General features: G+C 43.4%; 5 protein-coding genes and 1 pseudogene across 15 annotated transcripts in view; 3 read left to right on the forward strand and 3 right to left on the reverse strand.

The window, feature by feature from the left end:
• Positions 1 to 21,253: 21,253 nt before the first annotated feature.
• On the reverse strand, positions 21,254 to 28,710 carry LOC311108625 (sterile alpha motif domain-containing protein 12-like). Of its 2 annotated transcripts, XM_084151299.1 has the most exons (6): positions 28,380 to 28,683; positions 27,615 to 27,769; positions 26,903 to 26,946; positions 25,329 to 25,473; positions 24,593 to 24,730; positions 21,254 to 23,754 (listed from the first exon to the last, which is right to left on the reverse strand). In XM_084151299.1, exons 4-6 carry the CDS (start codon positions 25,447 to 25,449, stop codon positions 23,738 to 23,740), a joined length of 276 nt encoding a protein of 91 aa, XP_084007425.1. In that variant the 5' UTR covers positions 25,450 to 25,473; positions 26,903 to 26,946; positions 27,615 to 27,769; positions 28,380 to 28,683; the 3' UTR covers positions 21,254 to 23,737. The 2 variants fall into 2 exon arrangements, with proteins under 2 accessions (XP_084007425.1, XP_084007426.1); XM_084151300.1 differs by lacking the exon at positions 27,615 to 27,769 and having other exon boundaries at positions 22,436 to 23,754; positions 28,380 to 28,710.
• Positions 28,711 to 29,412: 702 nt separating this feature from the next.
• LOC311108621 (scavenger receptor class A member 5-like) lies at positions 29,413 to 80,931 on the forward strand. Its single transcript, XM_084151288.1, has 9 exons — positions 29,413 to 29,738; positions 31,932 to 32,050; positions 34,148 to 34,279; positions 57,395 to 58,069; positions 61,774 to 61,854; positions 62,225 to 62,332; positions 65,557 to 65,622; positions 74,445 to 74,633; positions 80,104 to 80,931. The coding sequence occupies exons 2-9, from the start codon at positions 31,939 to 31,941 to the stop codon at positions 80,235 to 80,237; spliced, it is 1,497 nt and encodes a 498-aa protein (XP_084007414.1). The 5' UTR covers positions 29,413 to 29,738; positions 31,932 to 31,938; the 3' UTR covers positions 80,238 to 80,931.
• An 8,796-nt stretch (positions 80,932 to 89,727) lies between these two features.
• Positions 89,728 to 94,103, forward strand: LOC311108622 (lymphokine-activated killer T-cell-originated protein kinase homolog). Its single transcript, XM_084151289.1, has 7 exons — positions 89,728 to 90,153; positions 90,319 to 90,509; positions 90,595 to 90,734; positions 90,897 to 91,066; positions 91,721 to 91,850; positions 92,865 to 93,038; positions 93,261 to 94,103. The coding sequence occupies exons 2-7, from the start codon at positions 90,331 to 90,333 to the stop codon at positions 93,494 to 93,496; spliced, it is 1,029 nt and encodes a 342-aa protein (XP_084007415.1). The 5' UTR covers positions 89,728 to 90,153; positions 90,319 to 90,330; the 3' UTR covers positions 93,497 to 94,103.
• Positions 94,104 to 95,217: 1,114 nt separating this feature from the next.
• Positions 95,218 to 99,731, reverse strand: LOC311108162 (N-acetyltransferase ESCO2-like; annotated as a pseudogene). The gene is made up of 9 exons: positions 98,878 to 99,731; positions 98,663 to 98,750; positions 98,511 to 98,565; positions 98,190 to 98,334; positions 97,939 to 98,070; positions 97,644 to 97,733; positions 96,239 to 96,382; positions 95,566 to 95,750; positions 95,218 to 95,350 (listed from the first exon to the last, which is right to left on the reverse strand). The product of its transcript is annotated as an N-acetyltransferase ESCO2-like (transcript).
• A 1,068-nt stretch (positions 99,732 to 100,799) lies between these two features.
• On the forward strand, positions 100,800 to 105,672 carry LOC311108623 (coiled-coil domain-containing protein 25-like). Of its 9 annotated transcripts, none has more exons than XM_084151291.1 (8): positions 100,815 to 100,969; positions 102,004 to 102,051; positions 103,251 to 103,290; positions 103,613 to 103,740; positions 103,844 to 103,944; positions 104,112 to 104,311; positions 104,446 to 104,491; positions 104,611 to 105,672. In XM_084151291.1, the coding sequence occupies exons 1-8, from the start codon at positions 100,945 to 100,947 to the stop codon at positions 104,614 to 104,616; spliced, it is 594 nt and encodes a 197-aa protein (XP_084007417.1). In that variant the 5' UTR covers positions 100,815 to 100,944; the 3' UTR covers positions 104,617 to 105,672. The 9 variants fall into 9 exon arrangements, with proteins under 9 accessions (XP_084007423.1, XP_084007417.1, XP_084007420.1 ...); XM_084151290.1 differs by having other exon boundaries at positions 100,827 to 100,969; positions 104,631 to 105,291; XM_084151296.1 differs by lacking the exon at positions 100,815 to 100,969 and adding an exon at positions 101,435 to 101,564 and having other exon boundaries at positions 103,655 to 103,740; positions 104,631 to 105,291.
• A 27,256-nt stretch (positions 105,673 to 132,928) lies between these two features.
• LOC311108428 (scavenger receptor class A member 3-like) overlaps positions 132,929 to 144,179 on the reverse strand; it is a gene marked incomplete at its 3' end in the record, with an annotated part of 21,930 nt that continues 10,679 nt past the window's right edge. The window contains exons 5-7 of the mRNA XM_084151052.1: positions 139,815 to 139,895; positions 138,295 to 139,338; positions 132,929 to 133,374 (exon numbers count right to left, since the gene is read on the reverse strand). Coding sequence (XP_084007178.1) covers positions 132,929 to 133,374; positions 138,295 to 139,338; positions 139,815 to 139,895 — 1,571 coding nt within the window. The remainder of the gene's footprint in view (positions 133,375 to 138,294; positions 139,339 to 139,814; positions 139,896 to 144,179) is intronic.

Below are 144,179 nucleotides of genomic sequence, written 5' to 3' on the forward strand. Positions count from 1 at the left end.
GATTAACTTAAACACCTACAATCTGTGGTGAACCTATACTCTATCAACCGAAAAACTCCCAAGACAGCAAAAGCTAAATCTTTGTCTTTTGGTGTTTTTGCCAAAATATTGCTTCATCTACGTGCTGTTGCCAGTTAAATATTGTTGTTCAGTGGTTATTGATGATGGTGTGGTAGAATATATGGTTACTGTAGCTATTGTATGCAACTTTCAGAGATTTAATAATACATTCCAAATTCACAGTTATGAACTGCGGGGAGCCTCATATAGCCGCCACTCCAAATTAAATCAAGCACTGGTGAGTGTGTCAATTCAAAAGAAGGGTAACCTTCATCCTGGAACAGTAGGCTACCATTAGAAACATTTACGTCATTTAGCAGACGCTCTTATCCAGAGCGACTTACAAATGGGTGCATTAAACTTATGATAGCCAGTGGGACAACCACTTTTCATCGTGGGGGAGCTTGTTCCACCATTGGGGTGTCAGAGCAGCGAATAGCTTTGACTGGGCTGAGCAGGAACTGTGCTTCCGTAGAGGTAGGGGGGATAGCAGGCCAGAGGTGGATGAACGTAGTGCCCTCGTTTGGGTGTAGGGTCTGATCAGAGCCTGAAGGTAAGGAGGTGCCGTTCCCCTCACAGCTCCGTAGGCAAGCACCATGGTCTTGTAGTAGATGTGAGCCTCAACTGGAAGCCAGTGGAGTGTGCAGAGGAGCGGGGTGACATGAGAGAACTTGTGAAGGTACAACAGAGGCGAGAAGTACCCTGATGCTCCATGTAATGCAGTAAGCTCACAGCTTCAGCGCATTCATACACTCTCTAACTCCTGATAATGCAGTAAAGCTGCGAAGAGAAATTTGAATTTTTTTGCGTTAGAGTAGTTTACCTTTAGAAAAGAATAGAGGATGCATTTTTTGTATACTTCACCATTCAAATGAGGCTCATCATTACATATTTTCTGTCACTTTTCTGTCACATATAGAAACAGCGTTCTAGTGAAATAATGACACTCATTCAATCCACTAAAATGAGAATCGCAGGACAGGGAATGGAAGGGCAATGCATTCATCTAAGCGGTACAGGGGTATAACACAGGCACAGTATAACATTGAGTTGGTTCAGATGAGGGTCGTTTCAGAGCGCTCAGCTTCAGATGGATGTTATTCTCTCTTATCTCTGAAAGGCCCCTTCACCACAACAAAATATTTCAAATGAAGCATATCTGGCAAGTGAATGCATCACAGTTTATATTTTGTCATTTACTTCTGGCAAAGTGGTGAATGTTCAGTTTAGTATGCAGGTTGACATTTATTGTCATGAGTCTTGTCCTGGAGGTAGAACTGAGTGATTTCCCCTTAGATAGGCCAGCCTCAAAGTCAAAATTAGCTATATTGTAAAAATTCATGCTTTTTAGTCTTTATTGGTCTTAATTTAAGGTTAGATTAGGCATTAGGTTTAGCAGTGTGGTTAAGGTTAGGGTTAGGTTTAGAATCAGATTTTATGACTTTGTGGCTGTTCCAGCTAATGCAGAGCTGCCTCCAGAACAAGATTCATGATGAAAAACGCTAACCTGCGTTTAGAATGTCCAACTCCCTAAAGAACAGTGATACATTGTTTGTTGCCCCTTACTCAAACACACGACACAGCTCCCTTGGGCTTATGGCCTTATACGTAACTCAACTACTGTATTGTACATTAATATAATATTCAAGGTCCAGTTACAGTTTGACTAGACATGATTTTGGGAATGAACTAAGATCTGAAAATGTATAACTTTGTTCAATGGATGTGATGAATCAATATGAAATGACTGACAACCCCCAAACCAATAAATTAATAAATTAAGACTTCTATTTAAAGCATATAGGGAGTATGCACTTTTCATAAGTCTATTAATTTATTGTGAGGTGTGGCAGCACTTCATTAATAGTATTGAACAGCTATCTATTTTTTACTTAACACTTTTTTTTATTTTCTTAAAAACTGCATTGTTGGTTAAGGGCTTGTAAGTAAGCATTTCACTGTAATGTCTACACCTGTTGTATTCGGCGCATGTGGCAAATAAAATGTGATTTGATTACTGAAGATGTTACAGGTATCTTACTTTTTAAAACACTGCCAGTGTGGTGTGTTAATGAGAAGAATTCATATGACATGATAGGTGTAGATCTGGGTTTTAAAGAGCTGGTCTGGTAATCTCGGTTGTTCAGATGAAGATGTTATTGTATGTTTGATCATCTTTAGGGAACTACCGTGTTAGAACATACCCACTGGGCACACACTGGTTGAATCAATGTTGTTTCCATATCATTTCAATGAAATTATGTTGAACCAATGTGAAATAGACTTTGAATTGATGTCTGTGCCCAGAGGTATTCTGTGTGTGAATACAAATGTCATCTCCAAGGAGACATTTTCCATGTTTGAAATGAAGATATTGTATACTGTAGATATTTACTTTCAATGGTGGTTGTCAATTTCAATTGTGAAAATCATGCAGCCTACCATGCAGCTCTTTGCACACTACAAGTTGTATGGTTGCCCAGCAGCATAGGAAGATGAAAGCTGAAGCCAGACAACTTCCATCTGGCCCCTCCAGACAAGTCCACGGCACATGTCTCTCTCCTGCCCAGTAAAAAGTACTGGGGCCAGCACAGAGCCCAGCGATACCCCTGGCCAACACCTGTGATCCAGACACCCATCTCTCACACTCCCTGTGAGAGCCTGGACACGGCCACAGCTCCACAGCTTCCAACACCTGATCAAACTTAATGTCTTCTCTGCAGGGACTCCCAGACAGAATTTCCTAAAATGTTTGTATTTATTCTGGGTTAAAGGGAGATTGTCTTGAAATGTTTCCCAGAATTTAGTCATTGTACAGGCCTGTGCTGATTATCTGTGTTTCAGTGTTCTTATTTCTTAGGAGTGGGGAGCCAAGTTGATGGTTTTGTGCAGTAGGCTACTTATAATTGCATTGGAGGGTGGTAACCACTGGGAAAACATATTTCCACATGCTCTTTATACATATTGTAGGCTTGTATGTATTATGGATGAAGCAATAGCAGTTTCTCCCAAACATTTGACTGTGCTCTGACAAAATAATGGATGTGACTGAAAAATCAGGTCAGGAAATACTTGAGGTCAATTTAACAGAATTATTATAATAATAATAATAATAATATGCCATTTAGCAGACGCTTTTATCCAAAGCGACTTACAGTCATGCGTGCATACATTTTTTTTTTTTTTTTTTTTGTGTGTATGGGTGGTCCCGGGGATCGAACCCACTACCTTGGCGTTACAAGCGCCGTGCTCTACCAGCTGAGCTATTAGATTACTATTAGATTACTGTATGAATCTAATAGTGGCTGCATCAAACATTGCCAGTTGGATGCTACTGAATAAAGACTGTTGTATTAAGCAGACATATTGAGAGTAAAAAAAGAGTGAGGCATCAAACCAAAGAGATAGCTACAGATGTAGGATCTTAATCTGATCACTCTTTTTTTTAGGAAATGCAAATTTGTAGTGTTTTCAACATTTAAAAAGGCTTCTAAAGTTTGTAATTTCCACTTTAAAATGTCAGACTTGATTTGCCCTAACGCAAAATGTACCAACCCCTACAAGAAATATCTATGAATTATAATCCACATAATAATTCACCTTTCCTGTTGATGTAGCAAACTGGCTCAAATTAAGATCCTACATATGTAAGTATTTATTATTTTGTTCCAGATCACACTGAGAGCTGCTGATGCTAACATAGCCCCTCATATCATAACTGGAAGATGGAAAGTGATTTGCATTGGGGTGGACTCCCAATGTTTGGTGCTGTGACAATTTTTATCTTCTTGCACAGGACTGTCAGGACATCAACAAGGTTGTTAGGCAGACTGTTTTTACATGTGGAGATGACCTCTTACGACTGAATCCTGACCCATTATGATCACTCTGCTTTGATATGGAAATGCTCTCATACTGAGTCATGAAAATTAAGACGGAAGAATCCAGACTTCAATTGGTTTTATTCACAGCATGAATCCAAGTAAAACATTTGGACACTTGACTCAAAACAGATGACCACCACATCTTGTGTTTTCTTAATTTCATGTTAACCAGACACTTGATCCAAAGGGATTTCGTCATTAACAGAAACAAGAGTTTCTGATCTCACATATCCCCCCAGAGCTCCAGTGAGATGATCACAGGAATTTCCAACAGGATATGCAAGATTATACCGGTATTATTAAAGTCTGTTCACAGGGGTGATATGAGCAGGATAATTTTAATCCATGTTCTGTATTAAATCTAAAGTACAACTCCCTCTCTCTCTCTCTCTCTCTCTCTCTCTCTCTCTCTCTCTCTCTCTCTCTCTCTCTCTCTCTCGCTCTCCAGTGCAATCCCTCTTCACCAGTCGTGAATAGTTATCTTCATTCTGACAACTCAGCTTGAATTAAGCTCACCCATTCTCATCAGCATGCCCCCTCTTGACAGGGACATTAACTGCTATATCCTGTGTATGACAGATCTTGGGAATTGATTTTTATGCCCTATGAAGGCAGTATCTCTTTCACATCAGACAGGAGCTGAATCCAAAGTTCAATTTTCAGTAACAAGAGCTACTGAGAGAAGATCATGTCTCAGACTGACATAATCATACCAGTGCTGTCAAGAAACTGATGGGAATGAAATTGAAATTCTCCCAAACACAAAAATACTCAAAAACTCAAGACATAGACATAGACATAGACATAGACATAGGACCCAAAAGTATAAGACTATCTCTATCATCATTCAACAAGATATACCATTTTCTAAACATCTCCATAAAGATATTTGCTACTAAGGACCAGACCCGTTATACTAACTGTAAAATCATATGAAAATTAAGCACCCATATCACTGCATCACAGTATCAGAGCACCAATTACCTCCAACACTTTACAACTTGTCACCCTGCCACCATACATTTTTCAAACCCTCCTTTCCCCCATGAGCTTCATGTACAAAATATATGGCATATGATGTGCTTCATTGACCAACCCCTGTAACATGTTTATGCAATGTCATTATGAATGGCATACTCATTCATTTTTTAAATTAGCTAGTTTGGAAACTAGAATAATTTAGGAGATATCCATATTATGCATTCAGGGAAGCATGCCGAAAATATATAGCCAGACATATGTACAGTATGATGGGAAAGATTGATGATAACACTTGATAGCGGAAGATCTATAAATCTTTAAAGATAAGCCAAACAAATTCTATGTTCATGTTGCTTGGCTTTGAACAGGTTGTATATACATTATTTTATAAGATAGACTTTCTTTTATAAGAGTTTGCAAAATATATATCTTTACCAGAGGCATTCGTTTTTCTTTATATAGACAGACACAGGACATGCCAAGCCAATGAAAATTGAATATTTCTCTATCAGAACTTTTGCAAGGCTTCGCAACTATAAATTACAATAACCAAATGAGCCAAGGCAGCTCTGCCCTGAAACCCTTTCTCCCACAAGCCACTGCGGCCACCTGCAGATGCTCTCACACAATCAGTTTGAATACAGGAAAGATAAATCAACTGCCAAAGATCCATTGATGTCTGGAAAATAAATTGCCCATGCCTGCGTTTTCAGGGAAAACTAATTTTCCTCACCCCGGTAATAAACTACACGGTAGTTTGTCCTCGCTGGAAGCTTGCCCATCAGACCCAGAGCTGTGTACCTCATTTGTCTTGACAAATGGATATATTCAATAACAGGCCGCGCTCTTTAACCTGGAGATAGTGTGCAGACTGCTGCTAGGTACTCTCTATGCTAATAAAAGTACCAATGTCTTGTTTGATTGCTTCCTTCCATCGTCAATTATTTGCCCCTCTCCTTTTCTCTCACCTGGAGTGAAGGTTTGACTGAATGCATGGATGACTTGCCAATTACTCCACATTAATCACAGAGAACCCATCGAACCAATGGGGATATGGAGGCCATTCCGAATGTCTCCTGGAGTAACTTGATTTGCTCCCCACAGTAATTCAATCATCATGCTGCCTTGCAGCAGGAATCCTATAAGAATTTCAAGAATCCTAATAAACACCAAATCAAGGAATAGGCGGTGGGCCATAGCAAGCTGTCTGCTTTAGCTTTCGAGATGATCGATCTCTGTCGAGGGAGGAACTGGTTTTTACATATTGTGGAAATTCTTCTGAACACATTTCCGTTTGTTGCCCATGTCAATTCTTGCAAATTATTTCAAAATACTTACTTTTATGTTCGCAAGCTGGACAGGCAAACGCTCCCGAGTACTAAACTGTAAACCAATCAAAACTCATGTACTATCCATGCTACTATCTCTCGTCTGCAAATCACTTTATCCGTACCTAAGGTAGTAGACAGCTGGTAGGCAGCCGGTGACTACAAAAATCTATAGGACAAATAGTGTAAAGCTAATACAGTCATCAAGGCAGGACAGGGCACACTAATTTCTTTCATGAAATGCCACATTATCCCTGTCAATAGTTGGAGTAGGATGATTGCAGAGCACCCTGCCTCAGCCTGTCAGGATGTTCATTTTCTAGCTCACAAACTACATTCCTTTGCTGTGATGATTTATTTTATTCATTTTTTTCTCACACTTTTGTCTCACATGATCTATTCAGCTCTCCTGTGTCATGCTCCCAGAGATCAACCAAGTGCTATTCACCGAGCATCAGCTGATTCACTCACCTGTGAAGAGAACCATCCTACTGCAGTTTGAACTAGCCCTGCTGTCACTGTTTAGACATTGGGACCACATAAGCGTTTGCCTTGTGTCTTTTCTTTGTGGATTTTGTCTTACACAGTCTAGTGCATTTTAAAGTTGAAGAACATCCAATACAGATACATGGGCTTGTCTGACCATCTTTATTCATTATTATCTCTCACTTTTGTCTTCCACTATCTTTTCACCAAGTCCTGCAGTTTGAACTAGCCCTGCCGTCACTATTAAACATTGAGACCACATACAGTATGCATTTGCCTGATGTCTTTTCTTTGTGGATTTTGTCTTACACAGTCTAGTGCAGGGATCATCAACTAGATTCAGCTGAAGGACCATTTTTCTTGAGCGGATGTGGGCCGGAACATAATTACAAATAATTTGTAGATTGCAAATTTGTCACACCCTGATCTGTTTCACCTGTTTTGTGATTGTCTCCACCCCCCTCCAGGTGTCGCCCATCTTCCCCATTATCCCCAGTGTATTTATACCCGTGTTCTCTGTTTGTCTGTTGCCAGTTCGTTTTGTTTCGTCAAACCTACCAGCTGTTTTCCCCTTGCTCCTGTCTTTCTCAAGTTCCTGTTTTCTAGTTTTCCCAGTTTTTACTATTCTGCCTGCCCTGAGCCTGCCTGCCCTGACCCTGAGCCTGCCTGCCATTCTGTACCTTGTCACACCACCCTGGATTATTGACCTCTGCCTGCCCTGACCCTGAGACTGCCTTCCGTTCGGTACATTTTGGACTCTGATCTGGATTACTGTCCTCTGCCTGCCCGTGACCTGTCGTTTGCCTACCCCCTGTTTTTGTAATAAACTTTTGTTACTTCAACACTGTCTGCATCTGGGTCTTCTCCTGAAACGTGATAGTACGAACTGGCCTTGACTGAGCCAGCAGACTCGGACCAGCTCCGCAACGTCATTTCCTCCCAAGGAGCCACCATTGGATTACACGAGGAGTTGCTTCGTGGTCTCATGGAAGGGTTCCAGACCTTGGCCGAACGCCATGACCGAGTGTTTAACACATTGCTGGAGCAATTCCGCGGGTTGTCTGTTATGCAGCTTACCACGACGGTAACCTCCCAGCCCCTCAGTAACCCGGCTGTTAGCAGCACGGCCTCCCCGGCCACCCCGGTTTCCCGAGAACCCTGCTTACCTCCCCGGAACGCTTCGCTGGAGAGTCGGGAACCTGTCGGGCATTTCTCGCTCAGTGTTCGCTCATCATCGAGCTGCAGCCCTCCTTTCCCTCGGACCGCTCTAAGATAGAGTACCTCATCACATTGATGTCCAGGAGGGCTCTCGCCTGGGCTACAGCAGTGTGGGAACAACAGTCGGCCGTATGCTTCAGTCTGGAGGAGTTCGTGCAGGAGGTAAAGAAGGTTTTCAACGCTCCATTGTCCGGGAGAGAGGCTGCCCGGAAGTTACTCCAGCTTCGGCAAGAATCCTGCAGTGTGGCAGACTATGCAGTGGATTTCCGCAAGTTGGCAGCTGAGTGTGCCTGGAACCTGGAAGCGCTATTCGACACGTTTCTGCACAGATTATCGGAGGAAGTAAAGGACGAGCTTGAAGCCCGGGAACTACCGACGGATCTCGACTCGCTCATCGCCTTGACCATTTGGATCAATGGGCGACTACAGAAATGAAGGAAGGAGAGGAAGTCCGATTCCACTCGCCCGCCCAAGGATTCCACCTCGCCTCCGAGGCATGCTGGAAGTCCGCGACAGCTCCGTTGCCAAGAGAACCCGAGGCTACCAGAGTTCCCCCGAGAGTCTCCGAAGTCTGCTGATTCACCTCTTCCCGAGCCAATGCAACTAGGCAGAGCTAGGCTGTCTCCAGCCGAACGGCAATACAGGCTTCACATGAAGAGTTGCCTGTATTGCGGGACTACTGTTCATTTTGTGTCCACCTGTCCACTAAAAGACCAGGCTCACCGGTAGGAGCGAGTACTCTGGTGGGCCATACGGATAACTTTTCCCTCCCCTTACTTGCACCACCTTTCATGCCATCTTGCTGTGGGGGAACCAGTCGAAATCTCTCTGGGTACTCATCGACTCTGGGGTCGATGAGAGCTTTATGGATGCTACCCTGGCATCCGAGCTGGGTATCCCCACTCAGCCCCTCTCCATTCCCATGGATGTTAGAGCACTGGACGGGCGCTCTATAGGCCGGGTCACCCACAATACCACCCCCATCAACCTATCATTATCAGGGAACCACAGCGAGATGATCCAATTCCTGCTTATTAAGTCTCCTCAGGTTCCCATGGTTTTGGGTTTCTCTTGACTCCAGCGACACAGACCCTTTATTGACTGGTCTACTTGTGCCATCATGGGCTGGAGCCCGTTCTGCCACGCTCATTGCCTGAAGTCAGCGCAGCCTGCCCCTGGGACGTCATCCTGGGGGCTCGGAAGTTGCCTCGGACCTCTCTGCCATTCCCGCGGAGTACCAGGACCTCCGGGAGGTGTTCAGTAAGGCCCGGGCCACTTCACTTCTGCTGCACCGACCCTACGACTGCGGAATCGATCTTCTCCCAGCCATCACTCCGCCCCGGGGACGACTGTACTCGCTGTCGGGTCCGGAGACCAAGGCTATGGAGACCTACATTCATCTGTCCTTCTGCCTCCCGTGTATCGACTACCGGGGCCTCAACGACATCATGGTGAAGAACCGCTACCCACTACCACTCATCTCCTCGGCCTTCGAGCCGCTCCAGGGGGCCGACGTGTTCTCCAAGCTGGACCTACCTACCACCTGGTGCGGATACGGGAGGGGGACGAGTGGAAGACAACCAGATAACCGGATGTTTGTTTCTGATGCTGTCCGCTCCTCGGTCCTGGAGTGGGCCCACTCCTCCAGGCTCGCCTGCCATCCGGGCTCCCGTCGGACCCTGGCCTTTGTGCGACAACGCTTTTGGTGGCCTACTATGGTTCCTGACGTCTCCGCATTCGTTGCCACCTGCAAGATCTGTGTGCAGAACAAGACTCCTCAGCAAGCTCCAGCTGGTCTCCTCCAACCTCTGCCTGTTCCTCACCATCCCTGGTCTCACATATCCCTGGACTTTGTCACTGGTCTTCCCCCGTCTGATGGCAACACCGCCATCCTGACAGTTGTGGACCGGTTTTCCAAAGCCGCCCACTTCATTCCTCTCCCCAAGCTACCCTCCGCCAAAGAGACGGCCCAGCTCATGGTGCAGCACATCTTCCGGATCCATGGACTCCCAGTGGACATGGTCTCCGATCGGGGTCTTCAGTTCTTGTCCCGGTTCTGGAAGGCTTTCTGCACACTCATTGGGTCATCGGCCAGCCTGTCCTCCGGTTTCCACCCTCAGTCCAATGGCCAGTCGGAGCGAGCCAACCAAGACCTGGAGACGTCTCTGCGCTGCCTGGTCTCCGCCAACTTCACCACCTGGAGCCAGCAACTAGTGTGGGTCGAATACGCCTGCAACACCCTTCCATGCTCTGCCACTGGTCTTTCCCTTTAAGTGTTCCCTGGGTTATCAGCCCCCGCTCTTCCCGGAGCAAGAGGTCGGCACATCCTCGGCCCAGATGTTTGTCCACCGCTGTTGTCGTACCTGGAGGAGAGCCCAGTCAGCTCTTCACAAGACCACCTCCAGGTATCGACGACAAGCGGACCGCCACCGGACCCCGGCTTCCCGGTATCGTCCCAAGAGCTGCCCCTCCGGATGGAGTCCTGCAAACTTTCCCCCCAGTTTATCGGCTCTTTCCCCATCTCAAAGATCATTAGCCCCTCTGAGGTTCGTCTTCCGTTGCCCCGTACCCTCCGTATACATCCCACTTTTCATGTGTCTAGGATCAAACCCATGTCTCACAGCCCTTTGTCTCCTGTTTCCAGGCCCACCCCTCTCCCGCGTCTCATTGACGGCCAACTGCCGTACACGGTGAGGCGTCTCCTGAAGGTTCGACCTTGGGGCAGGTGATTCCAGTACCTGGTTGACTGGGAGGGTTATGGCCCGGAGGAGAGGAGCTGGGTCCCCGCTAGGGACATCCTGGACCCAAGCCTCATCTCTGAGTTTCAACACCAGCACCCCGGTCAACCAGGTATGTGCCCAGGTAGGACGTCAGGTGGCGGCCCTAGAGGGGGGGTACTGTCACACCCTGATCTGTTTCAGGTGTCGCCCATCTTCCCCATTATCCCCAGTGTATTTATACAGTGGCTTGAGAAATATTCACCCCCGCTTGGCATTTTTTTCTATTTTGTTGCCTTACAACCTGGAATTAAAATGGATTTTTTGGGGGTTTGTATCATTTCATTTACACAACATGCCTACCACTTTGAAGATGCAAAATATTTTTTATTGTGAAACAAACAAGAAATAAGACAAAAAAACAGAACTATTCACCCCCCCAAAGTCAATACTTTGTAGAGCCACCTTTTGCAGCAATTACAGCTACCAGTCTCTTGGGGTATGTCTCTATAAGCTTGGCACATCTAGCCACTGGGATTTTTGCCCATTCTTCAAGGCAAAACTGCTCCAGCTCCTTCAAGTTGGATGGGTTCCGCTGGTGTACAGCAATCTTTAAGTCATACCACAGATTCTCAATTGGATTGAGGTCTGGGCTTTGACTAGGCCATTCCAAGACATTTAAATGTTTCCCCTTAAACCACTCGAGTGTTGCTTTAGCAGTATGCTTAGGGTCATTGTCCTGCTGGAAGGTGAACCTCTGTCCCAGTCTCAAATCTCTGGAAGTCTGAAACAGGTTTCCCTCAAGAATTTCCCTGTATTTAGCACCATTCATCATTCCTTCAATTCTGACCAGTTTCCCAGTCCATGCCAATGAAAAACATCCCCACAGCATGATGCTGCCACCACCATGCTTCACTGTGGGGATGGTGTTCTCGGGGTGATGAGAGGTGTTGGGTTTGCGCCAGACATAGCGTTTTCCTTGATGGCCAAAAAGCTCAATTTTCATCTGACCAGAGTACCTTTTTCCATATGTTTGGGGAGTCTCCCACATGCTTTTTGGCGAACACCAAACGTGTTTGCTTATTTTTTTCTTTAAGCAATGGCTTTTTTCTGGCCACTCTTCCGTAAAGCCCAGCTCTGTGGAATGTACGGCTTAAAGTGGTCCTATGGACAGATACTCCAATCTCTGCTGTGGAGCTTTGCAGCTTCTTCAGGGTTATCTTTGGTCTCTTTGATGCCTCTCTGATTAATGCCCTCCTTGCCTGGTCCATGAGTTTTGGTGGGCAGCCCTCTCTTGGCAGGTTTGTTGTGGTGCCATATTCTTTCCATTTTTTAAAATATGGATTTAATGGTGCTCCGTGGGATGTTCAAAGTTTCAGATATTTTTTTATAACCCAACCCTGATCTGTACTTCTCCACGACTTTGTCCCTGACCTGTTTGGAGAGCTCCTTGGTCTTCATGGTGCCGCTTGCTTGGTGGTGCCCCTTGCTTAGTGGTGTTGCAGACTCTGGGGCCTTTCAGAACAGGTGTATATATATACTGTGAGATCATGTGACACTTAGATTGCACAAAGGTGGACTTTATTTAACTAATTATGTGACTTCTGAAGGTAATTGGTTGCACCAGATCTTATTTAGGGGCTTCATAGCAAAGGGGGTGAATACATATGCACGCACCACTTTTTTGTTATTTATTTTTTTGAATTTTTGAAACAAGTTATTATTTTAATTTCACTTCACCAGTTTGGACTATTTTGTGTATGTCCATTGCATGAAATCCAAATGAAAATCAAGCTGTCGGAGTATTAGTCATCCTTTTAACTACTCTATCCAAAGTTCTTGATATCGAACTGCAGCCTTGTCCTTTGATAGCTATATTTGGAGATCCATCTGTGCTGCCCAGTCTCATCAAAAGTAAAGTAGTTGTTGTAACGTTTGCTTCACTCACAGATTTTATACTTAATTGGAAATCCTCCAAACCAACCACTGTATCATCCTGGTTGAAAGACCTAATGGCTTTGCTTCATTTAGAAAAAATAAAATACACTCTGAGAGGATGCACTAATAACCTTTTCTTAAGATGGCAACATTTAATTTCCTTATTTGACCAAATACCCTCTATTGATGAGGATTAACAACTTGGGTCAACAGGGAAAGTGTCACGGTTTCGGCCGAGGCTGCCTCTCTTCCTTGCTCGGGCAGGCTTCGGCGTTCGTCGTCTCCGGAATACTAGCTGCCACCGTTGCATGTTTCTATGTTCGTTTTGCTTTTGTCTGATTGTTGTTACACCTGTTATCGTTTAGTGTCCTATAAGTTCTCGTTGTGTTTGTCAAGTGTTGTGTGTGATTGTTTTACTGTCGTGCGGTTGGCTAGTAATTCTACTGTTTGCTCGGTTGAGCTATTCTCCATAGTGTTTGGAGTGTTTTGTCGCACCTGTTAGTGCGTTTTCGCCTACGTGCGGAGTTCTCGCCTCAGGGCATTTATTCGTGCTTGTGTTTTGTGCATCTACTAAAGTCTTTTGGACTAACGTTCTGCGTCCTGCGCCTGATTCCACCACCACACCCACCTACAGCTACACTGACAGAATCACACACCCGCTCGAATGGAATCAGCAGGAGCCGCAGCCGCACAGGAGACGTTGGAGGACAGAGTCCGGGAGCAGAATGACCAGATCCTGCGGATGGGGTCCGCCCTGCAGGAGGTGATCACCACCCTCCAACGCTGGGAGACCCGAGGGACACCCCCAACGCCATCTTCCCTGCCCTCACCATCGGCGAGTCAGCCCCTTCCCGCTCCGGAACCCAGAGGAGTTCGACTCTCGCTCCCGAGGGCCTACGATGGGACCGCTGCCGGGTGTCAGGGCTTCTTTCTCCAGGTGGAGCTTTACCTGGCCACCGTGCACCCGGCGCCCTCGGGACACGAGAGCATGTCCGCCCTGATCTCCTGCCTTTCCGGCAAAGCGTTAGAGTGGGCCAACGCTGAGTGGAGGAGAATAGACGCTACTACCATCACGTACGCCGAGTTCTCCCGCCGCTTCAGGGCGGTGTTTGACCATCCCCCGGAGGGGAAAGCGGCGGGGGAGCGTCTGTTCTGCCTCCGGCAGGGGAGGAGGAGTGCCCAGGAGTTCGCGTTGGAATTCCGGACTCTAGCGGCGGATGCAGGGTGGAATGAGCGGGCCCTCATTGATCACTACCGCTGTAGTCTACGTGAGGACGTCCGTAGGGAGCTGGCCTGTCGGGACACCAGCCTCTCGTTCGACCAGTTAGTCGACATGTCCATCAGGCTGGATACCCTGCTAGCTACCCGCGGACGTCCCGAGGGGGGTCCGTCCATTTCACCCCCAGCGCCTCCGAGCCGTGCCCCATGGAGCTCGGGGGCGCTGGCGCTAGAGAGAGGAGGGGTCGGAGTACGAGGGGGTCCATCTCCTGCACCAACTGTGGTCGGGGAGGACACACCGCGGCTAGGTGCTGGGGATGGCCTCCTCGGGGAGAAGACGACAGGCCCCGCACTGGGGAGCCCTTCCAGGTGAGTAGGCGCCCCACTCACCCAGAGCTCTCTGTTGCACACTTCTGTATACCTGTGCGTTTTCCACAGGTCGCACCTCATTCCCAGCATAAGGCGCTGGTAGATTCAGGCGCGGCTGGGAATTTTGTTGATAAGAGATTTTGTTTAGCCTTAGGGATTCCCCTTCTCCCTGTTGACGTCCCCTTCCCCGTTCATGCCCTAGATAGCCATCCGTTGGGTGCGGGCTTGATCAGGGAGGTCACGGCGCCACTTAGGATGTGTACGCAGGGGGGTCATCAGGAGATGATCCAGCTATTTCTGATCGACTCGCCTGCGTATCCGGTGGTGCTGGGCATGCCCTGGTTGAGTACCCATAACCCGTCTATTTCGTGGCAGGAGAGGGCTCTGATGGAGTGGTCTGCCCAGTGTGTGGGTCGATGTTTAGGCGTTTCCGTAGGGGCTACCTCGGTGGAGAGTCCAAACCAGGTGCCCGCATTGCACGTTCCCCCTGAGTATGGGGATTTGGCTATTGTGTTCAGTAAGTCGAGGGCGACGCAGTTGCCTCCCCATAGGCAGGGAGATTGTGCGATAGACCTCCAGGCAGGAGCTGCGCTCCCACGGAGCCATGTGTATCCTCTGTCTCAGGAGGAGAAGAGAGCTATGGAGACTTACATAGAAGAATCTCTGAGACAAGGATACATACGGCCCTCCACTTCCCCTGCGTCCTCGAGTTTCTTTTTTGTGAAGAAAAAGGATGGTGGGTTACGCCCGTGCATTGATTACCGTGGTCTCAATCAGATCACGGTGAAGTACAGTTATCCACTCCCGCTGATTGCGACCATGACGGAGTCATTGCACGGGGCGCGTTTCTTCACTAAATTAGATCTCAGGAGCGCGTACAACTTGGTGCGCATTAGGGGGGGCGATGAATGGAAGACAGCCTTTAGTACCACCTCGGGCCATTACGAGTATCTTGTCATGCCATACGGGTTGATGAATGCTCCTTCAGTTTTCCAATCATTCGTGGATGAGATCTTCAGGGACATGCAGGGGCAGGGGGTGGTCGTGTACATAGATGACATTCTCGTGTACTCGCCTATCCGAGTCGAGCATGTGGCCCTGGTGCGCCGAGTGTTGCGGAGGCTGTTGGAGCACGACCTGTATGTCAAGGCAGAGAAGTGTCTGTTTTTCCAGGAGTCGGTCTCCTTTTTGGGTTATCAGTTGTCTGCGTCAGGGGTGAAGATGGAGGTAGACCGGGTGTCAGCCGTGCGTAATTGGCAAACGCCAACCACTGTGAAGGAGGTGCAGCAGTTTTTGGGGTTTGCGAATTACTACCGGATGTTTATCCGGGGTTTTGGACAGGTGGCAGCTCCCATAACGTCTCTTTTGAAGGGGGTCCGGTGTGTCTGCAGTGGTCAGCCGAGGCGGACAGGGCGTTTGGGAGGCTGAAGGACCTGTTTACCTCGGCCCCGGTGCTGGCGCATCCGGATCCCTCTTTACCATTTCAGGTAGAGGTGGACGCGTCAGAGGCCGGTATAGGAGCCGTGCTTTTGCAACGGTCCGGCGCGCCACCTAAACTCCGCCCCTGTGCTTTTTATTCCAAGAAGCTCAGTCCGGCGGAGCGAAATTATGACGTAGGGGACAGGGAGCTGTTAGCCGTGGTACAGGCCCTAAAGGTGTGGAGGCACTGGCTTGAGGGGGCTCAACACCCTTTCCTCATTTTGACAGACCACCGTAACCTGGAGTACATCCGGGCAGCGAGGAGACTGAACCCTCGCCAGGCGAGGTGGAATATGTTTTTGACCCGGTTCACATTTAAGATCACGTACATCCCTGGGTCACAGAACGGTAAGGCAGACGCACTGTCTCGGCGGTATGACACGGAGGAGAGGTCCGTGGAGCCCACTCCCATACTGCCGGAGTCTTGTCTGGTGGCACCGGTAGTGTGGGAGGTCGATGCTGAACTCGAGCGGGCGTTACGCACCGACCCTAGTCCACCTCAATGCCCGGAGGGTCGGAAGTACGTTCCGCTCGAGGTTCGGGATCGATTGATCTATTGGGCTCACACGTCACCCTCCTCTGGACACCCTGGTATCGGCCGGACAGTGCACTGTCTTAGTGCCAAGTACTGGTGGCCCACGTTGGCGAGGGATGTGAGGGTTTATGTTTCCTCCTGCTCGGTGTGCGCCCAGTGTAAGGCGCCTAGACATCTGCCTAGGGGTAAGTTACTACCCCTGCCCGTTCCACAACGACCATGGTCTCACCTCTCGGTGGATTTCCTCACTGACCTTCCTCCTTCACAGGGGAATACCACTATACTGGTCGTTGTGGACCGGTTTTCTAAGGCCTGTCGTTTGCTCCCTATGCCGGGCCTTCCTACTGCCCTGCAAACCGCCGAAGCACTATTCACCCATGTGTTCCGGCACTACGGGGTACCCGAGGATATTGTGTCTGATCGAGGTCCCCAATTTACCTTCAGAGTCTGGAGAGCTTTTATGGAGCGGTTGGGGGTCTCGGTGAGCCTCACCTCGGGTTACCACCCGGAGAGTAATGGGCAGGTGGAACGTGTGAACCAGGATGTGGGTAGGTTTCTTAGAACATACTGCCAGGACCGGCCGGAGGAGTGGGCAAGGTACGTTCCCTGGGCCGAATTGGCCCAGAATTCCCTACGCCATTCCTCCACTAACCTAACCCCTTTCCAATGTGTGTTAGGTTACCAGCCGGTTCTGGCACCTTGGCAGCAGAGCCAGATCGAGGCTCCTGCGGTGGATGAGTGGGTGCGGCGCTCGGAGGAGACATGGAACGCTGCACACGTCCACCTGCAGCGGGCCCTCCGTCGTCAAAAGGCGAGCGCCGATCTCCACCGCAGTGAGGGACCGGTGTACGCACCTGGTGATCGAGTCTGGCTCTCTACCAGAAACCTGCCCCTCCGCCTGCCCTGTCGGAAACTGGGTCGGCAGTTTGTAGGGCCATTTAAAGTCCTGAGAAGATTGAACGAGGTGTGTTACAAATTACAACTACCTGTTGAGTATAAAAGTATTAACCCCTCGTTCCATGTGTCTCTTCTCAGGCCGGTGGTAGCTGGCCCACTCCAAGAAAGTGAGATCAGGGAGACTCCTCCGCCCCACTTGGACATCAAGGGGGCACCGGCGTACTCCGTGCGGTCCATCTTGGATTCGAGACGTCGGATGGGGGGTCTCCAATATCTAGTGGAGTGGGAGGGGTACGTCCCGGAGGAACGGTGCTGGGTGCCGAGGAGAGACATTTTGGACCCGTCTCTCCTGACGGAATTCCATCGTGGGCACCCGACGCACCCTGCTCCGCGTCCTCCTGGTCGTCCCCGAGGCCGGAGTCGGCGCACGTCTGGAGCCGCGCGTCAAGGGGGGGGGTACTGTCACGGTTTCGGCCGAGGCTGCCTCTCTTCCTTGCTCGGGCAGGCTTCGGCGTTCGTCGTCTCCGGAATACTAGCTGCCACCGTTGCATGTTTCTATGTTTGTTTGCTTTTGTCTGATTGTTGTTACACCTGTTATCGTTTAGTGTCCTATAAGTTCTCGTTGTGTTTGTCAAGTGTTGTGTGTGATTGTTTTACTGTCGTGCGGTTGGCTAGTAATTCTACTGTTTGCTCGGTTGAGCTATTCTCCATAGTGTTTGGAGTGTTTTGTCGCACCTGTTAGTGCGCCCGTTTGTTTTCGCCTACGTGCGGAGTTCTCGCCTCAGGGCATTTATTCGTGCTTGTGTTTTGTGCATCTACTAAAGTATTTTGGACTAACGTTCTGCGTCCTGCGCCTGATTCCACCACCACACCCACCTACAGCTACACTGACAGAAAGGGAGGGAGGGGATGTTGTGATTTGTTTTAATATTATTTTAATATTGTATGTTTATTGTGCTCTTTTTCTTTTGTTTCTTTGTTTGTTTATGTTTTGTGTGTGTGTGTGTGTGTGTGTGTGTGTGGGGGGGGGGGGTCTTGTTCTAATAAGAAGAAAAAAAATATATATATATTTTACGTACAGTATGTAAAGAATAGTAAATGGTTTGCCCTTATATGTCCAATCAGAAAAAATACATAAAGATTTTATACAAATCTTTCTGAAAATGTTGTCTTGTGTGTGTATGGAGTGACTAACACATTGGTCACCAATGTCAGCATTATCTCTTTTCCATAAAACATATCAGCAGGGAACATGTTAAATCAACTAAATACAGCAGCTTCCTGGCATGGCCTCTTCAACCTCAATATCACTTCCAGGACTGTTTCCACTGTTTATTCTCTCTGATCCAAAAATGGATGCATCTCATGCCCTGCCACTAACTAATTTCTATGTCAGAATGTATTGATCCTTTTCTTGCAGTTGCAGCTATGAATAAATTACAAGACAGTGACAAACAGTCTGCAGTGGCGTCAGATGGATGCACTGCTTGCTGGCTGTGGCTAGCGGGGTATAGGGATGGGATGCACTACCATTTCTATAAATGCAAACACAGCAAATAGGGAGCGAAGGGAAAAATGCAGAGTTGTGCTGAAACTGACAACGTTTAGCCCCTCACAGGCAGCAAATAATTTAATTGCAGAGGGAAATGTCATTACTTTGTCTGTGTTTTTTTCTCACACACTTTCAAAGACAAGGGAATTAATTGGTTCATTATTCTGAAAGGGGCCCTGTCATCCTTTCCCCAGTCTAAAGTCTCCCCAACCCCTGGGTGCCTGTCTATGTGACCGATAGGCATCAGTAGTGTCATTAGAGTAAGAGCAATGTCTGTCAGGCTGAAATTTAAGGCCCACCTCCTCTCTGAGCCTCTCCAGGTATCCCATTAGAAACACATCTCTATGGCGATGTGCTGACCCAATGAAGTCATGATCAACATGCACGAAGACCTACACTACCAGTCAAAAGTTTGGACACACCTACTCAATCAAGGGTTTTTCTTAATTTTTTACAATTTTTTACATTGTAGAATAATAGTGAAGACATCAAAACTATGAAATAACACATATGGAATCATGTAGTAACCAAAGAAGTGTTAAACAAATCAAAACATATTTTATAATTGAGATTCTTCAAATAGCCACCCTTTGCCTTGATGACAGCTTTGCACACTCTTGGCATTCTCTCAACCAGCTTCATTAGGTAGTACTGTGGTACATCGCAGTGCTAACTGTGCCACTAGAGATCCTGGTTTGAATCCAGGCTCTGTCGCAGCCGGCCGCGACCAGGAGACTCATGGGCGGCGCACAATTGGCCCAGCATCGTCTAGGGTAGGGGAGGGAATGGCTGGCAGGGATGTAGCTCAGTTGATAGAGCATGGCGTTTGCAACGCCAGGGTTGTGGGTTCGATTCCCACGGGGGGCCAGTATAAAAAAAAAAAAAATGTAATCACTAACTGTAAGTTGCTCTGGATAAGAGCGTCTGCTAAATGACTGTAATGTAATGTAATGTAGACACCTGGAATGCATTTCAATGAACAGCTGTGCCTTCTTAAAAGTTAATTTGTGGAATTTCTTTCCTTCTTAATGCGTTTGAGCCAATCCTTTGTTCTGGAGTCCAAATTGGAAATGTTTGGTTCAAACTGCCGTGTCTTTGTGAGACGCTGTGTGGGTGAACAGATGATCTCTGCATGTGTTGTTCCCACCGTAAAGCATGGAGGATGAGGATGTTATGGGGGTGCTTTGCAGGTGACACTGTCTGTGATTTATTTAGAATTCAAGGCACACTTAACCAGCATGGCTACCACAGCATTCTGCAGCGATACGCCATCCCATCTGGTTTGGGCTTAGTGGGACTATCATTTGTTTTTCAACAGGACAATGACCAGACACACTTCCAGGCTGTGTAAGGGCTATTTTACCAAGAAGGAGAGGGATGGAGTGCTGCATCAGATGACCTGGCCTCCACAATCCCCCGACCTCAACCCAATTAAAGATGGTTTGGGATGAATCGGACCACAGAGTGAAGGAAAAGCAGCCAACAAGTGCTCAGCATATGTGTGAACTCCTTCAAGACTGTTGGAAAAGCATTCCAGTTGAATCTGGTTGAGAGAATGCCAAGAGTGTGCAAAGCTGTCATCAAGGCAAAGGGTGGCTATTTGAAGAATCTCAAATATAAAATATATTTTGATTTGTTTAACACTTTTCTGGTTACTACATGATTCCATATGTGTTACTTAATAGTTTTGATGTCTTCACTATTATTCTACAATGTAGAAAATAATAAAAAATAAATAAAAACCCTTGAATGAGTAGGTGTGTCCAAACTTTTGACTGGTACTGTACAATAGCACTCCTCTGATGGTCTGTCCGTCTCAGTGTGGATAATCTGTGAGTTGTAATCTGTGAGGATAATCTGTGAGTTGTAATCTTTGAGGATAATCTGTGAGTTGTATGCTCTGCCATGCAGCCTTGCTACAGTACACCGCCTGAATTAAGATTGTTACCTGAGCAATAAGATCATGTCATGAATTTAAGATAGGAAATAAATATATTTGTAGCTGCATAATGAAGAATCAGTAAGTTATAACCCTTACTTGACACCTGGTTCGAGTAACCTTGATAAATGTTCAACTAAAATGAGAATCAGAGAGTCATATGAAAAGTTCAACCAACCCTTAATAATTAAGTAGTTACTACAAAGCTTCCCTATTTTATCTGCTGCCTGCATTAAAGTTGATCCAGTGGTGCAGACAATAGACTGGAGATGCATTATGTCTTCGCAGAAGAAAGTATAGGTTTTAGCCAGGCCTTTACATGGCCTACTCTCTTTACACCAACTGGGTGTCTATTAGGTATGGAATATAAGACAGACCAGAGACTCCACCACAGGAGGTTGGTGGCACCTTAATTTGATATGAGCCAGCGTTGTAATGGCAGGAGCGGATCAGGGGAATGGTATCAAATACATCCAACACATGGTTTCCATGTGTTTGATGCCATTCCATTCGCTCCGTTCCAGACATTATTATGAGCCGTCCTCCCCTCAGCAGCCTCCACTGGACTCCACGTTAACAAAACCCTGATTGCCTTCTTGAACTTAAATTTGAGTAAAAAATAAACAAGCCAAAGAGGTTACAGAAACCCATTGTAGTCATTTCTCTTTGTTCAACCCATCATTTGTTGCATGCCAAACAACACAACATTTGGTTCCATGTTTCTTTTTTTTCCATCTCTTTGGGTCAAAGGCATGATTTGCTAACCTTTGGAATATTCTGGAAGCCCTCCTGTCATATATGATTAAGTGTCTCTCCCCGAGGTATATTTACATTTAATGTAAGTCAGCGCTTTCCTGATGCACCATTGCCCTGAATGGAGGAAATCAAATGCCATGCACCTCTGAGGGACATTAATCAGTCTGTCTAATTTGGTGTGCCCCCAACTGGGACCCTAGAGCCACAGGCTCAGCACTTGCTAATGTCCATGGAAGGTGAGGAAATGTAAACAGTCCTTTTATGGGGCACATCAGATTCAGCAGGCCTGGCCAGGTCTGGGCTGTACTTTTCAGGAGCTGGATTACTACACAAAGAAAAAGAAAAATGTTCCCCTAGAGGTGTTACTTTCACAGAGCAACGTGTTTTTGCTTGCTTTCTGCTGTCCTCTGTTTTTTGGCTGCCCTTTAAAAGTAGAAGATTTTAAGTTTGGGTGGTCTGACAAGTTTGTGGGGAAGTGGGAAGATGTATCGCGACGAGTCATGTAAAAGAGACAAATGGACACTGTCTGAGGGCACTAGTATGTCTCTCAAGATTTAGGCCACTGGCTGATTCTACACATTGATTTTTATATAATTATCAGTGAAGACAATTATTTCAAATGAACAATGATCAGATTTGGTCTTCATTAGCAAATATGAGGTGTCAGGTCAGATTAATCCACAAAATAGGGTACACACCCGTGTGACATTTCATCCTTGTCTCTTCACTGGAACAACTTGTTTCTCTCCTGTGTTCTAGGCTGGATATAGCATATGGATGTCTAAACATAGCGCTCCCTGTTTATGAAAACATTTCACTATAATACAGGTATAGTGGTTTGGAGTTGAACTGCATTGTATGCTTTGCTAAGGTACTGTATGAGCTTCAGATTTGACAATCCTGCAGTTTTTCATGTGCATGTAGTCTCTAATGAAATGTGGTGAACCTCAGTGATTCATTAAAATACTTCAAACTGGAGCAAACAAACATTATCATTATACAATGGACAGGACATTTAAGTCTGGGGAGGGATTTCTCTGAGGAAGGAGGATTTGAAATATAAAAAGACTTAGTATTTGCAAACGTAGCACTTTTATTTGCTCCACTTAATTTGCAAAACCGCTATCTCTGAGCAATTTAAGCAAGCACTTGTAATACACACATGATTACACAATGAACTGTTAATATGAATATGATCCAGGAACAAATAAAATAGGACATTTCTGCATAGAGCACATTCCAAGCTGGATAGTCATACTGGAGGGATTCTATATGTACCGTATTTTCCGCACTATAAGGCGCACCGGAGTATAAGCCGCAGCAGCTAAATTGAATGATGTGTACATATATAAGCCGCACTGGACTATAAGCCGCAGGTGTTTTAATGTTTAATTACCATATGTAAGGGTTCGTGCACAGAGGGGATTGTCGGGAAAGAGATGGCTGCTTGAGGAAGCTCCCATTTATTGTGGGGGGCGCAGACCGGTCATAGAGCCCATAGAGTTAAAGTTGGTGGACTGTAACCTGTAAAATCCATAGATTTAGGAGGTCTTCTAGTGGCCGTTAGCTGTAAAAATCCATAGATTAGCCGCACCGTTATATAAACCGCAGGGTCGAAAAATAGGAAAAAAGGCGCGGCTTATAGTCCGAAAATTACGGTAGTTGTGTTCCATTTAAAGATGTGTTAGTCGTTGCATTGTATTTGACAGACAGAAAAACTCTGCTGACGTCTTACAAACATGAGGTGTGGAGCAACAAAAGCTAAACAAAGACGACATCACTTTCAGTCAGAGGACACAACATTCTTACTCCAACATCAAACTATATAAGCAAATACATCAAACTTTAAAGCCATTTTGTCTCTGCCAGAAACCTCCCATTAAATGATCCCCATTACGTTCCCTGCATAGGGCCTAATAGGTTGGAGCAGCATTTGGTTTGTTATCTAAATCATGGCCATGTGTCCCTGCATTAAACTCAGGACTAATTTACTTACTCTCCATTCACACAGGGTCTCCTGAGAGTAATATAACAGGCCATTAGCTAGTCAAATCAGTGCTGGGTACGGGATTGCAACATTTAGTCCAGATGAGGGATGCACTGTATCCCCTGTTCAAGTGGGGAATGATGTTCTCCCTCTGCAATAGCTGCCACATAGTGTATTAAGTATTGTGAAAAATAAGACCACAAGAGCAGCGCAGAGCGAGAGGCAAGGGCTTGATTCACAGAAGTGTCAGTGAAAATACAACCGTGCCAAAACCAATCTGGCGGCCTTCTTCAGGTCAACGATTACTGAGAGCAAATGTATTTTTTCTTCTCTAGTCCTCCACACCGTAGATGGACAAAATAAGGACATCTCAGACCTCTTCTTCTGTTATAGTCATGAAGAGAAACACTCTAGAGAACGAGAGATAAAAATACATTTGGTTAAAAATACATTTAAAATATGCAAGCATACGTACCACACTGTGAACAAAGACCATGGTGAACTTATTTTATCTATATTTTGAACTTGAACTTATTTCATCTATAGCTATCTTATATCCATGCCAACCAATGTCAATTGATTTATTTTATTTTCAGTTCAGTTAAATAGTACTGTACATCAGAGGCTTTCTCTTCTCTCTCTTCTCATTCGATGCCAATCTATTCTTGGCAGGTGTCTCTAAGCTAACCCTCTTGATGAAATACATGTCTGTCAATCATGTTGGCTGATAATGCAATCTTGTATGACTCACTTTGGGTATTTGCCTTGTCTGAGTTCATATGAGCCAACTGATATAGGCTACACTCTTCCAAAAGGGTTCTTCGGCTGTCTCCACAGGATAACCTTTTTTTGGTTCCAGGGAGAACCCTTTTTGGTTACATGTAGAACCCTTTTGGGTTCCACGTAGAATCCTCTGTGGAAAGGGTCCTACATGGAACCTAAAAAGGTTCTACCTGGAACCAAAAGGGTCCTACCTGAAACCAAAAAGGGTTCTTCAAAGGGTTCTCCTATGGGGACAGCCGAATAACCATTTTAGGTTCTAGATAGAACCCTTTTTTCCTAAGAGTGTACAAGTGAACTCCTGATGCAATCTAAGAGGACACAGTAGATGTCTGTCCCTTTATGATGCAGTTTTAGACAATAAAGTAATGTTAGTTCTCCCACAGAGAAGAAGTTGTTGATATAGGCTACAACTGAATTCCTGATACAGTTATAAAGGAGCCTGTCAGATGGATGTTTGTCCCTCACCAGAGAAGATGTCATTGAGGTTCTCCAGTTCCTCCTGGACCCTGAGGAGAAGAATGTCCAGTAGGATCTCCTGAAGATGCTCCCCCTCCACCCCCATCCTCTCCAACTGGTGTTTACCCATCCTCAGCAGAGCTCGGCCTGGGGAGGGACAGAGCAAGAAGGCAAGAGAGGTGGTGAGGTGAGGCTACTAGAGTTGGAAGCAAAATGATGCCAGTCAATTCAGGCTGGGTGCATGGATTTCAAATGGAATGGAATTCAAATTACATGATGAACTTGAATTATGTGTCAAATTCCATTCCTAAATTAACTTGAATTCAAATGCATTTAACCCCAACGCAGGAAACCACGGTGGGCAAAACTACGGTCCCAGGATCTAAGTCTTAGGACACAAGGTTTTATTAGTCATACAACAGTTGTTTTTACTGCATGTTTTTGGTCAGCTTCTGACAAGGATTTACTGATGGAACATTACAACAGTATTGACACTGTGAATGAGCTGTGTGGTTAGTAGAGAATTAACAGTAACTGGGAAGATGAATGATCCATTATGTCATTATGTGGGGTCCGGAACTGTCTACAGGCATCCAATACTTATACAGCCTGGGATAAAATATCACATATATTCACTTTAAGAAAAATAATAGCAGTCTATTAATGATGTCTGATGTACATGACCATGGGTTGTTTTGTACTAAGGCAACATTTGGTAAGTAGAGGGGTTACTGAAGATAGCTACCGGATATGTCATGCTTGAAGACGGCCAGTTGGAGGACACTCTTTTGGTAGGGGTACTGTTCCTTGACCCAGTCAAACACATCCACCACGGTCCAGAGGGAGACCCTTTTGGGGACGCTCATTGTGGCAATATTATCTGGGCTGCACTGTATATGTCAGGGAAGGAGAAAGTCATTAGTATCTAGTATAAATCTGAGAACAGCATCACACTATGCATCCCTTACTTAGATACATTTCTCAAAAATTGGCAATGACAATTTGAAGTTGATTAATTATACAATATCCTAGGAAAAAAACAGAATACTGCAGTCGTTAATGTTATGACAGTGAGATGGTTGCTTTTGTATGTCAACTTCATTATAGTACTATTTCCTCAGCCATATCCCCTGAGGAAATACTTTTATAGAGCTGCATCAATGTTTATTTGGCCTTTACATGCTGTGGGGCACTTGTTTTTGCCATGTTGGAAATATAGGAATGTTTTACTGATTTAATGAAGAGACTAATCTATGATGTTGGCAGGAACGAGCTCCCATATTAGTAATTACTGGACAGCCAGACGAGACATTGAGAAACCTTTCATTAAGAGGGCAGGGAAAGCAGGAAACCTCTGCTTGTATAGTAAATACAATAAACAATTCCACTTGACTTTTCCTACTAGTACTGACTTTGCTGATAACTTCTTTATTGAGAAAACGTTAATTACTATGACTGATATGTCGTTGTCTCACCTAGCTATCTTGAGATGAATGCATTAACTGTAAATCGCTTTGGATGAGAGCGTCTGCTAAACGACTAAATTGTAAATGTGAGTTTTTCCTGCCTATGCAAAGAAAGCTGTAAGCACTGTATGAAATGTTGCAGTAGGATCTGTTCCCGAGTGCTAGGGGCTGTGGGATTAGACTTTGACATCTGTACACAAATCACACCACAACATCATGTATGAAACATAATCTCATCAGAGAAACACCTTTATCAGTCTTACTGCTTTCCAGAAGGATTGCATCTCCATCTTCCTGATCAAACCCACATGAAACCACATACTCTGACCCAGTGCATTAATGACTGGTGTGTGTAACTCAATGTTTTGTGTGATTCAAAGATGAAGTTGAGAGTATTCAATTTCTTACAATATATCCGGATTAATCACAGGATAATGGAGAGATAGGATCTAAGTGGTGAAAAATACATCCTCCCGACCCCAAATCTCCCCTTGGGCAGAGAGAGTTCCTTTCTCTTTGTTTTCACAAACTCTTGGAGACCCGACCACAGACCAGACGGAGTATGAGGCAACACGGTTTGGAGTAAATTTCACTGAGGTTTAAGACTCAGACCAAATCAAATATTAAATAAACGTTTTTGAGTAAACGCTGCGGGCCTGGAATGTTATAGGAAAACGGTTCAACAAACATTGTATGGTGCGTAGAATAAAGATAGAACGAGACAGTAAGAGAAACGGGAAGGAAAAGGAGAGAAGGAGTTGATAAATCTCTCTGAGAGGTCGTCATCAGAGTCAAGTGCATAGGTGCACCTTGCTCAGCTAATTAATCAAACTTGCCAAGTAATTTAACATACCTTCAACAGCTGTTGTATGTAGGCCTACTCATGTTTTGCTGGACCTGGGTAAACAAGAAGTATATATCTTATAGTCAGATACAGTATTTTGCCAACACAACTCCCAGTGGGTTTTTACTGTACAACATGTGCCCAACGTGACAAATACACCATCTTGTGGTGATATACAATACCACAGAACATATTCACTTCCCAAATTCTACTACTCATGGTCATTTCAATGACATTATATTATATAACCTTTCAAATTCTACACAGGTACACATTTAATTAATGATATAACTTTATTTCAGGTATGGTTGTCGTTTTGATTTCTATTTTGCTGCACATCATACTGTATGCTATTCAGTACAGTAATAGTAGCCTATGACATTCACAGCAAGTGTACTGCAATGAGTGCAAACTGTTGATAAAGACAGACAATGGACAGAAAACTGGTGAAACTAATCGGTAGCCTATTCTATTGTAACTATTTATTTACTGGTACTACTACTATAAACTCTACTGTAAATGCTACCACGTCGCATTTGTAAAGTAGGCCTGGCGCAGGTAAGGCAAACTTTAGTAGTCCTTGTCTATTACCTGCCTTCGTATTATGCACTTATATGCACTAGACTTGACATTCATGATAGTAAAAGTAACGTTAATAGTTATTGTAGTGTTTAATCAAGTACAGTTAATCGTTTTATCGGCAGTCATATCTGCCTCTTACCTGCCCATTGTGCCCAACCCTTCCTGTCTCTGAGTCAGTCAAGCCCGCGTGCTGCAGTGGCTGTGGCTGGTGCTGGTCTGGTGCACACCTGCCTGGAGGAATAACCACTACTCGAGGGCTCCATCATGTGGAAGGAACTCTTCCTAAAAGGTGATCTTGGACCACAGCCATAACCATCCAAATAAAAATCATATTTCATGCAGAGGCAATAAAGGTATTTTATGACGACCATGCTTCATTTAGGCTACTCTGCCTACAGAGTCATGTTTACACCACAAGCCTAAAGACATATTAACGTTACGCTATTTTATCTATTTTGCAGGCTTTCAATAAAGAATAGTTCATTATTTTTCCTCATAAATTATAGACCTATCAAGTTGCGATTTTCGCATGTAAATCTTGGTGGGGCAAACAAAAAACGTTTTTTAGATGCATGCCAGCAAACCCATTACACAACACAACACAACACTAATACATTAATTGCACTATAACGTGATAAACGGTGCCCACACACTGTTAGGGCCTACATAAAGCTGTCTTAACAGCAGAGTCCCAACAGCAGTCCCAACACCTTAACACTGCTACACCTGGCAATCAGCGGAACAGTAGGCAAAATTAGACCAAATTATTAGGGTGAGGCACATGGGCTACTAACAGCTTACTACAAAACATACAATTAGTATTACTTTCTTAACTACAGTATACATATCTCCCTGGCATATTACATCATCTATGCAGCAGCATACAATACATTTTTGGACTCACCTTTTTGTGCTGTGCCCACTTGAACAGGAAGGTGGCGAGGCTGTCATTGGCAAATTTTGTCATCAAACTGACCTTCTATGGATTTATGGTGCTTTCAAGACAACTGGGAACTCGGAAAAAAACAAGGTCGAATCATGATGACGTCAGTGATCTTCAGGTTGGAGCTCTAGAAAGAGGCACTTGGAATTCCGAATTGGATGACGTTCAAAACGTTTTTTCCCCGTTTTTGTTGTCTTGAACTCACTGAATTCAGATTTCCCAGTTCTGAGTTTCCAGTTGTTTTGAGCAGCACCCAAGGGGCAGCACCAAAGGGGCATGAATTTTCGAGCTCTCCCTTAGATTTGTAGGTGAGGTAGTGTCCCCATGAGTGACAGAACACTGAGCCAATCACGGCGCAACTAGAGAACATTACCAATCCCTACACTCCGTATTTTCCGCTGGCTGCCCCACCACCACAGAAAGCACTGAGCTAGGCTGAAACACTTGCATTTTGGAGCTGCCTTACTCAAGAAAGCAAAAAATAGATGTTATGCTGCTTTATTAACTTTTTTTTTTTTTTTTTTTACATTGTTTACAAACTGACACGTATTAATGCCAAAATAACATGCAAAACATGAACTCCCCCCCCAATTTTTTTTAAAACAATTATAATATATATATATATATATATATATATATATATATTCTTTATTTTTATTTATTTTTGCTAGAAAGGTGGGGCTCAAAACAGGTGGGGCTCTGACCTGCCCTGAATGACGGGTAGCCACTGGACCTATCTACAATGTATGTCGTTTATGAGGAATTAGTATAGGAGGGTAGTCTGGAGCTTGCAAGAAAGGCATTTCACTGTACCTGTGCACGTGACATTAAAACTTGAAGCTAGTATTTGTATAAGATCTGTAGAGATGGAGCGCAGCTTTCTGTAATGTACCATGCTTAAATGCCCAGAGGAGGGCGCATTTGTTCAACAATGTGTAAAAAAAAGTTTTAACATAATTTATACTGGACCCTGCCCTGCCCCAGGCGCATAAGTACAGCAACTAGATACTATATAGAATGAGGTAAGAACGCATCTAGTCAGAGTTGTCCAGGCAGGGGTATTAGCCACATCGTAGTCTCCATGCCTCCACTACACTTTGAAAAAGGGATTAATTCACCCGAGCATCACAGACTGGCTGGTGCACGGATCTCCACGCTGCGGTTATCTAGCTACTGAGAGAGCGAGACTTCAGTTAACTGTCTTATGTTGAGAGGAAACGTTTATTGAGATGTCATTGGGAAAACATGCACACTTTTTAGATTGAAATTAGAGATGAGACATTTGCATCTGTTATACTTTTTAGTCACAACTTTGACAAGGTGAGTGACAAACTTTTCCAAATGTTGCGTCAATTTGTGTAGTCTAGTTTTGCCACCTGTTCTATGTGTTCATTTGAAGACATCAACAAAGTGAACCTGAAATGCATTTATCCTCGAAAACCTTTTTACATTCACTTGATTATGTCCATAGATCAATAATTTTCAGTTTTTTGCATCATGACCTTGAAATTGCACAAAAAACGAGACAATTATGTTTAATGAAATTCGAATTTCCACAAATAGAAATTAGATGGCCCCAAATAATGTGGCAATAATATAATTCAGATGTCATTATGGAGACAGGTGATCTGTAGCGTCTCCATAATGACATATGAATTATATTATGGCCACATTATTTTACACCTGTGCTCTGGTATCCAATTTATGAACAAACAAACGAGCCTGTTCCTCGTTGACTTAATGCCAAGAAAATGCACATCAGAAAGTTTTTTGTTTTATATTTATCCACTCATGGGTGAAGTGTCCGCGCGTTTAATTAACTGGGAAATGGGTTAATTCCACACGGACGGATGGATACGGGATGTCTCTCTATAAAGGTTTCCGCTCATGTGAGACCTCTGAGACCACAATGCTGAGCTCTGCTGACATCGTGCACAGAGGCCACTCAGCTGTGCGGTGCGCGCGGGGGCCACTGGACATTTTAATTGTTTTCTCTCCTTTAGATTCGGTCACCATCCATGTGTGCAAGTTCTCAGTGTGTCTAGTCTATGTCTATTCAGACCTCCCTGGTTGGCAGAGAGAAGGCAAACATTACTATGGCATAGTCACAAATCACAGTGTGTGCTTTTTTGTCACAATGATGGATGGAGGGCTCTGTCCTCTCTCTTTGCCTAGAGACTTTATTTTTCATGATACAGAAAGAAGTTCCTCATGGAGATTGGACATGCTCATGTGTTAATTCCTGTATTTGAGGAGACATCACAGGGCTCGCTCATTGCCAGGTAGAGCAATATCATGGAAGGGTTGTACTGTAGCCTCCAATTCCAAAGGAAATATGTCTGGAGCCTACCACTGCCCTGCCTCCAGGGAAAAACAGGCAGTGGTGTGTGAAAGAAGGCAGGATTGCTTCCTGGGCATTGGAAGGGATGTACTTTCCCAGAGTCTTGCGTTGGGTGACAATGATCAGTGGTGGTGATCACATACAGGTTTCCTAGCAGCCCGGTTCGGTAATGGCTGTGTCTGCCCCCTACCCGAAAATGTCAACTGACACTCCCGCTGCTTAATGAAAAATTCCAGATTGAGCTCCTTTTAATGACTTTGTTCAACAGTCCCACATCCGTCTCTGTATTTCACATTCTATTCTCTATTACACAGTTAATATTGACCTATTCCCCACTGAAGTCCAAACAACACTGTTTTCTCAGCTATAGCATACTGTAAAGGTACATGCACCTTAATCCCAAATAAAGGTGATTATTAGGGTATTTTATGAGGGTCTCATTTCTTGTCTGCTGCTACTGGTTCATACTGTAAGGGGAGGGGTCCATAGGTCTGCCTGAGCTGTGGCCCAGGAATGTGGGGGAGCATCACTCTCTCTCTCACACAGCTGTTCAACTGGGACTGTTTACTGTCAGCCACTTTCTCTCTCTCTCTCATAGACCACAGTCAGATCTATGGCACTAGATGGCAGCACAGGAGTCTTTGAATCCTCCATATTCCTGTCATGGATTAATGTAATTCAATCCATACCACTTGCATTATGTTTTAGAGGCTCTGCTGTTTGCTTTAAAGAGAAAAGTTATGAGTTTGGTTTTATATTCCATGCTGAAAAGATAGTAAGGTAATAGATTGGTAAGGATACTTGTGGAGCTTTGCCCTCTTGAATAATGTGTAGTAGACTGAGAGACAGAGGTACAGTGCTCGACCAAAGGCCCTACATCCACACTTCAACTTAATAACGAATGCCTCAACACTGACAGCCAGCCACATTAGTGGTCTGGTGATGATTTAAAATGTACAATTTTAAATTGACACTCAGTCATGCCTCATAAGAGACAGATCAGACAGACTCAATATTATAAAAAAGAGTGGGGAGAAATAGAGCTTGATAGAATGTAATACCGGTAAATCAGCTTTGTCCTTCCAGAAGTTTTACTGGAACATTTAATCTATTCATGTGTCTTACATATTGCTTTGGCTACATGAAAATCATCTGTTTTGTCTTCCCTACAGTTTCTGAATGGAGAATAAGGCCATGTACCTGAGTACATACGAAGAGAGGGAGAACGGATCCATCTATGAGGAGGGCTACGATGGCAGGAACCTATCAAAGCTCAACCTGTGTGAAGATGGTAAAGAAGCAGTTTCCCTTCTTGTCCTGTATAAATCCTTGCCCCTTGACCTTTCACAGATTTGCCCAGAGGCCTGTAATCACCCTCACACATTCACACACACAACATACTATCAGCACGTAGTGCTTTTTCACCGCTCGCTGGGTGAGAGAAATCTGCAGACCCCAGGAGTCAGATTTCCTATATTTATCTTTGCAGTTACAAGCATACCTCTAAAAAGGCCATGACCAAGTTGGGTCAAATCCTCTTTGAATTCTGCCATTGATGTAAGAACTTATTTAGTGCCTCCATATGTGATGTGCTCATATTTCAGCTCTTGGAGTGATGCAAGCAGAGTCCCTTTGACCCGACTTGGACATGGCCTTTTTAGAGGATATGCTTGTAACTGCAAATATAAATATGGGAAATCTGACTCCTGGGGTCTGCCGAGTTCTCTCACCCAGCGAGCGGTCAATAAACACTAAGTGCTGATAGTATGTTGTGTGTGTGAATGTGTGAGGGTCTTGGGCTTGGACAGGTGCAGCTGAACAAATCTACTGTACAGTGTTCTCAAGTCATGCCACGCTGGTGGGAAATGCTTATCAAGCCTTAACAGTGAATTGGTCCAAATTTAGTTGGCCTCTACTTGTCCAACTCAACTAATCTGTCCCTAAGCTGCCAAGCATACTCACTGTAAACATTCAAGGATCCTGTTGCTATCACAACCCCTATAAAAAAAGCCAGGCTGAACATGCAGCCACATACTGCCACATTAACTTGTGTTCTTTGGTGTTGTGTCCAACGTATTACAGCGTCTATGTCTTAATGTTGCAGGAATTTTTAAATGTAGAAGCTGTTCTGCTCCACTTCCTCTATAAATATTCAGTCTCTCATTGCCTGATGTCAGCTTGTGTTTAGACTTTATTGACCCCTATAAATGTCTAAGATAAGTAAATATTGTCATGGTAAGGGTAGGATATATGATATACATGACGCCATACATAGCACCAGCGTTTTTCTGTGGAATGTTTATTTACATGTTTATTTTCCACAGAAAAACTAGTGTGATTTAGTAAGCAGACAACTTCAAATGAAAAATGTCAAATTACCCAGCCTTTATGTGACATAACTTCCAAAAGGCACAAGACTGTTTATGGAAAATAGGTTGAGGGCCTTGTCTTCTAGAGCGGTCTCCTCTGTGACTTCAGAGCTATATGCTCCACAGAGAGAAAGAGAGACGAGGAAGGATTGGGGGGACTACTCATTTTTTGTCTTGTGGCTGGGATGACTTGCCAGGAGAACATAAAATTAAAGTGTGTAATACTTTCCCATTGGTCTCTCTCAGGGCTTATGTCTCCTCGAAATAAGACAATGTGCTTCATGACCTAATAGCATGAGACACTTTGGAATTGATATCAGATTCCTATTGGACTGAGATCTTCTTAGTCTGACTAATGATGTCTTCTGTCACCCTACTTCTGGGCCTATTTGACCAGCGCTGAATGTTCCCTCAGCAACAACAGTTAAATCCAAACAGCTTCCTCACAAGCACACATGACACACACACACAAATTCCCAACTGGAATGCCATGATGACAGTTTTATCCAAATGAATTCCAGTGCATTTGTTCGACCTGGAGAGTGTGTTAAGGGGTTAAATGACTGATTGTTGCTATTATTACTCAGTATCTGTGTGGCAGCCCTGTGATGTATGGTGCAGAGGTGACAAATAGATCTCAGGCCAAATGCCAGACATGCAGACTTTGTTTTGACTCTCATGCTGACTACAATATCAACCAAGTGGAGAATCAAGGCTGCCAACTCGCTACGTCAGTACTAATAGAACAATAATAAAATCATTTGGGGGGATTTTTAGCACTCATAAAGTCTATGTTATGAGAGATGGCCGCAACAATGCAACATGTCATTCAGTTGACAGTTAGGCATGCATTTTTATGTAGGACCTTTTCATCACTGCATAAGAATATTATCCTCATGACATTTTATCCTAATTTCATCCAGCTTCTTTTATCCTCATGGCCCCTCACTTCAGACCTCCTCTAAGAGACCTTGTATCCATCTTTGTCTTCCAATTCTAAAGATATGTTTTCTTTTCAGCTGGTTCTGCCAAGAGGAGAAGAAAGCAAGACAATTGCTGCAGCCAGCTGAACGCCCTGTCTGCCATCAAGTATGCCATCGTGTCTCTATACATCTTGGTACTCCTGAGTATTTTTGGCCTCTGTTTAGCAGGTACGTCAAATCACTTGAGCTACAAAGCATGTTATTGCCAAGCTGTCTATCTAAGAGTTTATATACACAAACCACATCAGATAAGATAAATACTTTATTAGACACTGTCAATGTTATTCCAGTTCCCAAGAGGTGGATATATTATGCTATTCTTTACATTTTTCTCTGTGGGATCAAATGTGATTGAACTCAACGACATACACTGTCTGAAGCAGGTATTCTGGTTGACTTGAAGTGAAAAACCGAATGAGTTGAGATGTGTTCAATTCTTAAGTTCTTCAACTGAAATTCCAAATTGTTAGTCCATCTGGTTTCACTTGAGAACTCTGGTCTTCAGCCTTTTGCAACGAATGACATCAGTGATCCCACAAGATTAAGAATTAATGGGAAAACCTATGGCTACTGCCACATTAAAACAGTTAGTCTGCCTTAGGTAACACATAAGGATTGTGCTTTGAAATTGTACTCCACTTTAACCATAAGTGACTGTCAATTTCAGTTTATGGATTAAGAGACATTTTTGGTAATTTGAGAAAAGCCATTTCTTTGTACATTTGGAGAGTGTAGCTTGAGACCAATGAAAGCAGTAGGAAAAGCAGCTTTTGGTCAAATCAAACAAAGACTCAAGCTTTGATTGCCGACAGGCTGTCTTCCCAACCAATGGCACTGGCAAAGGCCTATAGAGTAGCTGTAACATTCTTGAAACAATACATTTTCTTAAGTAACCAACCCTGACATATGACTAAGGTTACCTGAGACATACTATAATCCTCATCTTTAAAAGTTATGGTGCTGAAAGAGGGCCACACTTCCCTAAGGTATTTCTCAGTCATGTACCTGCCTGAGTGCATTACCTATGTGACGGTGTGGAGAGAGAGGCCATGTGGATGGATTTGGCATGCAGAGACTGACAGGAACGTGTTTCCAATACTCCATGGGCCCTGGAGGGACTCTCAGGGTTCCACCATGGCCATCATGGCTCTCACAGGGTCCGTGTGTGTGTGTGTTGTGTGTTGTGTGTGCGGAGAAACTGGACTCCCATCAGCACGTTCCTCTCCTAAGATCGAGGGCTCGCCCATGGTTCTGCCTAGCAGCTGAGGCCCTTTCTTCCCACTCCTGGAAGCTGTGTCGTAAGTGCTGCCTGGTCTGTAGCCAACCCTGGGAAACAGTATCATTAACCAGTCCTGATAGAGCTGTGCCTAGAGCCTTTCCTCCAGGCCTGGGTCTTTGTATCTGGGGAGGGATGTCTATAACGTGACTTGTCAGGGTTAGAATCTATGCCCTGGTGACCTTTGGTGATGTATCAGAATAACCATTCTGGGGGGGGAAGTTTGAAGTTGGATTTATGGAAAGGTTTTATGTTGTTGTTGTGTATCGCTGGCTTTGTGACACATGTCCATAATACATTTAAAGCTAGAATCCTTAAAGCTGAAACTGACAAGTCCGTTTGGGATATTACAACAAATAATAATATGCCATTTAGCAGACGCTTTTATCCAAAGCGACTTACAGTCATGTGTGCATACATTTTTACATATGGGTGGTCCCGGGGATCGAACCCACTACCCTGGCATTACAAGCGCCATGCTCTACCAATTGAGCTACAGAGGACCACAATATACAAGGTTTTCTTCTGGCATAATAGTTTTTGGGGGTGTCACAGAATTTCGGTGTTAACCACAACAGAGTATGGGTGGCAAATGTGTGCCATCATAAACCAGGAAAATATGGTTTAAGGTTAGGGACACAGCAGGAGGCAAAGGGTTCAAAATGTGTTTTTACTGCAAACCAGTGGCGGTAGATGCCGTTTAAGATGGAGGGAGGACGATTCTTTTTTTAATGAGCATGGCTCTATTTCTATTACAGCATATATTTCAGTTTTTTATTTGTAATACATTTGCAAAAATCTCTATAAACCTGTTTTTGCTTTGTCATTATGGGGTATTGTGTGTAGATTGATGAGGGAAAAAACAATTAAAATCAATTTTAAAATAAGGCTGTAACGTAACAAAATGTGGAAAAAGTCAAGCGGTCTGAATACTTTCCGAATGCACTGTATTAGCTAAAGCAACATCATAGTCAACATAGCTAATAGAACTAACGCGTTGGTAAACCTGCAACAATCATGCAGTACAGTGTACAGCCAGTAAGCAGTTTAGCAGTTACACCTGCAGGCCCCGGTGGCAATACATTTGTAAAACCAAAAGCTTACCTTGACTTGGAAGAATTCCAGTGTTGGATGGTCATAGGCAGCTAGCTAACATAGCATCCCTCTTTTTGAGCCGTGTGTTTGAGTAGGCTAAACTAGCTAGCTGCATTTGCTAGTTAAGTAAGTGAAAGTTAATTTTTTTAACGAAATCTCTCTCTCTCTCTCTCTCTCTTGCTCCTCCATTTTTGAAGAAATTAATTTGTTCAAAACTGTTCAACTATTGTCTTTCTCTCTCTTTGAGTCAACAACTCACCACATTTTATGCACTGCAGTGCTAGCTAGCTGTAGCTTATGCTTTCAGTACTAGATTCATTCTCTGATCCTTTAATTGGGTGTACAACGTGTCAGCTCATGCTGCAAGAGCTCTGATAGGTTGGAGGATGTCCGCCGGAAGTTGTCATAATTACTGTGTAAGTCTATGGAAGGGAGTGAGAACCATGAGCCTCCTAGGTTTTGTATTGAAGTCAATGTACCCAGAGGAGGACGGAAGCTTGCTGTCCTCCGGCTACACCATGGTGCTACCCTACAGAGTGCTGTTGAGGTTACTGTAGACCATTGCAAAACAGTGTGTTTTAATCAATTATTTGGTGACGTGAATATATTTTGTATAGTTTTATCTAAAAATAAACGTTTTAAATGTTTAGCTATTTTTATTTTTATGAAATTCACTGAGGACGATGGTCCTCCACCTCCTCCTCTGAGGAGCCTCCACCGCTGCAAACAACAAACACTGTTTTTTCTCCTCTGACATTATTGCACGCTCTATAGAACAGCAAAATATGTACTGCAAAATTGTTTTACCACGCTCCTCTTCTCTGTTTCCATCAACAAAGCAAAGTGGCACTTTTTCCCCAAATGCGGATTCGTACTTTAAACCAATTTAGAATTATACCGTTGTTGCCTAGATTGATTTGGAAAAATCCAGAGCATTTGAAAAGAATCATGCTCTTGGTATCCATGGCTGACAAATTATATCCTAGTAACCAATTAAACATGAATAAAGTAATGTTTCACTGTTAGATTCTAGCTCTATAACCCAGAGAAACCATGCAGTGTTGGTCTGTAAACCACACCTCTGCATTATTAGTAAAGAGGGAAGTTCCCAGACGCAGACCTAAGCCCTGTTGGGTTGGTGAACAGCAGGAATCTGGATGGTTAACGCTTTGTGTAATCTCTATGGAATTTCACACATGCCTTTCCAACTCCTCCCATCAGGACCATAATAACTGAAGTTCTATAGGTGGATATAGGCCTAGGCAAAGCCAAGGCATTACTGGGGCCAACATGCAATACCATTGACATCATTTGAAAAGGAAGATGAAATCGTGGGAGACAAACACTGTCATGGAGGTATTTAGCAATTTATGGTTTAGCGTTAAGCTAATTTAAAAAGCAATCTAACAGAGCTTTCAAATAGAAATGAAATGAAATGTGGATCATTAGAGAGGGTGAATGAGATTAACATAACATGATGACTGCTGTGGAGGGGGACATTTCAGAGGGACCCTGCCAAGTTTCCAGTGTGAACACGAACCAACACCCATCCACTTTTGAATCCACATTTGCTTTTCATTTGTGTTCATATGTGAATATTTATGAGGTTTCCCTATATGACCTGGGCAGGGCTCTGCTTCAACCTCTTAGCTAGCACATTAAATATCCAGACCTGACATCTGAACCTTTAATCCATGCTTTTAGATAGATAAGAAAGAGGGGTCATATCACTCCATATTTCATGTCATTCATATGTACTCGCTGATCCATGCTGAGAGATCACAACTCTGTAAGGTTGGAGAAGGCACGGCATGAATACAGATCTGAACCCTGTGCTCCGTATAAAAGGATGTTCTCACACTTTCCATAGACCGACTGTATTGGTACACCTCTGTCCACGGACTCAGAATGGCTGTTGCAACTGTTAAACAGTTGAACAGTTTACATACAATCAAAGTCATCTGCTACTTAGTAGGATTAGTATAACTACACATTACTCTGACAATCACAATAACTATCACCCTACTACTCAGGAATTGAGATGGGGATGGAAGAGCCGAGGACAGTAAGGAGGGAACGATGGAGAGACTAGAGATAATAAATAGAGATACAACAGTTTGATTAGCCTAAAAATCGAAGCACTCAAAGTTTTTTGGCTATTCGACTTTAGCACATGATGTTGAGAATGTATGAGAAGTGAGTGACCCAGCTAGTGTTAAGTTTCCAGTTAAAAAATAACTCCCATTGGGGACCTCCCTGATTATGTCTGGCTCTCTCAGCTGCCTGATAGGGCTTAACAGTGTTTAAGAGAGTGTTCCAGTGAGTTTAACAAACGTTGGGATCCTCACACTCTCTTATATAAATGGTGCTCTGTGCATGGAAAGCTATTGCACTTTTGATCCTCCATGTTTATGAAGAAAGGTCATGGACTTGTTTGGCCAATGTTCCTAGAGGGCAAGGGACCGGTGCAGTCAAGAGGAAAAAGTCTGCAAAAAATATAAATATAATGTCAACCCAAAAACATTGGCAAGTATTTTTTTAAATATCAAGGAGGATGTCACTGAGAAAATGTATTATTTTCATGAATCACTGTGCTCATTTCCACTGTCAAGAACTAATAGTAAATAAATTGCATATTATTATAGTGAAGAGAGGCAGGTTCCTATTCTAGGTACATAACTAATGTGTCATGTTGGTTTCAGAATTTAGTACTATTTCTATTTAAATAGCAAAACAAATTGCAGCTGCTTAAAAAAAAACCTTGAGCTACTTGAGTCTGTATAAATGGACCCTATGAATCATAATCAAGTGGTGACTAGTTAATCAACCCTTTACAGTGGGTTGATGTTTCAAAGCATGAAAACACTAGGATTTTCTGGAAACCAAAGTGGTTTATAGGTAATAAAATAACTGCTCCCCAAACCTTGTCCTGCGTAGTCCTGTTCCAAATGCCTACAGGTCATCTGGACAGTCACTCTACATACAGTATTAAACAAACCAGATAGACCTGTTCAGATCATCTATTGTTTTGAAGGCCGACTAGTAGCCTATGCCTTAATATAGTCATAATGGACTTGGACACATACGGTACACATTATTTGGGTCATGCTACATTGATTTCCAATGTATTTGAATGTACAGTATGTTGACTAATTTGAATGCATACAGAACCTGGTACTCATGTTTCAGCTGGGCAGCAATACAACTAGTCTGCTCCTGCATCTGGAGTCCTTTATGGGAAAATGTGTTTTGCAAGGTACCCAACAAACATTCCTATGGACAAGGAGATTGCCCAATACGTCACCTTTCAGAGGAGCTGATTTCTAAATAGTGTTGACACTTCATAGGTGTCCAGGACAGAAGAGAGGAAGATTGACCATCAACACCGAAAAAGTAGGCCTACTAACAATCTGTTTGAGAATGGTAGATACATTTGGAGAGTAGACCTAGGACTACCAAAAATATCTGTCTTTTATGATTCCTGCAGCAACCAGTCATGCGAGTTTATGACATATTGGCAATGGCATTTTGCTATAAACTGTGCCCTGTTAAAGTCCTCTTGATGTTTTGTTTACCTAATTTCTATCTGACATTTTGCCAAACTACCTCAGAATTTTTTTCAACATCCCGTTTTTGGCTCAATAGTGTGTATATATATACACTGAACAAAACTATAAACTCATGTTTCCCATGTTTCATGAGCTGGAATAAAACATCCCAGAAATATTCCAGATGCACAAAAAGCGTATTCCTCTCAAATTTTGTGCACAAAGTTGTTTACATCCCTGTTAGTGAGCATTTATCCTTTGCCAAGATTGTGACGAAGAAAGTCAGGAAGCAGGTGCAGTCGGTGAGGTTAATCGAAACGAACATAGAGCGAATACAAAAACAGGAGTAGCGTCTGAACATGAAAACAGAAACAATACTGCCTGATGGGTGATACAATGGAGTGCTAGATAAAGGGGAAGTAATCAGAGGGTGATGAAGTCCAGGTGCGTAATGATGGTTGCCAGGTGTGCGTAATGATGGGTTGCCAGAACCGGTGGTTAGTAGAACGGCGACGTCGAGCGCCGAAGTGGGAGTAGACGTGACAAATATAGTCCATCCACCTGACAGGTGTGGCATATCAAGAAGCTGATTAAACAGCATGATCATTATACAGGGGACAATAAAAGGCCACTCTAAAATGTGCAGTTTTCTCACACAACACAATGCCATAGATGTCTCAAGTTTTGAGGGAGCGTGCAATTGGCATGCTGACTGCAGGAATGTCCTCCAGAGCTGTTGCCAGATAATATAATGTTCATTTCTCTACCTTAAGCCGCATCCAACGTCGTTTTAGAGAATTTGTCAGTACGTCCAACCGGCCTCACAACCGCAGACCACGTGTAACCACGCCAGCCCAGGATCTCCACATCCGGCTTCTTCACCTGCGGGATGGTCCGAGACGAGCCACCTGGACAGCTGATGAATTTCTGCACAACCGTCTCAGGGAAACTCATCTGCGTGCTCGTCGTCCTCACCAAGGTCTTGACATGACTGCAGTTCGGCGTCGAAACTGACTTGAGTTGGCAAATGCTCAACTTCGATGGCCACTGGTCCGCTGGAGAAGTGTGCTCTTCACGGATGAATCCCGGTTTCAACTGTACCGGGCAGATGGCAGACGTGTGGGCGTCGTGTGGGCAAGCGGTTTGCTGATGTCAACGTTGTGAACAGAGTGCCCATGGTGGCGGTGGGGTTATGGTATGGGCGGGCCTAAGCTACGGACAACGAACATAATTGCATTTTATCGATGGCAAGTTGAATCACAGAGATACAGTACCGTGACGAGATCCTGAGGCCCATTGTCGTGCCGTTCATCCGCCGCATCACATCATGTTTCAGCATGATAATGCACGGCCCCATGCTGCAAGGATCTTTACACAATTCCTGGAAGCTGAAAATGGCCCAGTTCTTCCATGGCCTGCATACTCACCAGACATGTCACCCATTGAGCATGTTTGGGATGCTCTGGATCGACGTGTACGACAGCGTGTTCCAGTTCCCGCCAATATCCAGCAACTTCGCACAGCCATTGAAGAGGAGTAGGACAACATTCCACAGGCCACAATCAACAGCCTGATCAACTCTATGCGAAGTAGATATGTCGCTCTGCATGAGGCAAATGGTGGACACAGCAGATACTGACTGGTTTTCTTATTCACGCCCCTACTTTTTTTTTTAAAGGTATCTGGTACCAACAGATGCATATCTGTATTCCCAGTCATGTGAAATCCATAGATCAGGGCCTAATGAGTGTATTTCAATTGACTGATTTCCTTATATGAACTTTAACTCATTAAAACGTTGAAATTGTTGCATGTTGCATTCATATTTTTGTTCAGTTTAGTTCATACATGCATAATTAAATAGTATAATTATTGTTTTACTTAGCTACATCATTTAGCCACCGAATCCTTAGTTTGAGAGCGCCAAATGTTTTGAATCTGTAGGCCGTCATTTTTCTGAACATGGTACAGTACATATGGGTCATACGGAAACTGTGTCTAGATTAACAGCCAGCCAGAAGACCCACTATTACCAGTAAGTCACAAATATCAATCTTAGCAAGCTACTCATTTTACAGCCTGCAAGTAATTTCTGGAATATTGTTGTAGGCCTATTGTTTGTTGAGATTCCCTTTTATATTCAACATCAAGTTTGCTTTCAAACACCACATTTGCTGACTCATAGTTTTACTTATGCCAGTGCCTGTCTGGCATACGTCTGACATCTAAGAGATTTAAAAGAGCAGCATTTTAATGTTGAGCAAGCCCAGTTCCATGTGGAGATAGAAACTGAACCTCATCCATCTGGGTAAATAGTTAATCAGAGAGACACTGCTGAGAGAGTATTCAACAGGAAAACCTTTCTGCTCTGTCATGACGGCCTCACAGTCACTTCTATCCAGATGGTTATGTTGATGTATTAGTTGGAACGCCGGTGACTTGATTTAGTTCTACAGGCTCAACACCAGGTTAAGATGCTCTGAGGCTACTTTATAAGGAATGTCCTGATGCAGTCAGACCTGAGCTGATATTGGTTTTTATGTCTAAGCAGTTTTGAGAGACCAAGATCAAGCAGTTAGACATCAAGGCACCACTCATTGTCCATGTTTTTATAGTCATAATCATCTGGTCTGTTTACTATACCATTGTCTAGCTCTCTGCTCTTCCCAATCAGAGTTTTGTTATATTTAGGGATCCTCCCTATATCGTGGACTTCAAAGCTTTTTTCCCTTCTCCGCTATACTGTCTTTGTATGTCTGGATGGACACTTTTATCCTTCTGTTGAGTGGAAAGCACCTTTTATAGATACAGACATCTACGATACAGACATCTACAGTATTGTAGGCTTAGGCTATTGCTAATCATTGGCATCCACAAACAATGCTTATAAATGCCCTCCAACCCCTGTGGATAAATAAATGTTATGTGGCATGATTCTCTACCCCAGGATTCATTTCCTATACACAGTGCTGTATCTCTGTTTATCCTATACATTTAAGTAATGCTTTCCATTGTATGTAACCACTCAAGTTTGTGGCAATTTTTTCGTATCGTTTTTTTCCTAAGTGGATCATTGGAAAAGTTGAGGGCTGCTGATTTTCAGGACAAGTTGCTGGTTAGCATAAATTACCATAATAGGTTTCTGTTATGAAAAATCAGTTTTCGAATTATCTTGTTTTTTTCTGACATGGTATTTCTTAGATGTTTTGCTTTTTTAGGTGGACCTCGACTCTGTATGGACCTCCATGGTGCAAAACATTTGTATATTTTCATCTTTCATTAGTTATATGTGATTATGTGCCATCGTAATCATTATCAGTCATATTTATGATTGTAAGACCTGTCCGCTATTGAACTTCTGCCTCTACCAAGTCATAAAGACCTTCTAACAATTTAGACCAATGAAACCACCTGCCTTCTCTTCTGTATGATGTACTGTATGCAGGATATGATCTGGTATGGGCACTGGGCGCTGGGGCTTTCTTGGCCAAGTGTGGAGTGCAAAAGATGAAGTAAAACTGTAGGTCACAGTCGCAAACCTCTCTCCTTACTCACAACCGCACTGCTGGCCAACTTAACCACCAACTGTCAGATTAGATGAAGATCTGTGGTCTGATGCCAACCCTGTAGGGTTTCCATTAACTGTGACCAACTAGAAAGGCACTACTCAGGAGACGTTCAAATCCAGTCAGAGTTCTTGAGGAAATAGTGAGAAGCTGAGCTTAGCATAACCGCCCAAAAAAAATCACCATGTCTGAAGTTATCTTCATATAACAGGGTACAAGATACAAATTCCCATGAATCTAGAACACGTGTTATACCTAGTTTATCCATAGAATAACTTTCTGTGTGTAATTCAAACCACAAATCGAGCCACTCCTCAGAGCTCAAAGAGAACCTCAATAGTACTGCCACACCCAACTCTGAGACAACTATTGGATTTATGCGCTCATTTGCTAATTATTTCTTATTTTTATGTGTTTATACTTGATATGTGTGAGAAGTGAACTTGCATATGTGCTTCATAAACAGTCCAAAGATGACAAAGATTTTCCACAAACACGTGTAGCTTGGCAACAGAGTTAAAGCCTTGGCTGGAACCCTCTCTAGTCTCCAATAGCCCCTTTTTGCACGGTTTCCTTCCATTCTTCTCTGGAAAAGCCCCACTAATGAAGTTCTGAGCTGATGTTGAAGTTCTGAGCTGACGTTCAGGCTCCTCTGTGCCCAACTCATTACAGACAGGGATTAATCCTTTCGGTTCCCGTTGGAGAAGTCCTGCTCCCTATAGGTTCACTGGGAAGTGATGAATGCTAAAAACATCCCCATTCAGACAGAGAGAGAGAGTTAAACAGCGTGTCAATTAACATTTGAACCCTAATTGGTCTGGCCCGTTGCTGGACTGTGCACTTTGCAGCTCCTAACTGTTATAATGAGTTGTCCACGTGCTGAATTCATTCCATGCAGAGTGCTTTGTCAGCTGTTCTATTGAAGATAGCCAGGGGTAAGTGACGAAAGAGCAGATAAGCTCAACTCTTTTACCATATCTGGACTGGATTTGGTAAATGTTGATAACTTCCTTTCAATAAAAAGTTATGTTGGGAAGTGTTGATTGAATCTTAGTTTTTCTTTGGCTGTTGGTGGTCCCTCGTAACTGACCAGGACAAAACCCCTTCATGTCAAGAGTTTAGAGGACAGAAACGATTCCACTTGACACCATGTCGCAGCCAACTTTCAAGGACCCCAAGTAGTTCACAACAGACAAGTTTTAGAAAAATGTCAAGCGGTATTGCTCAGGCTCTGCCCGCCAAATAAACCAGCGGCATAATTGATATAACTTTCCACAAATGACTACAGTGATTCTAGAAGTCTGCAGCAGAGGACCATAAATGTGTAGCACACTTAAATGTCGCAGCATGTTACAAAATTAAACCTATAAATGTTTCTCTGAAGAGGTAATTAAGCACAACAGATTCAGAGGCCTCATGTTGGACTGTGTTTGGGCTGTGTTTGTGTCTTGGCCGGCCATAGGGTTTCCAGCCGCAGAGCTAATATTTCGGTGAAAACACACAATGCATGATGACTGCCGTCAGGCGTTTGCATAGTTGTTACTTTCAATCAGTGTTTGGGGAGATGATTACATGACAAAAACAAATTAAACAAACTACTGAGGAAACTGAATGGATTGTTTGTCTCATGTCCATGCCCCAGGGTACAGATAGTAAAGTTACATTTTAAAAAAATCCTCGGTCTCATTACATGGTTTACTCGTGGTTCAAAGCTGTACAGTTGTGGTACAGGCGGTAGGTAGCCTAGCGGTTAAGAGCATTGGGCCAGTAACTGAAAGGTCGCTGGTTCGAATCCCTGAGTCGACTAGGTGAAAAATATGTTGATGTGCCCTTGAGCAAGGCACTTAACCCTAATTGCTCCTGTAAGTCGTGTCTACTAAAATGTAATAAAACATACCTTCACCCTATGAAGTTCAACATTAGCAGTGCATAGATGGAAGATATATATGAGTTTGGAAAAATTATGTTTATACTAGGCACAGGAAATGTTCAATTACCATAGTGAAAGCTGTCGGAGAGAGAACAGGTGCTTTCTACCTCAAGGGCTTCAGCTAAAAGATCCCCCTGCGGTCCCAGATTGCATCACTTCAACCAGCCAATCCCCCTCTCAGCAGGAGCTGCGCTTTGATTCCCTTATCAGAGAAAAACATCAGAGAAAGTGAAGTGGAATCAAACAAAAGCCTGGGTTCTACTTCTGACTATGTGCCTTTCAGCAGCTAGGTTTCATACCATACATCCTGCGCTACAGCCTGTAGTCTGGTCTGGTCTGTCCTGCTCATTGTCCAGCAGACAGTCCCTCCATAGCCACTCCTGGATGGAGTGGGTAACTCCCTGTCTGGGGCACTGACTGATCTACAGTATATGACACACAGCAGTTTAGAGTGCAGACCGTCCAGACGACCCTCCACTCCTCAATTATGCAATCAATCCCATAATATTGGGGAGGTATTTGTCTGAGCAGCGGATAAAGGTCGTTTCGGGAACAGGAAATTAAAGTGGAGCCTTTGTCTTGTCCAGATGGTATGTGAAAGGATTGTCTTGTCAAGAATAATAGCAGATTTTCGCTGATGTAAAACAACACAGATTTAACCTCCCATAATTGTATTCTCATTCCACCTGGAATTTCAAGGTGGTTTTCTATGGTTTTCAAACGGCTCTGGTTGCTCAGACAGTTCAGCAGGGTGCAGATGAGATTCCTCCCTTCAGAAGAACTGAAGCAGATGTCCACTGGTGTACCTGACTCTCTGTTTGGGGTATTACATTCTGGTGTTGCCATCACAACATGGAACTACTTGATGTGTATCCACCACAAACAGAACTCACACCGTGGGGATAAAATGGCAAACTGGAAGTGCAGGAGACATCAGGCAGCTGCTTTTGATCTGTCCTGATGTCAACTGCTCACTCTCAGGGTAATTTGTATTATTCTGTACGTAAATCTGTGATATTCCATTTAGTATGATATGTTTCGTTACGTTAGGTAACATTATGAATGGAATAGCGGTCGTAGAATATCATACGAATTAGAGGACATATCCCAGCTAGCACATAACTTTCTGAGAACCATATGTTTCTTAGAGCTTGGTGAGAGGGTGGTTTTCCTATGCTTATTTTGCATACAACCTTCCCACAACTTTCTGGGAATGGTGCAAGATACCCAGCTAGCACATAACGTTCTGAGAACCATATGTTTCTTAGGTGGGATTTTCAGTACTTCAGCATAACATTTCCTACAGATTTCCTCATGGTTCTATTTAAAGTCATGTTCTCAGAACATTCAGAGAATGTTGAAGTTGCACTATGCAGAAATCGCTCTGCCATTTCCTGGTTGCTAAAACTCTAATAGTTCACCTAACTTCAGTTTATGTGACAAAATAATCTAGCATAGTGTAGAGAATAATTGTACCATCTAAACCGCTATTAAATATATTTTCCATAACCAAAAATATTGTTGTTTCAGCTGTTTGAAGCTGGTGTACAAAACTGAAATACAACAATGCAAAAACAAAACTTAAGAACAGGAAGCATAGAAATAGCGCACATAGAACAGATCTACAGCTTCTTAGACTTGCGTTCAAGTACAATGATAGATCTATAACTCACATTTCTATGTGAATTTGGTCGGGTCGCCCAAAATGTTACATATTGCCACTTTAAGAAACAACGTTCTTCTGTTTCAATTTCAGTATTTTAGCATAACGTTTTCTACAGATTTTCTCCATAGTGTTATTTAAAGTCATGTTCTCAGAACGTTCAGAGAACTTTAAGAAACAACGTTTTTCTGTGGGAATTTCAGTACTTCAGCATAATGTTTTCTGCAGCTTTCCTCATGGATCTATTTAAGGGCATGATTAATTTTCTGAGATGGCCATGGAAATGTATAAGGACATGCAATATACAGAGTAAATCCGATGAGACTCTTTTCCTCACTTCCCCACCACTGTTACTGCAGCCTGAGTACAAGTTAATGCCCTGTTTAATATGTGCGTGACTCCGAGAGCCGAACACAAACTGTAATGTGTTCCAGATGACAGGCTCGTCACGGCCTACACACTCTGATGTGCTGAAAAGAAGAGTGACTTGGCACCCTGTGACAACGCTCAGTGCTGCTAGCCGCCCCCAGATCTGGGAGGAGCAATCAACAACACTGACAAGGCCCTGACATGTATTAACAGAAAGACATGATGGCACTGACTCACTGCTTTTTACATTTGCCCTCGGAGGAATGCAGCTCTAATAGTCCTCTCCGTGTGTCTTCTTGACCGTGGGACTTTGAAGTGGACGCAGACTGAGCCAGCCCAGCGAGCCACCCTGTAAAGTCATGTCAGTATGTACGCCCCATGGCTCACATTAAGTTGTTTGAACTGGCAGAGCCTGGGTGTACCTGTATATTTTCCTTGGCTGTCGCTCAGAGCCCTATAAGAATCTGAGATCCCTTTGATTGTGCGTGGGCTGCTTCTTGGCCAGTCTGTGACGCTGTGGATGAAAGAGCCGAGCTGGTCTGAGCAGGATCCAGGATGGACGTCTCTCTGCCCTCCACTCCCAGAGACAATGGTCCTATTGTGGGGTGGGTGTGCTGGCTGAGCCCTAGGGCTGGGTGGGCCTCCTGGACACAGCATGGGAGTGGAGGCCTGGGTGATAACGTAGTGGCACAGGATGCTACTGGGCTCTGGCCTGGTGTCTACTCAAACAGTCTGACACTGTGTCCTCATCAGGAAACAAGACAGCTGTTGTGGGCCTACTGAGTGTCCCTGCCAAGGCATGGCTAGACCAGACCAGACCAGACCAGAGCAGAGCTGGGTGGACAAAGTGTTTGATTCTCCCCAGAGAGCCCTCTGGTAATGTCAAAAACACCCAGACCTGTGAATGGGATTGTAACTAATCTGTAGGTCCGTCACTGGGAGAGAGTACTTTCTCATATGCAGGAAAGAGACGATGATGGAGAAAGAGTTTCTCTGAGTTTGTAATGATTTCATCAGGCCGACGATCGTGTGTAAATCTGCTTCTTGTTAGCTAGACACTGTCAAAAACATACTCATATTCCAGGGTTTTTTCAGTAAATGACTCATATAGGATAAAATCATGTTGACTCTATCTGAATGTCATATATAATTTATGACAGAGCCTATGCAGAACCCAGAACCAGTCAGAGACAAAACAGCCAAATGTGAGGAGTGGGAGACTGTCAGGGCTGATAGGGCTGTACAAAGGCACTGTCTGTCTGTCTGCAGCACAAAGACTGTCAGCCCCTGCCCTGCTCTGCCCTGCACAGTGTCTGTCCCTGTCAGGGTGATTCTCTAAAATGCATGCTTCTAAGCCCTAACCCTGCTTCTTTTACCTGGTTGTCTTTTAAGGTTCCCTTTAACTTAATCAATTACATATTCTTTGACAGATGCCTGCAAATATTTGTGTCCTTCCTCTAGGCACATTCAGAGAGAGATGAGAGAAATTGATGTACAATACTATTTGCTTGTATTTTGTAATGGTTGCCGTGCCGGTGTGTACAGTTGAAGTCAGAAGTTTACATACACCTTAGCCAAATACATTTAAACTCAGCTTTCACAATTACTGATATTTAATCCTAGTAGAAATTCCCTGTTTTAGGTCAGTTAGGATCACCACTTTATTTTAAGAATGTGAAATGTCAGAATAATAGTAGAGAGAATGATTTATTTCAGCTTTTATTTATTTCATCACATTCCCAGTGGGTCAGAAGTTTACATACACTCAATTAGTATTTGGTAGCATTGCCTTTCAATTGTTTAACTTGGGTCAAACGTTTCGGGTAGCCTTCCACAAGCTTCCCACAATAAGTTGGGTGAATTTTAGCCCATTCCTCCTGACAGAGCTGGTGTAACTGAGTCAGGTTTGTAGGCCTCCTTGCTCGCACACACTTTTTCAGTTCTGCCCACAGATGTTCTATAGGCGTGAGGTCAGGGCTTTGTGATGGCCACTCCAATACCTTGACTTTGTTGTCCTTAAGCCATTTTGCCACAACTTTGGAAGTATGCTTGGGGTCATTGTCCATTTGGAAGACCCATTTGCGACCAAGCTTTAACTTCCTGACTGATGTCTTGAGATGTTGCTTCAATATATCCACATAATTTTCCTTCCTCATGATGCCATCTATTTTGTGAAGTGCACCAGTCCCTCCTGCAGCAAAGCACCCCCACAGCATGATGCTGGGGGGGGGGGGGTACTGTCACGACTTCCTCCGAAGCTGCCTCCTCTCCTTGTTCGGGCAGGCTTCGGCGTTCATCGTCACCGGCCTTCTAGCCACTGCCGCTCCTCATCTCATCATTACATTTGTTTTGTCTTGTTGTTTGACCTGGTTCATATCCCCTCATCAGTACCTGTATAAGTGTTCCCTCTGCCCCCTTGTCTTTGTGTGTGATTGTTTATTGTGGAGGTTAGTTTAGCTTGGTGGAGCTCCTTGTATTTTGTATCACCGGGATATTTCACCCGTGTGCCTTGTTGTTTCCCTGTGCACCTGATTTACGCACTGGAGTGTTTGAGGCATTGCTGCGTACCGCTGTGTTTTCGGAATAAACCCTTTTATTCTGTGATTTACCCTCCTGTGCCTGACTCCTTCAAAATCACTCACCACAGGCTGAGGTCCTTGATGATCTTCTTGGCCTTCCTGCAACACCTGGTGAGCACCCAATGGTGCCTTCGGCTGAGCGTACCACCCACTGTAGAGCCTTGCGGTCAGTGGCGGTGGAGTTGCCGTTCCAGGCTGTGATGCAGCCCGACAGTATGCTCTCGATGGTGCAAATGATTAAATCAGTGACCAGTTTTGTTAAACTTTAGATTTTCACCTGAACACCCAAGGCCAAAGAAATGTATAATACAAACCTAGCGAGACATGAACCACATCAGACAGTGCTGTTATAATATTGTGCCATGACATGTTCCAGGCACTGTTGTAATAGATCCCCTCAACTAAGGCCCATAGAGTCCATTCAGGGAGAGATTCAGTGATCCTCTGAGACCTAAATGGAGAGAGTCGGCCAGGCCGCTCTTTAGAGGCTGCTCTCGTTCTGTTCAAGAACAAATGAGCAGGCCGTGGCAATCACCTTCCCCACATGTGGCTTTTGTAGTCCATTAAGCCGGTCCCAGGCCAGCCCTGGGTGTGGGTCCCCAAGCCCCAACAGCGCCAACCTCAGGCCCCTTTGGTCATATGAGCCTCTGAGGGCAAACAGGTGCTATAGGCCTTGCAAACTGTCAAACTGCCACTACCCCTTTTGGGAATGTGTGGGACGTTTTTCAGAGACTGGAATGAGTACCAGAGACATCATGCCCATATGGGGCACAGGGGCACGTGCCTCCTCAGGTTTGTCTTGTTTAAACAAAACAAAATGTATGTACTGAATAAAAACGTGTTGGTCCCATGTTTCATGAGCTGAAATAAAATATCCCAGAAATTTTCCATGTGCACAAAAAGCATTTCTCTCAAATGTTTTTGTTAGTGAGCATTTATCCTTTCCCAAGATAATCCATCCACCTGACAGGTGTGGCATATCAAGAAGCTTATTAAACAGCATGAACATTACACAGGTGCAGCTTGTGCTGTGGACAATAAAAGGCCACTCTATAATGTGAAGTTTTGTCACACAACACAATGCCACAGATGTCTTAAGTTTTCAGGGAGTGTGCAATTGGCATGCTGACTGCAGGAGTTTCCACCAGAGCTGTTCCAAGAGAATGTAATGTTCATTTCTCTACCATAAGCCGCCTCCCACGTCGTTTTAGATAATTTGGCATTACGTTCAACTGGCCTCACAACCGCAGACCACGTGTAACTATGCCAGCTCAGGACCTCCACATCCGGCTTCTTCACCTGTGGGATCGTCTGAGACCAGCCACCAGGACAGCTGATGAAAATGTGGGGTTGCAGAACTGAATAATTTCTGCACAAACTGTCAGAAACCATCTCACGGAAGCTCCTCTGCGTGCTCATCGTCCTCACCAGAGTCTTGACCTGACTGCAGTTCGGTGTCGTAACTGACTTCAGTGGGCAAATGCTCACCTTTGATGTCCAATGGCATGCTGGAGAAGTGTGCTCTTCACGGATGAATCCCGGTTTCAACTGTACCGGGCAGATGGCGTCGTGTGGGCGAGAGGTTTGCTGATGTCAACGTTGTGAACAGAGTGCACCATGGTGCTGGTGGGGTTATGGTATGGGCAGGCATAAGCTAAGGAAAATGAACACAGTGGCATTTTATCGATGGCATGTTGAATGCAGAGAGATACCGTGATGAGATCCTGAGGCCCATTGTCATGCCATTCATCCACTGCCATCACCTCATGTTTCAGCATGATAATGCACGGCCCCATGTCGCAAGGATCTGTACACAATTCCTGGAAGCTAAAAATGTCCCAGTTCTTCCATGGCCTGCATGCTCACCAGACATGTCACCGATTGAGCATGTTTGGGATGCTATGGATCGACGTGTACGACAGCATGTTCCAGTTCCTTATTTCCTTATATGAACTGTAACTCAGTAAAATCTTTGAAATTGTTGCATGTTGCGTTTATATTTTTGTTCAGTGTATATACTCTAAATACAGTATATATACATGTCTATATTAATACAATTTTGTTGCTGTTGTTGTTGTTTCTCTGTAATACTGCTAGCCACCTAGCAATTTTTTGAAGTTCGCTTTAGCTAGCCCAGATAGGTTCCAAATCTCCCACCCTCATAACTAGCTACCAAGAAGCCATTTCAGGCTATCAATCAAGTTAGAGTAGCCAGCTTGTCTAACTAGCTTAGCTGGCATGCCTACTGGCAAGGTTGGTAGATTTGAGAAAAGCAAACAATAACTTAATGTAGCCTACTGAATAAGACTCACATTCCTTTCAATCTTTTACCCAGATTTTAGCAGAGATGCAGAGAAGCATATTTTGTTTCTTTAAAATAAGAACCACCAGTCAGGAGTATACAGACAGCTCAAGAGGTATGCTTAGATATGCCGAAAAATGTAGCATAATGATTATGGCTAGATTGCAGGAAAAAGCTGTTTCAGGAGTTTGAAAATTGCAGAATTCTCCAACTTTCCAACGGGGGGCCTAGCCCCCCTCCGGACCACCCCCAGCCATCCTCATGTACTTTATGCCGCCTCAGATTTTTGGGGTGCATGACACCCCTGATGAGGACCATGCTTAAATGTACATTTACATTTACATAATTTAGCAGACGTCTTATCCAGAGCGACTTACAGTTAGTGAGTGCATACATTATTTTATTTTTCATACTGGCCCCCCGTGGGAATCGAACCCACATGGTCATGGATAATTAGCTATACATACCCCCCACCCTCTCCCCTCCCCCTACAGCTCTAGTCGCCCCAGACTCATGATTCTCCAGGGACTAGTCAACTTTATCTAGCCAATCATTGTGTTTATGTTATTGTTAGTTCCAGATCATTTGGTCATAGAGCCCTAACGAGCTATGGTGGGTATGTTTTGGTTTTAGATTTATAGTACATCCACTGGTAGAGGAGGTGTATAGCTGAAAAAGGTATGGTTCTTTATTGAGGCATTGATATTATTCTTGTACAAGACCTAATGAAAAAATACTATAGTATACTATGGTCTAAATACTGTAATGTTATTCTATTTATATACTGTAGTATTCAGTAGTGTTTTTGCGGACATGACTGTAGTATACTATAGTATTCACTCTAGTGTTTTTGCGGACGTGACTAGTATACTATAGTATTCACTGTAGTATTTTTGCAGACATGACTGTAGTATAATATAGTATTCACTGTAGTGTTTTTACTGACATTACTGTAGTATACTATAGTATTCACTATAGTGTATTTGCAGACTTTACTGTAGTATTCACTGTAGTGTTTTTGCAGACATGACTAGTATACTATAGTATTCACTGTAGTGTTTTTGCGGACCTTACTGTAGTATTGACTATAGGGTTTTGCAGACATGACTAGTATACTGTAGTATTTACTGTAAAGTTTTTGTGGACATAAGTGTAGTATACTGTAGTATTTTTGTAGACATGACTGTAGTATACTGTAGTAACCTGCCATCTAGGGTTAGCTAAAATGGCATAACTACCAGACTAGACCAGTTACTGTTTAATGATGGGAACACCTCAACCAGAACGTAATACTCACAAGTTCGTGACAGGCCACCTATTGAGTTGGGTCAACAGTTCTGAGCAATGCAACGGACCAGACAACACTTCAGCAAAAATATACAATTTTATTACAATTGTAACATCTAAGACAGGTTCTAGGCCCATTAAAGGGAAACAGCACAGAGGCAGATATAAAGAACAAGCAAAGCTTATTAATGCTTAGAGGATTAGGTTTGCTTGTTTGACAGATAAATAACACATTAACAAGAGTACACCAAAATGACTTCTTAGATCTGTTACTTCCTCTGAAATGCAACAGTGCTTTCACAGAGATTCAGCTGACCATAAGTAAGTAAGCATGTCGCTGTTAGTCTACACCAGTTGTTTACAAAGCATGCAACAAATACAATTTGATTTGACCAAGTTCATTATGTTGTTTTGTAGTTAGATTGGTAAAAACAAAGTCAAATTGATTGTATGATTGTATAATTGATTAATAAATGCATACATGGCTGTCTCAAAGAAATGTAAGGATATTGAACTCAAAAGATGCCCAATGATTGAACAGAGCAGTAGCTGAGTTTATCTATCTGGATCAAGTGCCATTCTGTGACTTTGGTTAATACGCCATCTTTTTGTTGTTGTTGTGGTATCGTTTCTGGTATCGAGTATAGTGATGGTATCGAGTATCGTGATACTAAACCTGGTATCGTATCGAAGTTGTCACGTTCGTTCATGAACGGGGCAGACCAAGGCGCAGCGTGATATGCATACATGTTTATTTGACTATTAAACACAAATGACAAAACAAGAAACGAAACGTGAAGTCCAAGGTACTCGAACAAAAAAATGTCTTGGGGTTGCCTCTCGGGTCTCCGTCGTCGGCACTCCTCTTCCCGTGAGGACTCCTCCGGGAGCCCCCACGAGTTAGGGAACAGAACCTCGTCGTCGTCGTCATCCGCCGACTCCTCAGTATAATACTGTTCCCACTCCTCTTCCCATGGTCGTAGGGACCCAATCTGAAAACCAACCGGGTGCAGTGGTCGGGGCTCTTCTCTCTCGCTCCCCGACCACCCCTTTAGCCCCCCCAAAAAATGTTCTTGGGGCTGTCTCTCAGGCTTCCTCCTCGCCCGGCGTCCTCTGTGTTGCCGTTGCTCCTTTCCTGCCTGGGCATCTACCTTCGCCCATGGCCCTTTCCCCACGAATATCTCCTCCCATGACCACAATTTGCCCACCTGTGACATGGCAATTCGCTCTTCCTGGGCACGCTGCTTGGTCCTCGTTTGGTGGGATCTTCTGTCACGTTCTTTCATGAACGGGGCAGACCAAGGTGCAGCGTGATATGCATACATGTTTATTTAAATATTAAACACAATGACAAAACAAGAAACGAAACGTGAAGTCCAAGGTACTCAAACAACATACCTAACACGGAACAAGATCCCACAACCCACTAGTGCCAATAGGCTGCCTAAGTATGGTCCCCAATCAGAGACAACGAGCGACAGCTGCCTCTGATTTGGAACCACACCGGCCAACATAGATCTAGACATACTAGAACTACAACATAGAAATACACAACAAGGAATACACACACCCTGACTCAACATATAAGCGTCCCCTGAGTCCGGGCGTGACAGAAGTCAAAATTCTGGTATCGTGACAACACTACAGTGTGTAGTATAGTATTCTCCAGTACACTACAAAATGAACATTCTAAATTAAGCACTACATGATCGAGGGATACTACAGTGTGGCGTATAGGATTCTATAGTATACTACAGTTTACTACCCGAATTCTATAGTAAGTACTATAGTATTCTATAGTACAGTGTATTATTTTTTTTATGTGGGAGAGGAAATCAGTTCTTATTGACAATAACACACTTCCACTAGGTGAAAAGTCCCTGCATACTGAACTCATGGGACAGACACAGAACATGTGTGAGGCTACTATTTTATGAAGAGGCTTGTTAAGAAGCAAAAGCTACGGTTGATAATCAGGAACATGCATTGGGTGTGGGGATGTGAAATCCAATAACAGGAAAAGGAGAGGAGCGTGGCCTGTATTTTTCAGCCTCCTCTCCTCTTGAACTAGTTTGAGAGCAAACAGCTGACTAGCACCTGGTCCTAGAGATCGTCTTGCACAGTAACATCCTGTAAAACCACATGATGCACCAGGACAGTGAGGCCTCTGGGAATAATAGGTCCGCCACCACACCCTCACAGGGATGTTTTACACATTGACTCTCCATTCTTTTACAGACTCTCCAGTCGTCACGGTAGGTAGTCCAGTGGAGGAATGGGGTTGTTGACCTCGCCTGCTGGCTGTTTCGATGAGCAGTCCAGTTTACTGGTCACCACACCCCTGTTTGCAAATTTGTTTGGCTCTAGTGCAAGGGTAAATGTTGCATGGGTGATGATGAAATTCATACATTAGATATCCTCCAGAGCATTGCTTGAAACTTAATTGGGCTCCCAGATTCCTGTAAACAGAAATGCATCAATAGGAGAAATAGAAAAAGTATTTGTGCATTTTGGAGCCTTTTATGGAATGTGACTGTTAACTTGTGTGAGTTCTTGTTACTGTCCTGTGGTAGAGCAGGGACAGGTCAAGGTCATGCGAAGAGCCGCAGTGCGTTACCAGAGACTTCGGTGTCTCCAAGGATGAGTGATTGAATGCTAAATGAGGGCAGACCTTCACCTACTCTATATTCACCCTAGTCAGTCCAGGATCCCACATCTCTCTTCTTAATTTATCCTTCTGGGAAACAAATCCATCTGTTTTGGTTTTGTGCTTTTTGGCACGTTCCCACGTTACTCTTCAACCCACATTAGAGCCGAAGTTGCCGTCCGTGACTTCCTGATTAATAACAATTAGGCTTATCTACGTGTGGAAATAACATACTGTAAGATAGACTGTCATTTTGGAATGAGAAAGTCTCTGTGGTTGAGCGCCAGCTTATTTTGTTTTTCAGCTCATTAACTTTGTAAAGAACGTAAAATGAGAAGTAATATAAAGTCTCTTTGTGCAACCATGTAGGCAACATTTCCCTCATATTGAAATAATTAAATTAGTTCTGGTCCTCAACACACACATAGGCAACAATTTTATAATAGCAGTGGAGAAGGATGAGAGGGATTTTGAACATGTGTGCTGGGAATTGGCCATTTCCTTCCATTTCCCCAACATTCGATTATTCTCAGATTGAGCCACATCACTTTTTTTGACATAAGGGTCTCGAAAGTATAAGAGAGGATGTCGTCATTGCAGAGCTGAGAGGATTTAGTTTCAAAATATCTCTCTGGCTGACTGCAATGTTACCAAGCAACTTCACTCCGACAGAACATAAACCTTAAAAGCCTTCTCTTGTTATAGAGGTTGTTTAAAATAGATCACTTCTCTTTCCTTTCCAAAGACGTTAACAACAAACAGTCATTGCCAATGGTATAAAAGAGATCACGACACTATCTTGCCGTTTTAATAGTAATACTGTAGTGTACAACTCTAGTGTTATTAATCATCATTCCAGTGACAATTAAGTGATCCAATGCGGTGGATTCTGTTGATAAATGTTCAGGAGCCATATACTGTAGCGTTGTTGATCTGTAGCGTTTTCTATCTGCTATGGAGATGTAGGAGATGTATAATTGAACCTCTCCTCTTTCTCCTCTCTTCCATGTGTCCTCCTCAGTGTCCAGGTCCCAGATGTCCTCAGAGAAGCAGGAGGCACTGATGGAGAACATGACCCGTATGGAGGACCGCTCTCGGGAGCTTCAGCAGTCCCTGGGCGACATCTCCTCTCAGGCAGACCTCCTGGAGAACATCTGGAAGCTGGAGAGCCTGTTGCAGAACCACAGCGAGTCCTTAAAGCAGCTGGGCCGGGCAGTGAGTGGCCTGGAGAGGGACATCAGGGATCTGCAAGGCCACTGCCAGTCGACAGACAGCACCATGGAGCAGCTGGGGGACCGTGTCTCCGTCCTGAACCGCTCCACCGAGAGGAACGTGAGTAGGCTCAGCAACCAGCTGGTCCAGGCCTCGGTCTCACTGCACGACCACAACCTCCTGCTGAGGAGCACGGCGGACCAAGTGGACCAGCTCAAGGACAGGCTGGAGGAGGTTGGCTGGACGGTCGGCGCAGTCAACCACACGTTCACCAGCGACATCAGCGTCCATCACCTAAAGATCCAGGACCTGCAGGTGCAGATCAGCAACGCAAGCCAGGACGCAATGTACATGAGGGAGACACAAGTGCACATGGAGGAGACCCTGAAGAATGAGGTCGAGATCCTCAGCACCATCACAGAAGACCTGAGGCTCAAGGACTGGGAACACTCCTATATCCTCAAGAACATCACCTTCTTAGAAGGTAACGGCCCCATCACTGATCACTGGCTAGAATGAAGTTTATGTCATTATAATCTCCCTATGATTACTGAGCTCCTTTCACGACGGTTAAGGAAAATGTTGAAGATGTTGATGTTATGTATGGTAACTCTAGAATCAATTACAGATTGTATTGAGACTTGCTCTCATACTCAATAAATTTCAAATAAGTATGTCATTATTAATGTTAGCAGGAATTAGACAGAATTCAGTGATGTGAATCCATGCCAAATAAGACTTTGAATCAGAATCTGATTTATATTGTATGTGGATGGGACAGTGTTTTATCTAGGCTGGAAACAATTGTGGGTTACATTTAGAAGCCTCCAAAACCAAGGAACTTAGCCCTGTCATTTGTTCCACTGAAAATCCCATTTGTTTGTCATTAAGCATGGGTTTAACCAGGAAAGCTGCACACCTTTTCGTGGTAATTGGCGTTTCTGGCCATGATGCCTCCTCTCCCTCCCTTCCTCACTCCATCCCTCCATCCCAATACCTTTAGCTTACATTGCATTCGGAAAGTATTCAGACCCCTTGACTTTTTCCACATTTAGTTACGTTACAGCCTTATTCTAGAATTGATTAAATTGTTCTTTCCCCCTCATCAATCTACACACAATACCCCATAATGACAAAGCAAAAACAGGTTTTTAGAAATTTTTGCAAATGTATTAAAAGTTAAAAAACTGAAATATTACATTTACATAAGTATTCAGACCCTTTACTCAGTACTTTGAAGAAGCACCTTTGGCAGTGATTACAACCTTGCGTCTTCTTGGGTATGACGCTACAAGCTTGGCACACCTGTATTTGGGGAGTTTCTCCCATTCTTCTCTGCAGAACCTCTCAAGCTCAGTCAGGTTGAATGGGGAGTGTTGCTGCACAGCTATTTTCAGGTCTCTCCAGAGATGTTCGATTGTGTTCAAGTCTGGGCTCTGGCTGGGCCACTCATCCTGGTTTTGGGACCACCAGTAAAGATCCTTGTTTCACCATCTCTGACTACTGCCTACTGTCTATCCTGCACCGTACCTGGGTCACACCTCACACCAACCCTTACATTTACATTTTACATTTTAGTCATTTAGCAGACACTCTTATCCAGAGCGACTTACAGTTAGTGAGTGCATAAATGTTTCATACTGTCCCCCTGTGGGAATCGAACCCACAACCCTGGCGTTGCAAGCGCCATGCTCTACCAACTGAGCTACAGGAAGGCTTTCATGGGCCATTCAAGGGCATTCAGAAACTTTTCCCGAAGCCACTTCTGCGTTGACTTGGCTGTGTGCTTAGGGTTGTTGTCCTGTTGTAAGGTGAACCTTCACCCAAGTCTGAGGTCCTGAGTGCTCTCGAGCAGGATTTCATCAAGGATCTCTCTGTACTTTGCTCCGTTCAACTTTCCCTCAATCCTGACCCAGTCCTTGTCACTGAAAAACATCCCCACAGCATGATGCTGCCACCACCATGCTTCACCGTAGGGATGGTGCCAGGCTTCCTCCAGACGCGACGCTTGGCATTCAGGCCAAAGAGTTCAATCTTGGTTTCACCAGACCAGAGAATCTTGTTTCTTATGGTCTGAGAGTCCTTTAGGTGCCTTTTGGCAAACTCCAAGCGGGCTGTCATGTGCCTTTTACTAAGGAGTGGCTTCTGTCTGGCCACTCTACCATAAAGGCCTGCTTGGTGGAGTGCTGCAGAGATGGTTGTCCTTCTGGAAGGTTCTCCTATCTCCACAGAAGAACTCTGGAGCTCTGTCAGAGTGGCCATCGGGTTCTTGGTCACCTCCCTGACCAAGGCCCTTCTCCCCCGATTGCTCAGTTTGGCCGGACGGCCAGCTCTAGGAAGAGTCTATGTGGTTCCAAACTACTTCCATTTAAGAATGATGGAGGCCACTGTGTTCTTGGGGACCTTCAATGCTGCAGAAATGTTTTGGTACCCTTCCCCAGATCTGTGCCTCGACACAATACTGTCTTGATGCTCTACGGACAGTTCCTTTGACTTCATGGCTTGGTTTTTGCTCTGACATGCACTGTCAACTGTGGGACCTTATATAGACAGGTGTGTGCCTTTCCAATTCATGTCCAATCAATTTAATTTACCACAGGTGGACTCCAATCAAGTTGTAGAAACATCTCAAGGATGATCAATGGAAACAGGATGCACCTGAGCTCAATTTCGAGTCTCATAGCAAAGGGTCTGAATACGTATGTAAATAAGGTATTTCTGTTTTTTATTTTTTATGAATTTGCAAACATTTCTAAGAACCTGTTTTCGCTTTGTCATTATTGGGTATTGTGTGTAGATTGATGAGGAAAAAAAATAATTTAATCAATTTTAGAGTAAGGCTGTAACGTAACAAAATGTGGAAAAAGTCAAGGGTTCTGAATACTTTCCGAATGCACTGTATGTTTCATGCCTACCTTCCAATTTGGCAGCGGTGGACAAATGAGAAGGGAAAAAAAACATTTAAGCAAAGTTTAGAGGCGGATTAAGAAACTGTGATGTGTTGGTCTGAGGAGAGTGTGAGCATGGAAACATTTATATTCATCACACAGCCACTTGATTAACAGTAATGACCTCAGCAGTGACATGTTTGCTGTTTTAGTGAAGTGTCTTCTGGCTGGGAGGATCACTGTGTCCATTGCCTTCATTCTCATGGAAATGTAATTGTTATAATTTAAACATTGATCTAGCGGTAATTTCATTTTTCACCAGTGGTGAAACAAAATAAGGAAAATGTGATGTTCTTTTAGTGGATAATTTGATAAATGGTCATCCTTGGTGTAAAAACAATATCAGCCACCTTAAATAGCCTAAACATGTTTGTTTTTAAAGTATCACAGCTTCATCAGAAAGCCAATGGTTTAAATAATCTATCTATCAAGTTGATACCAAATATCACAAAACGGATTGCATTGCAGGCGTTTTCCCTTGACATGCAAATAGTGCATTACCAATGTGTGGTTTCTGTCCAGCCAACTCAAAATTGCTGATCCATGACACAGCACCACATATTGGTGCTTCACGGACGGCTATTTATGTGAAAGTTGCACGCTGGTTGACCCTCATGTTTTTCTTGAGCATTCTTCATTTAATTAATAGAAGACTATTAAGAAGTGATGAGTGATACCATTGGTCCCACTAAAACAAACCAGTCACCACCAATTAAGTGGAGTGGTTTTCCCTTCAGACCCCCCAGGGTGAGAAGACTTCCAAGTCAACCTTTAACCCTGACTTCTCATTAGCTACTCCTTTACGCCAGGATAGTATCTTAGGATCTAAGGAACAGCTCACATTATGATTTGAAAGGCTACTTTTGAAAATGTCAGTTGGACAAAACAAGACTAAAATCAAATGTTTTCAATTGTGGTTCCATTGTGGTGTACCTTGGGTAACGTGGTTTCCGTTGTGGCCAAGCTGATTCTACAAACAAGTCTGAAGTCAGTTAACTGGATCCAAGTATAAAAAATTGTTGGATGATGTCCCTTAACCATGTTTCAGACTCAGATTCTGCCTTGAGCTCCTCTGCTTTAGTCAGAGGGTGTGGTGAAACATGAATGACATACCAAGAGGAAACTGGTGATTTATGGGATTACACAACTTCAGCAATCATATTGTCTTCATATTACAGTATATTCATCAGTTTGTTATCTCGGGATCAACTCAACGCTTTAATTAGGTTGTTTTCAACAGGGCCTCCAGGACCAAAAGGTGAGAAGGGCGATGTGGGGCCACTTGGGGCCACTGGTGTGGCAGGCCTCACAGGGATGAGAGGTTCGTACACTGTACTGTACAGTCATTAGTCCTATTCTAACTTTCAACATACATTATATTATTCAACCATTTTTCAACCATGTCCTCGCAACCTAATAATGCTAGCAACCTAATAACAGCCCCCAACTGGTCTCAAAGCATCCTGGGAAAGGGAGCAGGGGCATTCCCTTAGATAGTCTTTCATTACATAATTAAATGATGAATAAAGAAAGAGAACATTGGAAAATGTTATTATGGCATGCAAGCGGACCATCATACTCAAAGATTCGGATAAGATAGGCTGTTTGCATTCTTTGAAACGCATGTCAGGTATTCTGTTTGAAAAGATTGGGAAAATAAATCCAATGCTTTGTTTCTGTCCTCCCGGCAGGTTTTACAGGAGAAAAAGGCATCCAGGGACCAAGGGGACTAAAGGGCCCGAGCGGCTCCGATGGCCTACAGGGGGAGAACGGGGATATGGGACCCGAAGGGCCCAAAGGTATGTCTGAAATTATTACTGTCTGACAGCTGTAGAGCCATTAGTTAAACTATCATCTGTACCTCGCTGCCTCTTTGAACCAGTCTCCCTTATCCTGTTGTGATGGCATGCTCTCTCTTAAACTCAGGCTCCAGAGAAGGCAAACCAGACAGATTGATGAAGGCTCAAGGACTATTCCATCTGATTTGTTGTGTCTCATTGACAACTATATCTGCAGGCCCTCGGCCTCCCCATCCTAACCCAAAGCAGACCTTCCTTATCAGCTGAACTGCCAACCTAAAACCTTGCAGACAGAAATATCTCCCTCACCATAATAATGGAGGAAAGCCATGTCCGGGTTTTAGTTGGTCCAACCTTAGCCCTGAGACCTTGCTATAGGAGTCTACAGCCATGTCTCAGGGCTCGTCCAACCTTGCTTCTAGGAAGCCTTTTCCTCTTTCGTCACCTTGTGTGTTGGGAAGCAGCACTTGTTTTGTAATCAGATACTCCTCTCACACATATGATTCGAGACGCAGTGCCTTATTGAATTGGTCATGGATTTGACTCTCCACAACAGGCTTATTTTATTTCTCTATGCTAACCAAACAGCTGGATCAGTTTAGTTTGGCTGAACTGTCCGGTGATGGAGGCTTAAACCCCTGTGAGCCAATAACATTAAGATTGGATGTGTGTGCCCTGCACTCTCTATCTGCCCTGGCCTCCGAGCCCTGTTAGACTGACTCACTGTGACTACAACACACATAACACAGGGTTAGATAAATACGAAATAAAACAACAAAGGTACTTAACCTTTTAGTAAAGCTTGTAAAAGCACCCTTGTGGAAAAGGGAGAGATGTTGTGTGGCCTGTTAAAGTAGGCCTTTCTTTATGTCAGTTTTTCTGTGAGGTAGAGCTGTGTTTGGCAATGGGCGTTTGAACCAGAGTAAGTGTCTAACATTTCCTGACCACCGCACACATTACGATGAGGATGTGGTCAGCTCAGAGCACTACCCGACAATTGGTGGTTCTGTTTGGGTGCCAATGCCATTGGACCCTTTCCTGTGATTTTAGATATGAAACTACAGGAATTAAACGTGGGATAATGGTCACTTTATAGTCATATGTTATATTACTTTCTTACAGTAACAGCTCATGACCACACCTTGTGGATTTAAACTTGTAGTTACAGAGAGATGTTTCCACCGAACTGAGTGGTATGAATTTGAATATTCCATCAAAGGCAAATCCATAGTTAATTTTTTTTAATGAATATTCTACAACAAAAAGTTGACAGTACCATAATGGTCCTTTTTGCCTTATTGTGTGGTGTCCTTTATAATAATGGACATAAACTTCTGGTACATATCAAAATACAACAAATCTTTATTGAATGGAATTAAAGATTGAAGTTGACTGATTACTTCATTTTCCACAGCCTCTCTCAAGTCCAGACAGTAAATTAAATGTATGGTGCTGGCACACTTGTAACAATCAAGACTTTCAGGTGAAACTGCAAGGCTCCAGAATGTCCCTGCATCCACACTCAGATCCTCATCAGATCAACATCAGATTCCCTCTTCAGGACACAAATGTATCCAAGGAGGATCTACTTTCAATAACATTGATAAGACTGTTAACTGGCTTCAAATAGTGAAGCCAGAAAGACGCCATAACATTTCTCTCTGCTCACTCTGAAAGAGGAGATGCAGGATGACCGTGCTTTCAGCCTCTCAACCCCAGCGATTTTTCAAAAAATCCTTTAATCGTTAAATTGATGTTGTCTTTTGCTCTGACCCCTTTTTGTCTTTCATAATTTGGCATACAACCCACAGACAGATAGATGAGTTGCCTCAGACGACGAGAGCAGAGCAACAAACAAACAATAGCCCACAACAATGGACGTCAGATCACAGAGAATCAAGGACATAATGTGTTCATGTTCACTTTTGGGGAAACATACACCTCAATATACTGTATTTGCTTGTTTTTTAATCTTTGTACTGTCTTTTTCTTTGTACTGTTTTTCTAGTCCACTTCAGCAAAAGCTGAAGATACTGTAGTTCACAAGGGGGTTGTCCTATAATTGTTAAGTCTAATGACTAGGTGATTACATTTAGTTTGTGGGTCTTCAGTTCAGGTTAACAAGATTATAAGGTATCCAAAGGGAAATTGAGTTGAGGGATGTCTAATATCAGACCTGAGGTTGGTTCAGCTGTCTTTCTTCTCAGTGTGAGGGGGACTATTTTAGAGTTACTTTATGTTTCCCCAACCATTGGCAAAAATACAAGTATTCTTGTCTCACAAGTAGAGGTGGCACCACAGGTCCCAGAGTGGTGTGGTGAAAAAAACAATCTGGGGCCCGTAGTTTTTCCTGGTAACCTAACCAGTTAAAACTCTGACCTTATACGGTATGACGTGACTAATCAGTTGTAAAAAGGTTTAATACAGGCTATGATGGGACCAGAGTTTTTCTAATTAGGTCACATGGAACAACTCCTGGTCTTGGGGAGGATGAAAACCCTGTCAAACTTCAGCAAACTTGTACTTGTTCATATGAATTATATTTTAAAGAAGGACAAGGGGGGTTTCCTATACAGAGACACAGAGAAAGCGCAGGAAAGTGGAGAGCGCGCCTTGAGTTTTGTGCATTGTGCGCAGCCCGCGCGACCTGCGATTTCCATGAATCTGATTGGTCAAGACACTCAAAGAGCCTGCAACAACACTCTGATGTGAATTACAGAGTAATTGTGCACAAGTCGACAAATCATGAGGCAAATGTATCCAAAAACAGCACTTTGCCCCTCTTTTTAACGCTTTGCATCGATATATTTTATTCAACTAAATCAAAAGTGGTGTGGCACTGCCACACCTGATTGAAAGTGCAATGGCAAATGCCACCTCGCCACACGTTTTCCAGCAGCCCTGCTCACAAGTATTCCAGGAAGGCAATTTGGAAACCTCAAACCATAGCCTAGCTTTAGGCCTAATCCGGGCCCACCTACACAAAGTCAACCATGACAGAGTCAACCATGACAGAGTGAGAGGGCAATACTTAGAAGAGAAGTAGCATGTTGGGAGGTTCTCTAGGAACATAATACTGCTCTTGTTCAACAGGATCATCAGTTTCACTTATGTTCACTTTGATTTTGTAGTTACATTATGTTAAATATTCATCTGTGCTACTCCTAAAGCTGCCACTGAGTGAAACACAATGCTTTGTTGTCTGTCTGTCTGTCCTTTCCAAGGTGACAGAGGAGAAAGAGGACTTAAGGGCGAGAAGGGAGACCGAGGTGACCGTGGTGAAAAAACAGGTGAGACCAGTGAATAGTGAAGAGTTATGGGATTGCTGATGCTCATCATCCTCTCAATGATGTTGTCCATTATTATCTGCATACATATCTGTAACACTGCTGCATCGTAAAATGAGTTGTTGTAATAGGTTGTAGTAAAACACAGGTAGGTTACAGAATTGAACCCTAACTGACCTACCAATTATTTTGTACTGCTGTTCAGGGGGTGAAGGAGTGCAGAGGGTCTTTTGAGGCCTGTTACCTTTCGGTTTGGCTTTAGAATGCAGTTTGCTCCATCACAACACATTCCAAAACTCAGCACCAGAGCTGAAGTCACATGCTGGTCTCAGTCTAGTGAGTTCATCACTCATTTACATGAGTAGTTGGAGGCTCTCACCTGGCACACACGCATCACTTGTAAACAGGGATGCCAGAGGATCAAATAGAAAAATAGACGATTTTATGGACCGAATCACAACAAGCATAAATCTCTGCTCTACTGGTACATGGAATGCTAGTGGTTGATGGGAAGCAGTGGTGTCACAAATTGTAGGTTCCTGTAGTGAGACGAAGGTCTGTCACAGCTCAGAACCCGTGGGGCTCTTTGAGTTGGGGATTGCGCTCCCCAGTCCCCTGGGTCATTAATCCTCTATCTCGCTTGATGTTTATAACGTCACAACTGACAACCATGTTTCTCCTAGAAGGCTGAGAGCTGGGGCTGAGAGTTGGGGCTGAGAGCTGGGGCTGAGGGTTGGGGCTGAGGGTTGGGACTGAGGGTTGGGACTGAGAGCTGGGGCTGAGAGCTGGGGCTGAGGGTTGTGGGTGAGAGCTGGGGCTGAGAGCTGGGGCTGAGGGTTGGGGCTGAGGGTTGGGACTGAGAGCTGGGGCTGAGAGCTGGGGCTGAGGGTTGGGGCTGCGGGTTGAGGCTGAGGGTTGGGGCTGAGGGTTGGGGCTGAGGGTTGGGGCTGAGGGTTAGGACTGAGAGCTGTGGCTGAGAGCTGGGGCTGAGGGTTGTGGGTGAGAGCTGGGGCTGAGGGTTGGGGGTGAGGGTTGGGGCTGAGAGCTGGGGCTGAGGGTTGGGGCTGAGGGTTGGGACTGAGAGCTGGGGCTGAGAGCTGGGGCTGAGGGTTGGGGCTGAGGTTTGGGGCTGAGGGTTGGGGCTTAGGGTTGGGGCTGAGGGTTGGGGCTGAGGGTTGGGGCTGAGAGCTGGGGCTGAGGGTTGGGACTGAGAGCTGGGGCTGAGGGTTGGTACTGAGAGCTGGGGCTGAGGGTTGGGACTGAGAGCTGGGGCTGAGGGTTGGGACTGAGAGCTGGGGCTGAGGGTTGGGACTGAGAACTGGGGCTGAGGGTTGGGGCTGAGGGTTGGGGGTGCAGTTGGACCTAAAGCCCCTAGCTTGACTTGCTTGGTAATTGTTGCCATAGCGTTGCCTTTCACTCTCACACCCACACACCTCTCAGAATGGGGGTACCGAACTTTGATATGATATCCCAAGAGTCCCAAGAAACTGGAGTAAGTTTGGGTTTGACAGATTGTTTTTACAGGACAGGCACAAGCTTCAGTTGCCACATTTGAAGTGTCAGCCTACACACACACACGCACACACACACACACACACACACACACACACACACACACACACACACACAGTCTTGTACAGCTAACCTTGTGGGGACACACAATTCAGTCCCATTCAAAATCCTATTTTCCCTAACCCCTAAACCTAACCCTAACCCTAAACCGTACTCTTACCCTAACCTTAACCCTAACCCTAACCTTAACCCAAAAACCTAACCTTAACCCTAACCCTAAACCTTAACGTAATTCTAACCCTAACACTAATTCTAACCTTAACCCTAAACCCCCTAGAAATAGCATTTGACCTTGTGGGGACTAACAAAATGTCCCCAGTTGGTCAAATTGTTGTTTGTTTACTATTCTTGTGGGGAATTCTGGTCCCCACAAGAATAGTTAAACACGTCCACACACACATACACACACACACACACACACACACACACACACACACAAACAAAATGCACAGCATGGTCTTAATCCATTCGTCCAGAAATGTTGTTGCAAAGGGCCAAACATCGGTTCCCTGCCAGATGTTGTAAAATGTTGCTCTAAGATTAAGCTTCACTCCCTTCCCCTCCCCTAAGAGTAAGGAGGAAGGTGTAGAACGTTTGGTGGAAGTTTTGTACATCATTTTTCTTCTGTTATTGTTAATGCCCTGATTATGTGCATGTCATGCCAAAACCAAGTTAGATATCTTTTTTTCCCAGAGTATATTTTAATGATGAAAAATACCTAGTTAAAATTGCAGTTTTGATTACATACAGCATTGCAAAGTGGGCCAGTGCTCCAATCTGCCAAATGCACTTTTGACAACGTGCCTGTTTTTATAAGGTATTGACAGCATGGTTTTTAGTGCTCTCTCCCTTTGGACTAAACCAATTGGCTCTTTTTCTAGAACAAATAGTTTTGTTTGAAAACTGCAGAGCGATGTCAGCTGTGTGTTGGTAGAAAGGGGAAGGACTGGTTTTCTTTATGCCGTCGTCTGATCAATTAGCTGGACTTTAATAGGTTCTGCTAAGTGATTATGTCTAGAGTAAAGTGTTAACACATTTCTGTCTGAATTTCTAAAATGATTGGACCAAACCAAGCCTCATGCTGTCCTCATGGTAGGTAGGTCTATACCTGGCTGAGACATGTTTTTCATTAGTTATTTTGTTCCAGGTCTCCAGGACTGGGATTCATGTGCAGGGGACCTGTAATATGACATCCTGGCTAGATCTAGCATTTCCTCTCCTTCCTATTCTTCCTAAATCTGTTCTCCTCTCACATGATGGGGAACAGGAGGCCCCTTGGATCAGCCTCCCACTGTGTGTGTGCTGAGGGAAAGGGACTCCTGCTGTCTCGGGGGGCACACACACACACACACACACAAGAGAGGATGACGACATTGCCCACACATAACCCTGTTTGCACAAAGCAGAAAACAGTCCAGCACAAACACACAGCGGAGGTGACTTGAGAGGAGATTGTGTCAAAACAGTTACGATAGCACATAGACTGGTCCCTGTGATAGCCATCTCTGGGAGGTGACGTCTTGCATATGAAACTCCTTTAGGGACTATAGGCAGGGGCACATCCAGGGGTTGAACACAGTTTGTGTTTGCCTAACCAGTAAACTGATAAACCCATTTATTCAATGAAAGCCCGAAGGGTTTAGTAAGAGATGTAGAGGTCTTTATTTTCAGACGTACAGATATCAATCAGAGATTAATTATAGAGTAAATGCTTGAACAAGTAGACAAACTTGACATGGGAGATTGTTTGTTATATTGTCCTTGTTCTGCAGTAGGCTACAGCACAGTTTATATTCTATCAATGCATCATTTCCAATCCCCCATATATGTTAAAAAAAAAATATATATATATATATATATATATATATATATATATATATATTATTTTAAATATATAGATTTGTTTTATAGATTTTCCTTCTTTATTCTTTTCCCCTAACCCTGCCACCCCTCCCCTAATTGGAGTAAACTAATGGACAGCAATACTTAGGCTTCTACTTCCAGCTTATACATACTATGTACATTTCACAGACAGTATATTTTACATTAGTTATCTTTTGTTTGTTTTTATCTCGACAAATGGTAATAATTTCACTTTATGATATGGTTAATATCTTGTCCTTGCATCTCTAAAATTCTCTGACTATATTCCAGTGAAGGATATGGTAGGCTTTGATCTACCTACAGCACTTAGTCATATGTCTCCCTGTAACAGTACACAGCAGTATAACCCACCAATTGAGGTGTCTGTTGAGTAGCGACCCACCATAAAGGTTGAGTGGTGAAAAAACATACACAGACTCAAGAATAAGTAAAACATATCATCCTGGCAGTGGAGAGAAAATGTAATAAGTAAAAAATATAATCTTGGCATTTTGAAATAACATTATGCAGTTTTAAAGCCAATTTCCTACAATTCTATACATTTTGACATGGAATTGAGAAAATGTTGCACATTTTACATAAGTATTCAGACCCTTTACTCAGTACTTTCTTGAAGCACCTTTGGCAGCGATTACAAGTCTTCTTGGGTATGACGCTACAAGTTTGGCACACTTGTATTTGGGGAGTTTCTCCCATTCTCCTCTGCAGATCCTCTCAAGCTCTGTCAGGTTGGATGGGGAGCATCGCTGCACAACTATTTTCAGATCTCTCCAGAGATGTTAGATCGGGTTCAAGTCCGGGCTCTGGCTGGGCCTGTTACAGGAGGGGGTCGCTGTTCCGGAGCGACCCACTAGGTGTCATCCTCCGACAACCTTAGGCACCTCCTCACTCACATTCTGGACTAATCATTATCTTATTGGTGTCACCTGTGTCTACCTGGCTATTTATGCCCTCACTTCCCTGTGTTCCCTTGCTCTGTTTTCTCTGCTAGTTCTCGATGCCAAACAGTACTAATCAGTGTCTGATCGTGAGACGTATGTACAGGTACTTGAGAAGTGTTCTCCCTGTTTCATTGTTGTTTTCAGTCATAGTTAGTAGCACGCTTAATGGCGCCGGAGAAGATGTTTGGCTTGTTACTCCATATCGGATGGATTTATTAGTCTACATGAAATGACAAACAATGCTTTAAACAAACGTATTGAAAAAAGTATGTATTCACTAATTAAAGACATTCTGGTAAGCCATGCTGGGCCAGGTTTCCCAAAAGCATGTAATACTAAGTTAATTGTTAGAACCTTCATAGGAGCATCGTTAAAACTGCGAGATGTTTCCCAAAACCATCATTATTAACGTTGCACTTGAAAAAGCTCATAATCCAACGCCTGCCTCAGATCACTCGTAGAACAGTTAAGTGCGTCGTTAAATGATTTTTTTGCCCTCAGAATATCTCTGCTAATTATAGAATCACATGGTGTATCCATCTCTGTGACTGCCGATAACTTCAGAACAAAGTTGACTACAAATACAAAGTTGCCAATGTTTTTGCAATTGATACAAACAAGAGACGTATAAAAAGATGCTTCAAATGAAACCAAGCCATGGCAAAAAAAATTTGAATTACAGGAAATGAGCTAATGCCATGCTCTTATGAACTGAGCCACGTACAGGATCACTACAATACATAAGTACAATACTGTAGTGCTGGCCACCCAGTCACGTATGCTCACGCACAACATCACGACAATACATTACTGTAAAATACAATACACGATTACAATACAGGTGGAAGATGTATGATTTTTTTTTTATTGTTATATTAGGATCCCCATTAGCCGACGCCAATGACGACAGCTAGTCTTACTGGGGTCCGACACATAACGAAAAATACATTACAGACAAAATACTTTACAATTTATTGCCATCCCCATGAGCGTACCACCCTCCTTCAGGCCATGGATGAGGCATACAATGATTTCAATCCAGACCTATGTCTGGCTTAGATTTGCCATGCCAAAAGGTTTTTCCCCAGGTGTATGAACAATTAGGATATTTACAGTGAGAACCTATGGCCAAATGATCAAGGCAGGCTTGATGCAGATTAGTGCTGCTAATCATTCTGTTTCTTTCATGTGTTTATATTGTGAAAGATTTCATTTACATTTACGTCATTTAGCAGACACTCTTATCCAGAGCGACTTACAGTTAGTGAGTGCAGTTTTTCATACTGGCCCTCTGTGGGAAACGAACCCACAACCCTGGCGTTGCAAACGCCATGCTCTACCAACTGAGCTACATCCCTTCCGGCCAATCCCTCCCCTACCCTGGGCCAATTGTACGCCGCCCCATGGGTCTCCCGGTCGCGGCCGGCTACGACAGAGCCTGGATTCGAACCAGGATCTCTAGTGGCACAGCTAGCACTGCGATGCAGTGCCTTAGACCACTGCGCCACTCGGGAGGCGCAGTGGACAAAGATGTCTTCAATGATCACACCTTTGATCACACATTGGATAGAAATAATGGAAATGTGATGTTTAGTCAATTTTAATGGGTAATTTAATGGGTAATGCAAGTGAAATACCTAATGTGAAAATTAAAGAAATTACAGTACTGTAGCATACTACATTCAAAGGGCAATCTTAAATCACATATCTTACATCTTTTGCTGTTGGATTAACTGGTTGTTAAAATAACTACCGTTTTTTTTTTTTTTTTTGCTTTGGTACTATGTTCACAAGTATGTGTTGAATTTTCTAAACTCCAAACTGGTAACACTTGTAACACAGCCAGTCTTACATTCAAAACCTTTCATTGTGCATTCATTTTGTTGTAGACATCTTTCACCAAATGTAAGTTTAATGTGAAATATAATGAGTACATTGGTTTAATCACCAAAACACAATATCTTCTCAATGTACAGTTTTCATTTTGGATACATGTTTACTGTATATGGGATGCATTTCTTTCTTGTTTTGGACTTTCTGGATTGTTTGCGTATTGGTATTGTATTGTATTGATATTGTATTACTGCACTGTAGGAGCTAGAAACACAAGCATTTCACTGTACCTGCTGTAACATCAACTAATCTGTGTACGCAACCAATAAACTTGAATTTGATTGTTACATACAGTACATCTCTGACCTTGTCAATATCAGATTTTTTTTCAATTTACTGTGAATTAAAATCATAATAGTCATCACCATAGCAATACTTTCGAGTATACAGTATATCATACTTTTTATGTTTCTACTTTACAGATGTACATTTTCATTATGTAGTTCTCAAAATCTTTAGTAGACAAACCAGTTGTCACGCCCTGGCTCTAGGGACTCTTTTAAGTTGAGCCAGGGTGTGTAGAGTTTATGTTTTGTGCTCGTTGTGTCTAGTCTAGTTTTGTATATCTATGTTGGCCAGAGTGGTTCTCAATCAGAGGCAACGAGTATCAGCTGTTGCTGGTTGTCTCTGATTGGGAACCATATTTAGTCAGGTGGTTTTCCCACAGTGTTTGTGGGATCTTGTTCCGTGTTTTGCACCTGTGGACGTCACGTATCGAATACATTTTTAGGGGGGGCACATGGCACATGGCACATGGCACATGGCACATGGCACATGGCACATGGCACATGGCGCAGGGACGACGGGGACGACGGGGCCACTGGAGGCAGATAAGGGGCGAGTTGGTGGACGAGGAGAGAAGGCCACTGGGTTACGGGAGCCATTGGTGTATAGAGGGAAGGAAAATGTAGAGGCACGGCGAGAGGTACTGAAGTGTGTTGCCAGTCCGGTCCGGCCCGTTCCTGATCCCTGTGTAAGGCCAGTGGTGTGTGTTCCCAGTACGGTCCGGCCTGTTCCTGTCCATCGCGCCAAGCCTATGATGCGCGTCGCCAGCCCGGCCCGGCCTGTTCCTGCCCCTCGCACCAAGCCTATGGTGCGCGTCGCCAGCCCGGCCCGGCCTGTTCCTGCTCCCCGCACCAAACCTGTGGTGCGCATCGCCAGCCCGGCCCGGCCTGTTCCTGCTCCCCGCACCAAGCTAGTGGTGTGCGTCGCCAGCCCGGCCCGGCCTGTTCCTGCTCCCCGCACCAAGCCAATGGTGCGCGTCGCCAGCCTGGTCCGGCCTGTTCCTGCTCCCCGCACCAAACCTGTGGTGCGCATCGCCAGCCCGTGCCCGTTTCACCGGTGCCTGGTTAGGTACCGGTCAGCTGCTCCACACCGGAGCCTGAGCAATCCGCTCCACCGAAGTCCAGTCCAGCTCCAGCCAGTGGGGCTAGACCAGACCAGGGGCACTACGGGGGGGTTAGTAGAGGGTGGTGGTCAAGCCCGGAGCCGGAACCGCCTCCGAGGAGGAATGCCCACCCAGCCCTCCCCTGGTCGGTGATGTTTAGGCGCGGTCGCAGTCCGCGCCTTTAGGGGGGGGTACTGTCACGCCCTGGCTCTAGGGACTCTTTTAAGTTGAGCCAGGGTGTGTAGAGTTTATGTTTTGTGCTTGTTGTGTCTAGTCTAGTTTTGTATATCTATGTTGGCCAGAGTGGTTCTCAATCAGAGGCAACGAGTATCAGCTGTTGCTGGTTGTCTCTGATTGGGAACCATATTTAGTCAGGTGGTTTTCCCACAGTGTTTGTGGGATCTTGTTCCGTGTTGGTTTGTGTTTTGCACCTGTGGACGTCACGTATCGATTTGTTGTTTTGTTCGTGTATCATTTAATAAATAAGTATGTTCACCTTCCACGCTGCACCTTGGTCCTCTATATCCGACGATCGTGACACCAGTTTACATGTAAAATCTATAGGTTTACCAAACGTTTAAGTGATCATCAATGAAGAGCAGTCGGATTAAGTAATAGTACTTGTAACAATTAAGTAAATGTATTTTAACAAAAGAGAAGAGAATCATATCAAAAGTAATGTGAGCATTGCATTGTGGAAGGCAATTACTTTATATGAACATGTACTGCAATGTGAAACATGTATTTCTAGATGAAACACTGATTAAGTTTGGTGAAAAAGTGAATGTATGATTTTGTTTGTTATACTTAATCAATTGAAAAATGTGCTTATAGTTTTGAAACAGCTGCTTTTTGATTATCTGTTTTAAGTTTTGTACTAACAGTTGTGAAAATGTACAACATACTTGTGAAAATTGCGCCAAAGCGATAAAAATTGAGAAGATGTAATTATGTTGTGTTTTGGTGATTAAAACAATGTGTGGTGAAAGATGTCTACAAACAAAATGAATGCACAAAAAAAATGAATACACTGAGTCAAGCCATCTCAACCTAATCTGTCATCTGTGGTCTATGAACCTCTCAGCTTCCCCTGTCTAACCACCATTCATGTGTCTCTCTCCTGCTGTGTGTGTGTGTGAGTGTTTCAGTGGATGAGACACTGGTGAGACTGGTGAATGGATCAGGCCCTCACGAGGGGAGAGTGGAGGTGTTCCACGAGAGGCGCTGGGGAACGGTGTGTGACGACGTCTGGGACAAGAAGGACGGCGACGTGGTCTGCAGGATGCTTGGCTACACAGGAGCCTTTGAGATCCATAAAACAGGCCGGTTTGGACAAGGTAACCCAGCTAGCACTTTTGGTTCCTTGGAAGTTGTGGGAATGTAAGTTTTTGGTTTCCCATTAGTTCTGGGAACAAAGCAATACGTTTCCTGAATGGTAAAACTGAAGGTTTTTAAACGTTCTGAGAACAGAAGTGAACATTTTGCCTGTTGCTGGAATGTTAATTTTTAGGTTGCAGGGAGGTTCTGAGAACATTTTACTATGGTTCCCTGAAAGTTTTCCTCTGAGGTTTTATTAACGTTCTGCGATAGTAAATTATAGGTTATATTGAGGTTTTTTAATAACTTCCTTAAAACTTTCACTGAATGTTTCAATAAGACTTTTAATAACACTGCTAGATAGTTTGGGTTAACTGTTTTGAACTCCAAGCACAGATGGCACACATGGAAATTAATTTGCTTAGGCATTAATTAATCATGCAAACACATTTCTTTTTTATTGTGGCACGGCATCAGTGAGATTCAAACCTATGATCTTCTGTTCTCTAACCGTGGAATTGTAACCAAAATAATTTTCCAATCGTTTCATTCTTAACAGAACCATTAGTCTTTTTGTTGCGTTCCACTGTTCCGACCTGCAAAATAAAGTTTTGAACCGGTTCTAAACAAAAAGAAGTACCTGGTTATATCATTCCTTTCTGTTCCTTTTTAAACCTCTGAAATCTTTTTTTTTTCTTACATTAGCTCGAGATTAAATTACTTCACCAATCAGTGCAGATAGAGCAGCTTGCTATGGAGCGGGCAAGCTATAGCTATACGTAAAACAATGTTATTAACTGGTTACCATGCTTTTAAAATAATGGTTCTGTTCTGGAACAGTAGAGATCACTTTCGTTCCCATTTCTGATTCTGTTCCTCCAATTTGTTTTAGTTTTTTCGGGTAATCGGTTCTGTTCCCAGAAACGATTCCAACCCCTGGCTAGCATGCCATGTTTTATTTACTCATACAAAGCTATTCATTTTAGTCTATTCAAACAGACCCCATTTCAAAGGAAACAAGCTCTCATTCAGATCAGGGTAATTTAGTGGACCTGAACACACTTAACAAGATAGAGGATAGAGAGAGTTTTGTTGACACTGAGAACGGAGTGTATATGTTTTTAAATAACATTCTTAGAACGTTCTTTGAACGTTACTAATGTTATCTTGTGGTTTTTACATTTTACAGAAAGGTTTTTTAATGTTCTGAGAACATGACTTTAAATAGAACCATGAGGAAACCTGGTGGAAATGTTATGTTGAAGTATTGAAATTCCCACAGGAAAACGTTGTTTCTTAATGTTCTCTGAACTATTTGAGAACATTCCCAATGTCAAGCCAGTTGGAGAACGTTCCTAGAACGTTGCCAAAAATGTAATCAAATGTAAACATGTTTGAACTTTTAGGAAACGTTCTGTTAAAGTAATGAAATACCAAGAAAATAACGTTATTTTGTCAAGTTCCTTAAATGTGCTGAGAATGTTCCAAAGCCAAGCAACTATCCTGCACCATTCCCAGAAAGTTGTGGGAAGGTTGTATGCAAAATAACCATAGGACAACCACGCTCTCACCAAGCTCTAAGAAACATATGGTTCTCAGAACGTTATGTGCTAGCTGGGAAGCCACTTTTCAGTTTATCTCCATCTAGTTATGAACTAACTACAGTACAGACTGTGATAAACTTGTTTCGTGGAGGTAGATTATGATTTTTACCATTTGTTTTTGTAGTATTAGAATACTACTGAGATTCATATAAGTTTATATGGAAAATCATAGGAGCCAGATACCATCAAAAGAGTCCCAGTGGTAATATCCATCTGTTTCCTCTATGACCTTATTTCAACAACCATCATTACATCACACACACACACACACACACACACACACACCTCTGTTAGGTCCAATCAACATATTATGGTGTATTAATATTATTTATTTATGGGAAAACTAATTCCAAGAGCTATGCTTTAAAATGAATTATAATTCACATTGGCTTTTGAGGGCGTATGTTATTTGAGGACGAATGAAACAATTGTAAATGTGTCTTTCATAGACCCTATTTGTGAAGCTACATTTAGTAAAATCTTTCCAGTTTCTTTACTCTTGACAAATATATTTGATGTGATGTATCAATAATTAAGTTAGAGACGACATTGTACATCACTGCATGGTCAGTCCAATAAATAATTCTGAAAATAAGTGTTAAGAGCTGGGATAAACCAGTTTAGGAGGCATGTCTTGTTAAAATAAACCCAGCAGTGTTGTGTCAGCCTCTGAACATCTGTGCTGAGTGTACACTATACTGGCCCTGGCAAAGTTTCCTTTTCAAGTTTGCTTCATGTTCATGCTGCACTCAAGATGTTTCAGTTATTCAATGTAATGTAGTTGGTTGTGCTTGGACTCTTCTCTTATGGTGCTAAATGTGGTAGAAAGACCTTTGAGCAGAACTCTGATCACACAGACTGTGTTCGCCAACATTCGAAGGGAAAATATTGCTCACACTTAAAGTTCAAAATGTTTCTGTGAACAAACGGATAGAATAGGCCTACGTGGTTGTGGTCCCTTCTCGACAATACAGTTGGACATAAAGTATATGGAAAACAATATGGTATGATATTTACTTTCACATCCTGTTCTTAAACATGAAAGGGACTCATTTGAGCATTAGTGATATTACTTCTTTGGAGGCATCTCTCCCTTTACTCTACTATCTCTTCTTTTACTCTACTCCTATCTCTCCCTTTACTCTACTCCTATCTCTCTCTTTACTCTACTCCTATCTATCCCTTTACTCTACTCCTATATCTCCCTCTACTCCTATCTCTCTCTTTACTCTACTCCTATCTATCCCTTTACTCTACTCCTATCTCTTCTTTTACTCTACTCATATCTCTCCCTTTACTCTACTCCTATCTTTCCCTTTACTCTACTCCTATCTCTCCCTTTACTCTACTCCTATCTCTCTCTTTACTCTACTCCTATCTCTCCCTCTACTCCTATCTCTCTCTTTAATTGCTGAAATTGAGACATTACTACCTAACTACACACAGAATTCTCATTACAGACCTCTATTTATACGTTATATCAGACCAGCCCTGACGTTAAACGGTTTGATGGTCTAGTCTGCTAGCTCCAACCAGAGCAGGATATATTGATATTATGTTGGCCTCTAATGATCTTTCATCAAATCTGTCTATTAATCCCCTCACCAGTACCCAGCCTCTGATTGGTCTATGGGAGGAGGCCCACATGCATGTCTGTAAACTCTCATCATAGAGTAAAATAAATTAATGTCTGATTCAGGTTTATAAAACCATATTGTGCTTTTTGTGCTTGTTATTTTGCCAGCATTCAAATATAACCCTGAAGAAATCTGATTCAAATGTGGAATAAGACAGACGTGCTTATGCTAATGGTAACTTTGTGGGAACCTTTGAGGAGACAGAGACATTCATATGACATATTGCATCTTAAAAACATATATTATGTGGATATGTTTGATATACTGTATATATAGTGTATCTGTGTGGTTTTCCTGCATGTATATTAGCCCTTGTTATAAATAAAACCAAGTTGGGTTATGTTAGGCATATATTTACATTTACATTTAAGTCATTTAGCAGACGCTCTTATCCAGAGCGACTTACAAATTGGTGCATTCAACTTAGGATAGCCAGTGGGACAACCACATCTTGATCACAGTAAGTACACTTCTTCAAACAAGCAGCTGTGAGCAAAGTCAGTGCATATTCAGTGTCCCAGGTGTGTGGGTGACTTGATCAGGGTTATTGATCAGACTGAAACGTGAATGGATTAAGTTAATAACCTTTAACTGCAGTGGGGTAAATCAGGGTCACACAGTGTGTTTCTTGGTAGTCTTAAACAAAACTGCTTTGAAACAAAAGTATACACCTCACACACATGGTTATGGGCTTTTAAAAAAGAAGACACTTGTACCATGTCAGATATAGAGTTGAAATGTATTCCATTTTGAGTTTGCATCCCAATATTAAACTTTATATACATCACAGAAGACTGAAATATAACAAAACTGTCTGACATAGAAACACAGGATTTTCAGTGTTTTTTAACATTTAAATAATGTTTATTAATTATGAAAAATATGAATATCATTCCACCCATGAGGCCACTAGGTCATTTGACTACAGGAAAGGGGTTGCTACTACAGGTCTGTCTGTGGCCTGGGGTGCTGTAGCAGTTGAAGCCGTTACCTCCAGAACACATGTATGTAGCCATGCTAGCATGGGTTCCAATCAGACCCACTGCTCTTCTGGCAAACTCTCTCCCTCCATCTTTCCTGTTTTACTCACTACCCTATCCAGTAACATTCTCACTGGGTTATTTTAGGTTATTTACAAAACATGTACAAATATGAAAGGAGTGGGAAATTAATTATCACAGAGAGAATATATTAATTATTACATGAGTGAAGATTCTATGTATTTTATTTATGTTAGTGAACTTCTCAAACCTGCTTATTTGGCAAGTAATGTAATTTAGATCCCAAAAAGAGCACAGTGGTAGAACAATAGACAGAGTGTAATACCATCCGGCCCTTAAGCACCCAAATGCATTCCCATCAGATTTACATACCGATTGATGACGTGACCTTTTTTCTCAAAGCGCATGAACTCATCATGAACAATGGAATTCCTAAGGTGTATTCATATGTTGGACATTCATTTTGCACATCATTCTTCAGACAGCAATAATTCATTAAGCCATCCCGGAGATCTTGACTGGGTCTTGAAATAATTTTCGTTTGGACCAAGAAGCAGGCACTGGGGGGTGGTGTCTTGTGTGTTTGTCAGCCTCCCAGCTCTGTCTTCAATGTAATTGATACCACAATAAACCCTGTTTCAGACTGAGGTTCCATGCCAGAGGTCCCCTCTCGTGGTGCTTGGCTACCCTACCTGGTGCCTGTGGACAGGGGAGAGGAGAGACTTGCTCCAGTCTCCAGAACCTCTGTGTTTGTGGAGACACGGTGTGCTCTCATCCCTCTGCCAGATATCTGCCGCACATTAACACTTCCAAGGGCTCTCAGAGGAGACTGGTGTGATGAATAACTCTGCAGACTGAGGGGCTAGGAGAGCTAGGAGAGGAGCCTGAGTATGACCAGACCAGACTCTGCTATCACACTCACTTCACTTCAGATAACGGCTGTGATTTGAGAGGAAAAACAATAGAACATCAGAGCCTGATACTTGGCTGCCCCCATGCAACTCCCTCCCTCTATATACCTCCTTTATCATCTCAGTTGAAAACCATATGTTTCTGTAAGTACTAAGTACTGGAGTGATGTGCACTGTCAGGTAAATCTTGACGAAAGTGTTTATGCTCTCTCTCGCTCTCGCTCTCTATTTCGCTCACTCTCTCTCTCTCACTATCTCTCTCTTTTCTCTCTCTTCTCTTTCTCCTCTCTCTCTCTCTCATTAGTATACAAATATATCTCCCTGTCTATTTCTACAGGTACTGGGCTCATCTGGATGGATGATGTGGCCTGTGTTGGGAATGAAGACACCATCCACCAGTGCAAGTTCTCAGGCTGGGGCAAGACCAACTGTGGGCATGTGGAGGACGCGGGGGTGACATGCAACACCTAACACCCACCATTTTAACTCCCACCGAGTTCAGTTTGAAACTGCAGAGTTAAATTGCAGATGAAAGGCAGTGTGAGGTAGAGTAGAGGGGCTGTGTCCTGCTGTCCTACACACACTCACCGCTGTGGGCAACTGATTTGACAGTTATGTGCAAACATGCTTTGACTTCAGACCCCTTTATGGCCTCTTGGCTGACTATTGTCCACGTAAAGTATGTTTAACAATAGCTGGTACTTCTTAGCTGAACTAGATGCAGTGCCTATAAAGGACCAACTTCAAAAATTGTCAGTCACAAATGTTTGTCCAATTGTTGATGGGTGAAGCGATTACAAAGAAAAGAAAGGGAACTAATGCCATTTGAAATAGATGTATGGCTCGGCCCCAGTACGATTGATTGGTTTGATTTGACCATTTCTGCCTGTGGAGCCAGCATTGTTTTTTATCATCATGAATGAGAGTCTCTCTCTCTCTATCTCGCTCTCTTTCATGATTCTCCCTTCAACTGGCTAATTTTGATTATGTTAGAGCGCAGCCAAAAATGCCACTATCTTCATCGTCAATTGCAGGGGCGGTTTGGAGACTGTTTGTTTTATGTATGGAAACCAGGACTAATTACAGTAAGACAAATTACAGCCTAAGATTTATTTTTATATTTTATTAAATAGTAAAACATGCACAATGAATTGAGGTTTATCACAGGAAAAGAAACAAGAAAGATGGATTATTGTGTGAAATAAACTAAAATAACCGCTGATGTAATACACTTTCAAATGTAAATCAAGTGTTGCCATGATATGATGGCTGTAAGAAAGTCTGAGCATGATATCTTTTATCATAGATTTCTGTAGATGATCCTAGACAAATATTGCTTTAGGATAAGCAAAGATATGTGCTGAGATCCCGAGGACTAGGTTTGATACAGTCTGAGACACATGAATCTGGACTGTCTCTCAGTATTTCATTTGGAGCATTGAAGCAGCTCCCCTTTAGACATGGTCCTCAATTTCTTCCACTGAGTTTCATGCTCAGACAAGTGCTATAGAGGTGTAATAAGAGTGCTATAGAGTAGTGGAGGTTGGTGAGAGGAGCTATAGGAGGATGGGCCCATTGTAATGGTTGGAATGGAATAAATGGAACGGTATCAAAGACATCAAACATATGGAAACCACATTTCTGACTCCATTCCTTAATTCCATTCCAGCCATTACAATGAGCCCATCGCTCCTCCCACCAGCCTCCAGTGCTATAGAGTGCTATAGAGTTTACTGTTTGGAATACCTGAGCCGACAAGGTGAAAAATCTGTAGATGTGCCCTTGAGCAAGGCTCTTGACCCTAATTTGCTCCAGGGGTGCCATACTACTATGGCTGTCCCTGTAAAACAACACATTTCATTGCACCTACAGTGAGGGAAAAAAGTATTTGATCCCCTGCTGATTTTGTACGTTTGCCCACTGACAAAGAAATGATCAGTCTATAATTTTAATGGTAGGTTTATTTGAACAGTGAGAGACAGAATAACAACAAAAAAATCCAGAAAAACGCTTGTCAAAAATGTTATTAATTGATTTGCATTTTAATGAGGGAAATAGGTATTTGACCCCCTCTCAATCAGAAAGATTTCTGGCTCCCAGGTGTCTTTTATACAGGTAACAAGAGCTCTCCAAGGATGTCAAGGACAAGATTGTAGACCTACACAAGGCTGGAATGGGCTACAAGACCATTGCCAAGCAGCTTGGTGAGAAGGTGACAACAGTTGGTGCGATTATTCGCAAATGGAAGAAACACAAAAGGACTGTCAATCTCTCTCGGCCTGGGGCTTCATGCAAGATCTCACCTCATGGAGTTGCAATGATCATGAGAACGGTGAGGAATCAGCCCAGAACTACACGGGAGGATCTTGTCAATGATCTCAAGGCAGCTGGGACCATAGTCACCAAGAAAACAATTGGTAACACACTACGCCGTGAAGGACTGAAATCCTGCAGAGCCCGCAAGGTCCCCCTGCTCAAGAAAGCACATATACAGGCCCGTCTGAAGTTTGCCAATACACATCTGAATGATTCAGAGGAGAACTGGGTGAAAGTGTTGTGGTCAGATGAGACCAAAATCGAGCTTTTTGGCATCAACTCAACTCGCCGTGTTTGGAGGAGGAGGAATGCTGCCTATGACCCCAAGAACACCATCCCCACCGTCAAACATGGAGGTGGAAACATTATGCTTTGGTGGTGTTTTTCTGCTAAGGGGACAGGACAACTTCATCGCATCAAAGGGATGATGGACGGGGACATGTACCGTCAAATCTTGGGTGAGAACCTCCTTCCCTCAGCCAGGGCATTGAAAATGGGTCGTGGATGGGTATTCCAGCATGACAATGACCCAAAACACACGGCTAAGGCAACAAAGGAGTGGCTCAAGAAGAAGCACATTAAGGTCCTGGGGTGGCCTAGCCAGTCTCCAGACCTTAATCCCATAGAAAATCTGTGGAGGGAGCTGAAGGTTTGAGTTGCCAAACGTCAGGCTCGAAACCTTAATGACTTGGAGAAGATCTGCAAAGAGGAGTGGGACAAAATCCCTCCTGAGATGTGTGCAAACCCGATGGCCAACTACAAGAAACGTCTGACCTCTGTGATTGCCAACAAGGGTTTTGCCACCAAGTATTAGTCATGTTTTGCAAAGGGGTCAAATACTTATTTCCCTCATTAAAATGCAAATCAATTTATACAATTTTTGACATACGTTTTTCAGGATTTTGTTGTTGTTATTCTGTCTCTCACTGTTCAAATAAACCTACCATTAAAATTATAGACTGATCATGTCTTGGGCAAACGTACAAAATCAGCAGGGGATCAAATACTTTTTTCCCTCACTGTATCTGGTGTATGTGACAATATAACATATTTCCCCCCCTTTTTTTTAAGCTAACAGTCAAAGATAACACCTTACCCTTTTTGTATATTTTCACTCAGATTGATCATGCTTCCCTCTTGGGAAAGGTCCTTAAACAGAAAAGAACTAGAAAAATATTTTTTATTGGAATTCTTCCTAATTATTTTCATAGAAATAAATTATTCTGGTTTTGTAGAAATACGTATTCCTACAGTATGTGATCATTACTATTATAATCCACTCTCAAATATTCAACTAGGGTGCAGTTAGTCTGTGAACATAACAGAGGTAATTTTTGCATGGATCTTCAACTGTTCTGTAAATTCATCACTGTCATGCAATGCTTTTTCATGTACAGGGGAGCAGCCTGCACAGGGACCACAAACCCAGGTTCCCACTTTAGGAACATACTATCAAATACCAGGATGTTATGATTGCTACAGTATGTGAAGTCGAGATTGGTTGATGTGTAATACCATGGTACCCCTGTAACCCTAACCACCACTTTTATTGGACAAGATTTAATAAGGACTTTTGAGGAGTGTAAATATCTGTTTATCAATTGTGCTGGTCATAACACCCAGCCCACATCAAAAAAATACTACAGTTTACTATAGAATACTACAGCACTTATTATAAAATTATCTTCTTAAAATGTGATTTTAAACCTAACACTAACTTTAACCCTAACCTTAAACACTAACCTTAAATTTAGACGAAAAAGCTCATTTTTGTTTTCATGAATATCCCAATTTGTGCCACCCATAAGTGATAAACCTACATGCCAAGTATAGACCATATATTGTGTTACTTACAGATTATAGAAAAGAGCAGAAGTGCTGAATTATGTGTTCAGACCTCAGTCCTACCTACCTACCTACCTACCTACCTACATACATACTGGTTATGGAAAATGTGCTATTTTTAGTACTGCTCCAGTAGCCTCCACTTCTATGTCAAAGATAATAAAACAGAAACACTATAGTAAATACTACAGTAATGTCTGCAAAAACACTACAGTAAATACTACAGTCTGCAAAAACACTACAGTAAATACTACAGTATACAACAATCTTCAAAAACATTACATTAAATACCATAGTAGTATATACTACAGTTATATTTTACTACAGTATTTATACTATAGTTAACTGTAAATATACAGTATACTACAGTAAATACTACAGTAAAGTATGCAAAACACTACAGTAAATACTATAGCATTTATACCATAGTATAGTATAGTATTTTTTCATGTAATATGAAATATTTAAATAAATACAGTGAATATGTGACAATAATATTTAATATGTCAATTAGATAATACTTTTAACTTGATATTTCTTGCTGATAAAAAATTAAAGAAATCATGTACTGTTGAAATAATAAAATGGTATTCATTTGTTTATGTGGACTTGATACATTTTTTTATTAAAATGACGAAGTTAGAGGCAGTTCAGTAGAAAGCTAAGTAATCCTATCCCATACTATAGCGTGTAGCTACATCAAGAGAACAGGTGAAGATGGAGAGAGGAAGTTGGGTATGCCATCTCTGGATTGACAACTGAGAAACAATTACCATAAAAGTGGTTTCACATGGAGGACGGATATAGAAATGACTGCTGGAGAATCACCTGATCACCTCAGCATATGGTGAGCCTAGGGCAGGGGTAGGAAACTGTGTTCCTGGAGTGCTGCCTGTACTGCAGGATTTTGTTCCAATTAGGCACCACACCTGATCAACTGAGGTAATTGATCAGTTCAGTGATTGCCTAAATTCAACACACCTGGTCTTCCAGGTCGGTTAAATAAAAAACATGAAGTCCCTGCGGCTCTCCAGGACCAGCGTTGCCTACCCCTGGCTTAGGGAGAACAAAGACCCTGAATCCCAAGTGAGGGGAAATGCGTTTAATCAACATGTTTTAACTTTTATTGGAGGAAATGTTTATTTAGCAGGTAATAGCACATATTTCATTTTATCATGTAAAATGTTTTGGTCTTTGGTATACCCAGGTTCATACACTCCAATTGTGAAAATTCTTTAGCATCTGGAACTGTCTGTCACGCCCAGGGTGTGATTTTCTATGTTGTATTTTCTATGTTTGTGATCTATGTTTTGTAGTTCTATGATTGGCCGGGTGTGTTTCCCAATCAGAGGCAGCTGTCGCTCGTTGTCTCTGATTGGGGACCATACTTAGGCAGCCTATTGGCACTAGTGGGTTGTGGGATCTTGTTCCGTGTTAGGTATGTTGTGTGTGTGTACCTTGGACTTCACGTTTCGTTTCTTGTTTTGTCGTTGTGTTTATAAGTCAAATAAACATGTATGCATATCACGCTGCGCCTTGGTCTGACCCGTTCCTTAACGAACGTGACAGAAGATCCCACCAAACACGGACCAAGCAGCGTGCCCAGGAGGACCGAACACCCTGGACACAGGTGGGGAAGATGTGGTCGTGGGAGGAGATATTTGCGGGGAAAGGGCCATGGGCGAAGGTAGATGCCCAGGCAGGAGAGGAGCAACGGCAACACAGAGGACGCCGGTCGAGGAAGAAGCCCGAGAGACTGCCCCAAGAAAAAAATGTGGGGGGGCTAAAAGGGTGGTTGGCAGAGCCTAGTGTTAGAGCAGCGCCAACTCCCCGTACTTACGCGAGGAAGCGTGTGACTGGGCAGGCTCCGTGTAATGCGGAGCTACGTACTGTGTCGCCAGTGTGCCGGCACAGTCCTATACGTCCTGTGCTAGCACCACGCACGTGCCGTGCGAAGATGGGCATCCAGCCACTACAGGGTGTGCCGGCTCAACGCTCCTGGTCTCCAGTATGCCTCCTCGGTCCCGCATATCCTGCGCCGGTTCTACGTACTGTATCGCCAGTGCACGTGCACAGCCCTGTGCGACCTGTGCTAATGCCTCACACATACTGTGCAGAAGTAGGCATCCAGCCAGGACGGGTTGTGCCAGCTCTCCGCTTCAGACCTCCAGTCCGCCTACACAGTCCGGTACGGCCCGTTCCTGCTCCTCGCACCAAGCCAGTGGTGCGCGTCGCCAGCCCGGTCCGGCCTGTTCCTGCTCCTCGCACCAAACCAGTGGTGCGTGTTCCCAGCCCGGCCCGGCCTGTTCCTGCTCCTCTCACCAAGCCAGTGGTGCGCGTCGCCAGCCCGGCCCGGCCTGTTCCTGCTCCTCGCACCAAACCAGTGGTGCGTGTTCCCAGCCCGGCCCGGCCTGTTCCTGCTCCTCGCACCAAGCCAGTGGTGAGCGTCACCAGCCCGGCCCGGCCTGTTCCTGCTCCTCGCACCAAGCCAGTGGTGCGCGTCGCCAGTCCGGCCCGGCCTGTTCCCGTACCTCGCACCAACCTAGTGGTGCGCGTCGCCAGTCCGGCCTGGCCTGTTCCTGCTCCTCGCACCAAGCCAGTGGTGCGTGTCGCCAGTTCGGCCCGGCCCGTTCCTGCTCCTCGCACCAGACCAGTGGTGAGTGTTCCTAGTCCGGCACGGCCCGTGCCCGTTCCACCGGTGCCTGGTCCGGCACCAGTCAGCAGCTCCAGTCCGGAGTCAGAGTAGTCCGCTCCACCAGTGCCTGATCCAGCTCCGGTAAGCTGCTCCAGTCCGGAGCCAGAGCAGTCCGCTCCACCGGTGCCTGATCCAGCTCCGGTCAGCTGCTCCACTCCGGAGCCAGAGCAGTCCACTCCACCGGGGTCCAGTCCAGCTCCGGTCAGCGGCTCCACTCCGGAGCCAGAGCAGTCCGCTACACCGGTGCCCGGTTCAGCTCCGGTCAGCGGCTCCAGTCCAGACCCAGACGTCAGCCCCTCTCCAGGTTCGGGGTCTCCCACACCAGGGTCCAGACAGGGCTTGGAGTATAGTGGGAGGAAGGAGAGGGGAAGCAGCGCGCCGAGGTCCAGACCAGACCAGGGGCGCAACAGGGAGGCGGAGAATAGGTGGTGGTCACGCCCGGAGCCGGATCCGCCTCCGAGGCGGAATGCCCACCCGGCCCCTACCCTGTTAAGTAAAGGTTGTGCGGTCGGAGTCCGCACCTTTGGGGGTGGGGGAGGGTACTGTCACGCCCTGACTCTGGGGACTCCTATTTGTTGAGTCAGGGTTTGACTTTCTATGTTGTGATGTTCTATGTTGTATTTTCTAGGTTTAGATCTAGTACGTCTAGATCTATGTTGGCCGGTGTGGTTCCCAATCAGAGGCAGCTGTCGCTCGTTGTCTCTGATTGGGGACCATACTTAGGCAGCCTATTGGCACTAGTGTGTTGTGGGATCTTGTTCCGTGTGAGGTTTGTTGTGTGTTACCTTTGGACGTCACGTTTCGTTGGTTTATTGTTTTGTCGTTGTTTATTAAGTTTAAAATAAACATGTATGCATATCACGCTGCGCCTTGGTCTGACCCGTCTATAAACGAACGTGACACTGTCTCAAATTATTTTTTCTACCCTCAGTTTTATGTCAAATGCAGACAAACAACACCAAGTTGTTTATTTGAGGTACGACATGAGGACAATATTTGTTAAGAGATATTTCAGTGGAATTCACAGATAGACAAAGGAACCGTTGGACTCTTATCCTCTATAGTACCCACAAGGGCTCTCTGGCATTAACATCCATGACTGTCACATTGAGTCAGCTCGGTACGATGGTTTGAAATAACAATCATTGGAACTATTTACAGAGATTTTGTGCAAGCGGTAGTGGGCTCAATAACTATATCTCTTCAGTCCATTTATGGAAAGAAACCACATTGTTCAGAGCAGGGTCACGTCACATAACTCAGAGAGAGAAAGCGCAGTTCCAGCAATCAGCACTGCTCAACGCGTAAGTTTAAAAAATGAGGAAGTTCCCAGGCTGCACTTTGAAGTGCTACCCCAGAGCCCTCCAGAACTCCCCCATATTCCCATAAGTATTCTGGACAGGATCAGCTCTATAAGAAAGAGTCCTCCCTTGAGATTTGACAGACGCTGTTTGCTATTGTAAACTAGCGAGCGTTATCGTGGCCTTTGGCCTGGATTTCCTGAACACTCTTCCATCTCCTGTGTCTGAATGTTCAGATGAAGCTGCTGCTGAGAGCTGTTGGAACACACATTCTGTCGACATGTCCATATACAGAATTGATTAACTTATGTACACTGGATGTGATCCAAAGTAATGTAAAGCTAAACAATAAGCCAGAAATTGTCAATGCAGTTGATTATTTAAGTAAAACAATGGACAAATAAAACACGTATACAGAACAACGTTTGACATTGAAAACATGCATGAAATGATTAAATTGTGGATTTCCTCAATTCCACCCAATTTGAGCAGAGCTGAGGACCGCTCCTTCTCCCCCTCCAGAGCCCACACTGAGGTTTGACCAAGGAACACACTCTTTTAGAAAAACAACCACAACATGTAGCAAGCCCACAAAAATGAGCTGTTTTCTAACCAGTCTTCTTCATATTAAACTGTGTTTCTACAATATAGTGCTGAAGGAAAGAGGGAAAACAACTAGAGTATTGAAATCATTCCCACCAGTGATTAAACAGCATGCAGTACCACCTGGAAGGGCAGTATGGCTGGAGCATGGTCTGCCCATTGCTATGGTGAGGTGGTGTAGCTATACACGTGGAGAAATGGGGTAAGACACATTAATCAATGTGCCTCAACTATTCTTGGGATAATTTCAGACACACATGCAGGCTACAGCAGACATCTGCTCAAATGTGGCTGGTTAAATAACAAATTAAACAGGGGATTTGTCCCTTGATCTGCAGAAAATATGGACGTATGGATATCTGTTCTGCCACTAGAGTCCAGGGGTTGGCCCCAAACATGAAAATGTAAGATCAATAGAGACTTTTTCTTTTACACTTATGTAAACACAGTCTCTGATAGAGTGCAGAACATTTGCATACCCCAAAGCTGTCTTTTCTCCCCTTAGAACACACACCATTTCAGTCAAGAAAAAGAGACACATGCAATGAACATAATTGTTGTTTATTTTTTTCATAAGAGAGAAACAACACAGGTCTGACAAGTTGGCTCCTCATGAGTCTCACGTTTCTGTGCACTACAGTAGGCCTACATTGATTTGGAATCTGATGTATTATGCTGTCACAGGACCATCCTCCTTGCTCAGCACACCACTGGTGGTCACATATCTACCTATTTGTAACCTGTGGTCATGACATGCACTATAGGTTTGTAAGATGTTTAATGTAGGGTAAAGCACTTTGGTGCACCTATATGTGCCCACAGTCCACACCATTGACCGTAAAGGTCCACACAAACAACATACCTCTCTATTTAGCTCATAAGCCTGCCCTCTGCTGGTGTATTTTACTTGACTATATTTTCTACAAGCATAAACTGTGAGTTTTTAAAATCAAACCAGAAACACCATTAGCTACATCATTACATTTTATTATACATCAAACCACTGCCACTGACCTGTATTTCAGATGAGCTGAGGGGAGGATGGCTCATAATAATGTCTAGGAACAGAGCCAATGGCATCAAACACATGGAAACCATGTGTTTGATGTATTTGATCCCATTCCACTCATCCTCTCCAGTCATTACCATGAGCCCGTTCTCCCCAATTAAGGTGCCACCAACCTCCTGTGGCTCAATCACTGTATATACGAATGGGCTACATATTTTTGTGGGTTACCCCTGCACCTCTTTGATTCAGAGGGGTTAAATGCGGAAGGCACATTTCAGTTGAATACATTCAGTTGTGCAACTGACTAGGTATCCCATTTCCTTACATATTTTAAAAACGCTTTTCTAGTCATTTGACAGATGTGCCGTTTGTCCTTCTAGCGCGCCTGTACTTGACCTACGTAAACCATTTTTGATTTTTTAACGAAAGCTGGGCGCGTTTTCTACTGCATGTTGTGTGATGTAGACATAGGTAGCTACAAGACAGAAATTGATAAGAAATAATAATCAGTGAATTTATCACATTATGCTGTAATTACATAAAACGATCATAATCGCTAACTTTGGGATAACGTTAGATCACTGACCGTTGTTGTTGAAGTTAGCCTAGCACAATACAGTAAGTAACTTACTGTTAAGGCGTTACCGTCTATGAATTGGGAAAAGTTATTCTATATCAGTGGCCTAGTCCTAGATAGCAAGTTAGCTAGCTAGCCAGCCAGCTGTGCTAGCATTGAAAGATTATTTTACATCTGTCACATCTCTTTTAAATCTCTATTCACAGATCCAGGAAAGAATGGACTCCACTATTGCCAGTGATGTGAATGGATTCAAGACGCCCTGCAAACCAGACAGGGTGAAGAGCCTTCTCTCTGGTGGCACTGCCAGTCCTAGAACCCCCATAACCATCCCTGCCTCCCCTTTCATGAAGAAACTGGGATGTGGAACTGGGGTGAATGTGTATCTCATGAACAGGTTTGTTTTGTTTAGCTTCTTCAATGTCACCTATGATGTTGGTGTGTCATGAGTCATGACCATGTTCCTATGTGCTCTTTTTTAGAGTTGGTAAACTGAACCTGTCTCCATGGGCTGTCAAAAAGATCAACAACAAATGTGCCTCAAAGCAGGTGGGTGTCTACCAGAGACGACTCTGTGATGAGGCAAAGATCCTGAAAGGCCTGCAACACCCAAACATTGTTGGTAAGAATGAAAAACGTTGTTTTGACAGTCTAATGAATATTTATACTCTACATGAAAAGGGCTACAGTACTTGTACATATTATAATGATAGTGTTGAACAACTCCCAGTCCATGCAATATTTGGTTCTTGATATCCATATTAATAGCCATATTATTTGACAGGATTCCGTGCCTTCACTACTGCCAATGATGGCTCTAAGTGCCTGGCCATGGAGTATGGTGGGGAGCAGTCCCTGAATGACCTGATAGAGCGGAGAAGAGAGGAGGGCCTGAAGGCATATCCCGCTGCCACCATTGAGAAAGTGGCCTTGCATGTGGCGCGTGGCCTACAGGTAACATCATACTCATCATCATCTTTTGAACCCAGTTTACACCTGGTATAGGTCTGGAAGGGGTGGGGAATGGAGAGAGTGCTTGTAAACAGAAAGCTGTAATACCAGGAGGTACTGTAAACTGTATTGGCTTTGATGTGATTATCCAGATAGGCTAATCGATATGGATGGGCTTTATTCATTTCTCATGCTTTGGGGCAGCGAGGTCATGTAAGCAAATGTAATTGAAGATTGCTTTTATACATTGTTCCCCACTCAATCATCCTCTGATGTGAATAAAGACGTGGCGTTGAAGGGTCTTTGAGTTTCTCATCCATTGGTGTTATTACATCAATTTCAGGTTTAGGATTTCAAATGTTCTGTAATCCCCTGAAGGGGTGTTGCTCTCTGCAGCACCTTTTTAACAGTGTCACTGCTGAGTGTAGGGATCTTTGATTCATGGCCTAGCTATGACCAAATAAACTTAAAAGCCACCATGAAAATCCCCTCTTAATTATCAGATGTTCCTGTTTCCTCTTTCCCTCTCATTGTTCCCAGATGCTTCACATAATTCCATATTTTAACGTGAGTCAAACACATATGACTGTGTACAATTGTTTATAGAAGTATAGTAAGGAAACACTGGAATGTATATCTTTTTTTCACCTTCTCCAGTACCTTCACAACGAGAAGAAGCTACTACATGGCGACATGAAGTCTTGCAATGTTGTCATCAAGGGTGACTTTGAGACCGTCAAAATCTGTGATGTGGGAGTCTCCTTGCAGTTGGATGAGAATATGAAAGGTAGATGTCACCGTCTGAGCCGAATACATGCGCTCAAACACTGGGGAAAATAGGCATAACTTGATATTTTGGTCGTTAGGCCTCGTTTCCCCATGTTGTCAGACAAGCTGTCTTTCTCTCTGTTCGATAGTGTGAACCTGAGAAATTAGTCAGGTGTAAACACTGATTTGACTTTAACAAAGTGCATTCCTACTAGCCCGGTTTAGGACTCTGGGAGTAATGCCAAACATCTGTTGTTGTTCCTGCAAAGTAGCCTGTTGATGATTTTCACAATATTGCACACACTCATGTCATGAGCCTAATGGAACACATGCCAAGGGCTTTCTCAGAAATACAGCCTGTGAATTCATGGTAGTGATGCTGTAGGGAGGGGTATAGAGTAACAGCACAATGTACAGGTGGTTTGCCATGTAAACAATGTCTGTTTTCTTCATGAGGTCATGGAACCTCTCGATGAAAAAGGCACAATCAATTAAGTTAATGTATTCTTGTATTTCAGAAATAGGCCTAGGCAATAGTGAATAATTCCTGGTGTCAACAAGTAAAATGCAATAAGAAGAGTTTTGTTTACCTCAAACCAAATGCTGAAGAGCTTTGTGTTTAATGCACATTAATACTTTTATTTAGACTAAAATTGGTAATAGTTTCAATCCTGTCATGGTAACTTTCATGCGGTTTGCATGTAAATGCTTTGAGCAATGTGTGTGATTAATTATAGTTAAGAGATGTTAACATTGGCAAGAACATGAAAGGGGATCAAAAATGTTTATAATACCTCATTTTCTGTTTCTTTGCCTTCTAAGCAAATACATTCCTCATCTTTATTCTTAAATAGTTTATCTTAAACATGTTCCCAACTTTAGGATCTTTAAATTATATTTTTGGATTTGCTGAGAACCACGAATACTCACAAATAAACTGTCAAATGTAAGAACACCCAATAAGCCTAAAAACCAAGGCTTCAATCACTGCAATAAGTGTTTAAACCTATTCCTGTAAACCTCTCAATCCCAGTGAGTAACCCTAAAGCAGAGTATGTTGGCACTGAGCCGTGGAAGCCCAAGGAGGCTCTGGAAGAGGGAGGCGTGATCACGGACAAGGCAGACATCTTTGCTTACGGACTGACCCTGTGGGAGATGATGACTCTGGCCATGCCTCACCTGGAGATGGAGAACAGTGAGGAGGAGGGTATGGAGTGTTCTCATACTCTGGCTGTATTTGAATCTATTGCTCTTTTAAGTCTATTTCCCTTACATGAACTTGTTTTAGAGAACATTATTTCATAAGAGCTCAGATTTTAGTCACTGTTTGACAAATGTTTCTGTCCCATAAGTTCTGTCACAAACAATATCACTTGCTCAATGATTGCTAAAATAATTTTACAATAAACTTTTATATTTCTCTTTTTAGATGACTCAATGGACGAGGATGACTTTGATGAGGATGCCTACTATGAGAAGTTGGGCACCCGACCGGCGCTTGACTCTGACAGTCTTGGGGGAGCCTACCAGAGAATGGTGGAGCTCTTCTGGCTCTGCACGGAGGAGAATGCACAGAAACGCCCCTCGGCTGCCCAAATAGTTCAGGTTCTGGAGTCCAACATGCAGGCGGACAACAAAAACAGTGAGGTCATTGTCATAGACTGATCAGTTAGACTAGTCTCATCTCATGCAAGCCATACTGTAATGTTGACTGGACTTGTTTTCGTGTCCAGAAACCTTTCCTTTCCTGTTTGTCTTGACTCTTATGTATGCAATATCATTGTAATATTCTGTCCTGTACTCTTCTCTTGTCAGGTGAAATATGTAGTAAATCAAATGTATATTTCAGTAAACTGTTATGAAATAATTTAAGGAAGCAGCTTTTTTCTCAAGTTATTCAAACCAGAGGCGACTAATACTTGAGCCATTTGTGTTCATGTCAAATTGATGAGGGCATACATTGTGCTGCATAAACTGAATGTGTAATGTAAAATAGATTATGAATGAATTCTCAGCTAAAACATTCAGGTTGTAATTTCGGGATGTTTCCCCATGCATCATGCATGTCAATGATCATGCAATTAAATGAATTTGCTTAGATGCTCTGCCATACTCATCGTTATTGTAACAGACTAGCCTGATTGTTGAAAGGGTATCTTCATATCAACTTCACTGTTTATATACACTGAACAAAAATAAAGGCAACATGTAAAGTGTTGGTCCCATGTTTCATGAGCTGAAATAAAAGATCCCTGAAATGTTCCATATGCACAAAAAGCTTAATCTCAAATGTTGTGCATAAATGTGTTTGTCTGTTAATGAGCATTTCTTCTTTGCCAAGATAATCCATCCACCTGACAGGTGTGGCATATCAAGAAGCTGATTAAACAGCAACTTGTGCTGGGGACAATAATTGCCACAATGCCACAGATGTCTCAAGTTTTGAGGGAGTGTGCAATTGGCATGCTGACTACAGGAATGTCCACCAGAGCTGTTGCCAGATAATTTAATGTTCATTTCTCTACCATAAGCCACCAACGTTGTTTTAGAGAATTTGGCAGTACGTCCAACCGGCCTCACAACCGCAGACCAAGTGTAACCACGACGGCCCAGGACCTCCACATCTGGCTACGTCGCCTGCAGGATCGTCGGGGGGGTGGGAGTGCTGAGAAGTATTTCTGTCTGTAATAAAGCCCTTTTGTGGGGAAAAACAAATTCTGATTGGCTGGGGCCTGGCTCCCTAGTGGGTGGGCCAATGCCCTCCCAGGCCGCGCACCTGCCCATTCATGAAATTGTTGCATGTGGCGTTAATATTTTTGCTCAGTACAGATATTTAGCTCACAATGAATTTCTGTAAATAGCAGCGGCACACATCTAACGGTTAGTTCTATTGCTGACAAACTACTCTCCCCTAAATGCACCTGTTTCACTACAAGATTCCATCATTCAGTGCAGCGCATGACATGTATTTTCTAAGAAGTTGTGATTCTGAAGTGTGATAAAAGGGGTAAAGATTTTATTCAAACTATATACAAGCTGTAGAAAAGATCAATATATACACTCCCCTATGTATTTATTTGGACAGTTAGCCTGACCAAATCACCATCTCTTCAAAGTAAGTTACTACATATAGTCCAGTTTAACATTCTCTATGAAATACACTTTAAAATGATGTGTGATTAGAAATTATGGATGCATGTCCATTTAAAAGTGGTTAAAATTCACTGAATGTTAATGACAGTAGTGTGATCATTTAAATGTATATTTTATTTAGTTTAAGTTTGACACATGTTTACTTTTTGAAAGTACTCATTAAAAAAGGACCAAAATATATCACAATTGATAAGTAGATACAAAAATGTCATTTCAGCCTGTGGTGCCTGGCCTTAGCCAATGAAATTGTAGACCATAAATGCAGGCATCTCGCAGTACTTTGTGGCGAACAGTTTGCCGTCTGGGGTAGGGTCAGAGAAGGCTATTTCCTCCTTGGTCAGGTGGCCCCCATACATGAAGGAGTTTCTGAAATGACAGAAATACATTCAGATTAAAATGGGATATGACCTTTCCTGGTTAATCAGGAAAAACTCTATTTATACATCACTGAAACTAACACACCCTCAAACCAGTAGCTATCCACCTTTTCATTGTTGTCCTGCTGACCACATCTCTTATATTAACAACATCCATTTATCTCAAGTAAGTTAGCACTACCCAACCTGTAATAATTCCCTTACCTGACGGTGTCGAGCGTCCTTGTGGCGATGCCCTTCCTACGGGCCAGGCTGAACACCCAGATACGGCTGACCCCACAGATGGCCTTCTCTGGGGTGGTAGAGCAACACCAGACCCTGTGGTGCTCCATGAAGTCTTCCTTGGTCATGTCCTTAGTCTGCTCTGGCTGCTCCAGCACTCTAAAGCCCTGGAAACAAAAGGCAAGATAGATCAATCATTCATCAGTCACTCAGCTAAATATCCCTGTAAGATAGCAATTCACTCGCCAACTACACCCAGTTGGATAGTGAGAATATCCACCGAGTGTGTTTACAAAGATCTGATTGAATCTCCTCCAGAGTGCTACCCTATTGGTAGTTCCCTGTCGTATTGCTCTGCAATGAGGCAGCAGATGACCATCCAGTCACTGGTCCTCATGAACGTGGATCTGACAGCAGAAATGACTGCACTAAAGCTCACGTCTGATTCTGAGCATTTATTAGTTCATTTCTTGATAAACCATACTTCATCTTTCACATTTACGCGACCGGAAATTAACATTATCACAGGCCTTTACAGGCGCCATAGTCGGGTAAAAGACTCCTGATCCATTCCTGAAAAATCTACCATTTGTTTGGAGCGTGACACATTGGAACAGAGCGCAAAACTTTAGCAGCACAGGAGAAGAGTATTTACCTGTCGTATGTGCTCTGCAATGAGGCAGCCGACGACCATCCTGTCACTGTTCACAAACAGATAGGTTTTAGCCTGACTGGGGCAGCTGAGGGACACTTGTTGGAAACCCAACTCGTTGTCAGCAAGTTGCCTCACATCTTCAGCCTAATAATGAACATTAAACATGAGCAAGTGGGTTCAGAATTCAATTTACACCAAATGCATAAATACACACTGATGATTGATACAGTTGTGGACATAAATATTGGCACCCTTGCACTTTTCTTAAATAATTCCCAATTTTTTCTAAAATAAGCTGAAATTGAAAAACTTTAGTTCTCCACACCTTGTTATTGGATTTTCAACATTGCAGAACCAATTAAATTTTTGTAAACTTAAGTTTACAATTTTTTTTTAGAAAATAAAGACAAATGGCATGGACGAAATGATTGGCACCCCAGCTAGTACCTGGTTGCACAGCCTTTGGCCAAGATAACTGCCAACAAACGCTTCTGTTCATCAATGAGCTTGCTGGACCATTCTACTGGCAATTTGGCCCACTCTTCAGTAGCAAACTGCTCTAATTCTTCAATGTTTGAGGTTGTGCCCTCCACCAACTGCTGTTTTCAGCTCTCGCCATAGTTTATAGATATGACAGAACAGTCCAGCGCTTCTTGAACCAATTCTGTGTGCTTTTGATGTGTGTTTGGGTTTGTTGTCCTGCTGGAAGACCCACAACCTTCAACAGAGAGACAGTTTTTGGACGCTGGATTGAACATTGCAATCCAAAACACCTTGATAATCTTCTGATTTCATGATGTCTTGCACATATTCAAGGCCCCCAGTACCAAAGGCAGCTAAGCAACCCCACAGCATTATCGAACCTTCCCCATGTTTGACTGTTCTTTTCTTTGAATGCTTCATTTGGCCGTTGGTAAAAATAGGAACACGCCACTGCTGACCGAGGCACAAGAAGGCCTGATTGAACTTCTCAAAAACCCACCTAAACAAGCCTAAATCCTGGGAAATGTTCTGTGGACCAATTAAACAAAATTAGAGCTCTTTGGCAATACAAATCAGCGTTTTTTGATGACCAAATGAAGCATTCAATGAAAATAACACCCTCCCTACAATCAAACATGGGGGAGGTTTGATAATGCTGTGGGGTTGCTTTGCTGCCTCTGTTACTGGGGGCCATGAATGTGCACAAGGCATCATGAAATCAGCAGATTATCAGGTGTTTTGTAGTCCAATGTTCAACCCAGTGTCCAAAATATGTCTCTGTTGAAGATTGTGGGTCTTCCATTTTAGAAGAAAGGGAATTATTTAAGAAAAGTGCAAGGGTGCAAATATATTTGTCTGGATCTGCAACTATATATATATATATATATATATATACACATACATACATACATACACACTGTACCTTTCTGACAGCCTATTTTGGATCATCTGGTAGAACCAGAATGATTTTTCCATCCCAGAAATCTGCTACCACCCTCTCTTTCTTCCAGCCCTGGGGACGAGAAGGAAACATTGATTAAGCAACTGTCAGAAATCAAGAGTGAGAGTGGTCAGTTAAAATTTTTTCCCCCCACTAAACCATGGCAGCGGATTTGGCTAAGCTTTTGTGGAAAAAATAATGAGCCACTCTAAAAGCAACATCCTTAGGGCAACTTGTACACATCAGTCGGAGGGAGGAAACGCCTGGACGTACATACCACAAACTTAATACTGTCCAGAAAGCGCTTGTGGAACTGTGTGTGCTGGAAGTTGTCTTCCAGACTGTCTGCACTGTAGAGCATGCCACAGGACCCACACGTGGTGGCACCAAACTGCTTCTGGCCTGCATCCTGAGGTAAACACAGAACAGAACACAGAACATTAGCAGAGCTCACAGATGGCAGGGAGAGAGAGGTAACAGTCATCAACATTTCCATCCATTCATCTTTCTATCAAAGGATTTATTTACAATGATGAGTTGATCATCAGCCTGTTTATTAATCTCTCTCTTCTTCCTGCCACTCCTCTCTTTAGCAGCAGAGGGAATGGGCTGACCAAGGGAAGAGGGGGTGCTGCAGTTTACTGAAGAGGCCTGAGCTGCCATTCTCTGTGGCCTACAGGCAGAAAGGAGACATTATAAAATGATAAATGCATATAAACATTGATACACTCCTGTACACAGTGTGTGGAGTTACTACTACTTGACCATGTGAAAGACTGTCAATAATTTCCTCCCTGTAGGGCAGTAAACCATTCTAGCTGAAAATAAATTGAAGTGTTTTTTGCCTACCTCTTTGATGCAGATCCAAAGATTGTACACACAGCTGAGGATTCTACAGTATCGGCTGAGGATTATATAAAGGGGAGAGAGAAATCATGAATGAAAATGAAATTTGATTTGAAGTAAAAACATATGAATGTTAATTGACAACAACAAAAAACCTTTGACTGGAATGCTGATGCAGTTTAATGGGCTAATATCGCTGAGATCAAACACTGCATGAGAGCCTGCATCCATGATAAAGTCCTCCTACAAACAGAAAGAACAATATAATCAAATGTAGTATGGATACACTATGCTTTGCTAATTATTTTCCCACAGGATTTACAGACTGTGAGATTGAGGCTAAACGCTATTCCAGTGATATACAGCTCACCTGAGTGTTTATTTCTGGGGATGCTGAACATGTGGGAGACAAAGATATGTTTAACACAATCCTGACTTCCTTGGTCATACTGTATTTCTCTGCTATAGCTCTGGGAGACAGGGCCTCGGGTGACTCTGGACTCTTTGGCAAATCCTGGACACTGGGTGGAGACTGTGGCTCTTCCTGCAGTTTCTTCACTACAACAGCTCGTCGCTGTGGAGAGGGGGCTTTTTGATATTTTTCTTGCTTTCCCTCTGACGCAGGAACCAGGGCCTTTGTTTTCTCAAAACTCGAAGCTAGCTTGGTAGACTTCAGGGCAGACTTTTTGTACATGGAGGCTGGCTTTTTTCCTGTGCTGAAAAAGGCAGCCCCAACAAAGATCTTAGGCTTGGGCTTAGACTTTAAACCGCCGAAGGTCAAGGTGATGCCTTTTTTTGGCTCCACATGCTTTGTTCTGGTGGGTGCTTTAGGCTTTGAGGAATTGATCAGGTTTGATTTGAAGTTGAAATGTCCCTTTACGCTAGTCTTCACTCAGTGGCCACTTTCTTGACCTTGTTACTGTTAATCATCCTCTTTTTCTCAGCATCCGTCAGTATTCCATACGGATCCACAGTGGTCAGCCTTGGAGGTGATTTGGTCTCATTCAGCATCTTCCTCTCCAGTGGTGTCAGATACAAAGGTTTGCGTTTACCATAGAAGGACCCTGTTACCACAGCAGGCTTGAATGGAGAGCCTCTCTTCTGAGCAATCTTAAGGGGAGATGGAGCAGGTGATCTCTGAGGGGTTGGGCAGTTTTCCTTCTCCTGGTGTCTGGCTGACATCTTTAGCGGAGACTGGGGCAGCCGGGGTGACCTTCCATCCATGACAGGCCTTTTGGCTGGGTGACTAAAAATGTTGTTGTAGAATAATAAGGATGTTACTCAATGTGATTGATTGATTGATTAGTGACTGATTTAACACACGCCTGACTAATACACATCTTGTAACTCACCTGTCCTTCCTTGTAGTATTAGGCATCATGTTTGTAACTTCACTGGAAGAATAAGTAGCATCAGTAACGACGTAGCTAGCTAGCTACGTAAATTAAGCATTGTATAATCAGTTAACATAACAATAAATTATAATTTAAATACAAACAATGGCATTTAAACATTGAACGGTTATTGTTAAATATCTTGATGCTAAATATTTATGTGAAGACAGCAGTTTTTGCCAGCCAGCTGGCTGGTTCAATGGCTGAGTGAATAATATTTGGCGGGGTCATGGATTGGCATAAATATCCCAGCTACAACACTGTCTGGCAGACATAGCTAACGTTAGTAGGTAAGGTGATGTGATCAAACTTGCCAGCAACTTTTCACTCAAAAGTTACTAAACTAATTTTAGATAGAAGTCGCTAGATTCTAGTCTTTGACTGACAGGATTCTTACCAGTTAGCTAGTTAAGCTTGCAGAGTTTTGGTGCACACAGGGGTGTATTCATTACGCCTATTCTGTTGCAAAACGTTTTGCAACAGAAACCGTTTACTCCAAACAGGAAAGGTTTTGCAACGAAAACAAGAGTTTCTATTGGACAATTGCAGGTAGGTCCCTTGCAGTTTCGTTCTGTTTGCAGTTCCGTTTAGTTCTTCAACGGTACACGATTTCCGTTACAAAACATAATGAATACACCCTAACAGTAGCTGACTTGCAAAAACAAAACGTCATGCCATCTAAACACTTTTGCTAACTGACTTTAATCAAATAAATTGTTTTTCACAAATACATACCAAATCAGACGTTATCCACAACGTAACAATGTTAGAAAGTTGTGGCACTGTGGCTTGCTTGCTATGTTAGTTAGCGCGCCACAACCAGCCTTCTTTTGCGGATTGTTTTGAACTGCGCGCGCCACTTTGCAAAGAAGTTACGCAACATGACTTAAGCGGAAACAGTTTGTTTGTGACCACCGACGACTTCCAGCACAGTTATCACAAAGATTGTGGTTATCATGCAAATGTAGTTAATTGGCATGTTTTAAAAGTACTTCATTCATAATTCGTTTAATGGTTAAAACAGTTGCTTCGATTCATGCAGGATGGTGTTTTACTTCACTAGTGCAGGTGAGTAGCTGGCTAGTCCGCCCATAGTTACATTTACATTTTCGTCATTTAGCAGACGCTCTTATCCAGAGCGACTTACAAATTGGTGCATTCACCTTATGAAAGCCAGTGGGACAACCACTTTACAATATTTTTGGGGGGGGCTGGGGGGGTTAGTTAACGTTAGCTCAACTGCTAACTACCTAGCCTAACTAGAGAATCGTCTTGAATCATTTTGTTAACTAGCAACGTTTGATGTCTTGTGAGAAAGCTTTCATGTCACATCTACCATCAACCAATTATGTCAATGCGGAGCTATACTGAGCCCTCAGCATTGTAAAAAAAAAATTGGGAGGCACACAGCAATGCGGCATGGAGCTCAATTTGGCCTCTGTGTGACTGCTGTGGCCCTGCAATTGCGTCACACCCTCCATATGGAGGCTCCGACCACATTTTCGGATCAAGCATAAATTGGCTCTGACGCTTACACACAGGTGTTCGGAGCACGCTAGATAGCTAATTAGCACATGTGGTCACCGCTTGTGTTCCATCTGTTTTCCGTAAACAAGCCTGTAACATGGAGATATGGCCGTATGGGAAAACTAACCATATCAAGGTGAATATCAATTTAACCATTTGTTTTTTCAAAATAGTTTCTCACTGATATGAAAGACAAGGTCCTTATGCTTCCATAACCATACCGCAAGTGACACGTGTTAATGGTAAGATTGAGCACCGGGACTCTTACCAAAACACCCAGTACAGAAGACTCCTTCGTCCAATGACTCTTATGTGTAATGGAACTGAGTCATGATCAAGGGCTAGTGTTAGCTTAACGAACTAGTTAGCTAGGCATTAATGATGAATAATCATCATGTGGAGTGGAGGATTGAAGAGTTATTGTCCTATTCTGAGAATGGACTGTTCTGTTATCCACGCCCTACTTTGTAACCAGTAGTGTTTGAGCCAAATGATCCTATTATTTGTGTTTAATTAGCCCCAAAGCCTTGTTGATATAGCAAGTTAGCTATTAACCTTTGCTTGATTTATTTTAGTTGTTACTCCTCCCTACACTATCTACATGGGGAAAGACAAATATGAAAGTAAGTAGCTGGTCATTTCAAGTGTTGTTTTTCTAGTAACAAACCAAGATTGTTGTTAGCAGCATTAAAAGTGACTACCTAGCCAGCAGATCCGACCCATTTTGCTTACAGCTGCACTAGGGTCGGACAGGCTCCTGTGTAGAATTAGACACAGAGGAGCCTGTGCGAGATATGGCTCGGAAAACGTACTTCCATCCAGGGATGAGAAATCATTGCCCCCCCCCCCCCCCCCCCCCCCCCCCCCCCCCCCCCCCCCCCCCCCCCCCCCCTCCAAAATTGTCCCATTACCTCAACTGTTATACCAAGAAGTTTGAACGACTGCTAGTTTTCAAATAAACTGCTTTTTTCGACCTCAAGCTAGCTAGCAGTAGCCACAGCAGCCATTATGGAATGGCACGTCGCGTTGAACAACAAAGGAGCTGATTGGCTGACACTGCGATTCCAAAATGGTTGCTGTGGCTTCTACTACCTAGCACGAGGACGAAAAGGGCAGTTTTCCGGAAAACTAGCAGTCGCTCAATCTCAGTGTAACAGTTGGGATAATGGGACAATTCGGAGTACAACACATTTCTCATTCCTGGATTGAGGTACGTTTTCCAAGCTATATCTCGCGCCGGCTCTGCGGTGTCTTAAGGCTTCCGCATGGTTCGGGTTGGCAAGACCTTGCTTGAAAATAATACTGTTTGTCCATCTTCAGACACTGTAGCCAGTATACACTTCCTCAAAATACTCAGAATTGTTACGTTAAGAAATCTGTCATTAATTTTGACGTTTTTGCAGAGGAGATCTTAGCCGTGCAATTTTACATCTAAGATGTTTGGTGCAGTATTTCTCAATGAAAAAATGTGCATGAAAACGAGTCATCTATCATTGAACGACGACAAACACTTGATTGAAGAATCCCTACTGTTGACCAATGACCGACGAAGGGGCGTAGACTTCGGCTCCGAACTATGTCTTGCCTCGAGAATTTATTTTGTGAACGGACAGCCCCCAAAAAACCTTTCCGAAGACCAAAACAAACAAAAATGTCACAATGTTGTCATAATATATGCACGAACTGTTCCGACCTGTTTCGGATGGGAAGCATGCAGACGCCTTTACTCTACACAGGAAGCATGTCCAACCCTAGTTCATCTGTAAGCAAGCGGGTCGGATCTGACTACCCAGCTTACCGTCTGCTGCTTTCTCACTATTAGATGAAGATCTCATCAAATATGGATGGCCTGAAGACATTTGGTGAGAAACTCATATCTATCTAACTGTACGCTCTGGATAAGAGCGTCTGCTAAATGACTGAAATGTAATGTAAATGTATCTCTTGTAACTGAAACCATGAGATACATTATTGGGATTTGACCATTTGATGAGTCTGACTGTGGTCGTATGTATACATTACTCTATGTAGTGTTGAAAAATGTCCACCCGGTGGCCCTAGAGCTAGGCTAATGGTGCAGTAGTCCTATATCATCTAATAGTGCTGTGGTAATATGCATGTCATTGATTCTTTAAGTATGGATGTATTATTGCTGTTATAATAATAATTTCACTATTTCCACAGGTTTCATGTGGATAAACTCTCTTCTGCCCATGTGTACCTTAGAATGCCTAAGGGACTGACAATTGAGGATATTCCCAAGGAAGTCTTGATTGACTGTGCACAGCTTGTGAAAAACAACAGCATCCAAGGTAATACATTGAGTGGCCCGGTGAGTTTGATAAGAATAATAGAATAGTAATGTACAATCTCACAAACATCTCCAGGAAACGTTGTGATATCCGTTTATCTCAGGTTGTAAAATGAACAACATCAATGTTGTCTACACACCATGGGCCAACCTAAAAACAGGGGACATGGATGTAGGCCAAATAGGTTTCCATCGACACAAGGTGGTCAGTGACTTCTCTCTTCTGGCAAAATGCGTCTGTGTAACTTTCAGATCTGTTAGGCTAGTTTTATAGGTCTCAGCTTTCATTGTTAATATGTTTAGTTTCTATTGGTTTTCTATTTTGGTAATTTCTATGAAATGATCATTTTGACTTTGGCTACTGTTTTGTAGGTGGAAATTGTGGCAGTAGAGAAGAAAGTGAATGAGATTGTGAACAGGTTGGAGACAAAAGAGGAGCGATACCCTAATCTAGCAGCAGAGAAAGAGTCTCGAGATGGGGAGGAGAGAAACGAGAAGAAGGCCCAGATACAAGATCTGAAAAATAAGGAGAATGATGACATAAAAAAGAAAAGAGAGCTGGATGAGCTCAAGTAAGTTCTCTTATCTCTATCCTATACTACTCTATCCAACCCTAGCTACTTCATCTCTCTTCGACTGTCATCCCAAAACACTGAATAGTCACTTATGTGAATGATAAACTCACGCAGTAATTGTCCCTTAACAGGAGTTATTCTTCGCTGATGATGAGTGACAATATGACAACAAATGAGGTGAGTTGATTAACATAATCTAAACGGATGTGTAGTCTGCTTCTTTCAGAAATAGACTGTCCTATTAATTGTTTATATGACAGTGTGTTGTAATATGACCATATAATTATACATTTCAGACATAATGAATCTTTTTCAGGATGGAAATGATTCTGATGACTTCATGTAAAAGGACAATATGGGACATCGGACATACGCCACCACCTGCAAGTAAACATTGTTGGGTTGGCCCTGCACTGGTATACCAGACAGTGCTTTGACATTGGATATAGATCGATAAACTTGCTACTGTATTTTTGGAACAGTACTCGTGCCAATTTTACAAAATTTCAGGACTATCTCTGAACAGCTTGGTTTCGCTACGCTTCTTGAATTTCAAAGGATAACATTCCAACAGCGTTGATCTCTTGTGTACTGTACGTCCTCTGCTTGACTGACAAGAGGGTAACAAGAACCCCTGATTCCTCAGACAACTGCTGTCAATGATTTAGTCTTGGGACAGCTATTCCTTACATGCTCTATGATCTAATTCAGTATTGTTGCATGTTGACCTAATGATATGGATGAATATATGATCTCCTGACCAGTATGTCTAGCTATGGGTGAAATGAAATGAGTATGTACATTTTATTGTTATAATTTACCTGGCCAATGCTGCAGACCTTGTCCTGGCCAGAGACTGGAGCATGTGAATTGTGTCCTTGTGAAGCCATGCATAAGAAGGTTTGTCATGGATGTTGCTTGGAAATAATTGAAAGATAGCTGACGTTATGAATAAAAATCCCCTTGTTTATCAACGCAAAGTTCAGTTTTTGTTTAAAATTTAACTGCCCAGAAGCTATGGTAATTGCCCAGTTCATTATTGAGACAATATGTTGACATACAGTGAGGGGAAAAAAGTATTTGATCCCCTGCTGATTTTGTACGTTTTTCCACTGACAGATATGATCAGTCTATAATTTTAATGGTAGGTTTATTTGAACAGTGAGAGACAGAATAACAACAAACAAATCCAGAAAAACGCATGTCAAAAATATTATAAATAGATTTGCATTTTAATGAGGGAAATAAGTATTTGACCCCTCTGCAAAACATGACTTACTACTTGGTGGCAAAACCCTTGTTGGCAATCAGAGGTCAGATGTTTCTTGTAGTTGGCACCAGGTTTGCACACATCTCAGAAAAAAAAAAAACTCCTCTTTGCAGATCTTCTCCAAGTCATTAAGGTTTCGAGCCTGACGTTTGGCAACTCGAACCTTCAGCTCCCTCCACAGATTTTCTATGGGATTAAGGTCTGGAGACAGGCTAGGCCACTCCAGGACCTTAATGTGCTTCTTCTTGAGCCACTCCTTTGTTGCCTTGGCCGTGTATTTTGGGTCATTGTCATGCTGGAATACCCATCCACGACCCATTTTCAATGCACTGGCTGAGGGAAGGAGGTTCTCACCCAAGATTTGACGGTACATGGCCCCGTCCATCGTCCCTTTTGATGCGGTGAAGTTGTCCTGTCCCCTTAGCATAAAAACACCCCTAAAGCAATATGTTTCCACCTCCATGTTTGACAGTGGGGATGGTGTTATTGGGGTCATAGGCAGCATTCCTCCTCCTCCAAACACGGCGAGTTGAGTTGATGCCAAAGAGCTCGATTTTGGTCTCATCTGACCACAACACTTTCACCCAGTTCTCCTTTGAATCATTCAGATGTTCATTGGCAAACTTCAGATGGGCATGTATATGTGCTTTCTTGAGCAGGGGGACCTTGCGGGCGCTGTAGGATTTCAGTCCTTCACGGCGTAGTGTGTTACCAATTGTTTTCTTGGTGACTATGATCCCAGCTGCCTTGAGATCATTGACAAGATCCTCCCGTGTAGTTCTGGGCTGATTCCGCACCGTTCTCATGATCATTGCAACTCCACGAGGTGAGATCTTGCATGGAGCCCCAGGCCGAGGGAGATTGACAGTTCTTTTGTGTTTCTTCATTTGCGAATAATCGCACCAACTGTTGTCACCTTCTCACCAAGCTGCTTGGCGATGGTCTTGTAGCCCATTCCAGCCTTGTATAGTTCTACAATCTTGTCCCTGACATCCTTGGAGAGCTCTTTGGTCTTGGCCATGGTGGAGAGTTTGGAATCTGATTGATTGCTTCTGTGGACAGGTGTCTTTTATACAGGTAACAAGCTGAGATTAGGAGCACTCCCTTTAAGAGTGTGATCCTAATCTCAGCTCGTTACCTGTATAAAAGACACCTGGGAGCCAGAAATCTTTCTGATTGAGAGGGGGTCAAATACTTATTTCCCTCATTAAAATGCAAATCAATTTATAACATTTTTGACATGTGTTTTTCTGGATATTTTTGTTGTTGTTATTCTGTCTCACTGTTCAAATAAACCTACCATTAAAATTATACACTGATCATTTCTTTGTCAGTGGGCAAACATACAAAATCAGCAGGGGATCAAATACTTTTTTCCCTCACTGTAGCTTTGCTGATGAAGAGTGAAATGCTTGAATGGTTCGAGTTGTTTGTTTCTTAGCCATATGGGTACCATTCTCTCAGGTTTGTCTTTCCTGGGTGATCAGAGCTGGGATTGAATTGCCACATGGTGGTTTTTCAGTATGAAATGTGACATCTCTAGTTCTGAATGTTGTGTGTGGATGCAGTGGTGGGTGACCTCTGGTCCACATCACACAGACTGACACGCATGGAGCAGGTTGAGGCACAAGGAGTGCGTCCAAAATTAATTGTTCTAGACGACTTGCATTTCATTTGACATCTGCGTAAACATTTTCACTCCAAACAACCTCTAAAAACAGAACCTATGATGAAAATTACAGGCCTCATCTTTTTAAGTGGGAGAACTTGCACAATTGGTGGCTGACTAAATACTTTTTTTTCCCCACTGTAACTATAGGACCCTGTCTATGTTTATCAACCCAACTGTTGAATATGCATATCTGTCACATGCCAATATGATTTCAAGGACTGGAACACTGTGTACAAATGTCATGTTTTCCATGAAGGTTGTTTCATGGATGAGGCATTTAGATTTTTTTTAAGACATGGACTGTTGAACAAAGGCATGATATTGAAGTTATAGCTGACCTGACAGTTGGTTGTGTGTTTAAACAAGGCTCTTATCACAACAAGCATACAGTCGTGGTTCAATGTTTTGAGAATGACACAAGTATTGGTCTTTACAAAGTTTGCTGCTTCAGTGTTTTTAGATATTTTTGTCAGATGTTACTATGGTATACTGAAGTATAATTACAAGCATTCCATAAGTGTCAAAGGCTTTTATTGACAATTACATTAAGTTTATGCAAAGAGTCAATATTTGCAGTGTTCAAATCAAATTTTATTTGCCACATGCGTCGAATACAACAGGTGTAGACATTACAGTGAAATGCTTACTTGCAAGCCCTTAACCAACAATGCATTTTTTTTTGTTTGTTTGTTTTTTTAAAGAATAAAAGCAAATAACTAAAGCACAGCAGTAAAATAACAGTAGGGAGGCTATATACAGGGGGGTACCGGTGCAGAGTCAATGTGCGGGGGCACCGGCTAGTCGAGGTAATATGTACATGTGGGTAGAGTTCAAGACCTCTGCAATCTGCCCTGGCATGCTGTCAATTAACTTCTGGGCCACATCCTGACTGATGGCAGCCCATTCTTGCATAATCAATGCTTGGAGTTTGTCAGAACTTGTGGGGTTTTGTTTGTCCACCCGCCTCTTGAGGCTTGACCACAAGTTCTCAATGGGATTAAGGTCTGGGGAGTTTCCTGGACCTAAAATGTCGATGTTTTGTTCCCCGAGCCACTTAGTTATCACTTTTGCCTTATGGCAAGGTTCTCCAACATGCTGGAAAAGGCATTGTTCGTCACCAAACTGTTCTTGGATGGTTGGGAGAAGTTGCTCTCGGAAGATGTGTTAGTACCGTTCTTTATTCATGGCTGTGTTCTTAGATAAAATTGTGAGTGAGCCCACTCCCTTGGCTGAGAAGCAACCCCACACATGAATGGGCTCAGGATGCTTTACTGTTGGCATGACACAGGACTGATGGTAGCGCTCACTTTGCCTTCTCCGGACAAGCTTTTTTCCGGATGCCCCAAACAATCGGAAAGGGGATTCATCAGAGAAAATGACTTTACCCCAGTCCTCAGCAGTCCAATCCCTGTACCTTTTGCAGAATATCAGTCTGTCCCCTGATGCTTTTTTCTGGAGAGAAGTGGCTTCCTCGCTGCCCTTCTTGACACCAGGCCATCCTCCAAAAATCTTCGCCTCACTGTGTGTGCAGATGCACTCACACATGCCTGCTGCCATTCCTGAGCAAGCTCTGCACTGGTGATGCCCCGATCCCGCAGCTGAATCAACTTTAGGAGACGGTCCTGGCGCTTGCTGTACTTTCTTGGGTGCCCTGAAGCCTTCTTCACAACAATTGAACCGCTCTCCTTTAAGTTCTTGATGATCCGATAAATGGTTGATTTAGGTGCAATCTTACTAGCAGCAATATTCTTGCCTGTGAAACCCTTTTTGTGCAAAGCAATGATGACGGCACGTGTTTCCTTGCAGGTAACCATGGTTAACAGAGGAAGAACAATGATTTAAAGCTTCCAGTCTGTTATTCTAACTCAATCAGCATGACAGCGTGATCTCCAGCCTTGTCCTCGTTAACACTCTCACCTGTGTTAACGAGAGAATCACTGACATGATGTCAGCTGGTCCTTTTGTGGCAGGGCTGAAATGCAGTGGAAATGTTTTTTTTTTTGGATTAAGTTCATTTTCATGGCAAAGGGGGACTTTGCAATTTATTGCAATTCATCTGATCACTCTTCATAACATTCTGGAGTATATGCAAATTGCCATCATAAAAACTGAGGCAGCAGACTGTGAAAATTAATATTTGTGTCATTCTCAAAACATTTGACCAAGACTGTACATGGGGCATCGGTCATGTTTCCGTGCTGATTAGAAGTAGCCAACATTGTATCGTTCCTGGAGAAACTGACCTACTGTAATGTGTTAGAAGACCCTAGGTAACAATTACAGTACATTACCCCATGGGATCCTGTATGATTGATGAGTGATTATGGATTAATGGTTTGGTTGGTTATTAATGGCATTTGTGGTGCTGACATCGGTAACCCTTTCTAAAGAGATTTACCGCTTGAGTAGCATCAACTTGAGCTGTATTACTGTAAAAAGAAGCCAAAGCATTATACTTTGTAAAGTATTGTGGCAGTTCAGTTGTTCCTTTGCAAGGGAGTCATTTCTTTTTTTATAAAGGTCAGATATTTTACCTGATGGTGGTGCTCTAAAAGTGGGGATTCTTATGACATTGCCTGTGCCAGGCCCAAAACAACCACTCAGGTTAAATTACAAATATTTGCGCTATATTGAAGCGTTAGGCTCTAGGTGCACGAGGAATAGCCACTCGGATTGGAGAGGAGCCAGAGCCTGTTAAGCTTTCCTGAAAAACTGGGCCTGCTGGGAACATATGTGGCCACATTATTATAGGACGACTTGGGAGAATGATGATCTGATAAATTGGAGAGTAGACCCACAACTGATCCGAATGGAATGAAACATTCAAGTCACAGGGCTTTTGCTCCATTATTCAAATTAAATATTCACTGCAGCCTAGAGCAGAATTTTGTACTCACTTGAAAACAATAATGCAATTATTCATTGTATTGTGGTGTTTTAGGCTAGTGTAGGTAGGATAATTGTATTGTCCCTAAACAAGATCAATAGGGGAGCTTTTTGAGCAGGATGTCTCATGTCTTCACTGTTCTTTCATGTGCACTGAAGCACTTGGCCGCCGCTGCCTATCAGCTATTCCAATTTGTTCTTGTGGATATATATATATATATATAGAAAATTGATGCAATTTTGAATGATTTTATGTGTGGTATGATTGCTAGCTAGCCTATTGCAGATCTGGGTAAACAATCCACCTATTACTATTGTCACTATGAATGGTGGATAGAGGGCAGGATAGACAGACTGTTATAGTGACCTGTGTTATAGTAATAGTTAGCACGCGGAAAAGAGTAGATCAGGAGGCAGTGCTGGTGAGTCCAGGGCAGATGGTGGATCAGCTCGGACCCCAGGAGCAGGAATAAATCGTGCCCCTGGGACAGGACACTGGGGGGTGAAGTCTGGGTGGTCCCCCCCGATGAGGTCTGGTCTGTCCCCAGTCACGTCGGGGGTTGAGTCCAGCGGCAGCAGAACCAGGACTGGAGCTGGGTCAGGTGGTGCATGCTGGGCAGGGGCATCCTGGACACCCCGAACGGGACCCAGAGCTGTGGCTGGGTCAGTTGAGACTGTATTGTCAGCAGCTGGTGACAGTGGTGTGGCTGGGTCCCTCAATGGGCCCAGGTCAGGGCTGGACCGGTCATCGGAGGTAGCAGCAGACCGGTTCGGCGCTGCTGGAGGTTCCCCTAGTGCAGGGACAGGCAGAGAGTCGGAGGCAGACAGATAGTTCTGGCTGGTGATGATCTGGTGGCGGTGAGAAATAGGGTCCTGTCAGCAACTTAGGCTCACTACCGCATGCCGATGCTGCTGGAGTCACATAGGCTGCCCAAGCTGGGGAGAGGGTTCCCCCAGACTCCACAGCAGTGGAGGGAGGATCGGGAATGACATCTGGGGTGGGCTCAGTCTCTGTAGCAGGAAACTCCTGAGGACCAGCGTGGGCCGAGGACATGACATGTCACTGCCCGGTCGCAGCCGTGCCCGACAACAGTGCTGGGGCTGGAGAGGCAATATAGTCACAACCGATGGTCACAGTTACACCTGGCCTCTGGAGAGGGCTCCCCTGAAAGGAGGAATCCCGGCATCTGGTCCTCTGCTGCACAATGCAAAGAAGACTGTATATTCTGCTCAATACGGGCAAAATGTGTACTCCATACAACGTAGGCAGCGATGACCACGGCGCTGCAACTCCCTGGTACTCCAACGTAGAAGTATAATCCATCCGCTGGGTTGTTGGGGATGCGGCCCCACCTAGTGCTGAGTAGTATCCCACAGGTGGAGGAGAGGGAACATAGGGTCCATGCTGCACCATCGGCAGGCGTGGGGTTTCCATAGGCTCCAGAGAGAGGGTATAATCCACATGGTAGTAGTCTACTGGATACCCCGGAGCCATACTCCACTGGACCGCAGGTGGGCAGTGTGGAAAGTACCCTATGTGGTCTCTGTGGGCTGCCATATTGTAGTGGTGTCAGCAAAGTCACAAATCTGTCTCGAAGGACCATGAAAGAGAGCGACCCGGCTCTACGTATTTTACTGGTTTGTGACTCACTGACACTGCCCCCGGTTAGAGGGGAATAAAGCAGCCCAATAGTCAACACACACAGGAACTTTAAACACACTGAGGAAGATGGACGGGATGAAAAGTGGGAATGGTAGTGGTTCTGTAATGGACAGAAACAGAGGGAATGAATACACACATACTGAACGAATACACCAGGGCACAAAGGCACAGATACAGCATTTTACAGAATATAGCAGCAAGGACTGTATATATTGCATATGCCACCTGCAGAGTATTACACCACTGTAAACTCAGAGGGGCAACATACAATAGGCAATAGTAGTAACTAACTATGAAGAACCATATGCAAATGTCACACAACTCACTTTGGGCACGCACACCATCCCACAAGTCCAGAGATATGAGTGAGTCCAGTTGTTGATGGGCAGAGACCGAGATGTTGCTCTCTGCCGCTGCTTGAGGGAGACTGCAAGTGTTTTGTGACCTTCAGAGTCAAGAACAGTAACCTCCCTAGCCTCCCTAGCAACCTATCAGGGCACAGGTCATTCAGGTCAAAGAGAGTTTGAGAGGCAGGTTTATGGTACCCTCTAGACTGTCAGGCGCCGGTCGTGGGGGATGAGGAGTTGAGTGTGCAGCTCAATGTTGTGAGGTGCTGATAACAGTCACCGGCAGGGAAATTATAACAGCCAAAACACCTTGATATAGGGGAGGCGCATGCAAGCAGATGAGGAAATTAGGCTAGGATGGACGAAATTATGTAGTAAAACCTGCAAAAGGGTGAACGTAAACCAGAGAAAAAATGCACTACCCTCCCCTGTGCCCAAAAAAACAAACACACAACCCTCCCCAAAGCAAAACAAATTAAGTTAGACAACCCCCCTCCCCCCAGTACATTTCTAACTGTCCCTAAGTGGTATAATTTGTCATTCTTTGATTTGATCAATAAGCAAACTTGATGTTGGCTACAGATTTGTTTAGTCAAAGTGCCTTTCAATATTATCTCACAGACATGCTATAGGCCTATATTGTACTCATGCACTGCAAGTCGGCATTTAATTTTTTTTTAAAACCTTTGTCTTGTTTTGTCATAACTTAGTAGGTTGTGTTCATTCGGACGGGAAGATGAAAGCAAATTGGTGTCTGGTTTTCCTACTGGAAATCTTTTTTCTCAGTTTGTGACTGACCAAACAAGATAATTAGTTTGTGTCTGGAGCCTGTCTTTTGTGGAGAATAACAACTTTTTTGATGGGGCAAATGTTACCCAAATCACACGAAATAATAGTCTGGCAGTGACATTCTGAAAGTAAAGCACTAAACCAGGACAAATGAGGACAGACTACCAGGGACCATTTCCAGTTCTGTCACAATAGTTTAATTTCATATTTATGAGAAAAACAGTAAATATCCTGCCAAATGCCCTATGTTTCCCACACCTTTGGATGCAGTACTCAGAGCTATTTTCCTAAACTTAACTTTTACTTCAGGACCCTGAAGGTAGCCCTAAATCCCTTACAAAGCTTTTACAGGTCTGAATTTACAGTTTTTTCCACAGTACATTTAAGAGGGTACATTTCAGAAGAGCTAGCCTACACAATATAGAGATGGCACACAAAGTGATGGAGTCCTGAACATAAAACAAAGGACTTATTCTGCAGAGGAGGGCGTCAGCCATGCTGGCAGGACATAAGGCCACGGTGGAAAAAACGGCCTCTGAATGCTGCCACCTCTGATGGTCCTCTCCACATGGAGACAGCAGGTTTTTGTGTTTATTGGAAATATGCAGTCATCCCCTCCAGGAGCCAATGGCATGACCCTGCCAGAGCTCAAGCTTCAGCTCCATCCCAGCCCAATTCTTACAGAACCCAAGCACAGTGCAGCATTGGGGTGGAGAGTGGAAACCTGGCTTTGCTAATAATGACCAGAGAGAGCATGGGAGCACATTGTTGCTAATTTGCTTCGGTGCAGTGCAGTAGTGAGGCAGATGCTTATCTACTTTATGGCTGAGATGTAGGGCTGGTGGTTTCCCGGACCTAGATTTAACCCTGTTCCTGGACAGAAAAAGCATTTTCAATGGGGATTATCTTAATCTGGGTCCAGGAAACTGGCCCATACAGTACATGTATTCAGATACTGTACTGCTTTACCACAGTGGAGCCTATTCTCAACATGGAGCTCCCAACTCCTGCCCATGTGGCCCATTTGTATAACTCCTACCCTAAACATTTCTGCTCTGTGGATGTATTGTCATCCATTTAACACTATAGCTAGGCAGTCCTGTCATTTCCTGTTTAGAGAGAGAGAGGAGGAAAGTTTCCCTAACTGTGGCTGGGGAGCCCATGGTGGCTTCTGTCAGCTATGCTTTACCCCCGTGCTGGTCATAATAACATGTTCCTGTGGCTGACAGGGCCGAGGCAGGAGCCTGGAGGACCTCACACACCTCCACGTATGGAGGGTCTGACTCTGGAGGGCAGACTGAGCAGTACCAACTAGTATTGACCTGAGCAGCTGGAGCCTCCAACAAAAGCAAACAAGGCTGTAAAATGCAGAGTGAGGGTGCTGTCCTTGGAAAGGCCCCCTCCGATTTAAGGAAACATGGCCTGCACGTGGGGGTGATTTTGAATATTTCCTTCACTGTGTGGAGAGCAACCCCCACAACAAGATGGACTGTGTTTCTCCACGGATGACCGCTGTGTGTAAACTACCCAGGCAGGGTCTAAAGGTCGGGGCTCTGTGCATATATGTCAATTACGTACTATTACCAAGCCTCTTTCTTTGTATTTGTGCATGATTGTTTGCATGTATGCAATCAAGCACATATATTCTGAGATTGTGTCCATGTTAGGTTGAACCAACGCAGAATAGACATTAAATTGACGTCTGACCCCAATGGTTTTATTTGTTTCTATCCTTTGAAATTTCTTGATATTTATATTTATTCCAATATCTTTTGCCTTCACAGCTGCCATCAAACAAAATCTCATTGTACCATATTTGGGCATCAGATTTCATAACATTAGTCATCCCTGAAAGGGCCCAGTTACAGGCAGAGTTCCCTGTGGATTTACCGTCAGCATATTTCACCGCGCTGAGTCACCCAGACCCAGCAGCAGAATATAGCTGTCTCTAATCTGTGCACCAGCAGGATGGCCCTCTCACCTGCCCAACCTGCACCTCTCACAGGACAACAACAAGGATTCCTCCAGCTCCTCTCACCCATCCATGAGGCTTAAATTACCTCAATAAAACGTATTTATGCATGTATGCTTTCCATCCTCCTTCAATAAATACTGTATTTTAGATCTTATAATGAGAGGAACTCGGTTAGTGTCATTTCTACAGACTTTGTTTGGAGCATTGTCTTTCTGGATCAAATGAGCTCAAACTCATGACAACGCATGGTATGTGGATGCATTCATTCACACGTTTGCACATTTTAAGACAATAGCAGCAATCACTCTCCCACCAGGCTAGAATAATGAGATCTAATGCTGTGCAACAATCCCCAGTATCCTCTATCTTTTATTATGCAGGAGTGCATATTTGAATAATGACTGTTTAGTTTTGATGGTGGGGGTGCTTATGCTGAGCATCTGGGTTAGGAGGAGTGAGTCCCTGCCACAGGAATCCACAATAAATTCCAGCCATGATGTGATGACCTTCATCCGTCCAAGATCACTTGGCTCACCCACAATCTCCTGCCTTCCAACCTGACATCCTTTTGGCAGGGCCGCTCTGCGTCTTTGGATATGTGTGGAGCCAGAGGGAATAGAGGGAAACAACAGGACTGTTTAAAAAGCCTTATGAAATGCAACTGAATTCTCGTTTACCACATGGAGCATGTTTCTTTATAAGGACTCCCCCAGAGACAACTTAAGTTAAAGAGTTGGGTCCCCACATACTGCATACCAAGGCCTCCCTAAAGAGTAAGTGTCTACATGCCAAAGAAAAGCCAACTCTCAACTGTCTGTGTTTGCATGATTTATCCAGTGACATAAATAAACCACAATTAAGTTAAATGCCTGGGGAGACTCCCACAGTCACAGCTGCACAGCTATCATTGTGGTGAAACCGACTGTCATAGTTAGAGGCGTTTCGTTATAATCGTCTCTCCCTGGAAACTATAATTGTTGAGAGTTTATTTATTTGTAACCATTATAATTTGTGTCATGTTATCATTTTCCTTGGTGGCCTGAAGTTGAAATTGTTTTACACTAAATTGTCTAGGTATTTGGGTTCTGGCATCATTCTTGACTTAATGTTATGGTTCTCATTCTTGATCCTCCCCTTATTCACTCATTATTACTGTAGTCATGTCCATTGTCTGCTTCCCACATGTTTCTTCTCCCATCCTCTGGCCATGTGCATCTTTCCCACAAGTTGATGGAAAATTCCTGTCACTATGTCAACACGGCGAGGTCCTTGTTCAGTTACTCTACAATTCTTACATGACAGTGGCCTAAAACCCTCACAAACTTTTACAGATGCACAATTGAGAGCATCCTGTCGGGCTGTATCACCGCCTGGTACGGCAACTGCACCGCCCGTGACCACAAGGCTCTCCAGAGAGTGGTGCGGTCTGCCTAACGCATTACCGGGGGCAAACTACCCGCACTCCAGGACACCTACAGCACCCGATGTCACAGGAAGGCCAAAAAGATAATCAAGGACATCAACCACCCGAGCCACAGCCTGTTCACCCCGCTATCATCCAGAAGGCGAGGTCAGTACAGGTGCATCAAAGCTGGGACCGAGAGACTGAAAAACGGCTTCTATCTCAAGGCCATCAGACTGTTAAACAGCCATCACTAGCACATTAGAGGCTGCTGCCTATAGACATAGACTAGAAATCACTGGCCACTTTAAGAAATGGAACACTAGCCACTTTAATAATGTTTACATATCTTGCATTACTCATCTCATATGTACAGTGGGGAGAACAAGTATTTGATACACTGCCGATTTAAAAAAAAGTTAATTTGTGGAATTTTTATTTCCTTCTTAATGCGTTTGAGCCAATCAGTTGTGTTGTGACAAGGTAGGGGGGGTATACAGAAGATAGCCCTATTTGGTAAAATATCAAGTCCATATTATGGCAAGAACAGCTCAAATAATCAAAGATAACGAAAGTCCATCATTACTTTAAGACCTCTGCTGCAGAGGATAAGTTCATTAGCGTTACCGACTTCAGAAATTGCAGCCCAAATAAATGCTTCACAGAGTTCAAGTAACAGACACATCTCAACATCAACTGTTCAGAGGGGACTGTGTGAATCAGGCCTTCATGGTCGAATTGCTGCTAAGAAACAACTACTAAAGGACACCAATAAGAAGAAGAGACCTGCTTGGGCCAAGAAACACGAGCAATGAACATTAGACCTTTGGAAATGTGTCCTTTGACCTGGAGTCCAAATTTGAGATTTTGGGTTCCAACCGCCGTGTCTTTGTGAGACGCGGTGTGGGTGAACGGATGATCTCCGCATGTGTATTTCCCACCGTAAAGCATGGAGGAGGAGATGTTATGGTGTGGGGGTGCTTTGCTGGTGACATTGTCTGTAATTTATTTATAATTCAAGGCACACTTAACCAGCATGGCTACCACAGCATTCTACAGCGATACGCCATCCCATCTGGTTTGGGCTTAGTGGGGCTATCATTTGTTTTTCAACAGGACAATGACCCAACACACCTCCAGGCTGTGTAAGGGCTATTTTACCAAGAAGGAGAGTGATGGAGTGCTGCATCAGATTACCTCAATTGAGATGGTTTGGGATGAGTCAAACCGCAGAGTGAAGGAAAAGCAGCCAACAAGTGCTCAGCATATGTGGGAACTCCTTCAAGACTGTTGGAAAAGCATTCCAGGTGAAGCTGGTTGAGAGAATGCCAAGAGTGTGCAAAGCTGTCATCAAGGCAAAGGGTGGCTATTTGAAGATTCTCAAATATAAAATATACTTTGTTTAACAAAGAAAAAGCCATATCTCAGACTGCCCATCTTAATCTTTTCTTTTTATTGGCCAGTCTGTGATATGGCTTTTTCTTTGCAGCTCTGCCTAGAAGGTCAGCATCCCGGAGTCGCCTCTTCACTGTTGACGTTGAGACTGGTGTTTCGCGGGTACTATTTAATGAAGCTGCCAGTTGAGGACCTGTGAGGCGTCTGTTTCTCAAACTAGACTCTAATGTATTTGTCCTCTTGCTCAGTTGTACACCGGGGCCTCCCACTCCTCTTTCTATTCTGGTTAGAGCCAGTTTGCGCTGTTCTGTGAAGGGAGTAGTACACAGCGTTGTACGAGATCTTCAGTTTCTTGGCAATTTCTCGCATGGAATAGCCTTCATTTCTCAGAACAAGAATAGACTGACGAGTTTCAAAAGAAAGTTATTTGTTTCTGGCCATTTTGAGCCTGTAATCGAACCCACAATTGCTGATGCTGCAGATACTCAACTAGTCTCAAGAAGCCCAGTTTTATTGCTTCTTTAATCAGCACAACAGTTTTCAGCTGTGCTAACATAATTGCAAAAGGGTTTTCAAATGATCAATTAGCCTTTTAAAATGATCAACTTGGATTAGCAAACACAACGTGCCATTGGAACACAGGACTGATGGTTGCTGATAATGGGTCTCTGTACGCATATGTAGATATTCCATAAAAAATCTGCCGTTTCCAGCTACAATAGCCATTTACAACATTAACAATGTCTACACTGTATTTCTGATCAATTTGATGTTATTTTAATGGACAAAAAAATTGCTTTTCTTTCAAAAACAAGGACATTTCTAAGTGACCCCAAACTTTGGAACGGTAGTGTATATATTCTTAATTCATTCCTTACTTAGATTTGTGTGTATTGGGTATATGTTGTGAAATTGTTAGATATTACTGCACTGTCGGAGCTAGAAGCACAAGCATTTTGCTACACCCGCAGTAACAGCTGCTAAACACATGTATTTGACCAATAACATTTGATTTGATTTGAGCAGCACATCTCAAACACACATGTATTTAGAATAGTGTATTTTGGCATCTGTTGGTGTGCTGGTCATGTTTCCATCATCGTCTGAGCTCCCCTGTTTATTGCAGGAGCTCTTGGAAATCTCCAGCTCGAATTCTATTTGAGACCCATCACTCATCAAAGAGTTGTAATAATGTCACAATATAGAGGAAAGCTGAGGATTAAATGTATTATGTTTCACACAGCCCATTAATTTGAGAGTAATGTACACTGAGTATACAAAACATTAAGAACACCTACTCTTTCAATGACATGGACTGACCAGGTGAATTCAGGTGAAAGCTATGAAGGTGTATCTAATGTTTGGTATACTCCGTGTATGTATGTACAGTGGGGAGAACAAGTATTTGATACACTGCCGATTTTGCAGGTTTTCCTACTTACAAAGCATGTAGAGGTCTGTAATTTTTATCATAGGTACACTTCAACTGTGAGAGACGGAATCTAAAACAAAAATCCAGAAAATCACATTGTATGATTTTTAAGTAATTAATTTGCATGTTATTGCATGACATAAGTATTTGATACATCAGAAAAGCAGAACTTAATATTTGGTACAGAAACCTTTGTTTGCAATTACTGAGATCATACGTTTCCTGTAGGTCTTGACCAGGTTTGCACACACTGCAGCAGGGATTTTGGCCCACTCCTCCATACAGACCTTCTCCAGATCCTTCAGGTTTCGGGGCTGTCGCTGGGCGATATGGACTTTCAGCTCCCTCCAAAGATTTTCTATTGGGTTCAGGTCTGGAGACTGGCTAGGCCACTCCAGGACCTTGAGATGCTTCTTACGGAGCCACTCCTTAGTTGCCCTGGCTGTGTGTTTCGGGTCGTTGTCATGCTGGAAGACCCAGCCACGACCCATCTTCAATGCTCTTACTGAGGGAAGGAGGTTGTTGGCCAAGATCTCGCGATACATGACCCCATCCATCCTCCCCTCAATACGGTGCAGTCGTCCTGTCCCCTTTGCAGAAAAGCATCCCCAAAGAATGATGTTTCCACCTCCATGCTTCACGGTTGGGATGGTGTTCTTGGGGTTGTACTCATCCTTCTTCTTCCTCCAAACACGGCGAGTGGAGTTTAGACCAAAAAGCTATATTTTTGTCTCATCAGACCACATGACCTTCTCCCATTCCTCCTCTGGATCATCCAGATGGTCATTGGCAAACTTCAGACGGGCCTGGACATGCGCTGGCTTGAGCAGGGGGACCTTGCGTGCGCTGCAGGATTTTAATGGTTTTCTTTGAGACTGTGGTCCCAGCTCTCTTCAGGTCATTGACCAGGTCCTGCCGTGTAGTTCTGGGCTGATCCCTCACCTTCCTCATGATCATTGATGCCCCACAAAGTGAGATCTTGCATGGAGCCCCAGACCGAGGGTGATTGACCGTCATCTTGAACTTCTTCCATTTTCTAATAATTGCGCCAACAGTTGTTGCCTTCTCACCAAGCTGCTTGCCTATTGTCCTGTAGCCCATCCCAGCCTTGTGCAGGTCTACAATTCTATCCCTGATGTCCTTACACAGCTCTCTGGTCTTGGTCATTGTGGAGAGGTTGGAGTCTGTTGGATTGAGTGTGTGGACAGGTGTCTTTTATACAGGTAATGAGTGGAGAACAGGAGGGCTTCTTAAAGAAAAACTAACAGGTCTGTGAGAGACGTAATTCTTACTGGTTGGTAGGTGATCAAATACTTATGTCATGCAATAACATGCAAATTAATTACTTAAAAATCATACAATGTGATTTTCTGGATTTTTGTTTTAGATTCCGTCTCTCACAGTTGAAGTGTACCTATGATAAAAATTACAGACCTCTACATGCTTTGTAAGTAGGAAAACCTGCAAAATCGGCAGTGTATCAAATACTTGTTCTCCCCACTGTATATACAGTGCCTTCAGAAAGTATTCACACCCCTTGACTTTTTCCACATTTTGGCCTACATACAATACCCCATAATGTCAAAGTATAATTTGTTTTTTAATTAGTATTATTAGGAAGGTGTTCTTAATGTTTAGTATACTCAGGGTAGGAAGTGCATGCAGGGAAATCGGCCTCCACTGGAGTACATATAAACAACAGTGTGAAGTTGTTTTGAGACATTTGTTTTGCAGTCAGGCCGTCTCTTAAGTTTTGCAACAACTTTATAAGTGGAATCTTGAGTGCCCAGTCATTCCCCCCTTTGTCTCTGCTGATTGTCTGGCTCGTATGAGCTTTGGTTGTATTCAAAGAGTTCAACCTTTACAATAATATGACGTTTCCACCACCCATAATAGTCCAGAGAAACACACAGCTGTTTTAACAGATCCTGACCCCGTTCCCCGCACTGCTGTGGCTCCATCTGGATGGCGTTAGCCGCCTTGCCAGTCATGGCCCTCCCCATGGGCTCCAAACAGGCAACCACAGATGATGAACTCAGCAGAAAACGCCTGGGAGGAGGGGGGCGAGGCCCAGACCCCATTGCTCCATCCAACACTTCCATTCTTCCTAAATTGCTGTGAGGAGGCGGCCTCTCGGATTAGGGTTCCCACAGTTGTAGTGTGCACAGTAGTGAAAGTCTACCAGCCCAATGGCTTCACTGTAAAGCAGGGACTCATCTCTAAAGTCTAGCTGGACTTTGTAAGGTCTGCATGCTGGAGAGACATTGTTATTCTTAAGACAAGGAAATGAATAAGCAATTTACAGAGCACTCCTCCCATGAACTCTGGATGGTTTTGGTGGATTCAGGACCATTTTAAGAGCTGGGGGAAAATGTGAATCATTCTTTGTCCTCAGATGATACTTGATCGATATTGTTTCACAATATACAGTGGGGGGAAAAAGTATTTAGTCAGCCACCAATTGTGCAAGTTCTCCCACTTAAAAAGATGAGAGAGGCCTGTAATTTTCATCATAGGTACATGTCAACTATGACAGACAAAATGAGAAATACAAATCCAGAAAATCACATTGTAGGATTTTTAATGAATGTATTTGCAAATTATGGTGGAAAATAAGTGTTTGGTCAATAACAAAAGTTTCTCAATACTTTGTTATATACCCTTTGTTGGCAATGACACAGGTCAAACGTTTTCTGTAAGTCTTCACAAGGTTTTCACACTTGGCCCATTCCTCCATGCAGATCTCCTCTAGAGCAGTGATGTTTTGGGGCTGTCGCTGGGCAACACAGACTTTAAACTCCCTCCAAAGATTTTCTATGGGGTTGAGATCTGGAGACTGGCTAGGCCACTCCAGGACCTTGAAATGCTTCTTACGAAGCCACTCCTTCGTTGCCCGGGCGGTGTGTTTGGGATCATTGTCATGCTGAAAGACCCAGCCACGTTTCATCTTCAATGCCCTTGCTGATGGAAGGAGGTTTTCACTCAAAATCTCACGATACATGGCCCCATTCATTCTTTCCTTTACACGGATCAGTCGTCCTGGTCCCTTTGCAGAAAAACAGCCCCAAAGCATGATGTTTCCACCCCCATGCTTCACAGTAGGTATGGTGTTCTTTGGATGCAACTCAGCATTCTTTGTCCTCCAAACACGACGAGTTGAGTTTTTACCCAAAAGTTCTATTTTGGTTTCATCTGACCATATGACATTCTCCCAATCCTCTTCTGGATCATCCAAATGCACTCTAGCAAACTTCAGACGGGCCTGGACATGTACTGGCTTAAGCAGGGGGACACGTCTGGCACTGCAGGATTTGAGTCCCTGGCGGCGTAGTGTGTTACTGATGGTAGGCTTTGTTACTTTGGTCCCAGCTCTCTGCAGGTCATTCACTAGGTCCCCCCGTGTGGTTCTGGGATTTTTGCTCACCGTTCTTGTGATCATTTTGACCCCACGGGGTGAGATCTTGCATGGAGCCCCAGATCGAGGGAGATTATCAATGGTCTTGTATGTCTTCCATTTCCTAATAATTGCTCCCACAGTTGATTTCTTCAAACCAAGCTGCTTACCTATTGCAGATTCAGTCTTCCCAGCCTGGTGCAGGTCTACAATTTTGTTTCTGGTGTCCTTTGACAGCTCTTTGGTCATGGCCATAGTGGAGTTTGGAGTGTGACTGTTTGAGGTTGTGGACAGGTGTCTTTTATACTGATAACAAGTTCAAACAGGTGCCATTAATACAGGTAATGAGTGGAGGACAGATGAGTCTCTTAAAGAAGTTGTTACAGGTCTGTGAGAGCCAGAAATCTTGCTTGTTTGTAGGTGAACAAATACTTATTTTCCACCATAATTTGCAAATAAATTCATGAAAAATCCTACAATGTGATTTTCTGGAGAAAAAAAATCTCAATTTGTCTGTCATAGTTGACGTGTACCTATGATTAAAATTACAGGCCTCTCTCATCTTTTTAAGTGGGAGAACTTGCACAATTGGTGGCTGACTAAATACTTGTTTTCCCCACTGTACCACGTTTAGACTGGAATGCATAGTATGGTTCCATGTCTCACTCTCCATTGCCCACCCTTCTATTGTGGAATTACGTGCGTCATCGGTGGAATATGATCTTGTTTGGTGATTTATGTCTTTGAGCTGACTCAGGGTGTGCATACCTTTCAGAAATAATTATCTGGATGCATCGTCCACAATCCAGGCGGTGAGAATATGATTCATCAAATCAGTGGAAAACAGTAGGGAATGCATGCCTCTCCTGACTGGAGTAATAGGATTGCGGTATGCTAAAAAATGTCTGACTTTTAGTCCCCTACATCCTTATCATGTAAACCAACAGCATTTACCTGTCACATCTAAAAATAAAAGATAAATAAAAGCTCAATTTTGAGACGGGTCTTATTTGAGGGGGGTCTTATTTGAGGCGCACCATATTTGTGGTTTTATTGTGTCTCAACTTTTGGAAGACTTTTTTTGGAAGATTTCTTGGAAGACAAGTAATTGATAGTAACTTGGAGCGTCTTTTAGTAAAAACACTTGGCATATTCTCTATACAGGAATAAACAATTATTTTAATTTATAATGGTATTTAATAACTGGGAATAATAAATGATGACGTTTGATGCATACGTTTCTACATCTGTTATTGAAAGGAAAGGCACTTGGAAACCATAACGTTTAAGTAGGAATAGTGGTCCAAAGTCACTGTAGAGTATGGTCAGCAATATGACCTGACCAAAGAAAGACCCTTCCAAGATGTCTACCAGATTGTAGAGCAGATGTAAGCCATGTGGGTCCAAACCTAAGCGGAAAATTAGAGACCCCTTTTGGACAACCTGTTTAGATGAAAACATGTCACTGCAAAATTACAATGAAAATAGGGTCATTCAATACGAGATTGAGCTATTTGGGAAAATTGAATGTTAGAGTTTCTTGTTGAGGATGAGTGGGTACCCTAGTTCACAGATCATAACGTAAACAAAACGTATCGGCTTTCAAAGCATGAAATTACAGGACTTTTCTCCTGCAGCTTGGTAAAGTAAGAAAAGTGATTCCAAATTAAATCAAACATTTTGCAGTGTCATTGATCTCAAGTACATTATTACTGTGAACGGATCAGCTTGTCCGAAACACCCTAACACAGGCGGGAGGCATAAAATGAACAGACCAGAGGCAGTGGTGGTGGTTCCTTTTCTTTTTGTATTGTTTACCAAATGGGTCTTCTTTCGCCCAACAAAATAACTCCAGTACAGTGCTGAGACACCAGCGTAACAAAACAAGTAAACAAACTAAGCCGTTGACCAAAAGGCCGTGGCCAAAAAGGGAAAGCAAAACAACAAATGGCTCCTCCTGTCTTTTAGACTATCGCCAACACATTATAGTTACAGGAGGAACGCTTCTCTCTTCCTATAGCCTGCCTTGGTTAACAAAGAGACAAGGTGCCCCCATCAAAGAAGCTTACTCTGAGGTAGGAAATCCGACATCCTCACATGAACCCATCTCTACTCCCAATTCTCTCCTCAGCTCCTCTCCTGGCCCACCTATATAGAGGAAGACGCAAAGCAATTAGTGGCTCCAGCTGTGTACTAATTGGCTTTACACTGAGTACCTATCTCCTGAGGAGGGCCGTCTTCCTCCGGCTGGTCACTGAACTCTCACATTACATAGTGATTAATAATGTTTGACATATTGTTTATTAGACTTAATTAAAATAAGCATTGAAACACACTATGCAAATCCCTAGTGCCAAATTGGAATATTGAAGCAATGTCCCAAATATACAACAAGGAAAAACAAAGAAATCAGCGTATGTATAGCACTGCCAAAGACTGGAAATGGATCATTCTTATTTGGCCTATGGGCCTCTCTCCAAACATATGGTTTTAATCATTAGAGACCTATATTGTTCTCTCTGTCATGAAAAGCAAACAAATAGATAATACTTTAATTTAGTTCTCCATTTATATATTTCATTACAGATTGAAATAATAAGACCATCAGAGCACATTTGGAATCTCTGAGGACATTCTGCAGCCATAGCTTTTTCTACAGCTTTGCGAAATAGCATTGGACACTGCAATCAGGGTCGACCCTTGTGAAATGCTCAAGTTCAGAACGGTCACATTCCTCTACATGTGTGGTTTCAGTCAGCTAAAAGGGTTGTAAACTTTAAGCTTAGCTGGAGTGTAAATGTCACTCAGAGAGGGTAGGTCTCTGAGCACACATGTTGAAATATCCTGCCACACAAGGTGAAACGTCCTGCTCTGAAATAAAATTGGACTGCAGTGACCTTTGACCCACAGAGCTAGAAGAGGAGGTAGAATAACCATCAAGATTGTGTTATGTTCTTAATACTTCCAATAAGAACATCTAAACCATATATTATAGACTAGAATAGTGGTCCCATTGCTCTTACAAAAAGTCACCACCATACAGTAGAATGATGTTGTTCTCAATCTCTGTAATGCCTTATGTACAGACTTTCTAAAAGCGTTGACTCAACCACTGTTTACATAGAGAAAAATACAATAATAGTCATTTGATCAGCTTTAACGCAGGACTCAGAACAGTCTATTTAAACAGCTGCACCTGTAATGGGTTCCATTGGTGCTGTCAGATTCCAGGTTGGTTAATGTCTCCTGATGTTTCTGTCACCTCCCTCAATGGCCAGACTGGATATGACATTATGGTAGGAATCAATCCCTGGAGTCTCTATGACACACGACTTGTGAAAACAATCAACGTACGTATCTCACTACTCATAATAGCAGCAGGTTTGAATGTGTGATGTGAGAGAGAAAAAGAGAGAAACAATATGGAGAGAGCTGGATGGATGGAGGTGGATCCAAGTATCTGACACACGTTGTGTTGACATAGTGAAAAAGACCATGCCTGATCCTTGATAAGTTCAAAGAGTATTCTGTGAGACATATCAGTCAACATTGATATAATCTGAAATGTGTTTTTGTCTGTGTCCAAAACAGACATTTATCATCTGTCAGACTGTGTGAATGAAAGTTATTATTGGTATAAGGCACTTTTCAGATGGACAATAACCCATTGTCAAATATTTAATGGTCACGTTATTGCAAGCTTGTAAAGTTGTCATTGTGACTTGGATTTGCAGGCGTGACTGCAGGTGTCGTTCCCTATTTTCGCCTTCTCTCTGGTAAACAGTGATCCATTGGTGTGTGTTAAAGGAGAAAATAATTAGCATGTAACTTTTGGCAGTCATTAAATCCACTTCTCAAGTAATCAAGTACCATGTCATGCATCCCCTGTTGCATCCGGGTTGTCAATGGCATTTGGAAAACGTAAATAGGAGGTAAGAACTTTTACCTTTGCAGAGACAGCTGCTTTATTAAGCACAGGAGTGAGAAAATACATGTGTGAAATGTATTCCACCTGGAGAATAAAAACTTGGCTCTGCTTCCTGACTGAACATCTGGCATAGTTTATTCTGGCAAGCATTGTGTTTTTCACCAGAGCAAAAACACAACGCCCTCTTACTTTTCAGTTTTTGTGTTTGAACTGAGAATTAGAAAGAAGTAATCTCCTTTCATTCAACAGTATTAATCTTTATTAAAGAAATTGGAGAACTTAAAAGCCCAGTGCAGTCACAAATGTGATTTTCCTGTGTTTTATATACCCTATATATACAAAAGTATGTGGACACCCCTTCAAATTAGTGGATTTGGCTATTTCAGCCACACGTTGACACAAAATCGAGCACACAGCCATGCAATCTCCATAGACAAACATGGGCAGTAGAATGGCGTTACTGAAGAGCTCAGTGACTTTCAACGTGAAACCGTCATAGGATGCCACCTTTTCAACAAGTCAGTTCGTCAAATTTCTGCCCTACTAGAGCTGCCCCGGTCAACTGTAAGTGCTGTTATTGTGAAGTGGAAACGTCTAGGAGCAACAACAGCTCAACCGTGAAGTGGTAGGCCACACAAGCTCACAGAAAAGGACCGCCGAGTGCTGAAGCGCGTAGCGTTTAAGAATCATCTGTCTTTGGTTACAACACTCACCACCGAGTTCCATACTGCCTCTGGAAGCAATGTCTGCACAAGAACTGTTCGTCAGGAGCTTCATAAAATGGGTTTCCATGGCCGAGTAGCCGCACACAAGCCGAAGATCACCATGCGCTATGCCAAGCGTCAGCTGGAGTGGTGTAAAGCTCACCACCATTGGACTCTGGAGCAGTGGAAACGCGTTCTCTGGAGTGATGAATCACGCTTCACCGTCTGGCATTCTGACGGACGAATCTGTATTTGGCGGATGCCAGGAGAATGCGACCTGCCCCAATGCATAGTGCCAACTGTAAAGTTTGGTGGAGGAGGAATAATGGTCTGGGGCTGTTTTTCATGGTTCGGTCTAGGCCCCTTAGTTCCAGTGAAGGGAAATCTTAACGCTACAACATACAATGACATTCTAGACGATTCTGTACTTTCAACATTGTGGCAACAGTTTGGGGAAGGCCGTTTCCTGTTTCAGCATGGCAATACCTCCATACAGAAATGGTTTGTTGAGATCGGTGTGGAAGAACTTGACTGGCCTGCACAGAGCCCTGACCTCAACCCCATCGAACACCTTTGGGATGAATTGGAACGCCGACTGCGAGCCAGGCCTAATCGCCCAACATCAGTGCCGACCTCACTAATGCTCTTGTCGCTGAATAGAAGCAAGTCCCCGCAGCAATGTTCCAACATCTAGTGGAAAGCCTTCCCAGAAGAGTGGAGGCTGTTATATCGGCAAAGGGAGGACCAACTCCATATTAATGCCCATGATTTTGGAATGAGATGTTCGATGAGCAGGTGTCCACATACTTTTGGTCATGTAGTGTATAATTCCACACTATGAGGTTGGAATAATACTGTGAAATTGTGAAAATTATGATAATGCCTTTTTAGTGTAAGGGCTGTTTGAAAAGACCGCCTGAAATTTCAGCCTGTTTTGGTAGGATGGAGTTTTGGCCTGCCTGGTGACATCACTGTAAATTAGTTAATAGGCCAATAAGAAAGATAGTTCCAAACCTCTCTGCCAATAACAGGTAGTTTTCAGTTTTCCCCCTCCCACTCAGACTACTCCCAGACAGTCCTAGCTAAATTCTTGCTTGAGAAATTGCTCATTGCTAAGAAACTTTTTTTGTTTACCATTTTAATTGAAAACAATCTCAGTAAGGTACTTCATTGTTACTCAGAAATTATTTGATATTGAGATTAAAAACAGCTGCATTGGACCTTTAATAGAAATGGAACATTCTGTGTACCCCGTCATGGCAATGTTTTCAGCTTTCTCTCACCCCCCATGTATTGTAGGGCCCACACAGTGTAAGAAGGGACACTGATATGCTGTGAAATATTGCATGAGAAATGGTCACCATATCTGTCTCCTTGTGTTACAGGCAACTGTTATTCCAGACTGACAATAAGATAGTGTTTTTCAGAAAAGACAGCAATCTTATAAAGCCATCCATTGACACTTGGCAACTGATAATGTAATGTGCTTTTCACAGCCAAAAACATCCTAGCAGCACAATATTATACTATGTCAGCCTAAAAGGGCTAGCTAGTAGGCAATGGCATGATGATGGCTGTCTTAAAATCCAGGACTTTTACTCTTGTCAACAATCACCTGGCAGCTGACAGCTCAGACCAACACTTGGCTGTGGTGCGTCACAGGAGCACCACGCTCAAACCTACAGAAGTTATCATTATGTAACTTTCCATCACTCGTACTAGTCCTTCTTCTCACTGACTTTCATAGTGGACTTTTACTTTTACCTCCATGTGAAGTTAGTGTTTTTCATGCCTGGTAATTGTATCCATGGAGCGTTATGTGTCTGTCTGTCTGTCGGGGGTTGGAGGGGCGGTCCGGTCCGGTCCTGTTGTCAGGCAGGCCAGGCCAGCAGCGTGACATAGTGTGGTGGTGGTGGCGTGGAACTGCTACAGGCTGCTGTAGGCTACAGGCCTGTTTGCCAGCTGTAGACACCCAGACCCAGGGCCTTTTTTCCGCCACACAGTCAGCAGACACCAAGGGTAAAGGACAGCCATTAGCTCATAAAGAGGCCAAACAATCCCCAGGTAGATTATGGTAACTGAGGTGGCTCCTGTAAAGAGGTGTAGGATCTCTTTAATGAGATGACATCACCTTTTTCATAATTTGAGCCTGAGGGTTTAGAGTTATGTACATTCAATGGGTCCAAATAGCAGTTATTGTTCAACTCTTACAGTACAAGGGAAACTGAAACCAGTGAAATGGTGCTCAAATGACATGTTGACCCCCGGCAACTAATCTGCCCTCGTATATTTTTTGGTATTCATGGAAAGTGTATTCATGAAGAACAGAGTGTATCTGGGGGTTCAGTGGTATAGATGTGTCTTTGCTACAGATGGGCCTGTGAAATGAGTGTGTCAGCAACAGACAGCATCTGTGACCCCAACAATACGCCTGGTGCCAATACAATAGATATTATATGGAGCAGTTATTCTCCACGGACCTCCTTTGTTTACCGAGCTTCACATTAAAATGGAGTTATATGTCATTGGAGTATACACTGAAAGTAACAATATAATAAAAGTGTCATTAAATGTTCCAGTGTATGTTTGCTTAATGTGCTTTATTTACAGTAGCAGTTAGTTATTTCAGCACTAACAATGGTTATTGTAAAACTACAATGATAAGATCCATGGCCAGTTGAGGAGGGCACAGACATGGTAATCAGAGTAAGCATCTGTGTGACTGAGCATAATGCTGGCTCCACATTGACTGTCGATAATACTGTTTCTGCCTAAATGTGCCATTTGTAATGACGCATCAAGCCAAAATCTCTCCCTACACACTGAAACTGTGAGTGATTTATGGTTGTACATGTGGTAATGGTTTTGTAAAGCTGCTGGAGGTCAGATATCTTGTGGCGGCTTGCACACCACATGTGCCAGTAACATATGAAAGAGAAGCCATTTTAACAGAGTATCTTTACACAGCCAGCCATTGAAATCAGACACACCTTCTCAAATTTAAACGCTGCAGTCTTTTCATAGTGTCTTCAGGATTAAAGATTTTTCATTTTACAGTCTGTTTTCCACTTTAATATTGCTGAGGTGAATACACTTTGGTGAAGTTGAATGGTAGCATTTATTCAACATCTATGCAAGTCAGTCGCATGTTTATAAGAATGACACACAGGTTTACAAAAATAGCATCTCTTATCATTTAAACTTTTTAAACATTTTCTATTTGCTATTAAAATATACAGATCATCTCTGATTAAGTGCAGAGATAAATATGAATGGAAACAAGAAAACACAACAAACATGATGTATATTATCTACACTTTAAATCTGAAAACACTTTGAATGTAACATAGCAAATTGTTGGCATAAAACCCAAAATATATCTTGTAAAAATATATACAGCTCTGGAAAAAATTAAGAGACCACTGCAAAATTATCAGTTTCTCTGGTTTTACTATTTATATGCATGTGTTTGGGTAAAATTAACATTTTTGTTTTATTCTATAAACTACTGACAACATATCTTACAAATTCCAAATAAAAATATTGTCATTTAGAGCATTTATTTGCAGAAAATGACAACTGGTCAAAATAACAAAAAATATGCGGTGTTGTCAGACCTCGAATAATGCAAAGAAAATAAGTTCATGTTCATTTTTAAACAACACAATACTAATGTTCTAACTTAGGAAGAGTTCAGAAATCAATATTTGGTGGAATAACCCTGATTTTCAATCACAGCTTTCATGCATCTTGGCATGCTCTCCACCAGTCTTTCACATTGATGTTGGGTGACTTTATGCCACTCCTGGCACAAAAATTCAAGCAGCTCGGCTTTGTTTGATGGCTTGTGACCATCCATCTTCCTCTTGATCACATTCCAGAAGTTTTCAATGGGGTTCAGGTCTGGAGATTGGGCTGGCCATGACAGGGTCTTGATCTGGTGGTCCTCCATCCACACCTTGATTGACCTGGCTGTGTGGCATGGCGCATTGTCCTGCTGGAAAAAACAATCCTCAGAGTTGGGGAACAATGTCAGAGCAAAAGGAAGAACGTTTTCTTCCAGGACAACCTTGTACATGGCTTGATTCATGCATCCTTCATAAAGACAAATCTGCCCGATTCCAGCCTTGCTGAAGCACCCCCAGATCATCACCGATCCTCCACCAAATTTCACAGTGGGTGCGAGACACTGTGGCTTGTAGGCCTCTCCAGGTCTCCGTCTAACCATTTAAACGACCAGGTGTTGGGCAAAGCTGAAATTTGGACTCATCAGAGAAGATGACCTTACTCCAGTCCTCTACGGTCCAATCCTTATGGTCTTTTGCAAACCTCAGCCTGGCTCTTCTTTGCTTCTCATTGATGAAGGGCTTTTTTCTAGCTTTGCACGACTTCAGCCCTGCCCCTAGGAGCCTGTTTCGAACCGTCCTCGCCGTGCACTTCACCCCAGCTGCCATTTGCCATTCTTTTTGTAGGTTACTTGATGTCATCCTACGGTTTTTGAGTGACATTTAAATGAGTTGGTGGTCATCCCGGTCAGTAGAGTCATTTTCGCCCTCTGCCGGTCTGTAGCTTTGTTGTCCCCAATGTCTGCTGCTTGACCTTGTTCTTATGAACCGCCGTCTTTGAAATTTTAAGGATGGAAGCAACCTGACCCTGTATCCCTCTGCCAGTAAAGCCAGAATTGAACCCTTCTTTTCCTCACTCAAAACGTTCCTTTTCAACTTTTGGCATGGTCAATAGTTATTTTTTGATTAATATTACTTTTGAGGTACTTTTAGCACTGTTTTTGCCATCCAGCTGGTCCTATTGCAAGAGGATAGTGATGACCACAGCACTGGTTTTTATACTTTTCCTCGTTAAATAAGATTTGGTTCAGGTGATCACCTAATCAGTACCTAATTCAGTATAATGAGGTGTGCCTGTGTTGGAATTCAACAGACACTGGAATGGAATGGCTGTCATACATGTAGAGATGCTGATTTAAGAAAGAATTGCAGTGGTCTCTTAATTTTTTCCAGAGCTGTATATTTCAAAACCGTACCTTTTTAAGTCATTCAGGAAATGTTCAATTACTGACTAACATACAATAAATCCATAGTTGTGTACCTAAGCAGATACTTTTGGTTCTTCAGCAATTTCATTCATTCCTTACCATTACACTCTATTACCTGTTTAATCACCTGAACTTCAGTCAGTATTCAGAGAACCTGCTCCGAAACATAAAAGATGCAAAAGCAAACACATAAAAACAGACTATAGTTTCTACACTTTATAAAACCAATAAGTGCCATTGAATAGAATTTCACGTGTCAATGTTTCACAAATTTGTGTAAAACTCTATCGTTATTTAACTGTACCCTCATGAAAGTGCATGGCATTGTAAACCTAGACCTTTATGAATCCCCTATGTGGGTTTTCTGGCTCCTTCAAACATACATTCAGCTGTATATGATACTGAAAACTTGCAATGCATCTTTTTAAACTCAAGTCTTTTTGTTATCTTTCATTTTCTCCTTTACACCCCTTCATACCTGAACATGGGCTGTGTGTATATGCTCAAAAGCATGGGGTGTCCATTGAGTGTCCAATGAAAACAATGGAGTAACATGAAGGGGAAAGCTTGAGATTGAACTATTCCATGCTCCATTCATTCCATCCTCTTCAATCACACTCCATCCCTTTGCCAGGCTGCCAATACATTACCACGTCCAATGGAGGCTTGTCCTGTCCTTGTTGTGATCAGACCCCAGAGGCCCCTCAAGATACCGTGGCTGGGTAAGCTGGCAGACCTGGTGGGCCAGGGGTTCCGGGAGGCCCGTGTGGACCAACAGGCCCTGGCTTTCCTCTTGGGCCAGGCAGCCCGTGGATCCCTGGGAGCCCTGCTTGGCCCTGTATTCCTGGTGGCCCTTTGGGGCCTGGTATTCCATCCTTACCAATAGTACCCATGTCTCCCTTCTCACCTCTCTCGCCGCGTGGGCCTGGTTGACCCAGAGAACCCTTCGCCCCTTTGAAGCCCACTCCGCCTCTGGCCCCTGTTGGTCCTGGCTCCCCCTGGGCTCCTTTAAGCCCGATGGGGCCCTTCTCTCCCAGAGGACCACGGTTCCCTGCTGGGCCCTTGTCTCCTTTGTTTCCTGTCAGGCCAACTGGACCTTTGCCTCCTCCTTCCCCTCTGTTCCCCTTTGGACCAGGTGGGCCCGGTGCACCTGTAAAAAGCAGAGTAGTGTTAGTGAGCACAGATGACAGCAGCAATATTAGCACATAGACTGAGTATACAAAAATTAAGAACACTTGCTCTTTCCATGACAGACTGACCAGGTGGAAGCTAGGATCCCTTATTGATGTAACTTGTTAAATCCACTTCAATCAGTGTAGATGAAGGGGAGGAGACAGGTTAAGGAAGGATTCTTAAGCCTTGAGACAATTGAGACATGGGGAAGACAAACGCTTTAAGTGCCTTTGAACGGGGATACAAAATGAATACAAAAAGTATCAAATCCACTCTGAAATGTACTTTGAATTTCCATAACCTATCTGCAATTCCATACAAATTTCAAACGTATTGGGAAGATACAGTATCTTCGACAACCCAATACCATGAAAGCAGGTCTCATATACAAAACATCAATAGATACAGTACATACTCAAGAGCCTTTCAGTTAAAGATATTCTATACAATTATGTCCAAATCAAATCAGATAGTATTTGTCACATACACGTGTTTAGCAGAAGTTATTGCGGGTGTAGCGAAATGCTTATGCTTCTAGCCCCGACAGTGCAGTAATATCTAACAAGTAATAACATATTTCTATATCTAACAATTTCACAACATATACCCAATACACACAAATCTAAGTAAGGAATTAATTAAGAATATATACGTACATGGACGAGCGATGTCAGAGCGGCATGAACTAAGATACTGTAGAATAGTATAGAATACAGTATATACATATGAGATGAGTAATGCAAGATATGTAAACATTATTAAAATGACTAAGATACAGTAGAATAGTATAGAATACAGTATATACATATGAGATGAGTAATGCAAGATATGTAAACATTATTAAAGTGGCTAGTGTTCCATTTCTTAAAGTGGCCAGTGATTTCTAGTCTATGTCTATAGGCAGCAGCCTCTAATGTGCTAGTGATGGCTGTTTAACAGTCTGATGGCCTTGAGATAGAAACTGTTTTTCAGTCTCTCGGTCCCAGCTTTGATGCACCTGTACTGACCTCGCCTTCCGGATGATAGCGGGGTGAACAGGCTGTGGCTTGGGTGGTTGATGTCCTTGATTATCTTTTTGGCCTTCCTGTGACATCGGGTGCTGTAGGTGTCCTGGAGGGCAGGTAGTTTGCCCCCAGTAATGTGTTGGGCAGACCGCACCACCCTCTGGAGAGCCTTGCGGTCACGGGCGGTGCAGTTGCCGTACCAGGCAGTGATACAGCCCGAAAGGATGCTCTCAATTGTGCATCTGTAAAAGTTTGTGAGGGTTTTAGCTTCCAAGCCAAATTTCTTTAGCCTCCTGAGGTTTAAGAGGCTCTGTTGCGCCTTCTTCACCACACTGTCTGTGTGGGTGGTCCATTTCAGTTTGTCAGTGATGTGTACGCCAAGGAACTTGAAGCTTTCAACCTTCTCCACTGCAGTCCCGTCGATGTGGATAGGGGGGTGCACCTTCTGCTGTTTCCTGAAATCCACGATCATCTCCTTTGTTTTGTTGACGTTGAGTGAGAGGTTATTTTCCTGGCACCACACTCCCAGAGCTCTCACTTCCTCCCTGTAGGCTGTCTCTTCATTGTTGGTAATCGAGCCTACTACTGTTGTGTCTTCTGCAAACTTGATGATTGAGTTGGAGGCATGCTTGGCCACGCAGTCATGGGTGAACAGGGAGTACAGGAGTGGGCTGAGCACACACCCTTGTGGGGCCCCAGTGTGAGGATCAGCGAAGTGGAGGTGTTGTTTCCTACCTTCACCACCTGGGGGCGGCCCGTCAGGAAGTCCAGGACCCAGGGCCTCGAGCTTAATGATGAGCTTGGAGGGTACTATGGTGTTGAATGCTGAGCTGTAGTCAATGAACAGCATTCTTACATAGGTATTCCTCTTGTCCAGATGGGATAGGGCAGTGTGCAGAGTGATGGCGATTGCATCGTCTGTGGATCTATTGGGGCAGTAAGCAAATTGAAGTGGGTCTAGGGTGGCTGATAAGGTAGAGGTGATATGATCCTTGACTAGTCTCTCAAAGCACTTCATGATGACATAAGTGAGTGCTACGGGGCAATAGAAATTTAGTTCAGTTACCTTTGCTTTCTTGGGTACAGGAACAATGGTGGCCATCTTGAAGCATGTGGGACCGCACACTGGGATAGGGAGAGATTGAATATGCCCGTAAACACACCAGCCAGCTGGTCTGCGCATGCTCTGAGGACGCGGCTAGGGATGCCGTCTGGGCCGACAGCCTTGAGAGGGTTAACACGTTTAAATGTTTTACTCACATCGGCCATGGAGAAGGAGAGCCCCCAGTCCTTGGTAGCGGGCCGCGTCGGTGGCACTGTGTTATCCTAAAAGCTGATGAAGAAGATGTTTAGCTTGTCCAGAAGCAAGACGTCGGTCTCGGTGACGTGGCTGGTTTTCCTTTTGAAGTCCGTGATTGTCTGTAGACCCTGCCACATACATCTGAGCCGTTGAATTGCGACTCCACTTTGTCTCTATACTGACGTTTTGCTTGTTTGATTGCCTTGCGGAGTGAATAACTACACTGTTTGTATTCTGCCGTATTCCTAGTCAACTTGCCATGGTTAAATGCAGTGGTTCGCGCTTTCAGTTTCGCGCGAACGCTGCCATCTATCCACGGTTTCTGGTTAGGGTAGATTTTAATAGTCACAGTGGGTACGACATCTCCTATACACTTCCTGATAAACTCAGTTACCGTATCAGTGTATTCGTGTAAATCATTTTTGCAAGTTACCCAGAACATATCCCAGTCCACGTGATCAAAACAATCCTGAAGCATGGATTCTGATTGGTCAGACCAGCGTTGGATAGTCCTTAGCATGGGTACTTCCTGTTTGAGTTTCTGCCTATAGGAAGGGAGAAGCCAAATGGAGTCGTGGTCAGATTTGCCGAAAGGAGGGCAGGGGAGGGCCTTGTAAGCATCCGGGAAGTTTGAATAACAGTGGTCCAGTGTTTTAGCAGTGCGATTACTACAGTCGATATGTTGATAGAACTTCGGCAGCCTAGTCCTTAAATTTGCTTTGTTAAAATCCCCAGCTACAACAAATGCAGCTTCATGATATGTGGTTTCCAGTTTGCATAAAGCCCAGTGAAGTTCTTTGAGGGCCGTCGTGGTATCGGCTTGAGGGGGGATATAAACAGCTGTGGCTATAACGAAGGAAAATTATCTTGGGAGATAATACGGTCTGCATTTGATTGTGAGGTATTCTAGGTCGGGTGAACAAAAGGGACTTGAGTTTCTGTATGTTACTACAATTACACAATGAGTCGTTAATCATGAAACACACACCTCTGCCCTTCTGCTTCCCAGAGAGATATTTATTCATGTCTGCGCGATGAACTGAGAACCCCTCTGGCTGGACCGATTTCGACAGAGAGAGCCATGTTTCCGTGAAACAAAGTATGTTACAGGCCCTTATGTCTCTCTGGAAAGAAATTCTTGCCCTGAGTTCGTCAACTTTGTTATCCAAAGACTGAACATTAGTGAGCAATATACTCAGAAGCGGTGGGGGGGGTGCGCGCCTCCTAAGTCGAACCAGCAGGCCGCCTCGAGTGCCTCTACTCTGCCGGCGATGTTTTGGGTCGGCCTCTGGAATCAGTTCAATTGCTCTGGGGAGAGCGAACAAAGGATCTGCTTCGGGGAAGTCGTATTCCTGGTCGTAATGCTGGTAGTTTTGGTGAGTTACCGCCGCTCTGATATCCAATAGTTGTTCCCGGCTGTATGTAATGAAACAAAACATTTTCTGAGCTAACAATGTAAAAAAAAATTATACATAAAAAAACAAAATACTACAAGTTTCCTAAGAGCCAGTTGCGAGGCCGCCATCTCTGTCGGCGCCATCTTAAACCCACTTTCAAAGAGTATTGGGTATTGACCATAACTCTAAATGCAGACTCTGTCATGAAGAGGAAGACATAATGCATTTGTATTGGTACTGTCCGACAGTGAGCTTATTTTAGCTACAAGTTCAAGGCTGGCTTTCCCATCACTCCATCAAACTACATATTAACCCTCAGCTTATCATCTTTGGTGACCTCAATGTCCATAATCCTCCAATTAACAACACAATACTTCTGCAAGGTAACCTTTAAAAAAATGGTGACACTGATTCATCCTTGAAACGACAATTGCTATTAGAAATCAGAAAATTCAACAGCATCAAAGAAAGTGGGAGATGCTAAGCAAGGGGGAGTGTTGGGAAACTCTTAAGGCATATTTCTTTGACAAAGTCGACTAGAGTTCTATTGAATAATATTAATTAAGTTATTATAAGGGCAAAATGCTCCATATGCCATGGAATGTAAGCTAACAATGTCTATTTCTTTTTCTATTAGGCTACACCATGGCATTGCTGATAACTGTCTTGTCCAAATGTGTTGTACTGTGTTTGTCTGTCTGTTTGAGTATTGTTATGTACATTGTCCTCAGTTGTTATGGTTGTCTTGTCATTAATTGTATTTTTATTGTATTTTTATACCCCAAAAATATGAAAAAATAAAAATAAAAAAAAGAAGGCCAGGAGACAGGTTTAAATGTCTCAAGGCTTAAAAATACTTATTTAGACATGGATTGTGTATGTGTGCCATTCAGAGGGTGAATGGGCAACACAAAAAAAATGTAAGCGTCTTTGAACGGGGTATGGTAGTAGGTGCCAGGCGCACCGGTTTGTGTCAAGAACTGCAACGCTGCTGGGTTTTTCATGCTAAACAGTTTCCTGTGTGTATCAAGAATGGTCCACCACCCAAAGGACATACAGCCAACTTGACACAACTGTGGGAAGCATTGGAGTCAACATGGGCCAGCATCCCTGTGGAACGCTTTCGACACGTTTTAAATTAAGATCTTGTAACAAAAGTGCATTTGGCAATGACATCAAGAACATCTCTGCTGTACCTTTGAGAATGGTGAAGTTCTGGATGAGCTGGGTGTGGTGCGTGTCCACTAGCTTCATCTCCTCCATGACCATGGACAGATTCCTGACGTCCATGTCTAGACGGACGATCAGCAGCACGTACCGCTGCCTCAGGATGTCAACCAGGTGCATCAGCAGCAGCACCGTGTTGTTCAGGTTCTGCAGGTCCTCCGTGTGGCTACTCATCCGCGTCTGGCACGATGTGCTTTCGATGTTGATGTACTTGTACATGCTCTGCACGTGGCTCACCGTGGCGTTGATGCTGGACGAGATGGTGTCGATCTCCATCTCGATGGAGTCCATGCGAGCATCCAGGGTGACAAACCTCTCACCCGTCCGGTTCTGGTAGTACTTGGAATGGTAGTGCAGGTCGTGCATGTTCTCCTCGTGCTCGTCCATGAAGGAGGTGACATTGTCCAGCTGCATCTGCAGGTTCATCACCTGCAGGGTGAGGTCGTGCACCATCTCCGAGCTCATGCTGATCCTCTGGTGCGTGGCCGAGATCCCACTCTGGATGCTTCTCACCGTCTGAGTGGTGGTGCTGGAGTTGGACTTCAGACCGCTCAACACCCGGCTGTAGTTCTGCCAGTCCGCTGTCATCTTCTGCAGGACCAGTGTCTCCTCATTGGTCTTCCTCTGCAGGGCGTCCATCCACAAGGAGCTGAGGGCCACTGTGGTATTGACCTGATTCACGGTGGCCTTGAGGTCATACTGATCCTGAGACAGAGTCTTCATGCTCTCGTCCGTCTCGGTGATGACCGCCTTCCATCCGTCCACCTGGTCTAAGTAACGCTCCAGGGACTGGTTGATGAGCCTGATGGACAGGGAGTAGTTCTGCATGTCTCGTGTCATCCTGCTGCTGGCTGTCCTCAGGGTCTGCTGGGTCTGGGAGGCCTGGTCCAGGACCTGCTCCTGTCCCAGGATCATTTTCTGGAGATCCTCAAACTCCCTCTTCAGCCTACTGATCTCCTCGCTGAAGTGGGCCATGTCGAAGCAGTCAGAGCAGTTGCTGGTAGTGCTGAGATCTGGGAAAGAAGAGATAACAATGTTATGACGATCTGTTCATTGATCATTTAGCCAAGATCAGAGTTAGCTATGTGTAAGTTCTAGTCGACTGAAGTACATGGCAGCTGCAGTGCTTCCATAAATGATGGGCCAATGGAGGCAGCTGTAGTAGGGTATTGTTGAAGTCATAGATTGAGCTCTGTGAGTTATGTCTCTTCAGGGAGTTGACACAGCACAGGAGGCAGGCCATGAAGCTTGAAGAACAGATCCTCACTTGCTCAGACTTCACACTCAATCCCCCATACAGTTACACTCAATGGGTGACATATTTTAAACAGACAACTCTTTTGGCAAAATACATATTTTGGAAATCTGCAGAAATGTCCAGTCAGCTCTACTAGTCATTGTTTACTTCTTGACTTCTCTGTCAGCAGCCACATTGGGAGGCTCTGCTTGCACAGCACATTTTGTCACGTGATTAATAACTCTCTCTCACCTTGTATACTTTCCTGGACCTTAGTAATCTTCTTATGATAAAAGGATTCCTCTTCTGATAAGTTGTCGACCTTCCTAAATACTGATGAGACAAAGATAATTATGTAAATTAGACTTTCCGAATAATTACAATGGAGGTTCCTCTCTATATAGGTATTGATACAGACTTAATACATGTGTTGAGACTAAGACCCAAATGAAGTTATAGAGTGACAACACCACTCCTTTGACAAAGGAGCTTGCTCCGAAATACGCCAGTACTCAGCAATACACATCATTGAATGGAATTAAGATACTGTCATGACTTGCCCTCATGGGTTGAGGATCAAACATGCCGGCTAGGCAAAGGTTTGAACACCCCCTTCCCTGGGGGCCAGTTTTATGACCGGTCGTAAATACCGTGCAGACTTTCTCTTCCTTGACATGAAGTATTGGGAGAAAGGACCCCTTTGTTAACAAAGGAAGTCTTCCCGCCAAGATACCAACATCCAAAAGTGGATAATGAAACAATATTCCTACTTAAAAGAATGTGGGAAATGGTCGGTAGGGACTTAAAGAACAATCATGTCAAATTCGTTACTATGTTGTAATGTCATTAAAGACAGTGGAACAACATAACTGTATCTCTGGGGGTGTACACTTCCCAGTTATGACGTTTACATCTAATTGTTGTATAAAATGAATGATTAAGTATAATAATACTTTTGTGAAGATAACAATGTGATTTTAGCATTCTAGATGAGATTATTGTTTTCCATATTGATTTGTTCTCAGTCAGTGGCCACGCCCAGATGAGCACAAACATGATGGAACGCCCCTTTTACCCCAAGTGCATAAAAAGCCTTGAAAAATATTTTTACATTAGACCAGCAGATGTGAAGTGTGAGCAAAACATTGCAAATGGTTGAATTTCTACCAGACCAGGAAGCCCACGACTTAAAATGGTTGACACTCTACAAGACCAGCAGACGTGAAGCGTGAGCTAAACGTTACAAAATGGTTTAAAACTACAACTCCATTACCAAAGGAAGACCAAGCATACTACGGTATAAGCCTGATGTTGCAAATGGTTGAATTTCTACAAGACCAAGAAGCGTGAAGCTGAAGCTATACGTTACAAAATGGTAGACCAGAAAGACCAGAAAACGTGAGAAATGGAGAAACTCTGAAACGCTTAACCTCTACACGAGGTGAAGAAGAAGATAATGCACTTGACCTTATCATTTCAGTCTGCAGCTGGCATGTATAGTTGTCTAGAGAACTTTCACTAAAGACACGAGAGGAGAGGACAATCCCTCTCAGACAACTGCTGGTACATCTGAAGTAACCAATCTAACCACAACTACGACCAGAAACTCTACCAAGGACATTGGGATCTCTGGTGGGCAAACCAGAGTCCTACATCAACTCAACTATCGAGGATAGCTACACGTAAATACATGTTGCATTTCTAATCCGAATGAGCGTTATAAGGGTGCATAAGTATTATGATTACTGTGAGCGTAGTCTCCAAAGTAACCATGATAGTTTGAATCCCTCTCTCCCTTCCACTCTGACCCTCCTTCTACCCAAGCATTCATGCTATTGTTAGTCCAGTCCACTAGGGATCTGTTTTCATTGTATTACGTTAGTAATCAATAACCTGTGTGTGTTTGTATTGTGTTATTATTTAGTTAGTTAGTAAATAAATAAATAATTAAGCCAATTTGTGTATTGCTGATTCTTCAATAACTTTTCCCGTGGTGCCCCAAATTCCTAATGAGTTAATTGTTACATTATTAATTTAATCTAGTAACAATTAAACATAGTAGGTAATTATTCGATAAATAATAGTCATCACAATAATGAAAGTTACGTCACGATAATGCCGTCCTGAACCTTGTTTTACAATAACAACAACACAGTTTCCATTACAAAGTACAGCACAAATAATGGAAATGGTTTGTACAGCTGGTTACTTCTCAGTCTACTATATTTCCCAGGAAAACAACAACAGTGCTTAAGGCACATTTTTAAGGACTCCTTGTTGCATATCATTTCCTAATCCTTGACTCTGGGGATTAATAACAATTGTGCCATAGTTTTTGCTCACAAACGATTCCATATGTCCTCTACATACCACCTGTTATAGTGCATTAGGTCTCAGGGACGTTGATTTTACACAGCCTCTTACCATTAATTGCTATTATCCTGGTGGACTGGTGGACTTGAACATCTTATTGTTATAACCATGTCGGCTAGTTGGAGAGAGGTTGGTTAGGTTCTAATTCTTGGGGACTCTGAACAATGTAAAACAGATGTGCTGCATGATAAGAACATTTCTACATTTATGGGTCAATGTTTTTGTTCTCACTCAATGTTTGGGGAGTTGTAACCAAACACAATTTCGGACATTTCACGATATCAAGTTTACAGTGCTTTGTTCTTGTTTTGCCTCAGTATTGCTGTGCTCTGCGTTGACATAAACTCAAGCAGACCCTGCTCCAGCCAATAAAATGCGGTGCCACGGTGGTGTTGGAATCCCAACCCTCTGAATCAGTGCTCTTGGAATTACACAATGTCCTAAGGGAACTCTGGGCTGCTGTGAAAAAGAGATGTATCGTTTTGAATCTCAATAATATTTTTGTCTAAATGCAAGTAACATCTGGAAGCACTTAAAAAGTTGTCAGTCAGGTAAGAAATGGCAAATCGGGTTGAAGTTGTATGTTCATACGATCCTTGTTGAAAATTAAATGGCCCTTATATTTTAAAGACAAAACCCTCTAGGCTTGAACCAGATCTCCCTCTCAGCTGTTAGTGTACAACGTGGAGCACATTGTAAAGTCAAGCATGACAAAAGAGAACAGGTCCTGATTGGGGAGGAATGCCAGATGATGTGGAGCTCCAAGTCCTGGCCTTCAAACGGCTAATTCAACAATCTGGATATAATACAGCTATATTAGCTTAGTTATTATACTGAACAAAAACATAAACGCAACATGTAAAGTGTTGGTCCCATGTTTCATGAGCTGAAATAAAAGATCCCAGAAATGTTCCATTGGCACAGAAAGCTTATTTCTCTTAAATTTGATGTACAAATTTGTTTTCATCCCTGTTAGTGAACATTTCTTCTTTGCCAAGATAATCCATCCACGTGACAGGTGTGGCATATTAAGAAGCTGATTAAACAGCATGATCCTTACACAGGTGCACTTTTGCTGGGGACAATAAAAGGCCACTCTAAAATGTGCAGTTCTGTCACACAACACAATGCCACAGTTGTCTCAAGTTTTGAGGCAGCGTGCAATTGGCATGCTGACTGCAGGAATGTCCACCAGAGCTGTGGGCAGAGAATGTAATGTTAATTTCTCTACCATAAGCTGCCTCCAACGTCGTTTTAGAGAATTTGGCATTACGTCCAACCGGCTTCACAACCGCAGACCACGTGTAACCACGCCAGCTCAGGACCTCCACATCCAGCTTCTCCACCTGTGGGATCGTCTATGACCAGCCACCCGGACAGCTGATGAAACTGTTGGTTTGCACAACCGAAGAATTTCTGCACAAACTGTCAGAAACCGTCTCAGGGAAGCTGATCTGCGTGCTCGTCGTCCTCACCAGGGTCTTGACCTGACTGCCGTTTGGCATTGTAACCGACTTCAGTGGGCAAATGCTCACCTTCGATGGCCACTGGCACGCTGGAGAAGTGTGCTCTTCATGGATGAATCCCGGTTTCAACTGTACCGGGCAGATGGCAGACAGCGTGTATGGCGTCCTGTGGGTGAGCGGTTTGCTGATGTCAATGTTGTGAACAGTGCCCCATGGTGGCGGTGGGGTTATGGTATGGGCAGGCAGGTATAAGCTACAGATAACGAACACAATTGTATTTTATCGATGGCAATTTGAATGCACAGAGATACCTTGACGAGATCCTGAGGCCCATTGTCGTGCCTTCTCATCTGCCGCTATCACCTCTTATTTCAGCATGATAATGCACAGCCCCATGTCGCAAGGATCTGTACACATTTCCTGGAAGCTGAAAATGGCCCAGTTCTTCCATGGCCTGCATACTAACCAGACATGTCACCCATTGAGCATGTTTGGGATGCTCTGGAACGACGTGTACGACAGCGTGTTCCAGTTCCCTCCAATATCCAGCAACTTTGCACAGCCATTGAAGAGGAGTGGGACAACATTCTACAGGCCACAATCAACAGCCTGATCAACTCTATGCAAGGAGATGTGTCGCGCTGCATGAAGCAAATGGTGGTCACACCAGATACTGACTGGTTTTCTAATCCACGCACCTACCCGTTTTTTTAAGGTATCTGTGACCAACAGATGCATATCTGTATTCCCAGTCATGTGAAATCCATAGATTAGGGCC

This window comes from Coregonus lavaretus, assembly GCF_964263955.1.
Source record: "Coregonus lavaretus genome assembly, chromosome: 33".
NCBI classification, from domain to species: Eukaryota; Metazoa; Chordata; class Actinopteri; order Salmoniformes; family Salmonidae; genus Coregonus; species Coregonus lavaretus.

Bases quoted from the DNA above. Each gene is read 5' to 3' on its own strand.
- LOC311108623 (XM_084151290.1), top strand. From the start codon at position 100,945: ATGGTGTTTTACTTCACTAGTGCAG. The intron at 100,970-102,003 runs GTGAGTAGCTGG...GATTTATTTTAG, and splicing joins GTTTTACTTCACTAGTGCAG to TTGTTACTCCTCCCTACACT. The intron at 102,052-103,250 runs GTAAGTAGCTGG...TCTCACTATTAG, and splicing joins GGGGAAAGACAAATATGAAA to ATGAAGATCTCATCAAATAT.
- LOC311108621 (XM_084151288.1), top strand. From the start codon at position 31,939: ATGGAGAATAAGGCCATGTACCTGAGTACATACGAAGAGAGGGAGAAC. The intron at 34,280-57,394 runs GTACGTCAAATC...TGTCCTCCTCAG, and splicing joins TTTTGGCCTCTGTTTAGCAG to TGTCCAGGTCCCAGATGTCC. The intron at 58,070-61,773 runs GTAACGGCCCCA...TGTTTTCAACAG, and splicing joins GAACATCACCTTCTTAGAAG to GGCCTCCAGGACCAAAAGGT.
- LOC311108625 (XM_084151299.1), bottom strand. From the start codon at position 25,449: ATGAGCGTCCCCAAAAGGGTCTCCCTCTGGACCGTGGTGGATGTGTTT. The intron at 24,731-25,328 runs GTAGCTATCTTC...GTCCCTCCCCAG, and splicing joins CTTCAAGCATGACATATCCG to GCCGAGCTCTGCTGAGGATG.
- LOC311108622 (XM_084151289.1), top strand. From the start codon at position 90,331: ATGGACTCCACTATTGCCAGTGATGTGAATGGATTCAAGACGCCCTGC. The intron at 90,510-90,594 runs GTTTGTTTTGTT...GCTCTTTTTTAG, and splicing joins AATGTGTATCTCATGAACAG to AGTTGGTAAACTGAACCTGT. The intron at 93,039-93,260 runs GTATGGAGTGTT...TTCTCTTTTTAG, and splicing joins GGAGAACAGTGAGGAGGAGG to ATGACTCAATGGACGAGGAT.